This window comes from Telopea speciosissima, chromosome 9 (genome assembly GCF_018873765.1).
Source record: "Telopea speciosissima isolate NSW1024214 ecotype Mountain lineage chromosome 9, Tspe_v1, whole genome shotgun sequence".
Classification (NCBI taxonomy): Eukaryota; Viridiplantae; Streptophyta; class Magnoliopsida; order Proteales; family Proteaceae; genus Telopea; species Telopea speciosissima.
The window spans coordinates 25,441,627-25,581,354 of record NC_057924.1 but is presented as its reverse complement, the minus strand read 5'-3'; the positions used below and the strand labels follow the sequence as shown (position 1 = coordinate 25,581,354).

The 139,728-nt window shown below is 41.0% G+C and overlaps 3 protein-coding genes and 1 pseudogene across 3 annotated transcripts; all 4 read left to right on the top strand.

Annotated features, from left to right (window-relative positions):
* The first annotated feature begins 18,594 nt into the window (after positions 1–18,594).
* LOC122639622 lies at positions 18,595–41,735 on the top strand (annotated as a pseudogene).
* Positions 41,736–64,754: 23,019 nt separating this feature from the next.
* LOC122638787 lies at positions 64,755–65,318 on the top strand. Its single transcript, XM_043831637.1, has one exon. It carries the CDS (start codon positions 64,755–64,757, stop codon positions 65,316–65,318), a length of 564 nt encoding a protein of 187 aa, XP_043687572.1.
* A 14,408-nt stretch (positions 65,319–79,726) lies between these two features.
* LOC122640123 (protein transport protein Sec61 subunit alpha-like) lies at positions 79,727–86,688 on the top strand. The gene is made up of 7 exons (XM_043833258.1): positions 79,727–79,930; positions 82,279–82,651; positions 83,266–83,493; positions 83,588–83,942; positions 84,033–84,160; positions 84,339–84,474; positions 86,209–86,688. Exons 2-7 carry the CDS (start codon positions 82,308–82,310, stop codon positions 86,446–86,448), a joined length of 1,431 nt encoding a protein of 476 aa, XP_043689193.1. The 5' UTR covers positions 79,727–79,930; positions 82,279–82,307; the 3' UTR covers positions 86,449–86,688.
* Positions 86,689–105,827: 19,139 nt separating this feature from the next.
* On the top strand, positions 105,828–106,397 carry LOC122638786 (uncharacterized protein Mb2253c-like). The gene has a single exon (XM_043831636.1). It carries the CDS (start codon positions 105,828–105,830, stop codon positions 106,395–106,397), a length of 570 nt encoding a protein of 189 aa, XP_043687571.1.
* The last annotated feature ends 33,331 nt before the right edge of the window (positions 106,398–139,728 follow it).

Below are 139,728 nucleotides of genomic sequence, written 5' to 3'. Positions count from 1 at the left end.
TTGTCCGGATCAAGTAATCCGGAGATGTGGTCCTGATCATGAGCAACAATCTGTCTTATCTTTTTGCTATGATCTGGTTTGTGGAGGCCACTTTGGGCCTAATAAGACTGCGGCCAAGGTTTTACAGTGTGGATTTTATTGGCCTAGTCTTTTTAAAGACGCTTTTACTTATTGCAAGGCATGTTCTTCATGCCAATCCTTAGGGCGTCTCACTAAGAGAAATATGATGCCCCTCAACCCAATTCTGGTGGTTGAGGTATTTGATGTATGGGGTATTGATTTCATGGGGCCTTTCCCTAACTCTTTTGGTAACCTGTACATATTACTTGTTGTGGACTATGTGTCCAAATGGATTGAAGCTATTGCTTGTAAGACCAATGACCAGAAGGTGGTTGTGAAATTTCTGAAGGAGAACATCTTCTCCCATTTTGATACTCCCCGTGCTATCATTAGTGATCGGGGCAAGCATTTTTGTAACCGGCCCTTTGAGGCCCTCATGAGAAAGTATGGTGTCATCCATAAGTTGGCTACACCCTACCATCCCCAGACTAGTGGCTAGGTTGAGATTTCAAATCTGCAGATAAAGCAAATTCTTGAGAAAACCATCAACCCCAACCGCAAGGATTGGTCTAACCGATTGGCAGATGCATTGTGGGCCCATAGGACAGCCTTCAAGACCGATCTTGGTCAATCTCCGTACCGTCTGGTGTATGGAAAGGCATGTCACTTACCTGTTGAGCTTGAGCACAAGGCCTTTTGGGCTATCAAGAAGCTTAACTTTGACCTACCCACTGCAAGTGCCCATAGGAAACTCCAACTATCTGAGTTGGAAGAGCTTGGGAATGAGGCATATGAGAATGCCCGGATTTACAAAGCAAAAACCAAGGCTTTCCATGATAGGCACATTTTGAGAAAATCTTTTGAGGTAGGCCAGAAAGTTTTGTTGTATAATTCTCGTTTGCACCTTTTTTCAGGTAAGTTGCGCTCTAGATGGGATGGCCCCTATATAGTTCAGACTGTCTATCTTCATGGGGCTGTTGAAGTCCTCAATCCAATTACAACAGCTACTTTCAAGGTAAATGGCCAACGTTTGAAGTCATACATTGAGATGCCTACTCCAGTTGAGGAAGAGGTCATGGATCTCGATGAGCCTCTTTACCTTGACTACTGATATCCTGGTATGTATCCCCTCCCTTGTCCTTATTCTTTCTTTTCTGCATGCATTGAGGACATTGCATAAATTAAGTGTGGGGGGTGTGTTGGACTTTATTTGTGAATTTTGTGAATTTTGATTGTGGCGGTAGTTTGGTTATGTGCATAAGTCTCTTTGATTGCGAAGTGAGAGAGAGAGGTAATTAGGTGCCCTAGCATGCGAAATAATAAAAAAATCCCTTTTCAAGGACGGTAATGGGTATGTATCTGGTGAGAGGGATTGAGTTGGAAAATATGAGCATTATTTCATTTGATGACTAGATTCCTCTATGTGTTTTATGGACCCTTTTATCTTTTGGCTAGTAGTTGAGACCAATTTGTTTGTGGCAAGGCAAGACATGAAAGTGAAAGTGAATGAAAAAAAAAAAAGAAAGAAAGGAAAGTGAAATTCCTTGGAACTAGAAAGGGCACTGTGCCTCATGAAGCAGGGTGACTTGATCGAAATTCCTTGGAAGGAAACTCAACTCAAAAAAAAAAAAAAAAACTCTTGCATCAATGTCTCAATGTCTTATGGATATATGCAAAATGCGAAGGTACCAAGTATTTGGGTGTCTGGTGTATACTCCACCATGTCATTCAGAGAACAGTAGTGGAGTAAAAATAAAGTTTGTGATTGAAAAAAAGAAGAAGAAGAAGAAGCTTCTGCCTTAATGCTTGAAAGAATGTATAGTCAAAAATACTCAATGCCTAAGTCTTTGGTTCCATTAATGCTCTGAGTGGTTTACTTGAAGGTGAGTAGTGTTCAAAAGATAAGAGGAGATCCCTTAATCTTGATATATGCTAGTTGCTTGAATTGATGTGGGGTGATAAAATTCAAGTGTGGGGGAACCTTTGGCTCCTTGATCTTTAGTTAAGTATTTCTTTGAGATTGTGTGCACTATCTTACTTATGCCATGAGAAAAATTTACAACATTCTTTTTGCTTTATTGAATTTTGAGTATATATTCACTGCAAACACCCACGAGACACAACTCGTCCACTAGGGGTAACCTAGGGGTTTAAAGGCTTGTTGCACATGCTAAGTGCAATCGTGATTCCTACGAAAGTGAGTTAGTTTCTTTTTGTATTTTAGGTTAGTTTTATTTTGCTTTACTTGAGGACAAGTAACATTCAAGTGTGGGGGAATCTGATGAGCACATTTATGTGTGAAATCTTAGGGCATAAAGCATATATTTTACCACATTGGATAGAGTTACTTTGGTGCTTTCTTGTGTTTTTCAGTTTTGGGCTGTTTTAAGCTATTCTGGACTATCGGGAGCTGCATGTCCCCATTTACACGTAAAGCTGCCATTTTTCTTTCCATGGCTGTAAAGAGGACGGAATTTGGAGCATGTTGGATGTGACAGAACGCAAGTACGCATCCTTTTAGCCTACCGTATAGTTGATTATTCTTTTCAGCCCAAGAAAGGATAATGGGCCAGGAAGGAGCTGAAATACAAGCCTGAGCCCAGAACCAAGATGGATTGACTTCTCCAGTGATTAAAGTGAGCCAATTAAAGCTGAACTAGCATGATACAAGTTGCCAAGCATGACCAAGTGGGCCCCTCTCTCATTGAGCTTTATTTTTAAGAAGATCCTGCTTCCCAAATTATGATTGGATATTATTTTGGAGATTTGTTATTGGTAGAGAGTGTGGTGATGTGGCTTCCTAGTCCAATGATTCTTGGCTTCAAGAGATAGGAGATTCCTCTCCTATTTTATCTCTCCTCTCCTACTTTTTCTCCCCTTATTTTTTTTTTTTTTTCTTTTCTTTCTCCCCTTCCTAATTCTTCTCTCTCTCTTTATTTCATCTCTTCAAACCAAAACCATCCCCCACGTTTCATCCATTTTTTTTAAACAAAAAATATAATAAAAAATAAATAAATAATTACTTTCCTAAAATCTCTCCCCCCTCCCACATTATCTCTCTCTCTCCCATATTTAATTTCTTTTTATATTTTATCTGTTCCTCGTTTTCTTCCCTCATTCCTAAATTCTCTTTTCTTTTTTTTAATTTTAATTCCATCCACCAAATATCCTACCCCCCTTTTTCATTAGATTTTTCCATTTTCTCTCTCTCTCTCTTATCTTTTATCTTATTTTTTTATTTCTCTTATCTAATCACCCTCCACGTTTTTTAGAGCAACCAAGTCTCCACGGTTTTTGAAGGGCATCATGGGATTTAATTTATTCTTTTTAAGTGGAGTCATCACCCTTACACTCTCTCTCCTCCAACTTTTCAAGGCCACTTTTAGAATTCCACTTGGGATAGATTTCTTTTGAAAGATATTCTCTCATCTATGGAAGGTTGAAAAGTCAAAGATGCTTTGATCTTATTGCTTGGAGAAGATATCTACAAAGAAAAGGAAGCACAGGTTAGAATTAGGAACTTACTTTTCTAGAAATAGAAAGTCTATGTAACGAATATTCTCTTCTCTCCCTCTTTCTATTTTTTCTTTTTTTCTTGGGAGTCAAGCTTTGTAAAGGAGGAAGGAGAAGAGAATCTTTTCTCAATTTTTGATTCCCTTCTCACACTCTCTCTCTCCTCTCCACGATTTTTAGAGGAAGAGAAGCCTCCAAAATCGTGGAGGCCTCTCTCCCTCTTCTCTCTTCTCCCTTCTTCTCTCCTTCCCCCTATAAATACCCCCTTCCCCTCTTGCTTGTAACAAGTTAGTTTTGGATTAAATTCTTAGTGAAGTTTTCTCTTCTTCTCCTATATTTGGCTTTCGTTCTTAGTTTTGATTTCATAAATTAGTTCTTTCTAGTTCTTAATTTTGCTTTCATAAGATTAGTTTAATGATTGTAATAGGATTAGTTTATGCTTTAATGTCTTCAGTATGGTTGTAATATTTGCAGTTTTAAGCTTCCTAGTCTAAGCTGCTCCTATGTTGATGACAAGACAAGGAGATTTAGAAAAGGAAGACATGGTGAGTTCATGCAAGTATTCATTCAAGCTTCTTCAATTAATCCGGTTCAAGCACATCTAGGTTTGCATTCTCTAAATTCTCATTCTCATTCTCCCCTCTCCTCTATCTCATTCTCTCCTTCTCCTTCTTCTTCTTCTCCCTCTATTTCTTTTATTTTTCTTATGTGGTTACTTTGTTTATGTGGTTATTTTGTTTATCTAGATGTGGATGTGTGGCTGCATTTTTATTACTTCCAACTTATGTTAGTATAGGATTTTATTTTTAATTACTCCCAATTTACGTTAGTTTGATAGGTTAGATGTTCATGTGTTAGGACGCCAACTTAATCCCGTAGATGCGTAATTTGTTAGATGCTTGTGAGTTAGGATCCGGTAGTTTAATTATAATTAATTTAGTAATTTAATTAATTTGGTTCACTTTGCATTATTTTAAGATTAGGTAAATAGAGTGGCATATATCTCCTCATGTTCGACCCGTAGCTACAATTGACCCGTACGCTGGTGGTATTATTTTAACTCAAACAATTCGCCCCCTAACCTGGGGCCCCAGAAGATTGTAGCGATTTCCCTGAGGGGTGCATTCTCAGTGTGTCGCTTTCCCCTTGCTCGATCTTCTTTGTCCTTGGTAACTTCCAACCGAGCAAGTGACTTCACTCTTTCTTTGGGTTCTCAGGGATGGTACCCCAGTCTCCTTTTGCCGCCTTCCTTTTTGACAAATTTGCTCAGGCGGCCCCTCTGAATGAGGGATTTGATCTCATCCTTCAGCTGCCTGCAATCCTCTGTGTTGTGACCCTAATCTTGGTGAAATCTGCAGTACTTGTTCTTGTTACGCTCATACGCGAGCTTGATCATCTTGGTTGGTCAGTGCTGTCATACTCCAAACCACCCCTTGGGAGGATTAGATAGGTGACCCGAATTGCACGGTAGCAATCCACCAAACCCCAAGGATCCAGAAGCTATTAATACCATTCACAAACACACATCCACAATAATGAATAAAATAGAACTCAAAGTACTGCGGAAGCTAATATTTACTTTAAACATTAAACCAAATATATACAAACATCATTTGTTCCAGTTCTCTCTCTCTCTCACACACACTGGCAGTCCCAAATTTTCTAACCAAGCTTTACAAAAAAGAATATCAAAAGGGCAAGACAACCCGAGCCCAAAATAAAGGTATACAAAAGGGGATTCCTAACTACAACCAAAGAATCCCAAAGTCAGAAGTAGAGTCAGCTGCCCGCCCATCACGGGTCCTCATCAACTGTCATAGAAAAGACTTGTATCAGAGGTATGATGTTACACCCGCACACGAAATATATCCTAATACCCCGGGTCAATTTGGACTTTTACTAACAGGTAATGCCACGATGGCAGTGGGCAACACTTGTGACCTTGAATTCTAAGTTCCCTTATACGTACCCCCTCGAAGCCCTGAAAGTACGGGTCAAAGCCCTGTAACTTTCCTTGAGGTTTGGGCCCTGACAGCAGCAACGGAGTCACGGACGGACTCACTCGACTGGTTCCGTTCGTACTATTTCTTGCCCTTTTGAAGTATTTTCATGTGAGACCCATGTCCCCATGTCCCGGACACCATAACTAGACCTTCGGACAAGATGGACCCCCCCACCCTTACTTTCAATTGGTTAGTTGGGCCATGAAAGTGTGCCCACAAGACTTAACTCGAATAAATAAATGAGTTTTTCTCTTTTAGCTTAAACTAAACAAACCTTAAAGACTAATATGCCTTTATAGGACTTAGGGCAAACCCAAATATGTCCTAACTAAGTAGACCAATTAGGTGGTGACCTTGGCCAAACAGGCCCTAAGGTTCATTTAAACCTAGAAGACCATCTTGTGTCTTAGAGGCACTTAGGCAAATAGGCCCTAAGGCCTGACCTCTTTTAGTCTTTAAAAGATAAGACATAGCCTCTTATTCTCCTATCTCTCCCCCTCCAAGCCAAACCGTGGAGGAGAAGAAACAAGGAAGAAGAAGAAGAAGTAGGAAGAGAAATGGGACGGGAAGGGAAGAAGACGGAAGGCATGCCAAAGGGGTTTGGCTACCCTACCTTCCATCCCCCTGTTGTTCGGTCAAGGCTTGAAGAAAAGAAGAAAAAGGGAAGAAGGAGGAAGAAGATGGTGGATCTTCAAGGCATGCTAGGGCTGGGATTGGAGCTCCACACACCAAGGTAAGCTCTAACTCTTGGTACTTCTCTCTTCTCCTTATATATTCTTGATTTGAAGTAGATTCCTTAAGCTTGAGCTAACCTAGGGTTCCATTTGGGACTCAAGGTGAAGCTCAACCCTTAAATGAGGCTTTAATGGTAACCCTATTGGAGGCTTCTATTAGTTGCCTTGCAGCCATTGTTGCTGATCCCATGGTTTTAAACCACCAAACCCTACCCTTAGACCAAATGGAGCCAAACCCTTATGTGATCTTGAATCCATGAGGTAAGCCTAGGTTCTAGTGATCCTAGGGAGACCTAGGACACCCCCTCCCTGACCCTGAGTGTCATATGAACTCCAAATTCCAAGCTGGAGGGAAAAACCCTAAGAAATCTCGGAAAGAATTCCGACGGACGCACGAATAGAGTCACCATCGTGGTTCTGTCCGTAAGTCCGTTCAGTGTATCCTAGTAAAAATGGTTCGAACGGATGCCGGAATGGATTTACTTTGTTGCCTTCGTCCGTGGTCTCGTTCCCTCTCGAGAATGTTTCAGGGATCGAACGGATGCAGGGACGGATTCATAAGGTGCTTTCGTCTGTAGTTATATTGGCCTTCGGGTATGTCTCAGGACTCGAATGGATGCAGGAATGGATCCAGGTGGAAGTTTCGTCCGTGGAACCATCCCTCGTGTTTTGACCTTTTGGCTTGAACGGAGTCAGGGATGGTCTCACCCTGTTGCTTCCATCCGTGAGTCCGTCCGTGCTGACTTGGTTGAAACTTAATTATTACTTTGGGGGCATAACATAGGACCCCTCTTTACATCTTTTAACTTTTGCTCTTGCATTCGTAGGCTACCCAACTCAATGGATAGAAGGTGCATAGGTGAGATTCATATCAATCATGCCGGGTGACACCCGAGTTCAATGAGTGGGCTTTGGGTGATTTGTTTGGGCTTGAATATATATATTAAGCAATCATTATCATGCTATTATATGAATTATAAGCTTGTTGTGCATTGCATTACTTATCTCGAATGTGAACTGATATGAATTTGATGTGATAATGTTCGCACTATTGTATCGGGTTATGGTGTCAGGTGTACCGGTACCAAAGCCCCGAATTTAATTATAAAACTTATTAATTGTCATCCTGATCTGTATGCGTTGTGTCGTGCTGGTATCCGGGTAGATGGAATGGGACGTTGATGCACCCGAAATACCTCTTGGGATGATAGGACTTGCATGTAGTATATCTGTGGCTAGGATTCTTGCTCCCTTATGTTGCGACCTTTACCAACAGGGGTTTATGTGTTGGATAGTCCGAGCACCTGTTGCCTGTGGGGGAGAGAGGCCAGGTCAGGGGTAGTGATGGCTATCAAGGTCTGCCACTGGGTGGTCTGATGGCTTCTACCAGCGTAGGCTCCCTTGTGATAACTGAGGTTTCATTGGGGCGATAAGTTAAGTGACCCTCAATGTCTCCCAAGTTATCACAGTAGCATACACTTGACTTAGAATTTGTGTGTTAGGTGGAAACTGAATCTAACATTTACATGCATCATGAATTGTTTGAAATTACGTGTTTGTGTGTATGGGCATTCCCCTTTGCTCTCTCACTAGCTTGTGGAGCTAATCCCATTGCACAACCCCCCCTTTTAGTTGATATGTAGGTAATCTCTTGATGCGCACTTATGGATGCGAATCAAGTGGAGCCGATGGCTGGGACTTGGATGTCGATGTACACCTAAGAATGGTGCCCTAGTGGCGTGATTTATTTATTTATTTATGTAATTACCTTCATTCATGTATAAACTTTATTTGTAAATGTACGGAGGTAAATGGATGGTTAAGAGTTATTGCAACTGTATCATGTGTTATCATTAGAGAATCGATGCTCTATATTTACATGATTTAAATGAATTTTGCTTCCGGTAACTCTATAATTAAAACGATTTATTCCATTGGATACATTTCCCGCTGTTATCACGACTTGATAATAGGGTGGACTGTGGCTTGGGACACTGTATTTGTGATCCTGGTAGGTATTGGGATGACACCTATTGTCCCAATCACCCCCTTTATTGTAAAATATCTTCATCGGGATGGGGGTGTGACATATGACCTCCATCCGGGTCCACACCAACACAGTCATTGTAATCATGGCCCATCTTCGCGAGATGAGCCTCCCCGCTACTGAAACATCCACCTGCAGGATCATTTAACAAAAAGACATATACAAGAGTGAGCTCCACCGAGCCCGTGAATGAAAACATAACCATGCATGCACATGCAAGTATAACCAAATGAGTCATACATGAAATGCAGTTCATTTTCTTTAGGGAGAATATCACTTGCCTCCCCTGAGGTATGACTTATGTACACTTTCACCCATGAGGTTTGGGAAATTCCACGTACCTCCCTTGCTTTCCAAACTAAGTAACAAAAACACCCACTCTGTTAATTGTAAACGTTAAACGTTAGAATTTTTATTTAAGTAACCAAATTGCCCTCATCTTCTTCCCCAAATCATTTAGGGTTTCAGTTGGCTGTGCCTGGTTCTTCCATCCTTGGCCAAGCTAGAGCTCCCGACATAGCTCGAGCTGATGTCCATTCAAACTCCTCCAACTGCAGCGACAAACTCAGCAAATTAGCAACATTTCAGAAACCCTAATCTCAAAGAAGAAACTATGGAATGTGAAAGCCACCTACCATTTGGCAATGCTAAGGACTATGTGTAGGTCCCAGTGAAGCTCATCGAAATTGCAGATGCTCAACATGTCCTTGATTTCATGTATCCAAGTTCTATACACTGATTCCATCCTTCAATAAATTGGTAAAATCATTTAGGAATGGGAGAACGTTTGATTTAGAATATTAGAGAAAGACCCTTAAATGAAAAAGAGATATAATCAAAACCTTAGATAATTTAACAAAATCCCAATTGTGAAGTACTTGTCGGCAGATTCCTGAACTTTGAAGCCATCCGAGATCCTTGATTTTCCCAATCTATTAAATCTATTTTAGCTTTCCAGAAAGGTTTTCACAACAAGGGATTACATTTGAGAGCTTGCTTAACATCCCATGAAATCGAAGAAGGAAGAATAACACAAACTGCCCATGATTGAAGAAACTAACCTTCTGATGTCGGCATCGCAGTCGTCGGAGCACGACAATCCTTCGCCAGTAACATCCAGGCCATTGGTCCTCTGGTTTGGCCCTCGCTAAAGGTGGTAGTGGGGTTTTGAAACCCTAAAATGGGTTTAAGGTTTTATGTTTTGGGGAAACGATTTGGGGAAGAAGATGAGGGCAATTTGGCCATTTAAATCAAAATTCTAACGTTTAACGTCTACAATTAACGAAGTGGGTGTTTTTGTTACTTAGTTTGGAAAGCAGGGGAGGTACGTGGAATTTCCCAAACCTCACGGGTGAAAGTATACATAAGTCATACCTCAGGGGAGGTACGTGATATTTTTCCTTTTATTTATTAGCCACCTAACATCACAACTAAGGCAGGTACAAGTGCTACTACAATCCCCAATACATGTATTCTTGGTGCGGGCTTTTAACTCCTTCCCGCGATACACCCATTGAGTTGTCAGAGAGAACCAATCAGCTCCAGCATGCTCTCCATGGTCAGCCCGACCAGCCCTCTGGGATTAGTCTGTGAGGCACCCATCATCATTTCAATATAACATATTCCTTTTTCTGGCATTTAGCCACATAATCACCTTTTCGGTGTAAAACAATTATATTTCTTTTTCTCTTTCATATAGGTACTTTCACAGACATCCAACACCTTAACCCCTGTTGGCAAGGGTTCGTAGCACTGGCGATGATACTCTAGCCCAATGCATTCTATATGGCATAGTATGAGTCGGGTGGTGCCAACCGCATCCCATTCTACGGGCTACCATAGGCCTCATAACCAAGCCGGCTATGACATCTAATCTAGCAGTTCACATACAAACAGCATTGTCCATTCTCATTGTTCATCAGTCAAGAATTCATTCTTTAATAGAATATAAAATAATTGAAATAAAAGAATAGAGTAAATAGTATTGTTGTATTTATCATGACTCGTTAGTCATGTTACATTTACACACACGGTGTAATTTCACTCACCTTGTTTAAGTCCCACTTGCTCAGCAGCCAGCTTGGTCTTGGCCGGGATCTGGCACTGCACCTCGAGCCTGGGGTCAAAACCTAGTTAACCGGATCATTAAAGTATGTCAAACAATGTTTAAGACTATATTAGTGTCCTAGGGTTGGTCTAGGTTTAATTGGACTCGACTCTGCATACAGGGGTATTCATTTACAATTCTCTGGGTCTTGCACTGGGCTTTCGGGTCAATCCCCCAGTGCATCATCCAGAGATGCAAGGTTCATCATTCATAGCATTTTTACAGCATGGTCTGCCTATGCATGACCCTACCAATTTTAGAAACCAGTGCAGAGGTTCATAACTTAAGGGACACTAGGTCTGTGTGTGGTTTCCTGGCTGTGGGGCCCACTTGAGCACCCAAGGTGTGGATGATAGCAAGGACCAACGGGGAAGGGTTTTTAAGTCATTTCCATCCTCCCCATGCTGTTCTAGACCTGTTGGTGAAGGTCCAAAAGGAAAAAATTACATCTGAGCCCAAACAGCAACACTGGGCGTTTGGGTCAATCGCCCAATGCATTGCCCAGAGCCTGTTTAACACGAGATTTGGCCTCAAATCTTAATTTTGGCTGCAGGCTTGGCCATGACTTTGATGAAGGATGATCCTAGGAGGTTTGTGGTCCTAAAATAGAGCTAAATGGATTGGTTCTAATGGATTCAAAGTCTAGTTATCCATTTGGAAGCTGGGTTGAGCTTTGACAACATAGAGAATGGTTGCCATGGCTGAGCTCAAGCTTTGGATTCAGATTTGGCTGCATGCATGGCATGTATCACTTGTATTTACCCACAACAAGTCTGGTCTTATACTAAGGTATGAAAAAATCCCTTTGCATGCAAAGATCCATGCCCATACAGCATGATCTGGGTGCAAGTCTGCAGTGCAGCTCATCTCAGAGACTGACATCTATCTCTATTGCAATAACAGCTTTAGCTTCTAACTTTAAATGACCAGATCTTGCATACAATGCTCATGCATGCAAGATCCAAAGCCCTACTAGGCATCTAGGTGATGCTCTGAGTATTACTGGCTAGAGATACACCAAACTGGAGCAAGAACCAAATGCTAGCTTTGAATGGACAGCAGTGTTAGTGTCACGCCCCTATCCCAAGCTTAGGCCCTAAGCATAGTCAGAGGGTGATAAGGATGACACGCGTCACCCCAATTCCTACCAAGATCAATGACATAGTGTCCCAAGCCATAGTTAACAACCAAGGACCCACCCAAATGAATACATTTGCGTATCAAGAAAGGAATATTCCATTAAACATCAGAGATAATATGAGCGGAAGTAATATTTACATAAGCAGTTACAATATGTTTAGACGGCTAGGTGATACAGTAATAGTTTAACACTGACAACCACTGACCATGACATAACTACTCAGAATAATAGTAAGTTATTACAAAAAAGTGTTAATGATGGGCATAAAGCCCCAAAAGAATCAAAAGGTGGGGACAATCCCCAAACAACATCAGCGCTCGTAAGCACAATCATCACAGGGGCAACCGTCGCCATGTTCATCTGACATAAACTCAGGCTCCTCTGTGCCAATACTATCATAATCTGCCGGCTGAGCTTCTAAGCCAGCCAGATAGCCACCATCTGCATCAAAATCTAAAAAATTGTGTACTTAGGGGGTTAGCTCCACTGAGCTAGTGAGGGGAAAGGGGAGTGCACAAACATACAATCACATATAGTCCATAATGCATGTAATATTAAATAGATTTTCCACCTAACAAACAGTCTAAGTCGTGGTGTATGCTACTATGATAACTTGGGAAACATTGAGGGTCACTTAACTTATCACCCCAGTGAAACCTCAATTATCACAAGGGAGCCTACGCCGGTAGAAGCCATCAGACCACCTAGTGGCAGACCCCGATAGCCATCACTACCCCTGACCCGGCCTCTCCCACCTCCATAGGCAATAAGTGCTAAGACTATCCAACACATAAACCCCTGTTGGCAAGGGTCATAGCATAAGGGAGCATAAATCCTAATCACAGATATACTACATGCAAGTCCTATTATCCCTAGAGGTATTCCGGGTGCATCAACATCCCATTCCATCTAATACCCGGATACTAGCACGGCACGACGCATACAGACCAGGATGGAAAACAATGAATATAATAAAGAATTTCTGGGATTTCGGCACACGCATACCCGGCACCATAACCCGATATAATGAATTAAAACAAACATATCCATATTTCATCAATTCGTATCCAACATGGTTTTATATGCAAAGATGCAACATGGTAAGGATGAATGCAAGCATAAAAATCATCATGTAATCTATATAGTTCTATATTATGTATCAAGCCCAAACATCACCCAAAGCCCACTCAAAGTTTGCTTGCTTGTAGTTCGGTGTGTTTGGTAAGGTTTACCTTGGTGCACATACTCCCGCACAGATTCTGAAGTTTGAGGATGCGTGAGAACAGTGTTAGAAGTGTATAGGTAGGTCCCATGAAGGGCCCCAATAATTCATTTGAAGTTTAGGTCAAGACAACAGGGGTGGATGTAGGAACAGAGGCAGCCACCGGTCTTGGATCCGTCCATGCCAAACCCTGAAAATATATGGGATGAACTCACGGGCGGATGTGGAACATGAATCCGCTCGTGCATCCATCCGAACCCTAAGACATTCCCAAGAGTGAACTGAGCTACAGGTGGATTTACCAAGTGAGTCCGCTTGTAGCTCCGCCCAGGTTAAGCAACTAGGTTATACCAGACGGACTAACGGGCGAAAACACGACAATGGATCTGCTCGTGGATCCGTCGACATTCTTTTAAAATCTGTGAAGATCTCCACCTTCAGTCCTTCATCCATGGAACCATAGAGGTCCTGGGGTTGGGGAGGTGAGCCTAAACCTTCGTTGGAGGTCCAAAACACGTGGTCCTTTAAGGAATATGGAGGATTCAAGGGGTCTGGATCCATCTCCAAGGTTTTCCCAAGCTTAGCTAAGTCTCCAATGCTTTAAATAGCATTTAGGTTATCAATCCATGAAGGCATTAAAGGGAAGGGGATGAGAATCTCAAAGGGAGCATTCTGTAGGGATTATTGGGTTCTCAAGAGAAACCCCAAGCTTGGAATCGATCCCAAGGGAATCTCCAACCTGAAAATGGAAAAGAGAGGGAGGAAGATGAGGCCATTTACCTCAGGGATGGATCAATGGATGATTTCCACCTCCACAGCCCCTCCAAGCTCTTCTTCTCCAAGGCCTTTAATGCTCCTCAGCTCCCAACATTTTGGGTTGGTAGGAGAAGTAATGAGGCTTAATGGCCAAGTCTTGCCCTTAAGACTAATCCCCACTTAGGGCCTGTTTGGCTTGGGCTTTAAGATCCAAAACTCATTCAAAAGCTTACTTAGGCAAATGGGTCCACCTATATGGCGCACTCACAAGCCAAGGAGACCAAGGGTGGGGCCAACCTTGTCTATGTGCCTAGATGGGATGCCCGAGGCACAGGGTGTGGGTCCCACACGTGGTAAACACCCAAAAGCCTAAAATAGCACAGGTGGACTAACGGGCGATAGCAGTCCCTGTGAGTCCGCTCGTGCGTCCGTTGCTGTTGTAAAGGGTAGAACCTTAAGGAAATTGATTGGGCTTCGGTCCACACTTCAAGGCCAATAAGGGAAAGGTATACTAACATTCATAAGGGCAATATCTTACCCCCGACCATCATGACGTGTCCTTCGAGATCCCGAAGAGTTTCCTGATTACGATGCTAAGCTCATTGCCAAAAGAGGTGTCTAGGTGTGGGGACACGGGAAACGCCTTCCGGTACTCTTCACTTCGGGGACTCGTGCTAGGAGGGTGGTCGATGAAATCACTATCGATAAATCTTCCCCACTGTCGGTTAAGGAACCTCTCCTCCACAGGCTGGCCCGTAAATTGGTCAACTATCTTGTGGCTAGGTTTGACCACAGATGAAAACAGCTCACCAGCGTACACGGCAGTAGAATCCACATGTCATGAGAGAGAAATTACAATTAATAGCAAATGTAACAGTTAGGGATAATAGCATATACCTATGAACTTGTAGGGATGCTCAACCAATGTCTAAGTCAACCTTTATCCTCTTCTTCCTTCCTTCTCCTTGTCTTTCTCTCTCTTATTCTTCCTTCTCCTTCTCTTTCTTTCTTTCTAGGCAGCAAACAAAAATGGGAGGGTTGGCCCCTCCTATTTATAGTTTTGAATCTCTTAAGGTCTGTTTGGCCATGCGCCTCCTCTTTTAAGAATGCATTTTTTAGTGCATTCTGGGTCATTCCAGCTACATTGGTGGGGTCCACTTGGTTCCAGAGGTGGGTAATGGTTTATAAGATTCCCATTTACCTCAAGGGGGTGTCCACAGGCTATATGCATTGGTTCTAGGTGTCTGGAGTAAAAAATATAAGTTTCAGACACTCTAGGCGTTTGGGTCAATCGCCCAGTGCATCACCCAGAGAATGAATTTTTGCTGTATTTACCTTGGGCTTGCACAGGGGTTAAGTCAAACACTTGGGCACTTCACCAATACCCTTTCTAGGACAAAATACACATCTGAATAGGTATGGCCCCTATGTATTTGGGAGGGAGAGAGATTACCTGGAGTTGGAGCTGTACATCAGGTTGTGGGCTGAGCAGCTGCATGGGTCTGCAACCCATCTTCTCACAGGTATACTAGATGACATCCTTAGAGATTCTCCAATGAATTCAACCATAAGAGTGACACTCCACAGTGTGCTTGGGTGATTGGTCACAGCCTCCTGTCCTTCAGGCAAAATTCCAGTCAGTCTGGGGCAGGTCTAACAAGTGCAACGTCACTTGGTCCTTAATCTCATTTAGGATATACGCCTGGTTGTGAGTGAGGGCTTTATAGACTGGCTTCGAGTTTGAATCATTCTTTACAACCCAGGCCTTGTCATCTCTCTTTCTCTTCCCATCCTTCTATTCTTTGTCGTTCTTCTGGCCATTTCCTCCAGACTGGGAATCTTTCTTTTCTTGGTTCTTCTTCTCGGACTTGCCTTCTTTCTCCTACTCGGCCGCAAGAACCTCCTCCAGATTGATGTGCTTCTTACTGCGCGAGAAGAGTTCATATATGTCCGATGGCTCATCCATGCATGATCAGGGATTTCTTCAACTCGACATCCCTAATGTTGCTGCGCAGAGCTTAGAACTTCACAATGTGGTCCAGATTTTGCACTTTCAACGCCTCCTTATTGAATCTTGTAAGAAAGTCTCTAATGGATTCATTGGGGCGCTGCTTAATAGCTAAGAGATTGGTTACTACCATCTATGGACTCTATTGCTCAAGAAGTGGGCAAGAAAGGCCCGCCCAACCTCTACAAAGCTGGTTAGAGATCATGGCTTGAGGCGTGAGAACCACTGTCTTGCCACCCCCTTCAACGTAGAGGGGAATGCTCTACACATTATAGCATCAGATGCACCCTAAAAGAACATCAATGATTTGAAGGTTTCCAGATGGTCTTCTGGATCCGTCGTGCCTGCATACTGCTCGATCGCAAGCATCTTGAAGCCTTTTGGTAGGGGTTCTGCTCTAATCTTGTCTATGAAGGCGAGATTGGTGGTGAATTGGAAATCATGGCTTGGAGCTAGGTTCTTTCCCTTCAAGACCTATTGAATCTGATCCTGCAACTCCAGCACTTTGTCATTCAAGGCTTGCTCGACCTTGGTTATTTGGGATCCTTAACACTTGTTGTCCCCTAGGACCTCTTTACCCTTTGTTCGAACATTGTTTGCATCACTGTGTTTCTCGCTATGTTCTGGGGAATGGGTTCTTTCCCTCGCTCGTGACGAATGTGATGGTGTCGGGATTCCTTACAGGAAGTTGCGTTGCATCTCCAGCATTTGGTCCATCTTGTCTTACCATCGAGCCTGCATCGCATCAAATTGTTCCACTGTCACGTACCATAGTGGATCTTCAGGGAGTCTTGGCTGTGATTCCTCCTATTGGGATTCATTCACCTCTGGGATCGGATCATCCCGTCCGAGGTGAGGACTTGAAGGTCCACCCAGAGCTCCTCCTTGAGCAACATCATGAGCAGCGGCTACCATAGCAGTAGCGGCGGCAATTGAAACCATTGATTGATTGCGAGTGTTGGTCATGGTGGAATCCTCGTAGGTTTTTCTACCTCGTTTTCCACGAACGGACCAAATATCTTACAAAAAGAAACGTGTTGAGGGATTTCCTTAACACTGCAACACTAGAACTAGAACTAGACTAGAAACAATTACGGAAAATGAAGATCACTCTTGATGGTTTCTTGATTTCTCTATTGATTGAATACTTGAATCCCCTTTACATAGGTGCAAGGGTCTCTATTTATACAAGTTTTCCTCCCTAACCCTCTATTTCTTTGCTTCCACAAACTGATATTATTGTGATGATTATATTAGTTTTGATTGTGATTCGGGACATCGCATTTGTGATCCTGGCAGAGATGTGGGATGACGCATGTCGTCCCAGTTATACCCTTTTATTGTATTTTATCCCTTGTCGAGATGGGGGTGTGACAACATGGGTCCATTGTTTTCCATGCACTGGCTAGCATTTCCGTTGAAGATGTTTGTAACATCGTTACTTCGTTCCAGCTCTCTATCTTCTATCATACGCATGGTTTATAATCTCGAATCAGATCAGTAGATAACGATCGAATTGGCTCGGTATCGGTCGAGGATGATCTCGAGATTGAATCGGCCAACTCAGTTGGATTGGCCGATCTGACTGAATATTTTTTGATTTTTTCAAAGTTTTTAAATCTTTTTTTAAAATTTTTTATATTATCTTGACCGATCCGATTCGGATAATATCGGCCGATCCAATCCCGAGATCACAACACCCACCAACTCTAGGCGATACATGACTCGATCCATAAAAAAACAATTTGGGGGGGGTTTGATTGATCGTGACTGATTTGTACTAATCCGATCCAGATCCAGAAAGGTTTCGGCCATGACCGATACCGAGTCTGATACCTGGATTTTGAACCTTGGTCACACGCGTAAATCTACGTACACACATTGGAATGACGCGATGTCAAAATGGAACCGAAACTGAATATCGAAACCAGAATTGACCGTTTACGATCGAACCGAACCTCACCGTAGAAAAATGATCCAGTTTTGATTTTATAGGTTCGCTTCCCGGTTTGGTTTTGATTTTCACCGCAAAATCGTGGTTGTAAACCGAATAGAAACCGATACCTCTTACTTTAATAGTAATCCATGCATCAATTGGATTATTTAATAACATATAATTAATTTAATAAACATAATTGCATCAACATGAAACATAAAATAAGTAAAATGCCATGGGTTAACTATATATTATATTTGTTCAAGTATGAATTGAAAATTATGGATGATGTTAAAAGGGATTAACAAATCCTACTTTTTAATAGAAGAAATAGTTTGTTCATCATGAGAGAGTGGAGAAGAAAAAAAAAAGGAAAAACGAAGAATAGGAAAGAAAAAGGATGGGTGAAGGTGGGAAGTTTTTTATTTTTATCATATAGGCATAGGAAATATGATGAGTGAGGGAGACTCGGAGAGAATGGGGAAACACGGGAATGTAAAGGCCTTCAAAACCAAGGTTATCTTCATTAGACAATACACAAATCACATGTAAACCGATTATGAATCGGATAACGAAAACTGAATAGAAACTGGTAAAATTAGACCGTTTGCAAAATAATTCTGATTTTGGCTAATTCCTATCCGATTCGATTTTGCTTTCACCTTATCAAAATATAAACTGCATCGCAACTGAATCGAATAACCAAAACCGCAGCGTTTGACACCCTTATTTGAAGAGGCTTACTCGGATCGTACGTGCTGGCGATCGGGCTCGATAATTGAATGTCCCGTGAATGTCATGGAGGCAATAGTCGTTGTTGTCTCGCCTCCATGTCAGCTCTCTTCACCCTTGCTCTGTATGATTTTTTTTTTGTTGGTAAAATGCTATGTACGAATTACAATAACTAAAAACATTACACAATGCCTTCACATGTTCCCCCATCTCCCTCGAATTCGTTCAGTCGAACTCTCTCTCACTTTCTGGTTCCTCTCTCTTTTGCATTTTTTGCTCGTTCATTGAATCCAAGAATCTAGGGTACTATACGGTTCGATCCATTTCTTGCAGCCATGAATATATTTCGATTTGCAGGCGACATGACGCATTTGATCAGTATTTTGGTATTGCTTCTTAAAATCTATGCCACCAAATCATGTTTAGGTAACACAGATTGCATAGATTATTCATTTCTTCTTTGGTCTGTTGATTGGGGTCTGATACATCCAAGATTCACCGAACCAGTCAACGGCTGCCACGTGTCACAAAGTGACCCGCTCCAGAACCAAGGAGAACCAACCGGGGGTCCCACCCGGGCGCGGCCTACACCCAGGCGCGGCCTCACCCAGGCGCGGCCTGCACCCAGGTGCCAGCCTCACCCAAGCACGGGCCTCACCCAGGCGTGGCCTCACCCAGGCGCGGGCCTGCACCTAGGCGCGGCCTGCACCCAGGTGCTGGCCTCACCCAGGCGCCGGCCTCACCCAAGCGTGGCCTCACACCCAGGCGTGGCCTCACACCCAGGCGCTGGCCTCACCCAGGCGCAGCCTCACCCAGGCGTGGCCTCACACCCAGGCTCGGCCTCTCACCTAGGCGCGGCCTCACCCAGGCGTGGCCTCACACCCAGGCGCGGCCTCTCACCTAGGCGCGGCCTCACTCAGGCGTGGCATCATGGACGCAGACGTGATATACATGGATACCGAGGCCGCTCATCTATGACCCAATCGTGTCACTACAGACTTATGCCACCACCAGGACTCTGGGCCACCGCTTAGAAGTCACGTCACCCAGACGGATTCAAGCATTCATGACGTTATCACCACACGTGAGTATCTATCTGCCAAGGATTTGGATACCACCAGGACACTCCCTCCTGCGGGGAGATGGCCAATCAGGATAGAGCCTTGCTACCCATGGCCTCTATCCACTCAACGGCACACTCGCCATCAAACTGGGACTCTCCATATCATCATACTCCACTATAAAAGGAAAGGTACACCACCCTTAGAGGGGATATCTAAACTCATATTGAATAATCACTATTCATCTGTTTGGTGAGGAGATCTAACTTTGGCATCGGAGAGCCCTAGGCCGGAACCACACCGGTTCTCTCTGTTGACCCCTTGGTCAACTTGCAGGTGACGGCATTTGCAGGACCGCTCGACGATTTCTTGACGCAACAGGGTCTTTGTTGGAGTATTTAATTGTATTCAAGGTTGTTTTCGTTGTAACGGTGGAGCTGAGCTTTTCAAACATACTTCTGGAGATTAGGGATTTCGCTTAAGACGCAGGAGCTCTACGCGTTAGTATTTCTGGCGCGGTACTTAGATCTATTCACGGATTTCATTTCTGTTTATAATGCTGTGATGAAGCTGGTATTCATAGCGAGTTCGGTGGCGATCGTGTGGTGCATGCGGAGTCGTCGTGTAGTTAAGCGTTCGTACGACAAAGAGCTGGACACTTTCCGTCATTATTTTCTTGTTTTGGCGAGCTTTGTATTAGCTGTTTTCGTTCATGAGAAGTTTACATTTCAAGAGGTATTTTCCTTTGTTCCTGTTGCCAATTTCCTTATTTGAATTGGTTACAATTTGCTAAGTGTATTGAGAAGTAGATTTCTTCCTGCCTTTCTTAGTTCATCTCAAGTTTGAATTGTCTTATAGCTGTATAGGGGCATATTCGGCTTACGCTTTTTTTTTTTTTTCTTCTTTATGAATTTCAATTCCCTATTCTGATTTTGTATTTTGAGAAAAAGGGGGAAAAACCATAATCAGTTCACTACATTTCCAGTTTCCAGCCAGCAAGTGCTTGTGACGAGGCCAACCCCTTATGTAAATCTGATACGTACATGCAAATAAAGTTGCTCCTCCCTTTGAGGTGTTGAAAAAACTAGTTGTCTGACTTAAAAGTTGCGTCTATTGCACATGTTTTAGGAACTTCTTGTGATATTATCCTTGGAGTCAATGGATTGGAATTTTTGAAAGTTTCCTGTTCCGAACGTTCACAGCTCGTGATTGTGAATTCAGGTTAATGAGAAGAATCTTGATTGTCCATTAAATTAAAAAATTTTCTTTTCAGTACTAAAACCTATAATTTTTTTTCAGGGAATAGCTAAAACCTATATTTATGTAACTATGATTGCTCAAGTCAATGTGAGTGTTTTAAGCCATAAAGTGGAGCTAGCTGGTGATGTCTCTAGGCTCCAGAGTTTAGACTTGAGCTTTTTGAATATGCTACTTATAGTTTGTCTGATTTTATATGTGCTTAACTTTGTTCCATTAACTACTCAATTGCTTAATTTGCTCTGATGTCTCAGATGTTGTCCAACTGATGCTCTTCATCTGATCACTTGTGCTTTAAAGAGGAAAAATCAGTACCATTAATCTCTAAATACTTTACAAATCCATATATTATTAAGAACTGGGGATACAATGCTCTGTTTCCAGCTACTGATTCATATTTTTCACTATGAATATCCTGTAAACAATGAAATATTTTCAGCATATGGATCATGAAAGAGGTGGAGCATGGTGAAGCCAGTGTAGGAAAAGAAAACAGTCAATAAGAAAATGGAAGCACCAAACTGATTGAAATAGCCCCTGTAAAGACTATGAGAAGAGTAACTTGGCTTGAAGAGAACTGTTGAGAACACTTAAAATAAGAAGTTGGGAGGAAGGGGTGCTAACTGCAACGACTGGATTGTAAGACCTCTATCTGGGATTTGCTAGATAAATAGTGCAATAGCATATGGATTGTAATGACCTTTCACCGGCTAGCATTACTAAAAAAAGCTCCAATAAACAATGGGATGTGTAGCTAATGTTAGAGGGTGGTGCATAGGATGTCACCAAACTAGTGAGTTGCCTCTCTAGTAAACTGTTAGAATTAGCCTATGCCATTGCTACCCACTACCCAGGTGCCTAAAAGGGGGTCTTCCCATGGAAAAGCAGTGACACTGATGCAAAGATAAATACATGAACAAAGGAAAAAGGCATGTAAAGGAAATTTTATATTTCTCAGGACTTTTTACCTATCAAATCGATCCCCACCCACCCCCCCCCCCACCCCCAAAAAAGAAAAAAAATCCATAAGTCAAAATATTGGCGGAATTGAGGATTCATCCCAAGCTTGAGCCATAATTGAGGCCATTGGAATTCTATCTTTTGTAGTTAACTACATATTGAAGGATCACCGATTCCTTAAATATTATGAAATTATTTTTTAGTGTGTTGGTTTTCCATGCTTGTCCGTCCACTTAGCCGCTGCATCCTCTCTCACACAATAAGAACACAGGTGGACACCTGAATGCTGCAATCCACAGCCATTACCTTTGGCTCTGTCTCCCCCTAAGTGACAACCTCTATCCCTAAATCTACCATCTCTCCCATGAGTGCCACTGGCAGCAACTGATGCATAATTCTCCTGGGAAGAAGAATTATAGTCATTAGAATTAGGGGTAATAATATGCTGCAATCTAGAATATGCTTCATTCTTTGAGGGTACAGTTTCTCCAGCTGATATCTGACTCCATGGTTTGTAGATCAGAGTTAGGATTACAAGAACTTTGCAACTTGGAAGTGTGTTCTCTGACATTTTAGCAGATCCAAGATGCTAGTTAGGGGATGAAATATATGACAATCCTTTGAGAGTACTATAGGACTCTCTCAGATATATTACCTTACGTCAGGTTGAAAATACTTTCGTATAACTCAAACACACGGGATATGTTCTTTTGTTCAGATTATCTCTCCTTTAACTCTTCCCAAATTCTTTTAGCACTGGAGTGAAACATCCCATTGGAAGCAATCTGGGGTTTCGTAGTATTCCGTGACCATACCCAGTAATGCAACCTTTGGTTCCAAAACCCTAATTTTGGTTGCTTTGGGTCCACTCAAATGATAGAAGATAATTAAAGAGTATGGCAATTTTGTACATTCAGAAACAGTCCAGCACCTTATAAGTAAAGTAAACTAGTGAAAGGTCCAAACTGTGAATAGAATTTGGAAAGAAGTCTAATATCTAAAAATTAGGGCTTATAAGCAAATATGAAGAATATGCTTCGTCCTCACAACCCTATGGGCTGAACTGTTTGGATGGCTTCCCCACACAGAATAGACGGAAAACTGGTTAAATTAGGGTGTCCATCCACGACAGAATAGGTCCCCACAACTTTCCCACAGCTACTTCTTGCAATTCCTTCCTTCAAAACAGTTGTAAAGAGAGCTTTGTCAAAGAAAAAAGAGAGAGATGAAAAAAATGGAAAAGAAATCACTTTACTGTGTTGGGAATTTACACGACTAAACTTAACAACAGCTTTTAATGCTCACGTTGAGAATTCAAATGACATATTTGTCCCTATATTCAGCTACAATTCTAGTATGAATTTGTAACATAGTTGGTGGCATTCAGACGGACCCTTTGTGTAATAGTTAAAACTTATGGCTTATAAGCTAATATGACAGAATATGCTGCTTCTTCCTCACATCTCTATTGTTATGGCGAAACCAGTTCACATTTCGAGTGAGAGAACTCACTCATATGGCCTCTGATTGGCCTGGAACTTTTCGTGGAGATCGACAACTCAGAGATCTATTGGTCCCAACCAATATTCAATCGAACCAGTAATATATAAGTTAATACTCAGATGGCAAGAACAGATTCAGAAGTGAGTTCAGACTTGGTTCTTGCAATGGTAGTTTCAGTGGATAAAGGCCTACGGTTAGAGTTGCCTCAGACAGGGGTACTCACGCACAAAACCTTAAGACGAAAGGGGACCTGGCCGAGTATAGAGTTGAAGAGGAAAGGAGAGAATAGGAAGAAGAATAGATGAAATGAAGAAAAGGAGGAGGAAGAAGAGATTGACCTGAGGCAAGAAGAGGTCCGAGAAGGAGAGGGGAACCAAGGGCACCGGTTGGCTCTGGTAAACAGGCCATGCGTGCAACAACTCAAAATGAAAACTTCAATATTCAATCTTCATTCTGTCTATTTCATCGGATTGCTTACATATGTAAAAGAAAAGCTCCTAATTACATTCTAAACAAAAATACAACTCAACTTATACTAGAAAACTGGAAAACTATCTCCTACGTATCCAACTCCCAAAATACAAATAGAATAAAATTATAATTACAAGAATAACCCAAAAAAAAGGCCGTACCCAGTGCACAAGGCTCCCGCGTTTAGGGTTTGGGGAAGGTCAAATGTACCATCTCCTACGTATCCAACTCCCAAAATACAAATAGAATTGTTTACACCCAAATTTCGCTCAGAATCTTCGGTCACAAGCCAAAAGGATTGAGACCGAGGGAAACCATAGCGACGCTCGGTCAGATGGCGCATGTCTAATTTAATCGGCCAAAAAGGGGTTGCAGTTATGATCGGTCAGCATCAACAGTTACGATCGGTCAGCATCAACGGTTACGATCGGTCAAGCGGTTACCTTTGTGCATACAGTTAGAGCAAACTCAGAAAGCGTGGGGGTGGTGGCCATGATGGATCCAGCATAGTAACCATCCAATCAGTTATTAACTTATCATATAAATAACGAGGGAAAGATGTGAGCAGGGTATCAATCAAACACCCAAAACTTGCACTTTTACTTATCTTTACTTTTCTTAGCTTTACTTTTAGCAATGGTGTGAACTTAAGGAACTTCGTTTCCAGTATCCTTGTGCTTTACACTGTAGATTGTTCACCTCGATCCAACCACAATAATGCTACTGCATCACCTGGATTGAACCATTCTTGCACTTCCACTCAGGATACTCTTTTGTTGCCTTTTCAGGGGGATCAGATTTAAAATATTGTGTTTTACCTTTAGCGCTGATGTACACTTCAATGACCTGTGTGCATAATAAATAATTAACCATTCAACTTAGTGGCAGTGATTTGCACGTTAACAGTATTGGGCACAGTTACTTTCTGACCAGACATTAATGCAATATAAAGAATTTGAGTAATTTGTCAATTTACTGAAGCCAGAGACAAACTTGAACACAGAGGTTATATTGAAGAACTTCTCAGGCATAGAACATGCTAACAGAAGCACTTACCTCTTCAATCAGGCACAGAACATGCTAACAGAAGCACTTACCTCTTCAATAGAGCACACAGCAACACCAAAACACTTAAATTAATGTACAGCACATCCGTAAAGACCAACATCTGTGGAGAATTCTCAGAACTGTCATCGAAACACATAGAAAGGCTGATAGGACTTGCTATAAATCAATCAAACCCGGCAACTATGTCCTGCAATACATTTGAATCCAGATCTGGACATAATAGAAACACATTTGATGTAGTTCAAATGAACAAAAAGGCCAGCAACAAACCATGCCATAAAACTACACCAAGAATGGATTAATAGGCTTAATTTGAGTGCATAATGGGTTGTAAGGGCCATGAGATTTATATTTTTGGGCTTACTGTTGTAATGGGAAAATTCTGTAAACTCAAATTAGGTATTTAAGTCCTATACGGGATTAAGTAGTTAGTTTCTATTTTGTAATGTTCTAGAATTACTTCTATTTTGAAGAGAGACTTAAGTTGTAAGGGATTCTCCCTACCATACGTCGGAGTTTTCTATTTTGCTTGTTTCCATGCAGTTATAAATAAAGAGCAGGGGATCATTCCCACTGCCCATGATTTGAGAAAAAAGATTAGCCTTGAGCTTGTGAGTTTTGTGAGATACGGAGCATGATTTTGTGGGATTCAAAACAACTCTATTGTGGGATGCAGTAGGGAAACCTTGGTGGGATTATTTCAGTTAGGTGAGAGGTCTAACATATCTCCACTTCTTCTTCTCGTGATCTTGTCTCTTCCTTCAGTTTATTACACTCTAGTTAATATTCTTTCACTGATATTTCTTTTCAGACCTGTTTCAATTCTTGTTTCAGATTCACCTACAGCTCTGTTATCTTCTCTAGTATTTATGGTTCTTTCTAACAGTATTCACAGGTTTTCATACTGTTTTCATGTTAAATCTACAGTCACTATCGATATCCAGCCACTGCTTCTAAATCTCTGAGTTTCTGTGATGTAGATCAAAACCTGAAGAAGAAGAGGCCAAAACCATTGTTCAAAATCTCGCCGAGATCTTGGCGAGATCTCGGAAATCTCGGTAAACTCGAGCTAGTCGAGACGAGATATGATACGAAACTACAAAATGTCAAATCTCGAAAATCTTGATCGAGATTTCGAATATTTCGAGAATCTAAGAGAAATTTCGGTGAAATCTCGAATATTTCGAGAATCTCGACCTCCTCAGTACTCATAGAGTCATAGTAATGTATTGTTGGGACTTGGGAGTTAACACGTGGAAGACCAGGGTAGTAAGGTGTCTAAGACTTATGTATTATGCATTGAACTTAGGTTGGGTGTCTATGTAATATGCATTGTGATGACTTCATTGTATTCTTGTGGTTTTTAGTAGAAACTTTAAGTCTTTAACTATTTCTTACATAATTATTCAATATTATGTGCATAATTTACTTGTTTTACTTGCCAATTATGTCTTATATCATTCAAACAACGTGTAGAATAGGCAATATTACATTAAGGGTTCGGCCTTTACTGCCAAGTGCCAACCAAGGGTGCAAATCCAAAACACTAAATTGGTTGTTTTTTTCTTCATTTTGAACCTTTAAATATATTTATTAAGCTTAAAACAAGCTTACCTTAAAGTTTCGGAGCCAACTATGGCCATATGCCACCGAAACATAAAAAAAAATACACTGTCTTGCCGAGATCTCGGAAAACTCGACCTGGTCGAGACCGAGTTTTAGAACCTTGGCTAAAATAGTGTTGACATTACTGATCACATGAACACTGTCACAGCCCCTTGGTGTGATATTCCTAGAAGAATCGGAGGAGCAAAATAGTCTTTTGATTATTAGTGATTCACGTCTTTAAGTGAAGGGTATAATTGTCTATTTATATTACCAATATTTGATTATAAGTTGCTGGTCGATGGTTACTTATAAAGGTGGGGACCCCATGACTTAAGATATGACAAGAAGGATCTCCAGTGGGGTCCACAAGAAGAGGAGGCCGGCTGCACTTCACGAAGATTTGAAGACTTTATAGAAGATTCAATTTAGTTTCTATTTTTATGCAATATTTAGTTTCTAAATAATAGTTTCTATTTCATATCTTTCCAGTTATTGAATTTTGTTAGTTTCTATTTCCAAGTAGTTTCTATTTTTGTTAAAGCTTGAGATGCAAGTTATGCTTTTATTTATATGTTACAGCCCTTAGAGGCTCCCCACGATTTCTATAGTGAATGAAAATTGCTTTCAGCAAATTATGTTTCCTTTCTCAAGTGATGAATGTGACTTGAAGGGTTGAGAAACCTGGCTGAGAGAGCCGAAGCATCTTTATCCCTTTTTTCTCCTATCTTCTTCCTTTCCCTTCCTACCCTGCTCGATATTTGTTTGTGACTGCTGCTGAGTGTTCAACTGCTCTGCTGCTATACTTGGGTCAATATTATTCCACTGCTACTGCATCTGTGAAGGACCAGAGATCAACCCAAATCACTGCTGGAGTAGTTGTTGCTGTTCAGAGACAAGAAACCTTCTTCTCCATACCTGCCAGCTACCCCCTTTGCATTCCCCTGTTGCTGCAATCGAAGGACCTGAGTCCAACATCCTCTGCTCCATGGAAGGTGGTATTTGGAAGGTTGATTCAGACCTGCAAGAGGTCCACTCGACCCCAGTTGCAGAGCCCCCTGTTGGCTGGATTGTTCTACAACACAGATCAGCTAATTTGAGTCGTACCTTCTATTTTCATTCTTCCTCCATCACGACTTCTAGCCATCAAGATTGACCCAAACTTGCAGACACAGCTTCTACCATTTAGGTCTACACTCAGTTGCAATTGGAGCCCAAGATCAGCTCTGTTTGAAGGTTTCCCTTAACCTTCTAATTTGGTGTTTCCCTGATAATTCAACATCCAGCCATCAGAACTGAACCAAATTTTGAGCCAAGGATCCTTTTAGCAACCCCTACGCTCGACCCAAGTTTGATCACCATCACATGGCTGGTTTGGTTGGAAACCTTAAGTTTCTAATTCTGAGTTTGTTTTTATTTTTTAATTATGTGGGTTTTTTGGGACTAGTATTATGTCTTACATTATTCTGTCATAGTTCAAAAACTTGTATTTTGGTGACCGAAATTAACAAATTTTCAACCGAAATAGTACATTTTCCCCGAGTTTTGCTTGGCCATTTCAGGGGGCAAACAGTCAAAATTTTCTACCAAAATGATTAAAATTTCGACGAAACAGTGCATTTTTGTGACCGAAATTAGCAAAATTATAACCGAAATGACTGAAATTATGCTGCTTCGGGGTTTTGTCTCAGGCATGTCGAAACTAGCGAAAATTTGCCGAAACTATGGTTTCTGTTCTTGTGTCAACAGTGTGTCTAATTTCTTAGCTGCCTCTGCAAGTTGCCTATCTCAGTTTCCAAAGCCTGATTGTTACTATATTACTTGATCTTCTAAACTGGACTTGTTACTAAATACTTCCAGTTCTATCTTCTGATCAGTCTTGTTTCTAATTCCTTTCTTCAGTTTTGCAGGTTTCTAAAATCAGTTTCTACTCTTAGGGCTTTATACTGATGGGTTTCTAATTTCTGAAATTTGTTACTAAAACTATCAGAGCCTAATTCTGTATTTGACATACTTTCTAATTCTGTTACAGTCCCATAACTCCAAATCCAGCCGTTGGATCTTGACCAGGTTTTGAGGGTTTGTTCACCATCCTTACTGGGACACTTGACCCCCAGTTCTGTCCTCATCAGATTGACTTAATGTGAGATATAGAAAATCTCTTGATTCTGGTTTTATTTCTGCCCTGTGATTCTGGATTCAAATGAGGTTTTCTAACCCTATCTCTTAGGTGATTAGAATTCCCTATCTATTTGGCATCAGAGCCATGGAGGGATGGCAGACGGAGTCGATGGTTGCTGAATTCTACTACCCACTGAAGGATGATTGTGCAAGTCTTATTCAGCATCATTACCAAACTCGTGGATGAGTTTTTTTCAAGATGGGGAGAGTTGACGTAGTTCAAATGAACAAGAAGGTCAACAGCAAACCATGCCATAAAACTGGACCAAGAATGAATTAATAGGCTTAGTTTGAGTGCCCAATGGGTTGTATGAGCCATGGGATTTATATTTTTGGGTTTACTATTGTAATGGCCAATTTTATAAGCCCAAATATTAAGGATTTAAGTCCTATGCGGTATTAAATAGTTAGTTTCTATTTCGTAATGTTCTAGAATAGCTTCTATTTTTAGGAGAGACTTAAGTTGTAAGAGATTCTCCCTCCCATACATAGGGGTTTCCTGTTTTGCTTGTTTCCATGAAGTTATAAATAAAGAGTAGGGGATCGTACCCACTACCAACGATTTGAGAAAAAAGATTAGCCTTGAGCTTTGTTTTGTGGGATTCAAAATTGCTCTACTGTGGGATGCAGTAGGGAAACCTTGGTGGGATGCCAAGTTTGGAGTTGGTGGGATTCCTTCTCCACAGTTAGGTGAGAAGCCTAACATATCCTTTCTTCTTTTCTTCTATTCTTCTATCTTCTTCATCTTCTTTGTATTCTTCTATCTTCTTTCTCCAGTTATTAAGTTCAGTTTCTAAACTCTACATGATACAGTTGGTTCTGAGATCCTTTCTGAACATCAACCACTGGTTCTAGTCATGTTGTTTCTGAAGTTCTGCTGAGAAGAAGTTATAGTATTACACTTATTAAACAGGGTTCAATTAAAGTTTCTAAATTCCTGAAGTTTCTATTTCCAGATCTGCACTTTTTAATTCCATCTATTGTTACTGCAGGTCCTTACTTCAGTTTGTAAACCTGATAAGTTGTTACTTTCTATTTTGTTCCCGTTACTAATTCCAAGTATGTTTCTATCTGAGTTTGATTTCTATTCTGCTTTTTAAATTTCTGAGTCACTAAGCTGTTTTCTATTTTCTGAAACCTTCTATTGGGCTTAAGTTTCTACAGTCTCACTATAATATTTGAATTTGAGTTGCTATTTTGGGGCTACCTGCTATTTTTGAGGCCCCTTTGAAACTCCAGATCCAACCATTGGATCCTAATCTCATTTTGAGGGTCTGTTACTGTGGAATTCCGTGAATATTGGCTTGATCAATGTGGTCATAGCCCAGCCTTTATTTATAATATTGAAATCATATGACAAAACTATAACTAAGCAATGTGGGACTAAAACCCACATACAAGAATACCCCCATGGACAGATTTACCCTTGGACCCATATTACAACACTCCGCCTCAAGTTGGTGCATACATATCAAACATGCCCAACTTGCTAATAATAGGAAAAAACAATTTTGTACTGATTCCTTTGGTGAGGATATCAGCCAACTGTTCACTAGACTGAATGAATGGAATAGAAATAATTCCTTGTTCCAACTTCTCTTTGATAAAGTGCCGGTCAATCTCAACATGTTTGGTCCGATCATGTTGGACTGGGTTGTGAGCAATGCTGATTGCTGACTTGCTATCACAGTAGAGTCGCATAGGAAGATTAGCACTCATCCCCAAATCTTGAAGAAGCCCTTTGAGCCAAAGAAACTCACAAATACCCTGTGCCATAGCTCGGAATTCAGCTTCAGCACTAGATCGAGTTACAACAGCTTGTTTTTTGCTGATCCAAGTAGTTAGGTTACCTCCAACAAATGTGCAATATCCAGATGTGGACTTTCTATCATCAGGACTGCCAGCCCAATCTGCATCAGTGTACGCTTCTATCCGTAGGTGGCTGTGTAGAGAGAACAATACTCCTTTCCCCGGAGCTGACTTGAGGTAACGGAGAATTCTGTATGCTGCTTCCAAGTGAGAAGAGTGAGGGTCATGCATGTATTGGCTGACAAGGCTTACAGCAAATGTGATATCTGGCCGGGTATGTGAGAGCTAAATCAATCGACCTACTAATCTCTAATGGCTTGCCTTTGTTCACTGGCTCACCTTCCTTACTCTTCAAATGTGTTTTGGGCTCCAGAGGGGTATCTACTGGTTTACACCCAAGCATCCCTGTTTCTTTCAATAAATCCAAGGTATATTTCCTTTGAGAGAGAGATATGCCTTTAACTGAATAGGCAACCTCAATCCCTAGGAAGTACCTCAATTTGCCCAAATCTTTGACTTCAAACTCCGTGCCCAAATAAGCTTTCAGCTTCTGAATCTCATGTGCATCACTGCCTGTAATTACTATGTCATCAACATAGACAATCAAAATGGTAACTTGCTGTCCCACTCTTTTAACAAACAATGTGTGGTCTGCATTACTTTGCTTATACCCATATGCGATCATAGCCTTGTGGAATCGGCCAAACCAAGCCCTTGGGGATTGCTTCAGACCATACAGGGCTTTCTTTAACTTGCACACTTTCCCCCGAGTCTCTAAAGAGGTAAAACCCGGGGGTACTTCCATGTAGACATCTTCTTCCAAGTCTCCATGTAGGAAGGCATTCTTCACATCGAGTTGTTGGAGTTCCCATCCTTACTTTACAGCACAAGAAATGATGACCGGTACAGTATTCATCTTCGCTACAGGAGCAAAAATCTCTTGATAATCGATTCCTTGGGTTTGAGTGAACCCTTTGGCGACCAATCTCGCCTTGTATCTCTCCACAGAACCATCAGCCTTGTGCTTCGCCACAAAGACCCATTTATAACCAACAGGCCTCTTCCCATGTGGAGAACTTACCAAATCCCAGGTCTGATTTTTCGCAAGGGCAAGCATTTCTTCATTCATTGCCTCCTTCCGTTTTGGTTCGGCTATTACTTCCTGCCAAGTGTTCAGTATAGAGACAGAGAACAAAGAGGATATGAAAGCATGAAAGGCAGGAGTTAGAGAGTTGTAGGACACAAAATTTGAGATAGGATGTTGAGTGCAACTTCTTTTTTGTTTGCGAACAGCAATGGGTAGATCAAGACTAGGATCAAAAGGGGGCTTACCAAAAGTATGACTAGGAGCAAGATTTGGAGTAGGAACAGATGCCGATTGCGTAGGTGGTGCAACAGTGGTGGTTTCTTTCTCTTTGTACCGAGGACCATCTATAGGAAAATCAGTTCCCCGAGTGTATTTTTGCTTCACAAGTCTCTCCCCTTGCACTTGTTGCTCAATCTGTCCCACTTCTTGTTCTTGGCTTGTAACTCCATCCTCTAGTTCAATAGAAACATCTTCAATGGTTGGTATCTCAACATCTAAAGGAGTAATCAGCGGGACCTCTTCATTACTTTAAGTTGCCCCCTGCAGAGGTACCGGTGGTGGAAAGTAAGCTTCCGACTCTCGAAAGACAACATCCATGGTGACCAACACCTTACGGGTAGGAGGATGGTAGCATTTATAGCCCTTCTGAGTTGGTGAATAACCAAGAAAAATGCACCGTAATCCTCTGGGATCAAGCTTACCATGGACGTGGTGATTTCGTGCAAACACAACACAGCCAAACACTCTTGGGGGCACCACAAAGGTGGATTTACCAACCAACATATCCAAGGGACAGTGGCCACCCAAGACACGAGATGGAAGCCGATTGATGAGGTAAGTAGCTGTAAGCATGACATCATCCCAGAAACAAGGAGGGACAGACATGGTGAACATAAGGGAACGAGCTACCTCCAGTAGATGTCTGTTCTTGCGTTCAACCACTCCATTTTGAGCGGGAGTGTCAACACAAGAAGTCTGGTGTATGATCCCATGGCTGTCCAAATAGGAACGGAAAGCACCATCCATATATTCCTTGCCATTATCTGAGCGAAGAATCTTCACCTTGGCATCAAATTGCGTCTGGACCATCTTGTGGAATAACATAAAACAATTGAACACATCATTCTTGCTATGCATCAAACAGACCCAAGTCGTCCGGCTAAAACAATCGATAAATGTGACAAACCATCGAAACCCAGAGGTAGAAACACAACGGGCAGGGCCCCAAACATCAGAATGAATTAAACCAAGAGGACTCAAACTTCTATTATCTAAAATAGGAAAAATACTCCGAGTTTGTTTTGCCAAAGTGCAAGCATCACAAGAAAAATTATGTTTATTACATTGTTTCACCAGACTAGGAAATAAAGCAGATAAAACCCCATTCGGGGGATGGCCCAAACGTGCTGTCTGTTTCCAAATCCTGAAATAAACAATGAGTTGGATAAAAGATTACTTTGCAGTTTAAATCCTTAGTATAATTTGTCCATCTTCCAGAAATCAATTCAATCGGGTCCTTTTATGGGTGAAATTAGACTGATAGGGCCACGTTTCATCAGAAGGGGTCATCTTCAAATTTGGCCCATAAGTCACCCGAAAATTAGTCACAAGGACAGACAAGCGTGCTGGACAGAATTACATTAACCTCAATGTAATATCCAAAATACATTTACTTCCAGAATGAATTAGGGTCTTGAAATACATGTAGGAAGTTCTATCAGACTATTTTGTACCCATATAAATTTAAAATCCTAATCCTAAGCCATTTAAAAACTCTGATTTTTACAAAAACGATGCATAGAAAAATCTGTGCAAATGTGTGCAGGAAAATATCAAGAATCACAGTCTCCTAAAGACTATCATCCTTGCTAAAGACGCAATACAAGGTCTTAGAATACGATCCTATAAAATTAATCTCTCATCATGGTCTATAAGCTCTTACCCTAGGCATAAACTAAATTAGGTTTAGAAGAACTTACTCTTTGTTTTTGCAGCCCCAAATTTACTTTAACTCTCTAAGCTTTCACTTCTTCTATCCTTCTTTTCTTTCTCTTCTTCTTCTTTTCTTTTCTTTCTCTCCCTTTCTTTCCTTGCTTCCACGATATAGATTTTGGGGTTTCCCTTAGAGTCCCCCTTTATACTTCTTTCTCCTCTTAAACGGTTACTCTCTCTTGTCCATCTCTCACTCACTCTCTCTCCCTCTCTCTCTTCTTATTTCTTGAGATGACTCTCTTTCCTTCCCTCACGAAGGTTCTCACCTTCTCTGTCGGATTCCTAGTCTGTCTCTATCTTCTTAATTCGAGATTTAATCCCTTTTGTTTTATGTTATTATTTATTTTATTTTTTGGTTAATATCTCATCCTAAAATCCTAGTCTTTCTCTAACTTAGAATTCGTGAGATTTCCATTTTGTTTTTTTTTTTTTATATCTACTCTTAGAATCCTAGCATATCTCTACTTTCCTTTTTTTTTTTTTTTTTTTCCTTTCTTTGCACCATTCCACTTTGATAAGGTGGGGCCCATAACATCCCCTTCCATCAAGCTAGCCGAACTCTTTATCTCTCCTCAATTTTGGTAAAAAGTAAAAGAATGAAAAATTATACTAAATTTGATGTACACAAGATCTGAACCTTGTACCTACCACAACCAAGCAACTCCAAAGTCCAAACCAGTAAGCTATGATTACATGTATTTACATGTAATTTTATAAAACAATACTTTTTGCATTAAAACACATTTAATGACGAAAATAATAAACTCTAATTAATCATATAGCATAATTACCATAGTACCCCTAGGATGAAATTACTATTTTACCCATAAGGTTAAGACTTAGGGTTTCTGAAATCTGGGGTTTCGCATCTGTGGTGTTTGGAGTGATCTCTATGGTGTCTGGAATGATCTCTATGGTCCCTATGACTTCTGGAATGATCTCTGTGATATTCATTCCTTCCCAGAGTTCCTCAAGGGGATCATTACTAGCCCTAAGTGGGGTATTCCTCTGTTCTTCTAATCGAGTCACTTTTTCATTTAACTTCTGCAACATGTCCATGATTACTACCATGGGATCAGGTGGGGGTGGTAGTGTGGGGTCCACAACAAGGTTGCCATGTTCATCCATGGCTTTGATACCAATTTAATGTAGTCCAGGTAGGAATTATTCCCACTAGGAACCAGGGCAATAGGATCACAACCAAGGCTGGCTGATGGGGTTAGGGTTTAGTAATTTTAGGGAAAAACTAGGGTTAGGGTTGGATGTTGAAGAAAAGGTTTATAGGGTTTTAATGGGCAGGTCTAGGGGGTTATTATGGTATAAAAAGATTAGGGCTTAGATGAGTTTGAAAATTCTGTAAATTAAGGCAGAATTGACCTATCGGGTTTTGGGTTTTAATGGAGTAAGGTGATGGAGAGGTGAGGGTTGGAATAAAGGGCTGGGTTTTGGATCGAGTGTAGGAGGGGATGAATGAAGGACTCAATGGAAGTTTGGGGATGATCTGATTTTAATGGAGAAGTTGCAAGTTTAATGGAGGGGGATGGAAGGCTGGTTTAATGATCTGATTGGGATCGATGGAAAGAGGGCAGGTCTAGGTTAGAAGGTAAGAAGTAGAAGGTGTAAACAGAAACTTTGAATCAAACTTACTGGTTTGAAGAACTCAAATGCAACAGCTTGAAAATTGAAGAAACCTCCCGATCTTCTCGATGCAAGGAGTCGCAGGAGTCCACCCACCTTATCCACCTTGAGATCCACAAGGATGTAACCACTCAGAGAGCAATGGCAGCAATGGCAGCAAGCTTGAAAGCATAAATTGAATAATTGAACTGTGGGGGAGCCTCCCACGATTTGCTTATTTGTTAACCAAAATTGAAATCAAATCCTACTCAGACTAGGACCTATAATCCTAATCTGATTCTTAATTACAAATAGAACATTCAGACTTGTAGTCCAAATCTGATTGCAAAAAAAGGTTGCCTACTAATGGAAATCGTGGAGGGGAATTAAAATAATTAAAAGCTAAAAGACTAATTTGCCCTTAATTAAAATGCTGGAAAAAAAAAAAAAAGTATAAGAAGGCTCCAACGAAAAACAAAACTCAGCAGCCTTCTCAGGGCTTCTTCTTCTTCCTAGGGCTTGGACATGCATCAGTTACCCAACTTCATAGTTTAAAATCTCGTTTTGGTAGGCCATTTCAGCCTGACCAAAATATCCGAGATATCGAGATTCCTGTGAAATTTTCGCCGAAATCTTATCCTTTTTCGTGCGATATTTTAGTTGGCCGTTTCAGTGGGTTTTGGGCCAAATTAAGGCCTGATACTTCATGGAAACCCTATTTAGGGCTATATAAACATATGTTTAATGTTTATATTGCAAAAATAGTCACCCAAAGTGGTGTTTTGGCTTTGCACCCTTGATTGGTAGTATACGGTCGGATCCTAATGTATGCTTACACATTGTCTAAGTACTAGAAGATATAATAAGCAAGTTAAACGAGTAAATCATACAAACATAGAGTCAATGAGTCATAGAATTAAGTACATAATTTGGATGTCAATACACTTCTCTATTTCAAGTGTCTACTAATAATAATTACTACGCCGTCTAGGATTGATCCCACTCATGGTCAAATGGAGCCGACGTGCATTGTCCTCTGACTGTAGGACAAATGAATGTCATGTCATAGTCTTAGAGAAGAAACGAGTATAATCCTCCATAGTTGCCATGTAAATTATCATCGACATTCTGAAGGTAACCTATCCTAGGATATGAGTCACCAAACTGTGAAGAACTACCCACTGATCCACTGTGATATGATGCTGCTGGCAGCATGTACAGCTTGTGGGTTGGGTAAGAAAAGATGTCGTCCACATTTTTGGAGAAAGGGGTTTTACCTGAAACAGTGGAGCAATCTTCAATGATGTGCTAGGAAGCTTCAATGATATTTTTCCAAGTGATTCCGGCGTTGATGAGGTGAAATATCGAAGAAGAAAGCACAAAACAGCAAAAACCAGGTTAAAAAGTTGAAATGGGAGTCTCTGGAAAGCCACAAGCAGCCGAAATTTATACTTGGACTTTGTAACATCTCAGCAAAATTTTGGCGAGATGCTACAAACTGCCGAAATTTCGACCAAATTTGGTATTTTTTCATTTCGATTATACATTTCGTCTCAGTCACACTGAAATTCCCGAAATTTCACCTAAATTTTGCCGAGATTTAGTACTATGACCATCTTAACTTGACCATTCTACCAAAAAATTAGTCCCATCAGACTGGTCTTTTCTAGAATCTCATTAACATTTGATCTATTGTCTATAACTGTCAATGAACAAGATATCTGATATTCAAAACACCACAAACAGTTTCACGACAACCAACACAGCAGGAATAAAACCATATCAGAACCTCAAATCGATAGAAATAATCCATAAATATGGAAATCAATAGCAAAAAAGGAAAAGGAAAGAATTATCACGGTTTATAATAACAGGATTGTCTTCCATAGAAGCAGAAACTGACTTTGTAATTCCGTTATTTGATGTCGAACATTTTTTTGTACAGTTATAGACCAAATTTCTGTACATTAGTTCTGGAGATGCTTGGATATTTAGTGAATTTTAATTGTGTGTGTGGACCTGCTTCTTAATTGTTGTACAACTCTGGTTTTAATTTTGGACCCGTTGGTTTCCTATTACTCATCTCATTCATCTTCTAACAAAAAACTAAATTTCTATAGACTGTTCAACACATTGAGCATGCTACGATTCTGTTGCAGATATTCTGGGCTTTCTCTATATATTTGAAAGCAGTTGCAATTCTTCCACAGTTAGTTTTGTTGCAGAGAGGTGGAAATGTGGACAATTTGACGGGCCAATACGTCTTCTTTCTTGGGTAATGCATTTGACTTTATCATCTTTATACATTTGAATTGCTTTCAATGAATATTTTTTTCTGGAATTAATACTGTACTATTATGGTTGTTATCCAGTGGTTATAATGAAATGATAAATCATTCTCAAATTCAGTTATCACCCTGGAATTGTTTTTCTCGTTGATTGCTATTGGTGGGGTTTTAGTTCTTGGGTATATGGGTCTAGGTTTGCCAGACAATCATAGATTCTATTAAATAGATCTCCACCAAGCTTTAGCATGATCAGCCAATCGCAAATAAGCAAATCTGATCTTCCGTGCTTCTGTCAAACCATGCCGATAAACATATTCTTCCAAAGAATCTATCCAATCAAGGAATAGACATGGATTTCTTTGCCTGGCAAAGTAAAAAACATCTGGATTCATTCTCTTTGCCAGTCTGAGTTCTGATACCAAAAATGATGAAAACCCGAGAGGATAAGCAAGCCAAGATCGAATTTGGAAGAGAATAAAGATAAATAGATAAGTTGTAGATGAAGATAGATAGGTGGCAGTCTAGAGTCCCACTAGTTGCCCAACCGCCGGAGTTCCATCGAGGCCACAATCGAAGGAGTCCTCCTTGATCCCACTTGAGTCTCACAAGCAAAGGTTTTCAAAGATAACAATTTGTTTTCAATTCATGGTTGCCTTTTGGGAGCAGCTAAGACTTACATTATAGAGATAGAAACCTTGAGTACAACAAAATAATCATTAAAGAGACCCTTAGAATTCCAAAACCATTTTGGAATTCCCCATACATAGGTAACAATTCCTAGACATGGAAAACTACCCCCAAGACCTAGAAAGTTGTTCCCAAGATATAGGAACTACAAACAAGACTGTGAAAACTGCTAATGGAAGGCACTTAATGCTGCCTTGGATTTCAAAACGATAAATACTAAAAACTAGGAGATACTCTAGTGACTATTATACTTCTACCTAGAAATATGAAAGGACTCTTACATAATCCAAGGAAATTTGAAAATAAGCTACTACTAAGCCTGATCCCGTATGCCTTCTTGCACCCACATTTTAGGCCCATTACAAAGAAAACACATGGAATCAAAGGTCCAGTGTATACATAACCCCACCCAAAGCTTATTTCCAATAAAATAAGCCCGTTATGTGACTTATCTACATCACCTTCCCTAGTTTATTAGGTGAGTTTGTCTCAAGTGCAAAGAACTGCAGAATACAAAGCTAAATGGGGCTTGCCATTGTTTCTAGCTAGGGCTGTTGGTGGTGAGGAAGAGGGGGGGGGGGGATCACTCAAAATTTTACTGTTAGTTAAGATCTTCCTAAGCAGGACTTTAACCGATGGACAATTTGGTTCAGATTTCAAATTGCTTCTCCTTTTACCTGTATTGTCCTTGGTACTTTGAGTTGCTGATCCACTATGGCTTAAGAAGATATAAGGCTGAAATGAGGAGTTCCACTGCCATTCGGGACATATTCTGCAGTTCCTGCCGGTTCAGTGATTCCAGTGCTTTCTTATTCCTCCACTGTCGGTTCAGTGGTTCCAGTGCTTTCTTATTCCTCCATTATAAGCTTTCTAATTTTGTAGGGTGGAATGCTGAGAAGTTCGATGTGACATTATATTCTCATCTATAGTGGGAAACGAATGTAGCATATGGAGTGGTTAGTCATATTGTATTGTGTATTGATAAATATCTTACTCCATTTGCATTTCTGTTAGTCTTACATGTATATTTTTTTTCTATATGGTACATACTGTTCCTGTGTGGGTATCTGAGGCTGACTGCTTGGATGAAACCCAAAGAAAAAGGCCTCACTAACTTTGATGAGATGCATGTATGGCAATCACCTCAAGCCCTCACTTTTGAGTCTGGGTCGTCCACCAGAGATGTAAAGCATGTCCTTATTGTTAGGAAAACATAGGACACTAATGAACTAGGCGCTTATTAAACAGACACTTCCAACATCCAACTGTTAATCTGCATTTGTATATGTCTTTTACGTAGAAACGTCTAGATAGTTATTACGGTGCCACTTTATTATTTATGTTTACAAAGAACACTTTCATGTGTGAATACATTTAACTAGACCTTGAAACTTTGGTTCTGCTGTCCCATACTCGTCTAGTGTTTTGATGACAAATTCTTTAAGTTATTGGATCTTACTGAAACTATTGTAGTAAATTTGAAACTTGCAAGCCAGTATTTTTTTCCAACACTATTGCAAAGTTCCTGCATATTGTCAAGAAAGGCTCATGCAAAGGCTAAAAAACCTCATTCTTCTGGCTGCATAGATCAGATAATCTTTGTATGAGCGTGCTAACAGTGAGTTTTATGGCCTCAGTTGTTCAAAGGGTTTTTGGTTCTAACAATCTATTTCTTCTTCTCTCCTTTTTTTTTGCTTCTGTCATCTGCGTTTAGGCTTACTTGGGTGTTTATCTATGCATCTCTGTCCTTTATCAGTAAAAGACAACATATAATGATAAAAGAAAGTTCATGATAAAGATCTATCCTGTGCTAAAATCCCTGTAAGACCTAAACCTTTCAGATAAATTATCTCTCCTAGCTCTGCCTTGTGCTGTGATGAGTGATGACTTGGCTGATCTAGACAGTCCATCACATAAGGGGTCTTTTGGATTGTGATATGGTTGGTCCTCTGATCGATTTCTGCTTTATGGTCCACACATGTATCGGTCTTCTCTTTTTTGAGTACCAAAAGAATGTATCAGTTTTTTCACCATGCACAAGTTTCAAAGTTTTTAATTGAGAATCACAATCAGGGGGCTTCCTTTTGCACTTGGAGAAGGGCCACTGGGCTGAAATCCATCTTAAGAGGAGTAAAATGGACAATACATGGAGCCCCATGAGGCTGCAAATGGATCATTTCAAGTTCACCCAGTATCTTATGCCTAGCTGTCTCCAGGCAAATTATTTGAATAGAAGTTTCTCTTCTTAACATAGTTGTCAATGCATCGCCAAGACGTTGCCTAGGCGTCTAGGCGGATCTCTAGGGGCCTAGGCGACTGCCGCCTTAGTGCAGGGCGCCTTGCACTGGTTTAATTGGTATCGGACCAGGTTCTAGCACTTATTAGTAAATGTTTTTATATTTGTATTTCATTTACTTAAGATATTATTCATAAATAAGCAAATACCCCCTTATTTGAATCCAATAAAAATAGTTAAAATCAAATTCCAAAAGATAAAAAGTCAACCTTCCAGTTCAAGAACAAAAACTGGATTTTTGGCGGTAGGTGAACTTTTCAACTTTCTAATGTGAGTTTTTTCTCAAATCTAAAAATTCCATAATGATAAAACATTGCTAAAAACCTAAAATGCGATAAAATATTTATTTGTTTTGATATTTAAAAAAATATTTTCATTCAGAGTGATTTTGACAGCATTTACGCACACCAAATAAGGTTTGATCAGAACATAACTCCTTCAATATAAATCAGATTTAAGCAATTTTGGATTTGTTGGAAAGCTGTTTTTGCGCTCTACCTAATACAAAAAGTCTCATGTAAAAATAAAATCATTTGATCAGTCAAACTTCTTAGAGAACAATAACATTTCTCTAAATCGAGAGCAGTTTAATTGCTTATTGATAAGATCATATTTTCTAAGGACAATATAAACAAAATGTATGTTTTGATTATTTCAAACTTCCACTAGCTTGCTTCTTCAGTTCTGTGCTGATTTTTGATGACTTTATGTGGCTTAATATTGATTTTTCATTACATGATGTGACTTGATGTTGCTTAATATTGATTTGTTTATGACTTGATGTGGCTTAATGTTGATATAAGGTACATATTGTGGCATACTAAATAATGTTAGAAAATAGGGGAAATAAAAAATAACGCTTGGGCGCTTTGGTTGCCTAGGCATCGCCTAGACAAGCACCTTGCCGCCTAATCGCTTAGGCACCCCTCCACCGTCTTAGGTCGCCTTGCCAACTATGCTTCTTAAGTTCTTAATCCAAGTCTTTATCTGTGCAGTCTACATCCTTAATTAAATCTACCGTTACTTCACGGAGCCGCATTTCGTTCGATGGATATGTAAGCTATAATGATTACATATATAGATTAAAGATAATATGTTTGATGGAACAACTGACACACATTCTTACCTTTTCCTTCTTATGAATTGGATTGCAGCTGCCATATCTGGTCTTGTCCAGACAGCTCTTTATGCAGATTTTTTCTATTATTAATTTGTAAGGTAAATATCAACATGCAACATATTCTCATTGCACTTTGGGCTCCATTTGTCTTATCTCAAAATAACCACGAGTAAAATAGAGCGGAAATATTTTACTTCCCCTACCATATTTTACAGGCTTTGCCATCTTGGGCATAAAATAGTGGGCCCTACTGTAGAAGTTTATGTGTCTTCTTTTCACTCCTGATTAAACAAACTCTATAATTAAAAATTTTGTATACCATCTTTTACTTCTGCCCATTTTACATCAAGGCATACGGAGGCTTTATGAAGATGGGTTCAAAAGTGAATTAAATCTCATTCAATTTTTTTGCAGCTGGAAGAACAATGCGAAGCTTCAGCTGCCTGCTTGAGCCAGTTGAGGATGCAAACCATGTTGAGTCACAGGTGACGATACAAATGTGATGATTGGAAGCTGTTGAGCTGCCTTTGTCAAAAAAAAAAAAAAAAAAAAAAAGAAGCTGTTGGGCTAACGTTTGGATCTCTAAGGTGTAAGTATCATTTTTTCTGGAGACTCCGTATAGCGGGAAAGGATACAGGTCAACTTCAGATGGGGATGAAAGCATCATTTGTACCAAGATAGCAGCTGGGTTGACGCACCCCACACTAACTTGTAGATATACCAAACACCCCTCTGTTCATAGTATGGGGGATATGATATAGCTTTGAAAGTGAGTAATTTCATTATAGATCTGGAACAGGTCATGAAAATGGGTTTCAGTTGATCTTATTCATTTCAGTGTTGGCGAGGATTAGTCATAACATAATGGATATATAGATGGATTTTTCTTAAAAAAAATTGTTGTGGGGTGGGGTGGGGGGGAGGAGGTGGAAGAATTAGCAGAAAATAAAATGCTTAATGGATCACTTGTAATCTCCAATCCAATGTGGCAAGAGGTAGGCGGCATCTAAACAGCTGCCACATCAGAAAAAGTCGTGACAAGGAAAATAAAGAGTCCTAAGGGGCAAAGTAAAAAATAAAGGGAAATTTACATTTACCATCCCTGAGGTAAGGCTTAATTATAGATTCACCCATGTGTTTTGGATATTTATGTGTACTAACCTTGTTTTCCAAAATAATTAATAAGTAAACCTTTTTTTTTTTTGTGTTTTTTGATGAAAGAAAAGAAACCTGCGTAGATATTTTGAGAAAATACAACCTGATTGTCTTGTGCATAGGTCGCAAGGTTGCGAGTCACTTCTAAGCATAAGTTATGTTTGAACATATAAAAGGTCATATCTAAAGATCTATTATTTATGTACATAAGATCCTTAATATATAGCCATGGCCAAGGAGAGTTAGTAGGGGATGGAAAAGCATTGGTGATCAATTGGTTTGAGCACCAAACCTCCTTGATTTTCAGTCCTAAAAAAGCTGCATGGTCTAGACTAGCCCTGATGCTGTACAATTTTGGATCCCAAACCTTAGAAGACAAAATATTTCCTGCAGCAAAAAACAAAAACCTTCCATCCATCAAAAAAAATATATGTCTAGCCTGCCAGTCTTAGTTTTGGGGTCTGGATTCCTGCACACAATAAAATACGATATTTAAACTTAGGAATAGGTGTCCAAGAAACCAAATTGTAATTAGTTCGGGATTCCTTAAGTACATCATTGGGCAAAGAGGGAAGGGGTTGTAAATGTAAATTTGCTATCCAGTATGAAACTTGTTGTAAAACCCAGATTGCATTTGGTTTTTCAGAACCAAATATAACTTTGTTTCGAGCCGACCAAATGAAATAGCAAGTAATAACAAAAACCTCAAAGAACTAGGTAATTGAGGCTTTATCTAACTGTCTGGAATAAAAAACTTAAAACAAAAGTTACTCAGGGAATCATAAACCAGAGATTCAGTACGTAAACCCAGAGGGCCAGCCACCCAGATGCGTTTGACCCAATCGCATGACAAGAAGAGATGTCAGTAAGATTCGATACAATTTCCACAGAAAGCACAGGAGGGATCGACCTGTGTCCATTTGGAAACGGAAGCCTTGACCAGAAGTCCTCTTTTGGATCTATTAGCAGAATCGAAAAAGGAAGTCTTGGGAAAGTATTTGGCCTTGAGAATCCTTGCCCATAGAGAGTTTGGTTGAGTGATCACCCTCCATCTAAGTTTAGTAAACCTATGTTTCGCATATTAATTTTTGTTATGGGAAGAGATCTCAAACTGGAATGCAAAGGTAAAATATCTGATGCGCATTCGGTAGGTAACCAGATTGCTAGTTTTTATTTTTATTTTTATGAAAAGCAGATCTCATTAATTAAAGAAGTTAAACATACAAACTTCAGCAGAATTAGATATCTTGGCATAGTTGCCAAGGAATGTGCAGGCGAAATTAAAGATCTATATTGTTTTAAAATAGTTACAGAACCAAATGTTGATAATAAAGATTGTGTAACGCCCCCAAAACCACCTTAGTGGTTTAGGGACATTGACGGTCTACAAGATCTTTATGTCAAGGAGATATGAACCAGAGTAGAACCAAAACACAACACATGTCTAAAATATATAGATTAAGACTTCAACTAAAGTAGGGTAGTTAAACTAAGCTATTATAATTTTCAAATTAAACTTAAAATTCTGAAATAAAGGTTACAATCTCCAAAATTAAATTAAACTAAAACAAATTATAAGTTCTTCTAAAATTGAAAGAAAGTGTAAAGTTTCTAATAGTAGTTGTCATCTTCTAATCCAAATGCTTCGTCCTCTTAGAGCTCCTCCTCTAGTACATCCTCACACCCAGGTTCGCATTCATAAAGTTGTTCATCTGAAAAGTGGTGAGGGTAAGCTTCGGAAAAAGCTTAGTAAGTAAATCCACAACAACTATACAGGTGTGAAAAACATGCACAAGTAATACAAAATGTAAAAACATACAATAATACGTATATATAGATAAAAAAAAAAAAACAAAACAAAATGATCATAACCATATTTGCTTATCACTACTACCGTAATGAAAAGTATATATGACAATAATCAACAAAAGATATATCGAAAGAACGTAAAATAACAAACACACCACTCCCTAATGGACTAGTGTGAACTAGTTACCATATACTGGTCAAAGCCTTCATGATAGCGGCGTATGAACTCCAACTATGATCAATTACAACACCACGATCCCCTCTCAACATCAAGAAACTAATGGAGAAACTAGTGACCAAACTTGCCCCAAATTGAGTCAGAGCCCCCGAAGGTTTTACTAGCAATGCCCTCCTAGAGAGTTTTTTTATCATCTCCTTCTTTCTAGTAGTCCATATAGCTCTAATAAGGGTAAGCCCGTAACTCAAAAACTTGCCAACTTATCCTTACCCCAACATATTCATCAATGTCGATAAGGAAAACAACAAAATAACAATCAAGGGTTTGCTTATACTTTAAAGCTATACATCCAAGTTTGGAACTTAGGGTCATGACTCCCCAATTCCACCCTAATACATACAATTGAAAAGAATGAAAATAAGGTTTGAAAACAATAACTTTCTTCAACATATCAATGCATAAAGTGAAGAACAATAATAGGGAAGATTAGACAAAATCTTCGCAATCACTTATTCAACAATAACATCAATTGAAGATTAAAAGGTAAACCCTAAACAAAATCAGATTTTTATGCATCATCAAGAAACATCATGCATTAGGTTATATTCAGGAAGAATCATTCATAAACCTTCATCATACTATCAACAAATAAGCATTGGATTCATTAATCTCTAAACATGACATTATTAAAAATTTTGTACACACATATGTGAATTAAATCATAAAGAAATCACCATTCCTTATAAGCAATCATGTGTGAACAATTTATTTGAGTAAAAGCATGAATGAAATATGTTTTTGGCATGATAAATCTCAATCTAAAACTAAATTCTACATTTAAAACAATGTTTCAAAATAAATTTTATATGTAAGAAAAATATCAAGTATAATGGTTGAAGATCTACTTACCTTATGTGAAGCGACTAGGGTTTCTATAAGTGACCTCAAATCAATGCTTCAAGGATGTTGATATATCTCTTCCTAATTCAGAATCACTTTAATGGAGTCCTATGATTAAGGTAATGATGAAATCAACATCAAGGTATTGCTTAAACTCGGGTTTGGGAAACATAGATTTTTGATAGAATGACCTACCTTCAGTAAATCAGAGATATCTCTCTGCTTAGATCTTCCTTTGGACTGATTCAGGTTGGGTTGCGAAGATAAGATATGAGGCTACGTTTTATCGTGAAATAAGATTTTCCCAATTCGACTCCAAAAATGGTCAAAATTGGACGTCAAGTATCTGGTTCTGCACAATCTGAATCTCCTTCTTCTTCTTCTTCTCTTCCTCTCTATAGTCCAGAATTTTCCTCTCTTCCTCTCTTTCTTCTTCTCAAATTTATGATAAAGGGAAAGGGGTTTGGGATTTGGTTAATCCTAACAAAAAAGGAGATGTGAAGAATTCTATTTAGTCTCTAACTAGATCTTTTTACTTTTCCTCCAATGAAAATATTTTAAAAGGAATCCTGACTTAAGATTTTTAAATTAAAATTTTAGATTAGGTAATTTAATTTTAGCTAAATTCTTTTTTTTTGTTGGGATTTTATTTTATGAAGACTTTCTTTCTCCAAGTTTGAGTTTTCAGCCAATTGGAGATTGCCACCTCACCTTTCCTTATCAATCCATAATATTGCCCTAGCTAAAATCTAAGACCTCCCAAGTTAGAATCATGGAAACCCCTTCTAAGTCATATAAAATTATAAAAAAATAAAATATTTAATTATACCTCTAAAGAATAGAACCTTAGACCTCTAACAAATTGAATTAAATGTCTAAGCACTAGACTAAGGTACTAACTATGAATTATTTTCCAAATCAAATTATATATGTTATAACTAAAACTTTAATTCTATACTTAGGCAAGGAATAATTCAAATTAAGGGTGTTACACTAGGGGCATACTATTTACCATCATGTGTACACATCAGCAAGTTTAAGATCCTACACTTCAACTTGCACCAATCCTGTATTATGTAAAAGACCAAATTACCCCTACTCCAAAATCAGGGTATTACAGATTGTATGTCAAGGAGTAAATGATACAGACCCCAAGGCCATGGATGTTCTTCCGGATTCATCAGCCAGCTTTGCACCTTTATGGAATCGGTCCAAATGATCAGGTCCCTGCATTTCAAATTTGGTGCCTTTTCGATCCCTTCTTTGGCTCCTTTGAGTTATGTTTCCTGTGGTGATCCTGCAAGTCCAGAATTCATACACTAGTCCACAATTTCATTGTTATGGAAAACAAAGGCTCCCCAACCTCCCTTCTTAGTAGAGGTTTCAAAACTTCCATCTGGAATGATGAAATTGCAATGTGTTGTATTTTGATTAAGGTAAAACCCAATGGTAGGTTTAGTGTCTTCCTGAGTATTGACCTCAACACTAGTTACATTTAGGTCCGAGATTCCCTTATGAAGAATCCTATTGTCCCTTGGGATTCAACCAGATTGGTAGTTGAATCCCAACATGGTTGGTGACATTCCCTCATGGGGATACAATAAGGGGGAATACGAAAAACAATCTAAGCTAGATATTCAAGGGTCTTCCCAAAATTTGGTCGACGCCCAATCTCCAATATGTCCTATATCTCATCTAACGAAGGAAAGATTACACACTAAGTATGCTATTCCATGTGTTGGACAAGAGTGTGTCCATCAAACCCGGTTCGGTCCGGTTCAACCCGATTCACCTTTGTATTGAACATTTATACATTTTAGTTTAATATTGTCACATGCGATATAAACTTTATGAGCGTTATGTGTCCCTAAGTTTTCCTTAAAATGGTAGTCACGACTAGGGTTTGGGCTGGGCACCCTTATCATATGGTCATCGCATTGGGTATGCCTAGACATGTGATGTCAGGGTACGAATGCGAGTGCTCACATGTTTGATGTGTGCATTAGCGAAGAATCTACTTTGTCGATTCCCTCATGTATTACTGCCAGATGAAGGAAGGGATAGACATATGTCACCGACACCCTGCACCTGAGGGAACCCTGTCATTGTAAAGTGTGATCGCATTCTTTGATTCATCAATGACTGAGACTCAAGCGAGTCAAAGCCGGTGTTCTGGGAATACGTGAACACTTTGTGAGTGAAGGAGTTATCCAACACGGTCACCACTACCCGATTGGGGAACACCAAGATAGAGACTGTCTGTGCATGGTCGGATCAGAATCTGGATCCAGTGCCGTTTTGGAAATGATTTTGTAAAAATCTATTTTACATAAAATGATACATTATTTATAATTATTTGAACAAAGTATTTTATCGAGTTTTGCAGGACCCGATCAGATGCACAGACGCTCGTATATGGACATGTACTATGGATTGGGGTTTGGCAGTACAAGTATACGTGCCCTAGATTCCATAATGATGGTGTTGATTAGTGGGGGGGTTGTTTATGATAAATAGTTATCATATAGGGAGTTATTTAGAATTTGTTATTTTAATTAGTACTTTATTTAATTAATGGATATTTCTAATTATAATTATCCATTAAATATTAAATAAAGTAATTAATTAATACTTTCCCTATTAGATTCTGCTTCTTCACCTGTATAGCACTTTGAGTTTAAACAGAACTGCCAAACAAAGAGAGAGAGAGTCAGACTCTCAAAGGGATTGAATCTTATCCATTCAGGGTTTTTAATTAAACCCTGGCATTATATAAAGGGGACCAAAAATGCAGAGGGGGCAGTGCTCCACGTTTTTGCCTGGCCCCCTCTTCTGCGTTTTGGTCTCTTTCTCCCTCTTTGAGATCTCTTCTTCTTCTTCTAGTTTCTCTCATCTGTGTTTGAGAGTTAGGGTTTGTGAAACCCTGGATCTGTGCTGAAGAATTTGAGAGCATCTGGGATTGGCTTGAAGAACCTTGGTAGCACCATTGGAGGTTCAGATCTGTTTGCTTGGAGCGCTCATTGGAGGAAGAACCACTGTCTATTGGAGGAGCAACACTTGAGGCTCACCAGGTTAGCAGTTCTTCATTAATTCGTTTAGTTTATTGATTATTAATATTTATGGGATGCGAAAGAAACTCGAATCGACCTTTTTCGCTGCGCATTCGAGTTAGGGATGGATCCCCCCTGCCATGTGATGGACCAGGGATGAGTTTCTTCGTCCCTACTGTGATAATAAATTTTATGGGACTCATGAGGGAAGGAGAAACCCTACCAGGGATGCACCAGGGTTCCCATGGGAAGCCCTAAAAATTAAATGAGGCACCCATGGGACACAATGGGCTAACCCAGGGCATGCAAAACCCTGAGGATAAATATCTTGGTCTCCCTAGGGAACCATGGTTTGATCCCTGGACCGTTGTTTGACCAACACCATGACCATGAACCTTTCTTTGCGAGAATTCTAACATCCAACAAAAATTTATTATGAAAATATTTAATCTTCAAGACAACATCACAATCCATCCTTTTTTAACAAGAAGCCTCCAAGCTTAATGAGCTGAGTGTTCTTGTGATTGACATCATATCTCATATTTTGTACGTATTCATATTTTTACTTGCCATTTCAGTGTTGAATGTAGTTTTAATTTTTTTCCCAAAAGTCTTACTTCTTTACTTCGATTTTTTTTATTGAAGAAAATTATATATATAAAAGCAAAAAGTTACAGTGAGATGGGAGGACGATAATCCTTATAATTACACCATTTAAAGTCTATGCTAGTAAAATTATCCGTGACTTCTTTACTTGGATTATCAAACCTTTAAGCTGAAACTTGACACGTGAACAAAAACAATCGGGTCTACATAATATGAATACAAAAAGACAAATTGATGTTAATTGTTAAGAGGGAAAAAAATATATTCTGCCACGACAAAAAAAATACATTAATGTGGCAAAATATGTGATAAGACATTAAGGGGAGAAAATGGAGAAGATAAATAAGAGGATGATAAAATTTCCCAAACGTAGAATTGGTCAGCTCAGCCTTGGGACTTCTCAAAAAAGAGGGTGAGGGCAGGGGGATACAATTTTAATTCACACTACATAGTTCATAGTTCAGACTGCCTAAAAAAACTTATGATTAAAACTAAGAGCTTTAATCAAAACATATGATGCCAGCCCATAATGAACGCTCATAGAATTGTCTAGGTCTGTTCACCCATGAGGTGCCAAAAGGGCGAGTTGGAGAGTGAGATAAGAGCTATAACTATTGTTAACCGAACCTGGGCAAACCCAGTTCAGGTTTGGCGTCCACCCATGGAGTAGTCGATTGGACCAGCTGGGTTGGCCACTTAAGGAGATGGTCTTCCTTCTTTGGGTCTCTTCCTTCTGTGTACTGGTAGCTTTGACCTCTTGTTCCAGACCTTCAACAAAATTTCAAATTAGCCCGTATTTTTGGGCACGGGTTTAACAATATAAATACTATTCACCAATTTACATTAATCAATAATACAAGCTGAAAATTTCACTAGACCATAGTGTATATTGCATCAACCAAACTTCATAATAAACAAGACCTTTATATAAATTATTAAAACATTAATTTCTATCATATTATATTATAAAATACAAAAATACCTATTTAACACCTTAGAAAATCATCAATACAATATATAAAACATAAGGCATCAAAATTCACATATTATTATGTCTTAGGCCATTAACATGCAAATATAGCCAAATATTCACAAAGACATTAAAATATTAATAAACAATAAGTATAATATTAAAATATTCATAACAAGGAAGGGGGTGTTACAATGGATCCCGAAAACTCCCATGCATGTTTGATTTTCCTTTGAAACATATTGTTTGCCATAGTAGTAACCTGACCATGCTTCCTGCTCGTCCCTGTTAGCCATAGATCAGTAGAACCTAGTCCAAACAGTGAAGGCTTTTAAAATTCTTCGAGCTGAACAGTAACTGGTTGATTGCCACTGGTCAATTAGATGGACCAGTACCAATCGACCACTACCAGAAACCTTGACCAAATGCAAACTTGGTTAGCCCCAGGGCTTGCAACTCCATGTGGGATGCCATTTGTGTGAACCAGGTTGGAACCCAAACCATTTTTGCCCAGTTTCCACTCCTTGGTGACAGATGGACTCCCGGGAAGTGTTTTGGGCAACCAACCCAAGTTAGGGTGATACTTTGACCCCGTAGGAACTACTAACCTATCACCCTAGAGACCCTTTGGTGCGAAACCATGTCTTGATCCATGAATCTTTCATAGTTTTTGCTGCTGCAGCACCACTGGTCGATTCCCACAGGTCAATTGGATCGACCACTGTTGCTGTCTTTCCAGTTTTGGGTCTGGCCTTGGTTGGGAACCTAAACCAAGGGTACCCCTGGTCTCCTTAAGTAATTTAGTGCTTATTAATGTGTAATTTTGATTTAATTACCTTAGGCTATGATAACTTGTCCAGTGACGCATATCGAAGTACTTTTGAGGATCGACAGTCCTTCGAGCAACTGGATCATAGCCAAGGTGAGTAGATACGAATCATTCTTATAGGTGTAACACTGTTGAACATGATGAAGTTAATAAAATACATTTCTTCCTTTAAATTGCTATGGCATCATGAGATCTATGATACAAATGTAGAATTGAATTGATTATAATTGAAATATTGCATTGTGATGAAATGCATGATATTAAACTGCTAGATTAGATGTCGTAGTCGGCTTGGAAATGAATGGTATGGTGAGCCGTAATATGGGCTACGGGAGCATTGTACACTTCATACTTGGACATGAGGAGTATGGGCCCGTAGAATGGGATACCGTTGACACCATTAAACTCATAATATCATGTTGATTTTGCGACTAGGATGAACATACCCTCATGCTATAACCCTTACCAATAGGGGTGCAGGTGTTGGGTGACCATGGCCTCCTGTAAGCTGAGGAGTTATAGAATCTGGGATAGGTTGTCATTGTTATCTTAGGGTCTACCAAGGGAGGGAGTCGGTGCTCCTAGCCCAAGGCGGGTTCTACCCGCAGTAATTGAGGTTGCAATCAAAGTAAGAAAGAGAAGCGATGGAGGTTGTTGCCCGAGTTATTGCAAGTAGCATATACCTAGTGACTTAGTTGTGTTGCTAGGTAGATTAGAGTAATAAATTGAATTTAAGCATATAGAATCCTGATGATGTGTTGCATCTGCATGCATGATTTATTATTCATTTGCTGGGCTAGTGGAGCTCATCCCTCGGGAAATATTTCTTTTAGATGATTTTGCAGGTGGATCTCCCTGAATGGGAGAATCATTTAGGACAGGATGGTGTTAGTGATTGTAACTTTTCTGGTGTGGACCCTGACGGAGGTGATCCCTCTGATGCGGGTGCACAGAGTTAGCTTAGAGGAGTTAATCTGAGGAGCGGCTGTCCTTATTTTGATATTTCTTGGAGCATTTTTTTTGTGGATAGCCTGATGATATTTTTTTTTGTAAAGCTTGTACATGCATCTTTTGTTTTAACCTTATAACCTCGATGTAAAGCTTAGAAAATGTCATGAATGTAATATAAAGAACTGTGGGTTGGGAGCTACTGGTGAACAATGTACTTTAAGGCTCTTTATGTATATAACTTAGCTTCTGTTGCACTCTGTTTTAAAATGTTTTATTGTGAATGTTGTGTGTGTTTGTGAGTGGTGTTAGCTTCTAGATCCTGGGGATGTAGCGGATGTGGTTTGACATCTGGGTCACCCGCTCAATCCTTCCAGGGATTGGTTTGGGGAACACGAAGAATAACTCTAAATGAATATACGTAAAAAACATGTCTCTACTATAAGTACCAATCCTGATCTCCATCCCTAGAAACATACATCATATTATAAAATATTTTAGGCCTTGGATGGAGATCGACCACACTCCCAACAAATGGAGCGAGTCAACGGTCAATAATTATTAGGGAGGGTAATATGTTGATTCAATTTTTAAGCAATTAAGCACTAGGAAAATCATATTCCAAATTAAATGGGTTCACATGCAAAAAAAAAAAAAAAACCTCCCTATTAATATGGAAAGAATATGGATGAAGAGGAGGAATCCCATCCCCCATCTTCTTCCTTAAAAAACCAAAAAAATTCTTTCTCTTTGCATCACAAAGCTGTGAAACAAAAAATTGCAAGCGTGTGGCCCTAGGCACACACGATTGTAGCAGCTGCAGGGCGTGACTTTTTGTTGTTGTGCACGCGAGGGTGTGGCACTGATCACACACGACTGCAATAGCTAGGCTGTGGCCTATTGTTGCTGCTGTTGTGCGCACACATGCAACGCACATAGGTGAGGGCAACTATGGTAAGGTGTGGACAGGGGGAGGCTTGGCCAAGGAGGAAGGCACGGTCTTGGGAGGGGGCTGCACGCGCGCCAGAGGCAATGGAGGTTTCTTAGAAAAACACCCTCCTAAAAAATATTTCTTCTTCCTAAAATAATTTCAAGAAATCTCCTCACATTCATATATGATAATGACAAATAAAAAACACTTGGCTCTGATACCAATGTAGATAAAAGGCCATGCTAGGGTGTTCCCTAAAATATCGACAATACGCAGCAGAGATAGATCGTAGTGGAATTGATTACAAGCCACACCAACTCTTAATCTTCCTTGGAGATCTTCTATGTAGTTCTCGAAAGGCAATAGAAATAACTCGATTCTCCATGCTCCAAATCCAAAGGTAAAGATGGAGACCTCTAGAGAATACACTCACACTCACAAGTATGTTGGGAGTGAAAGGGAGTAATAAGAAAGAGAATGAGAAAGACAAGTAGTGAGAACCGCAACAAAAAATCACGTGCCCCCCCCATTGGGGGCGGCTTATGATATAAATAGGGGGGCCGCATGGGGATTCCAACCCTAATCAGTGGGCCCTACTTGTGGCTCCCTTGTGGGTGTAAACAATTAGGACTGCAACCCTATTTTTATAATACCTTGGATACGATCCAACAATGAATCCTTTTACCTTTTAATGATACAGTTGCAATAGATATGGGATGCACACCCAAACACAACTTTGTTAGACTTGCATACATTTGCCTTGTGGATGTAGTGAAAATATCTTTTTGGTACTAAAAAATTTAATTGAAAAAAAAAACTAAATATCATCATGTTTGTTGATGTATTGCTTTATGATTTGCCACATAATGGAATATAGATGGGTAGGGGTATCAAATCCTAGCCTGAACCAACCTCAACCAAAACAAAGATGAAGCCTATTGGATTGGCTTCAAATTGGGATTTTATTACACCAAATCCAAAGCAAACTGTACAGGAACTGATAAAAAATTGACTAGCCTTAAAAACCAAATTGAAAATGATACAAACCTATACAAGTCTGAAATTCATAAAAACACGATTTTTTTTTTCACTTATGGATATATATTTACATGGTAAACCAAACCTAAATCAATATTGGACCAATATGAAACTGAAACAAAGTTGAACCGTAATTGAACCGAAACCAAAACCAGTGCACCCTTTTTGGATTGGTTTTGGACTCACTCATTCGTATTCTGAGATTGCTAAAATCAGTCCAAATTGACTGATTGACACCCCTAAGAAGAGTCCATATGATATAGGCTGCAAACCCAAATTGTTGATAAACTTTAGCCCAAAAAATGATGATCATCACCCTAAAAAATGACAAAGATGCTATTTTATAATTAAAGCTCATTTTTTTTTCTCTTATGAAATTTTGCAAATTTATAAAGATTTTGGTTAATCTTTGAGCCACTATCATCACTCACTTTAGATTAAATTTTTACTAATGGTGAGATAAATGCACAATCCTCTATTATATTATGGGGAAAAAGAATGCTATTATTATATTGACCAAGCATGTTTCGTTCCATTGTATAATGATGATTTGAAATTCCCTAGTGATATAGTCAAATAGGTCCTAGAGCTTAAGGCACTTGTCAACTTGGGCGAAGCAAAATTGCAATATTTCATTAGAAAATATCAAATATTTATAATAAGGGAAAGAGAATGTTGTCTAGTCGCGTGCCGTACACGACTCCTGCGCTCAGACACAGGTGTACAAAATGACCGTTGTGCCCCCAGGGATTTCTAACTTTCCATGGGGGCACAATCGTCATTTCACATGGCCATATGTCTGGGTGCAAGGGCTGCGTGCCACACACGACCAGGTAGCGTTCTTTCTCCCTTATAATAATCATTAATTCTTGATTCGCTCACTGGTGGCAGGTATAACAAATTAACTACAAGCCACAAGCCAACACCGATGATGTTGATCTTCAAATTGTGGGTTCCGATTGGAGCGGTTCTCACTGTATTGTTCCCACAGGATGGCCACATGGAGACCTCATTTTGGTAAATTTATTGGAACACAAATAATAAAAGAGTAGTTAAGGTTTTTTTCCGTAATAATGTGTACAAAATTACAAGACTACTCAAAATTGGATTTGGATTTACTAAACTATCTACTCAATGTTTGACTTTACTATAATACCCAAAATAAAGTTGCCTATTTCAAAATTACACAAAACAATGTAACTTCCTCATTTGTATGTTATTTTTTACATTTTTGCCCCAATGTTTATTTTATTCCGTCCCTCATCTTATTTTTTCTTTTTCTTCTCCAACCCTCTACACCCCTGCCTCGCCCCTTGCTCTTCCTCCTGCCCCACCCCCATGCAACCTGCCCAACCCTTGCAATCCCTCCAACCCCACCCCCTATTCTAAAACATGTGAATGCGTCAAACCCAATCACATTGAATTAGAAGACCAATATAACATGCTAATACAGTATGGAATCAAAATTCTGGATATGACACCATAGATTCCGAACAGTTAGAAACACAATAGCAGACACTTACATCTATGTAGACTATTCACATTAAAGAGGGCCATCACTACTAATTTGAGACTACCAAAGTAGAATGAAAAGACATGGTGAAAGGTCGGACTATATTTGTTACACTCGTGCCCAAAAACCCGGGCTAAGTTGAATTTTTGGTTGTGGGTCTAGAACCTGAAGCCATATCCCCGGATACCTCCCTCGTGCAACTGCAAGATTCACCACCAGACGTATGGGTCATGGTAAGTACCACTGGCTGGCAAACCATAACCATAGATTTAATATTTTGAACTTGAAAATCATAATGAGTAAGTGTTTGTTCGCGAAGACACTGACACGGGTATTTCGACACAAGGACAGCAAGAAAAACTCACCCTGGATGATACCTCTGGTCAACCACTCTCATCATCCAGAGCTGCTATCATAGCAAATCTCTGTCCCAGGAGTGCAGGGCCTGGTGTCACGAGTCGGGGATCTCGTCGCCATGTCCCAATTACCTTTTAGGACTATTTTATGTAAAATCGGATTAATAACCTGTTATTGGGCTAATAAGCCTTAGCCAAACACACCTAAGGTTCATTCCTATATAAACCCATCTAAAGGCTGAACCCATTTACTATTCACAACGTTAGAAGAAAGGAGAGAGAAAATAAAAAGAGAAGAGGAAGAAGAAGAAGAAAGGAAAAGCAAGGGACACCTACACCAACCTAGACTAGCCCTAAATTTTCCTACCTCTAGTCTATCCATTAGACTAAAATCTAGTTATAAATTCTGTTTTATGTTGGGTTTTGGTCAGCCATCACCATACCAAGTTAGTTTTATTCAATAGGAACCCAAATTCCATGCATGCATAGCAAACCCCAACTCCTAATCCATCAACTTTCCCATTTTAAATCAAAATTGTAATGATGATGTTCAATTAAGTTCTAATTCTCCATTCTTGTACTCAATTAGGTGTTACTCCATAAGAACCCCATGGAATTTCCCTTCCTCTTAACTTAATTATGCAAATTCTAATTGCCTAAACCTAGAACTGAAATTTAATTTTGTTTTAGATTAGGAAACATCATCTAATCTCATGCATGTTCACTTGGATGCAAAATCCGACCCAAACCTTACATGCATAAATCAATCCCAAGACCATTAACCTAAATCTGTCTATGTTTTAACGTAACTCCTAACCATCGCTCATTCTTTATGCAAATTGATGTATTTGTAAAGCAATTCCAACCATGCATGGCTGTTTAGATTCAATTAGAACCCAAACCCCAAGCGAGAGGAAGTTGGAAGCTGGGCTTGCTTCGCTTTCAGGATCCTTTCCAGCTCTTGTTCTTTCTGAGAGATTGCAGGAAAGGAAGGAAGGTCTTCCATGTCGCAGACAGAGGCAGGAAGAGAGAGGCTAGAGAAGAAGATGAGCAGTAACGGAGGGAAATTCAGAGGGTTTTTGCGCATTTAAAGAGAAAACCCAGGACAGGGAGTTATGGCACCAGTTTGAAATTCAAATTTCATAGGAAGGTATAATTACCTCATCTGCTGGGAAGAAGGCCGACGATAGAGGTAACGGCCAAGGTGGCGCAAGGATGACGTGTTGATCAAAGAGAAGCAGGAATTAATTAGCGAAGACGCGTTGGTCTGATGTGGCAGGCTTTGCAATCAGTAGAGTTCTGGGGAACCTTAAAGATCCACATGGGAATCACACAACCTCCTAAGGCTGGTTGGGCCACGTGGCACCGCCTCAAGAGGTTGTGAGGGGCAATTGTTGGGGGTCGTTTCACAATGGTTGACTCGTCATCAGATAGGATGACGTGAATTGACTGCGTCAAAATTGGTTGAGGGAATATCTCCCACAGGGTAATGCCTCCTATTCCCAAAGAGAAAGAGATAAAGGCCACAACCCCTATATTAGCATGGGCCAAAGGAGAATCAAGGAATGCCGTAGTAATGGGCCACGTGGTGAGCAGGAAAATAGGGCATGAAGGCCACTGTGGAGGAGCCAGCCGCCACTACCAAGAGATTGGAAGCTGCTATAAAGGCCAAGGACTGTCGTGCAGAAGGACACACACTACAACTACAACTCTTGGCATTTATTCCTTTAATATTTGTTAGCTTTCTATTTTAGTTTTTGTCTTCATTTGGGAAGTGTACTTGCTGTCAGCAGATCAGCCATTGAGAGGCAGGATCAGGGATTCATTCATCTCCAACAGCTTGGTATGATCTGTAATTGGTTTGTGTACTTTTCCATTGTTCAATCAGTTATTTAATTCTGTGTTTGTCTTTGTGTACCACATAGATCCTTATTATTCATTTTTGTATGCTTTTAGTGAATCCCATTGAGGCCGTTACCTCCAACGTCTAACCCAAAGGTCCTTAGAGTTAACTTAGGCACAAGGGAACCCTACATTCCCTGGTTGAAAGTCAAATAGGCAACAACCCCAGCCCGTTTGAGCCTGCGTCAAAGGTTCTGGCACACCCTGCACCCATTCTAGCCCATGCCACTTTGTGAGAGTGTTGAACATCTTCACCAACAACACATTTTGGCACGCCTGGTGGGACCCTCATAGACTTAGGTATCATAATGGGACCAAAGAAGAAAGCAACAAAGATGCACAATAGGAAGGAAGTGGTTGTCGAGGACAATATGGTTAACCCCTTGGCCGCCAGAGATGGCCAGGAGATTGAAGGTTCTGATTCTTAGGACACAGGTAGTAGCGAGGAGTTATCGCATCAGTTTGCAACTGCTATGCATAACGCCCTCGAGCCTATGACCGCGGATATGAGACACCTGGTGACTGCCATCAGGCCGGTTGTAGGGGATAGCCACCACCTAATCCATATGTAGAACAAGGCCGCTGAAAACCAGCAGGCTCGCTTTGACCGCTTCTTTACTAGTCAAGACACCCATCTTGACCAACTCATAATGGTCCTGACAACTCAGAGGCAGAATGCCCCACCAGGGTCGGTCTAGCCCCTAGGGTTTGTTCTCCCCGGAGTTGCGGCCTCTCACACTGCTAGACCCGATTTGGACACGGGCCAGACAGGCCACAGACAACAATCCAGTTTGTCAGAAGTTCTAGCCAGACCCCAATGCCAGGTGACCAGCAAACGACATACGAGAATCCACTGTATCAAGCAGGAATTGGGACTACTATAGGTCCTGCCTTCTCACCCATCAATCCTGCGACTACGAATGGGACCTAGGCCAGATCGGCTTATATGGCCCTACCAGGGGCAAACCCAGCCAATCAGACAGCGGCTGTCATCGGCCTAGTGACTACCATGGCTCCACCAACAGCTGCTGACCCCTTTAGGACGTTGGGGGCACAACAGGGCCTTAGGACCGACACCGGCCTACCAGAGGCAAACATACGACCGAATCCCCTAGCAACAGGGGCAAATGTTGTCTCCTTGGGAGGATACCGAAGCCAGAATCCGATCGAGACTCCTAACCCAAGCCGAAGGGGAGCGGGGTAGAGCATCAGACCAGAAGACATCCCCGATCAGCCACGAGTGGCGTGTCCTACAACGGGCCCATGGGGGGCGAGACCCAGCCCGGCCATAAACCCAAAACCACCCTTGGGAAATAGGCTAGCACTTGACTATGAAGAGTTAAATCCTTTAATACAAAATAGCATAGACCCCACCTACAGACCGGTCGCACGGCCTGTCTACAGGAAGCCCTACACAGATTACCTCGACAACATCGATCTTGGGAGAAATTGGAAGATACCAGTATTTACTAAGTTTTTCGGCGACAACAATATGTCCACTATCGAACATATCTCCCAACTCACTGTCCAGTGTGGAAACTTAGGGGCAAACGATGCTATCAAACTCAGGCTCTTCTCCAATTCATTGACAGGTTCGGCCTTTACATGGTACTTCCACCTGCCAGCTAACTCAGTACAAAATTGGCAAGAAATGGACGAATTATTCCATACACAATTCTATAGGACTGAGCCAGAGACTACCATCGGGGATTTGGCCCAAATGCGCTAAGAGACAGGGGAAGCGGTGGATAAATTTGTCAACCGTTTCAAGTTAGCCAAGTATAAGGGTCCAACCATCCTACATGAGAGCGAGTACGCAAAGATGGCTCTTGGTGGGTTACACCTTAAGCTCAGAAAATGATTCGTCGGCCAGAACTTTACTAATCTTGACCAACTGGTGGTCCAGGTAGCGCCTTACAAGGCATTACTGAAAGAGGAGGAACAGCGGAACGCATCCTCCATAGGAACCTACTATAAGGATGCCACCACAGGCAGCTACCCGCTTCCAGGAGTGAGCAAGCATAAAGTAGTCAACTTCGTGGACTGTGAGGTCGACGCGACAGAAATAGCCGAAGGGAAACCCTACGTTTGTAAGGCCTTGACGAAACAGGCCGCAACTGATCGACAGTCCGAATAGGCGAAATCGACCCCTCATCAAACTTTTGACGCTGGGGTAAAGTACTCTTTTGATATTTCAAAGGCCAAACTAATCTTTGATCAGCTCTTGAAGGACAAACAGATCAAATTGCTGTCAGGACACCAGATACCTACCAGCGCTGACTTGAAAGATCAAAAATATTATAAGTGGCATAATACTCGCACGCATACAACTATTAACTGTGTTATTATGCGAAATGCTTTGCAAAAGGCTATTATAGAAGGGCGGATCAAGTTTCCCAAGAAAGAGAAGGGGGTGATGTTAGTCGACGAGAATCCTTTTCTTGTCAATATGATAAGTGCTGATTTGTCAAGAATGGCTAGACCTCTAGGCCGTGCCGCGGCTAGCTCCAGTGGGCCAAAGAAGTTAGAACTCGCATCGCAGATCAAGATTGCTCAGAGGAATGGCTTGAACCCATAGCCCATACCCTTTCAGACCAGCAAGGCCTCTGCCCATGCTGGATCGCCTCCCAAGAAGCAGCAAGGACACCCAGGCCAGACAGAGCAACAATAGGGGTAGTCAAAGTTGCCCAAGAGCAACCTAGACTGCCCAGGATAACTACTAGAGGTAGGAAAGCCATCCAAGAGATCAATAAAGGAAAGAGTGCAGTACAACCAGAGCCATTCAGTTCATTTAAAAAATGGAGCGCCGGACCCACTTACTCAGCACCCAAGGGGCTACATGCCTTCCAGTGGGGTGTTTGCACTCATCGCAAGCGATTGATCGAAGAGTAACCATAAAGGGAGGATAGACCATTCTCCGACATGGAAGCGTTACCAGTATACCAAGGAAGATCAAGGGGCAAGGCTGACAATTGGTCGCGGGAGTCAAAATTGAGCAGAGCCCACTATGACCCAGGAAAAGAAAGATCGGCGTCACGACCTCTAGCCAAGGACCGTCTAAGGAGAACATTGGTCAAGCGATGACTAACATACGACCAAACGAGCCAAACAGATATCAGTGGTCGATACTGCACAAGGACGAAACCGAGAGCAGTTACACCTAGACCAGTGAGGTTGAATGATTGGACTGTTGCTCGCCATCCTAAGTTTACGATTGAGCCTAGGTGGGCCGAAATGACTAGGACCCAAAAAGGAGGTGGCAGCGGAGACAGGTGGCCATTAACCGCATAAGGGCAATGGGTGCAACAGTATCCAGGGATCAACCAGCCCCAAAAATTCCCCAACCACGACAAGAGATTGAGAGCGCTGAGAAAGGGAAACAGACCCCTGAATCTAAAGTATTTGACTACAAGACTGAGGAAAGCGACATTGAGATTCTCGGGAAGCAGTCCCAAGCCAGGAGACCAACCACGCAGCCACACAAGTTGGACAGGCTAAGCAGGGAGAGGCCGATCATATGACTATAAAGGCTGAACAGCCAGAAGAAGAAGCTGAGTTAGAGGAGACCAACTTTGTGGATTTCATGAGTATGATGTTTGGATCCGTCGAGACACAGGTCCAGATCTCTATGGTTTATGTTCTACCCCAAATATTTGAGTATCAACCAGGTCAGGCAACCAACTTGAAGGTGATGTTTTGGAAGAGGTGAAGTTCAGAGTGATGGATATTGAGATCATCCCCTCGAGGAAAAGGAAGAGCAGGCGGAAGGCGTGTGGACAGTTATTACCAGGGAGATCTAATGTACGGTCCACACCCCAATAGTCACAGGAAGAGTACCTAACATCTTGGGTAGACCCTCCAAAGAGATGTGTCAACACCTGAAGCCTTTGTATGTTCAGTCGCACATGGAAGGAAAGCCTGTGTTGCGAGTCCTGGTAGACCCCCCGGCCAGAATGATGAGGCGGTTAGAAAAGGACGAAGCAGACCTCATTCCAACAGAAGTATCTGTAACAAACTTCATGGACAGTCCCACCAAGCCCAAGGGAGTACTTTCGATAGAATTAAGGGTTGGTGAGTATGTCTCTATGACAGCCTTCTTCATCATGGACACCTCAGCTCATTACAACACCTTACTCGACCGACATTGGATCCATGCTAATGCATGTGTTCCTTCATCCCTCCATTAGATTCTCATCTTCTGACAGGACGGAGGAGATATCAAGGTGGTTACGGCTGACAGTAGGCCCTTCGTTATAGAGGCAAGCCATGCCAATGCTATTTTGTATGGAGGGCATGTTGGCCCTATCAGATTTGTGGGATTTGATAAACATGAGCCGCCAACATCTTTGATTACATCAGCCACCGTAATGGAGCAGGCCTTGCTTGCCAGGGAGACACCAAGATTACCAGAGTTACCGTCCACCCGAGACGGGCAACTAGACGCCAATGGGAGTCATGATTAGGGTCGACAACAGAGTAGTGACGAACATCCTATAAAGGCTGGCAGTATCAAGTCTGGAGAGAAGGATGTCTAAGGAGGAAGGCTTGGTGGTCGAAGCGGTGGCTAGAAGACTAAAGGAACATAGAACAAAAATTAGAATGGAGGACTTACGGCCTGCACCATCCAAAATGGAGGAGACCCCGGCTGAAGTATAAGACCCATTGTTGGAGATTAACCTGGGTGAAGAGGATGACAAGTGTCCTATCTTTGTTAGTAGTTTACTTAGTCAGCCATTTCGAGACGAGCTTGTAAATTTGTTGAAGGAATATAAAGACTGTTTTGCTTGGGATTATTCTGACTAGACCAAAAATTGGTCGAACACCGATTACCCGTCAAGGATAACTTTAGATCAGTAAAGCAATTGCCCAGGAGCATGGCGCCGGATGTCATCCTAAAGGTTAAGGATGAAATAGAACGATTTCTCAAGGCGGGATTCTTTAGGCCTGCCCGTTACGTGGAATGGTTATCTAATATCAGCCCTGTTATTAAGAAAAGTGGCAAGTTAAGGGTGTGCATTGACTTTGGGGACCTCAACAAAGCCACCCCAAAAGACGAGTATCCGATGCCCATAGCTGACATGCTGGTGGACTCTGCGTCCAGAAGCCAAGTAGTGTCCTTCATGGACAGACATGCGGAGTACAACCAGATATTCATAGTAGAAGAGGACGTGCCAAAAATGGTGTTTCACTGTCCTGGAGCGTTGGGAACCTATGAATGGGTCGTCATGCCATTTGGCCTAAAGAAAGCTGGCGCAGCCTACCAGAGGGCCATGAACGCCATCTTTCACTACATGATCAAAAAATTTACAGAAGTTTATATTGATGACGTGGTGATTAAGTCCGAAGTTGAGGAGGAGCACCTAGACCACTTGAGAAGGGTATTTGAGAGGATGAGACTCCATGGCCTCAAAATGAATCCCCTCAAGTGCGCTTTTAAGGTAGTAGCCGAGAATTTCCTAGGTTTTTTGGTCCACCGAAAAGGGATAGAGGTGGATAGAAACAAAACCAAGGCCATCAGGGAGGCTAGGCCACCGATGAACAAAAAGGAGCTATAAAAGTTCCTCGGTTAGGTTAATTTCCTCCGACGGTTCATCTTCAACTCTGTCGGTCGGACTAGGGCATTCTCCTTGTTGCTAAAATTCAGGACAGGGGAGGATTTTCGGTAGACTGCTGAGCACCAGAAGGCATTCGAGGCAATCAAGGAGTACCTTGCCAAGCTGCCTATGCTAGCACCATCACGGAGAGGAGTACCCTTGAAATTGTACATCTTGGCCATAAACCATTCCGTGGGAAGCTTGTTGGCCTAGGATAATGAGGCAGGAATAGAACTGGCAGTCTTCTACCTCAATCGGGCCTTGACGGAGGTCGAGCAAAGATACACGGCTATGGAAAAGCTTTACTTGGCACTATTTTGGTCTTGTTCCAAGTTGTGGTATTATCTGCTGCCTATAACGGTCGAAGTCATATGCTAGACCGACATCATCAAATACATGTTCACGCGACCAATCACTAGAGGTCGGGTTGGGAAGTAGGCATTGGCATTGGTGAAGTTTGCCCTACAGTACATTCCCCAGAAGGCCGTCAAGGGCCAGGTATTGGCTAACTTCCTAGATGATCACCCACCCATCCAAGTCGCCAAGGATGGAGTACAGGAGGAGGTGGGGGAGGTCGCACATATCAGTTTTACGCCGTGGTCCTTATCATTTGATGGATCCAAAACTAGCCAGGCAGCTGGAGCAGGGATAGCAATTCGGTCACCACAGGGAGTGGAAACCCAGCTCGCAGTACACCTGGGTTTCGCGTACTCAAATAACCAGGCAAAGTATGAAGCCCTTATTATAGGAATGAAGGCCCTTCTTATAATGGGAGCAAGGATAGTCGAGATAAGTGGGGACTCCCAGCTGGTAATCAAATAAGTGGCAGGAGAATATCGCTGTGAGAGTGAGCACTTAGTTTGCCACCACTTGCTGGTAGGTAGCCTAATCATTCAGTTCGACGAGGTGTCCATACGATACATCCCTCACCTTGAGCGGGACCATTGTGATACAAAAACAATTGTTGTCATCGGTCCTTGACCTAGACCCAGTAGAGGTGAACTAGGTGGAGCATACCCAGCCTGACTGGAGGACACTAGTAATCCAGTACCTAAGGGATCCTAGCCTTAACATGGACAGAAAAACTAAGTATAGGGCTTTGAGCTATGTCCTTGTGGGGGGCGACCTCTTCAAGAAAGGAAAGGATGGCCTGTTACTCAAGTGTGTTAGCTTCAATGAGTCAATGGTGATTATGCCTGAAGTTCATGAAGGAATTTGTGGCTCACACCAAGCTGGTCCCAAGATGAGATGGCTAATCAGGAGGCATGGGTACTACTGGCCCACTATCTTGTCAAATTGCATAAGATACCCAAGGGGTGTCAGGCTTGTCAATGGTCCAATACAACGGGCTCCTACCATGGAGCTCATCCCGATGGTGAAGTCATAGCCGTTTAGAGGATGGGCCATGGATTTGATTGGGAAGGTGACACCTCCAACTACAAAGGGGCATTGCTTCATAGTTGTGGCAACGGATTATTTCACCAAGTGGGCAGAGGCCATACCTATGTGATCGGTCAGCCAGACCGATATCATCCAGTTCTTAAAGTCCCAAATTTTCTATAGGTTTGGGCTGCCCGAGACCATCACCTGTGATAATGGTTCGGTATTTACTGGAGACCAAGTCCTTGCGTTTGCTGCAAGCCATGGGATAGCCATAACCCATTCCACGCCTTATTATGCCCAAGGAAATGGCCAGGCCGAGGTAAGCAATAAAATGCTACAGAATTGCCTAGCCAAAGTGGTGGAGGAAAATCCAAGGAGGTGGCCAGAACAACTGTTTGAGGTTTTATGGGCATTCACGACGTCGCAACAGACAATCACAGGGATGACACCGTTCATCCTGATATATGGACATGATATAGTCTTACCCATGGAGATAAGTGTTAAGTCTGCCAGAGTGGTATTCCAACAGGGGTTCACGTCGGCCACATACAGTGAGGCCATGTTGGCTGAACTTGAGGACTTGGATGAGGAGTGCCTCACAGCCTTTGACCAAATTCTGGTACAAAAGGAGAAGGTGGCAGCTATCTACAATAGAAAGATGGTTGCCAAGAGCTTCCAGGAGGGGGAGTCGGTGTTGAAGGCCGTCCTACCAGTTGGGACTAAAGATCCAGTCTATGGTAAGTGGTCCCCCACTTGGGAAGGGCCATTCATAGTTCACCAGTTACTCAGGGGAGGGGCTTACAGGATAAAAGAAATTGAAGGGGCTGTCCATTTAAAGCCCATTAATGGGAAGTTTCTCAAAAGGTTCCACCCCATGATGTGGGACCTGGGGTGAGGAAAAACGTTCCATCGGATCCAAAGGAGACCGACCCAATGGTCAGGCCACAAAAAGAAAATTTTAAAGTACCACAGGACAAAAGAGAACATTTATACTAGGGGACATATACCCTAGATTTTGGTCAGGCACGCAGGCCTAAGTGAACTATCTTTTGGAAAAGACCCCCAAAGATCCTCCCATCGGGCTCTACCACGTCTTGTTGGGTAGAAGCCAATTGCGCAGACCGCTCAGCCTTCAGGTTGGACACTTCCATGGCAGCGGCTTTGAGGGGTTCCACTATCTTGTGCAGGGCTTTGAATTCTGCGAAGGAGGCCTTTGCTAGTTATTCCTTTTCTTCTTTCGCACGATTGGCCGCGGCCAGTTCGGCCTCCAAACGAGCAATCTCAGAACTCAAGGAGTTGATCTCATCTCGAAATTGCTTGCTGATGGTGCCAGACTGCTGAAGCTTGGCTTTAGTCTCCTCCCACTGGGCACAGAGGGCGTCCTCATCGCTGATGGCTTTCTTCAGATCTCGAATAGACTTAAGGATGGGAGGAACATTAGCAATCAAATCAGGGATGGCAGAAGCAGCCTTGGCAACCCATGACTTGGATGGGTCTGGGAGAGCAGTGCAAGCCGATAGGACTTGGAGTAGTTCGGTCAGGGCAAGGAAACGGTTTGAGTTGAACTCCTTAGCGAGGAGCTCAACAAACTCAACAAATGCACGCTTGGACTTCTCAATCGCTGAAGAAGATGGGCCTAGGGTCCCCGTTGCAGGAGCCTCACCAAGAGGGGTTAGGCAGTCCGCTAGGATAGAGTCAAATCAAAATCCTGGGGGAGAGAAAAAACATAGTCAGGAGAAGGTAGGAGGCCAGTAAACCAATAGGAGACCAGCATCAAAACATACCGGGAGATCTGGAGAGGGGCTTTGGTCTGGAGTAGGAGCTTTTGCTGGGGAAGGGCTGGAGGTACCGACATGCTCATCAGAGCTAACAACCTTTGAGAATGGGGATGAAACAGTAAGGGCGGGAGACTTCGAGGCCGCTTCCTCGTGAGAGCTCGTGACAGGAACGCCTTCCTCTGAATTGGAGGCGAGGTCTAGGAGTGTTGGGGAGGACGATGAGCGAGCTTTTTCCAGGTTGCGCTTGGAGCACCTCCGACCTGATGGTGCCTTTGAGGGAGATCTTCCGAGGGGGTTTCCTTGCAACTTGTTTCTTCTTCCTTTGGGTTTGACCTATAGCGATTGGACTAGTGGGGGCCGACGAGGGAGCTTTATACTTCAGAGGAACGTCAGTACTTATTTGTTGAGAAGGAACGGATCGGGCAGGGTGAGCTTCTGGAAAACACAGAACAGATAGTCAGTAAGGGCCAAAGGCATGCAAGGATATGCAGGATAACATGGATACCATGCTTAGCAGGGTTAATGGCCTGAACGGCATGCCTCGTACGAGTCATCTTGTGGTCATCGGCGTATAAGCCAGCAAATTCAACACCACCTGGCCACATCCAAAGGTGGGGATTGACGAGCTTGGCCACGCCTAGACCGACATCAGGCAAGGGTGGTTGCTTGTCCATGAAGGCCTTGAAAGAACGGTCAAAACTACTCATGTTCATATAGGCCCTTTTACAACCTTGCGAGCGTTCGCAGGCCGGGCTAGGAATTCTTCATATTTTTTACGTCAGATTCTAGTCATAGCGCCTCTGTATAATACCTCGATCTGGGTAGTACTTGATACCAAAAGCCTCCTCATACCTCAGAATTGAGTTCAAGAGCGACTTACTTGGGATATTCTTGGCTGGGCCTTTACCTTTGATGTCCTCTATCTGCAAACCGGAGTCAGAATCAGCGTCATCAGTGGCTAGCGGAAGGGCTTCAGTAACTAGAATAGTAAAAAAGATGGACCACCAGGCTGAAAACTCAGGAGAGGCTGAGGGTTCAGGGTCAAAGGGTTGAGGGAAGAAGTTGGACATAACAAAATCACTCTTAAAGTTTGAGATCTTCCTAAGAAGCTGCGGAAAGGAAGCCCAGCAACCAAGCAACTATGAGCTAGCTGATCGTAGGCCACTCTCTCCCGGTGGTCGAGCTGATCTATGACCACCCTATATAAAAAGGTGGTCGTAGATTAGCTTTTCTTCGCTGGCCTCTTCGCTTCCTCATATATAACAACATCTATTATGTATCTCTTTCTCATCAAATTTTGATTTCTATATTCCTAAACTAAAGCAGCATCACCAGAGAACCCAGAATAGGTTACTGGGCAAAGGAGAGCACAGATCTGAATCCTGGTAAGTTTGACGCCATTCCAAATGGCGTGTGGAGAAAAATGCCAATTGAAATGGAGTCATATGGAGGAGCTTTCAGAAAATGCCCTGGATCACAGGGACAACTCGGGAAGGTAGAAGCTAGCAAAGAAAGGTCACTCCATCGATCTGATCAGGCTTCCTCAGGACAGGCCGATCTGGTCCACCCTTATTTTTAGAAAAGTAGCAGAGGAGAGGGACGGCTTGCCAAAGGCTGAATTTGCGGGCATAACATTGAGGGTTGTATACTTCCACTCCACACATATTATTTACTGAGGGTTCTAAGGTCACACCAAAGTGGAGATTCCTGCAAACTAAGAACTTATGCCACAACTCAGGGGTGGACTAAGGATTGTGCAGGGCATTTGACAACAAGAAGGGGAGGTCTTTATGCATGTGGAAAGGCATGAAAAAGGCATGGGAGCATGATTTCTCTAGCTTAAGAAAGAAGGAATGGTAGTCCTTCAGGGAGGGCTATTCCTCTTCCTTCAGTTCTGGCATGAAATTGAGGCCGATTGTCTTGCACTCAAAGATGGGGGAAGGAGTGTAAAAAGAGGGAAAGTAGGCACGTAGCCAAATCTATAGCAGCTAAGAGGAGCCACCGCTAGACTCAAGTTGGAACAGACTATGGCACTACAGCCTCGGTAGAGCGATGCCAGAGCAAATGAGGTAAGATCTATGGAACGACCTCGAGATAAAGCGTTTGCTAGACGAAGATCAATCTTGGCAATCTTGTTAGACTTGATACAGGCAAGATAAAGGCAAATCCAAAAGAGAAGGAAGGCCACAAATTTGGCCTCAGAGACTGGACCCTTGGTTTGGCGGACCGTGGACAGATACATGCCGTAGCTGGCCTTCTTGGTAAAGTCCATGTCATGGTGCTCTTCATAGCCTTTGGGGTCTAAGGTCCCGACAGATGCTCCGTGGAACTCAGGGCCAATAGCCTTAAGACCGGTCAAGGCACCTACATCTAGAAGGGTAGGGCTCATGGGACCACAAGGGAAAAGAAAAGTGTTGGTAGAGTTGGACCAAAAGCGGAGGGCAACTTGCAATAAAGGAAGATCAAGAGGGATAGCGACGCTTGACATCTCTATAACATTGAGGATCCCTAAAGCAGAAAAGTGGTCTCGCTGACTGTCCACAACGGTCCACCCATGCCTCCCAGTTAGGAAGATAGGATGGCTAGAGGTGACTGAATGGCTTTGGCTTGGCATTAAAAGGGGTAGGAGAGCAGAGAAGAATGGTTTCCTCTTTGTGCTGAGGAAAGTTGGGGATAGGGACTGGCATAAAAGGATGAGCAGGCCCAAGTGAAAACAGAGGGGGTTCAGGGTTAGGAATAAGTACCTTGAAGCGAGAGAAAGTTGGAAGCTGAGCTTGCTTCGCTTTCAGGATCCTTTCCAGCTCTTGTTCTTTTTAAGAGATTGCAGGAAAGGGAGGAAGGTCTTCCATGGCACAGGCAGAGGCAGGAAGAGAGAGGCTGGAGAAGAAGATGAGCAGTAACAGAGGGAAATTCAGAGGGTTTTCGCACATTTAAAGGGAAAACCTAGGACAAGGAGTTGTGGTGCCAGTTTGAAATTCAAATTTCAAAGGAAGGTATAATTACCTCGTCTGCTGGGAAGAAGGCCGACGATTGAGGTAACGACCAAGGTGATGCAAGGATGATGTGTTGATCAAAGAGAAGCAGGAATTAATTAGCAAAGACGCGTTGGTCTGATTGGCGGGCTTTGCAATCAGTAGAGTTCTAGGAAACCTCAAAGACCGACGTGGGAATTACACAACCTCCTAAAGCTAGTTGGGCCACGTGGCACCGCCTCAAGAGGTTGTGACGGGCAATTGTTGGGGGTCATTTCACGATGGTTGACACATCATCAGATAGGATGACGTGAATTGACTGTGTCAAAGTTAGTCGAGGGAATATCTCCCACAGGGTAACGCCTCCTATTCCCAAGGAGAAAGAGATAAAGGCCACTACCCCCATATTAGCATGGGCCAAGGGAGAATCAAGGAATGCCGTAGTAATGGGCCACGTGGTGAGCAGGAAAATAGGGCATGTAGGCCACTATGGAGGAGGCAGCCGCCACTACCAAGAGATTGGAAGCTACTATAAAGGCCAAGGACTATCGCGCAGAAGGACACACACTATAACTACAACTCTTGGCATTTATTCCTTTAATATTTGTTAGCTTTCTATTTTAGTTTTTGTCTTAATTTGGGAAGTGTACTTACTGTCAGCAGATCAGCCATTGAGAGGAAGGATCAGGGATTCATTCATCTCCAACAGTGTGGTGTGATCTGTAATTGGTTTGTGTACTTTTTCATTGTTTAATCATTTATTTAATTATGTGTTTGTCTTTGTGTACCACATAGATCCTTGTTATTCATTTTTGTATGCTTTTAGTGAATCCCATTGAGGCCGTTACCTCCAACGTCTAACCCAAAGGTCCTTAGAGTTCACTCAGGCACGAGGGAACCCTACATTCCCTGGTTGAAAGTTAGATAGGCAACAACCCCAGCCTGTTTGAGCCTGCGTCAAAGGTTTTGGCATGCCCTGCACCCATTCTAGCCCGCGCCACTTTGTGAGAGTGTTGGACATCTTCACCACCAACACTTCCCGAAGCCTAAATTGAGATATAAGAGCTCAATTTCATATGTAAACATCATTCTTGAGGTCAATTGCATCAATCCAAACCAAAACCTCCCTAAAGCCCTGTTTTCCCTCTGATTCTACTGTTGTAGACTCTCTGGATGATATCCCTGGTCAACCACCCCTATCATCTAGAGTTACTTTCATGTCTATTTGAATTGGAAACTCATTCCAACCCACTCCCAATCCGTGTGTTTGACTTGTCAACCATAGGATAACACTGCTCGATCGGCAAAACCTATCGGCAACCATCTTGAGGACTAATTCAATCTCGCGAATGAAAACTCAAACTCAATAAGGTGAGTGGAGATAGACAAATGATTTCTTTTTAGGAATGTTTATTTCATTTAGTTGTTTTGTTAGGTGTCATGCATGTGTATGAGAATTGTTCTTATATATCGTTTGAAACTATTCTATTGATTTATTTTTGTTTATGAAATATGGTTTATGGAATTGTGGATAGCTATTGATGTGATGGTGAAATATGTGGAAATATGAATCTTTGCCATGTTAGAGTAGATGCCGTAATTGGCTTGGAAACAAGAGGTATGATGTGCTGTAGTATGGAATGCGGGAGCACCATACACCTCGTACTATGTCATTTAGTCTACATAAGGCTAGGAATGTCACTCCCTGGTGCTATGACCCTTACCAACAGGGGTCTATGTGTTGGATAGTCCTCATTGGGGAAACCAGCATAACCGATTGAGATACTGAGAACGGTGATTTCTAATTGAGGATCGGAACGGTGGTAGATGACTAAATCTTGGGGGTTTGCTGGGTAAACCAGCATTACCAATGGAGGTATTGTGATCGATGAGTCCAACTGAGGACCGGGACCGACAGGCTCCTAGCGTAACTTGGGTTTAACATTGTCAACAGAGGGGATGATACCTAGTGTGTTGCTGTAGCACAAGCTTAGAGACTTAGGCCTTGTTGTTAGGTAGAATTAAGATTAAAATTGAATCTCATGCATATAGGATCTTGTTTGCGAATGCTTGCATGGTTTATCTTCACTCGCTGGGCTCGGTGGAGCTCATCCCTGTGGAATTCCCTTTTTTTTTGTAGATGATCTTGTAGGTGGAAGACATGATGGCGGGGAGGACTATCTTGAGGAGGAGATTGATGGTGATTATGAGTATTTTAGTGTGGACCCTGAGGGGTGGAACCCCTCTCTTACGGGTGATAAATATTTCTTTGGATGATATGACTTAGCAGTGTTGGACTTTCTTTTGATGTTGTTATAACATTCTTTGGGTGGCCCGGGTTCCACTGTAAATATTTGTTAAGTTTACAAGTTGTTTTGAGGGCATGTTGTGATATAATCCAGGTTGCGAGATAATCAAACAAGATAATGATGTAAACATAACTACTATATATATAATCCTTCTGTGCACTCTAATCTATGAAAATATTATTTAAATGTTTATCTGTGCTTGTGATGTATGTATAAAACATCTGGATCCTGGAGGTGTTTAAATACTTTGGGTATTCGGGTCATGAATCGAATCTTCCTAGGGGGTGGTTTTGGGGCGTGACAATATTCTCAGGGGTGCATTCGCGCACTAGAAAAATATGGGCTCATATCAGCAGAAGCCATTATTGGGTGTGATGGGCAAGGAAATTGCCATGGTTTCAGCAGGATTCGATATCCCAAGCGTGTTCATGAAGAGATTGCCTGTATCCTCCATCAAGCCTATGAAAGAATTGAGATACTCAAACCTATCATTCAGTTCCACCATATACGAGAGCCCTCAAAACCAGGTTCTCGGACTTTGTTAAGTATTCAAACAGAGAAAATAGGGAAAGTGAAGAAATTTTGAATTCGAGTTTCAGAGGACTCCAAAAAGAAAAAGAATTTCATTGATTATCATCGTTGCCTTCTCTACAAATGTAAACCTTTTTATAACTCTCCAATCAACCTCTAACTAACTCTAAACAGCTTCCCTTCCACTTGTCACTTATTCCTAACAACCACAACTAACAACTAACACATATGGTAATCTTTAGTCCACGTGGGTATCTTCTTGATTCTAGCTGTCCTCCTCTCCTGTGGCTTCTCCTCCCTTGTTGACTCATCATTATCTCTTGTTGACTCATCAGCATCAATCTCAATAGCAGATATGGCTTTCTTGGTGTTGTGTAAAATTGTCTCTTGATCCAGCAGTATAGGGGCTGCATAATTCGTATCATTACCATCCGCTTCGAAATGAACCTTGTCCTCAAGGTTCAAGGTAGGAAATTGAGAGTGAAACTCCTTCAAATTTTCCCAAGAGGCTTCCTCAGGTGGAACCTGGTCCCATTGTACCAAAATCTGATTTTGCAAGGTGCCTTTACACAAGATTGATCGAGTAGCTAACACTGCCAAAGGAGAATGAACAGGGTGATTCAAATGGCTTAATGGAGGAAGAGGATGTTGTGCACTCTCCGAAGTATCTCCCTTGAAAGGCTTGAGCAATGATACATGAAAGACAGGATGAACCCGACTTGCTGGAGGTAGCTGAAGTTTATAAGCAATATGGCCAACTTTTTGTAAAATTTTATAAGGGCCATAGAATCTGCTACTTAGCTTGTGATGTAATCGCTTGGAGACTGATAGTTGGCGATAAGGTTAAAGCTTGAGCCATACCCAATCCCCTTCAGCAAAATGGACTTCCTTGCGATGAGTATCAGCTTGTTCTTTCATCCGACGCTGAGCTTGTAGAAGATTAACCTTTAATTGATGTAGCAGCTGATGTCTATTTTGCAATTCATGATCCAAGGCTTCCAGATTGGAAAAACCAGAAATATAAGCTGGAATTGCAGGAGGTGCTCTGCCATATAAAGCCTGAAATGAAGTCATATTAATAGCACTGTGATGGGAAGTATTATACCAAAATTCTGCCCATGGAAGGAAAGGAGTCCATTGTGTAGGCTTGGTGTGGACAAAACTCCGAAGATACTGTTCTAAACACCTGTTAAGTACCTCTGTCTGGCCATCAGACTGGGGATGATAAGCTGAAGACATATTTAGAGTGGTTCCACTTAACTTGAAGAGCTGTTGCCAAAACTGGCTAATGAATATAGGATCTCTATCTGAGACGATGGACTTAGGAAAACCATGTAACTTAACCACTATGGACACAAACAGGTCAGCGGTGTCGAGAGCAGTAAAATGCGTAGATAACACACCAAAATGTGCAAATTTAGTAAGGCGATCCATCACTACCAAAATTACAGAGTAGCCTCGTGATGTAGGTAACCTTGTAATGAAATCCATCGCTATATCATCCCAGACCTGATGTGGAATAGGTAACAGTTGTAATAAACCTGCTGGTTTTGAAGTACTATATTTAGTTTGTTGGCAAACAAGACAATTTGTAATATGGGCAGTGATATCTCTCTTCAAAGTGGGCCAATAGAAAGAAGTTGAGATACGTTTATGAGTTTTGAGTATCCCAGCATGTCCGCCAATAGGACTATCATGAAACTCTTTCAGTATAGCTTGTCGAAGATCTGATGTAGAGCTGAGACAAATTCGGTTTTTGAAATACAATAAACCTTGTTTAACTTCATAACCAGTACCAAGCAACTTACCTTCTTGCAATTGTTTGTGAAGAGAAACTATTGTTGGATCAACCAAATTTTCCCTCATAAGAAGGTCCAGGAAATCAGATTGTATAGTGGAGACAGACATAAGAACACTCTCTTCCAAACCAGGAGCTCTGGATAAGGCATAACCCCCTAATTTTGTTTTCCCGGTCTGTATACAATTTTATAAGTGAAGCCTAAAAGCTTGCTTAAGTAATGATGTTGCTCCGGTGTTTGAATCACCTGATTCATGAGCTCCTTCAAACTTCTATGAGCTATAATGATAAGAAACTATTGTCCAAGAAGGTAATGTCGCCATTTGAGGATTGATTGTGAAATCACATACAGTTCTCTTACATATGCAGAAGCACTTCTCATTCGATTAGACAACTTTTTGCTGAAAAAGGCCAAAGGGTGGCCCTCTTGACTGAGGACAGCACCAACACCCACACTAGATGCATCAGTCTCTACTTCAAAATGTTTCAAAAAATCTGGCAAAGCAAGTACAGGAACTTCAAAGTATCAAATGCAAGTTGTGAGTCCTCAGTCCAATCAAAGGCGTCTTTCTTAAGAAGATTTGTGAGAGGAGCGGCAATCGAAGCATAATGGCGAATAAATCTTCTATAATAACCAGTCAGCCCCAAAAAACCCCTTAGCTGTTTAAGAGTTTGAGGTACTACCCAGTCCACCATGGCCTGTATCTTGCTTGAATCGGGTTGAACACCGAATTGAGAAACCACATGTCCCAAATATTCAATACTAGTTTGGCAAAAAGAACATTTGGACAGCTTGGCAAACAATTGATTAGTAGCAAAACAATGTAAGATAGTATGTAAGTGGTTGAGATGATCGAAACGAGGTGCTATATATCGAATATCATCAAAAAGCACTATGACAAATTTTACGAGATATGGTTTAAAAACATGATTCATGGTAGACTGAAAGGTAGACGGGGCATTTGTTAACCCAAAAGGCATAACCACAAATTCATAGTGGCCTTCATGAGTGCAAAAAGCAGTCTTACAAATATCCTCCTCCCGCATCCAAATCTGATGGTAACCAGATCTGAGGTCCAGTTTGGAAAATACACAAGCTCCATGTAGTTCATCTAGAAGTTCTTCAATAGTAGGGATTGGAAACTTGTCACGGATTGTGATGGTATTAAGTGCTCGTAATCAATACGAAATGCCACCCATCTTTTTTTTAACTAACAACACAGGGGAGGAAAAAGGACTTGTACTTGTTTCGAATGATTCCTTCTTTGGAGCATTTCGAGACCAATTTCTCAATCTCACCCTTTTGAAAGTGAAGATATTTATAGGGTCTAACAAGATGAGTTTGGAACCCTAAGTAGATGTATTTGATGATCAAATTCTCTGTGGAGGAGGTAATTCAGTTGGAGAACTAAAGACCGAATCAAATTTCTGTAACAAGGATTGTACCTCAATGGGAATATGAGCACTGGATGGTGGTGAATCTACAGAAATTTTCAAATGATAGAGAGATGCGATGCCTTCAGTACAATATAATTGGTGTAGCTGCTTTCTTGGCAAAGGATCTCCATTAATACATGGTTCTCCCTTCAATTGAACCTTAACACCCTCCCACTCAAATTCCATTGTAAGCATTTTATAATCGGTAAGAATGGGACCAAGAAGTTCAAGCCATTGGATACCCAATACAATGTCAGCACCTTCTAAAGGTAAAATAAAGAGATCAAGAGTGAAAAAATGACCCTATAGCAATAGAGGAACTGATTTACAACGTTGAGTACACAGTAAGAACTCGCCATTGCCTACATAGACCCTGAATTGCTTACAAGGATAAATGAGCAGTCCCAATCGTAGAGCTACTTTCTCTTGAATAAAATTGTGAGTGCTTCCACTATCTATCAGAATCTGAACCTGATGTTCGTGAAAATTCCCTTTTAATCGAATAGTCTTAGGACTTAATTGCCCAGCAAAAGCATGCAGACTAATTTCATATAAAGCAGCATCAGCGATGATTTCATCCTCTTGTCTGAATAATTCATTTGTTTCGCAAGATTCATCATCTTCCCCAACTAAAAGCATGAATTTATTTTTACATTTATGTCCTGGCATGAACTTATCATCACAATAATAGCGAGAGACCTTTGTCTGTTCTAGCTTTGATCTCACGGAGACAATTTCCGGACGGTAAGGTCTTAGAAGCGATAGAAGATGGAAGTGGTTTTGTGATCTGTAGGGGAAATTTCAGAACTACCATTGCAATGGAAGGAGATAAAGATCTCCAAGAACTCTTGTAATCATGGAATTTTTGCTCATGTAATCGTGCCAAGGCCATAGCATGTAATAATGACACAAGTTGAGCAATTAACACTCACGTTTCAACTCGGCTTCAATCCGATATAAAAAAACTGATGAGAAAAGTCTCGAAAAGGTCGGTTACCTTATAAGAGAGCCTTTCGAATCGTTCTTGATAAACGAAGCAACGTAGACGTTTGTTGCAATTTTGCAAGTGCTCCTCTATGATCTTCAAATAGGGAAGGACCAAATCGTAGTGTCAAAGCCTAAAAACCCCTTCCATCCATTGATTAAGCCACTTGATTGCATCCATTGGAACCAACTCGAGCAGGGCCATCTAAATGGAACGGCCGAAGCAACCGTTGATCGTGCGGGTGGAATGGAAATCAAAGAATTTTTCAATCTTGAATACCCATCCGGTAGGATCTGTACCATCAAACCTAGGTACATCCAATCGCATAAATCGTGGAGAATGAAATTGAGAAGATCGCTGCAGATTATCGTCTAGGTGATTTGCAGTAGCAATTGGAGAGGGATTTGCAGCAGTGGTTGGAGAGTGATTTATTAACGCCTCAATCTTGGCATCCGTAGCAAGCATGAACGAATGCAGAGCTTGAGTGAGTTTATCTAACTTGTCATCTGTCTTTTCTCCATTTATCATCAAGCCTGTTGGATCTTGTACCGTCAGCCATGAGTGGAAGATGAAGAAATGAAAGCACCAATGTTAAGTATTCACACAGAGAAAACAGGGAAAGTGAAGAAATTCTGAATTCGAGTTTCAGAGGACTCCAAAAAGAAAAAGAATTTCATTGATTATCTTCGTTGCCTTCTCTACAAATGTAAACCTTTTTATAACTCTCTAATCAACCTCTAACTAACTCTAAACAGCTTCCCTTCCACTTGTCACTTATTCCTAACAACCACAACTAACAACTAACACATATGGTAATCTTTAGTCCACGTGGGTATCTTCTTGATTCTAGCTGTCCTCCTATCCTGTGGCTTCTCCTCCCTTGTTGACTCATAGTATCTCTTGTTGACTCATCAGCATCAATCTCAATAGCAGATATGGCTTTCTTGGTGTTGTGTAAAATTGTCTCTTGATCCAGCAGTATAGGGGCTGCATAATTCGTATCAGACTTGACCTAGTTATAGCATTGCACGCTGGCCTCAACTCTCTGTGCTATATCACCGTTCTGTTTCTTAAGTTCAAATATTTGGCCTCTTAGATCATCCAAATGTCGCAGCTTCCTTATCCACGACTACCTCACAAATTCGCCGTTCTAAAATATCGTTTACCTTTTCCTCTCATCGACCACTGCCTAATGGGGATCGCCTCTAGATTTGGAACTTGTGAGTGGTAACGCAGATGACATTCCTCTCTTTCTTATGTTAATCTTCATGGAAGACAGTCAAATTTGGAGCCATGGCAGAGAGATGGGTGTTCTCAAAGAATCAAACTGCTTCAAAGGGTTCGATAATGATGCAAACTTGATATTTAACAAGAGATTGGAAAAATCCGATCAATCAAAGAAGAATGAGATCATGGGAAAATATACAACCACTAGAGGAAGACAATAGAGAAAGATTGAAAAGACGAAAAGCCCACGCAGGCGAGTCGCATAGCTCATAAAGGACTAGAGAAATGGGTTTACCGTAGAAGAAAACCTAAATCGATTGATGTCACGACAAGGAATTGATCCAAAGTAGATAAGTAAAAGAGAAAATCATAGTGTTCGAATCAGAAATTGAAGAAAGAAGAAGAGGGAGGGAGGCAAGGAATGAAGTAAAATAATTGGGGGCAAAAATGAAAAAAAAAAGCATATAGAAAACCGATGTACTGTTTTGGGTAATTTTGAAATAAACAATTTTTTTTGGGAATTATAATAAAACCAAACATTAAGTTGGTAATTTGGTAAAACCAAACCCAATTATGAGCATAGTTAGTAAATATGCATATAATATGCGTATTATACTCCAAGCCAAACGTATGAATGAAAAATACATCATATTACGTATAATACTTCAGAGTCGGATAAATACGCGACTGTTAAGGGTCGACGTTTTATACACGAATAACACGCGTATCATACACGAATAATACGTTTCTAATACTAACCATTAGATATATAACTAAAATCTATCTTAATTGTTAAACCTATCTAATACTAACTGTTAGATTAAAATTAAACCAAAATTTACCACTAACCAAACATCAAAACCCTCGTTTCTTCTCCAGCGAAAAACCAAAGAAACTCGAGCGGCTGGTTCCCCTCCTCCATTCCTCTCTGTCTCTTCTTCCTCTTCTTGCATTCTTCAGGCCGGCGATTGCAGCGGTGCTTCTTGCGTTCTTCAGGCCGACGATTGCTTTGGTACTTCTAGCGTTCTTCATGCCGGCAATTGCAGCAATGCACTTGCAGTAGCAATTCGTTAAGGTATTTCCCCCTCCATTCTTCTCCATCTCTGAGTTTCAAGTTGAGGAGTGCTTTTGGATTTTAAAACACTGGATCGCATGTAATTTATTTCCTCTTTTCCTTCCAGTGGGTTCATCTTGTTTTCGTCAAATCCAAAAAACACCAGGGGAAAGAATAAGAAACCAAAGATACAGGGAATGGGGTTTAGGTTTCCTAGTTCCTTTCTATTCCATTATGATTTGTTTAAATTTTTATTTTCTGATTAGACAATTAGCAGAGCCCTATAAGATTTAGCTAAGCAGCTACTTGCTGTAAGTCAAACATTCCCCCTTAAAAAATTTGCTACCTTGATCAAGGGCAGATTTGGTCCGTAAATTGGTTTTGGTAAAATAGTGAGTATTTAAATTCGACTATATAGGATCAGTTAAAATTTCCTTGACATGAATTTATACACATGGTCCAGTAAATTCATGTCGCAGGTTCAACAAATGATGTTACATCATGGATGATCTATTGTTGTGATTATTAGGTGTATATGTTTGTTGTTGCATGGTGAATATAGCTCGTATTTTTGCTGTCGGATTCTTACAAAGCAATTGTATTAAACACGTATTATACATGTATCATATTATTGCTATACCATTTTATTGCGCCAGATTTTTGGAAAAGTAGTATTGCTGTACAGTCTCTTTGACTACCATACGTATCCGTTTCCATATAATTGCCATTCCCGAACTTAGTAACTATGATTATAAGTAATCCTATGATTTTCGAATCTTAATAACATGTGCTACTCTTAATATGAATCAGCCATGATACAACAATAAAATTACTCCTTTGTCACCAAGTGGTCACGGGTTAAAGTCTAAAAATGGCTGCCCAGTAAGACTACGATCAGTAAAGATTCTTTTATGATAGAAACGCAGTAAAGATCCGGCAGTGAGGGAACCTCGAGTAACCCTCCGTCTATCTATTTTTATTATTACCAAAAAAAAAAAAATTCTATTTTATATTATATATATATAAAAAAAAAAATCGCTATGTATCACTTTCTTATTTGGACAAACTTTTCCATTCACGCTCTAAGTCGAACGTGGCAATGAAGCATTGGCGGAGAAGGCGTGGCAGCAGAGGACGTGTACGTCACTATAAATAGGAAGGCAAGGCATGGATCGAGATTCGAAAGTCTTTCTGCCCGACTCGCCCTGTGCTTGCTAGGTCCCTGAAACCCAGCGAAGTAATTTATTTGTCTTCCCTTTACCAGTAACCTGACATACCTCAGGATCGATCTTCCGTCTCAACTTATTAAAACATTTTAGCGAGCGGAGATTGCAAATCCCTAGGGTTGTGATTGGTCAACATATTTTGCGGATTGTTTTCAGGTTTCTAGGGTTTCCTGATTTTCGATTTCGCAAGGTAAGGTTCTGAATCCGTTGGTTGCAAGCTTCTGCAGATCTGTCTGCGAAACTTCTGATCATCTTCTTCAATACATTGTTGGTATCCTAATGCATGCAATTGGATTGATTGATTGATTGATTTATGTTTTAATTTGTCGATCTGGATTTGCTCTGTGCTTCCGCCTTTAAGAACTAAATATGAAGTTTTCTCTATTCCATTGTTTTTTATTGGTGAGATCGGATGCAACTTTTTGTGGCGTTGCGAATATTCTGAATTATATATATATTTTTTAAAGGATGGAAGGTTGTAGATCTATTGAAAACAGATCCTCTGTTTATAGATCTTCTTGTCTGTATAATTGTTCCAATTATTGGCTGCTAAATTTCCTTCGAATTCTGAAACCAAATCGCTTCTGAGACATATAACGGTAGAGACTGCATGCATAGATTACTTTTTAACAGTTTTAATAATAACCTGGAAGCAAATAGACCTGTGATTGTTCTGAATCTTCTGATATGTAAATCATACGTATTTTTCGTCCATGTCCTGTCTTGATTATCAACATCTTTTTCATATGCCACAATTCTGAGTATTTTGGTGCATGCATGTTTTGTTATTTTTATTTGAGTGACGCTGTCTACTTAGATTATCAAAAGTTCTTGTCTTGTATCACGTCTCGGAGGTTCATGAGTAATGTGTGTTTTCATTTCCTTTCTTGTCTAAGCGAAGCTCTGTGATCCAGCCGGAGGGGAGAAGAAGAGAATTACCTGCGATAGAATGAGAACCTGAATTTTTTTTTTGGCTTACGGTTCATGTTCTGAACCAACTTCTGATTCAGGAACCACTGGTTCACTTATTCCGTGGGAGATTTTAGTCCTTATTTCTTGTACTTCTTGGTTAAGATAGGAAACTTCCAACTTAGCCTACGCAGATAGGAAGTTCCTTTTCCTGTTTGGTTTTCCTATATTAGAGTCATAGTAATGTCGGGTCACTCCTTATTGAAGCTCAAGCATAGGAGATTCCTTGCTAGTTTTAATAGTTTGTTTAGTCCAAAACACGTAGTTATATATACATTGTAAGTGGTATTGCCAGATTGCCTCCTCCACGATTTAAGATAATGAAAGTTTAGCTTGTTGCCTCAGTACTGGGGTAATTCAGAGCATTGGATCTGCAATGCTCTGAAGTGATTCAGTTTCAGTCCCTGCTTGGTGATTAAGTAGGTTGATTGGGGTGATTCCAAGGTCAGGTCCCTTTTTGTCCTCTCTTTTTCCCCCCTCAATAAGGTCAATTTAAAAAATCTTCTGTGCTGTGCATGCTTTTTTTTTATCTAATTTACTTCGCTAAATAGTTCTGGTTCTGATTTTACATTCTAAATTCTTATCTCTTCTATAGAACAGTATCTAATCAATATTTCAGTCCAGTTTCAATTTTCTGATAGATTTTTGGTTTTAGTTTTCCTTGTCTCAGACGGAATCTTATCTATATATATATTTGGCTGATATTTGTTTTCTCTTAAAATCCTTGCTTCTTGATATCTGTTCTGATTTTCTTTTCAAGTTCTGGTTCAGATTTCTGTCCTGCTTCATAACTAAGATTCATTGATGCTGTTTATTTGATCTAAGCCTTATTCTTTCTACTCTAAAATATTCTAACATTCCCTGTCGGTTTAGTGACTTAGAGATTTCCTCAGATCTTTTTGATATCTTATTCTCATTCCCAAATAGGACTCGATCAACCTTTTTAACCAGATCAGAGCTCTTAATATTCCGATATTTAAATCTCCTGAAATTTGGTTTCTTACTTTGGTGCGATTCTGGAAATTATTTGGTATTTTAAACCCTATCCGTTAGGTAATTTCGATTCTCCAACAGTCTGCTTTGACAATGATAGTCTGAGCTAATACAAAATGTGTTTATTTATTTTTATTTATTTGATCATCTTTTCTAGTTTCCATCCCATACTTTTATACTGGCTGTTTTAAAATTTTTATGTCAGCAATTCCCTTTATAGTTTTAACTAGGATAATGATTTTTTTTTACTTGTTGCAATTAGATTTATTTTTTTACTCACACAGATTTGCATTTATTGCTATTTTAATTTTCTTTTGGCTCTTAAATATTCTTGTTATTCTCCTTTTGAAATTAGGGAAGTTCCTACTTCCTAGTTTCGCTTCCATTATATTTCTCATTTCCTTTTTCTTTATTGGAATAATAATGATAATCATCACAATGAGCTCATCAACATTGAATCATCATCAGCGTCAACATCATATCGTTTGTTTTATTTAACCTTTTGCCTCACTAACATTGGTGTTTTAGCTGAATTGATGCTGCTGCTGCTGACCACTTATTGATTTCAGGTCACAGGTGGGACTGTCCTAGTTTGATAATTTCAAATGGGGGGAGGATTCAGGGTTCTTCATCTTGTCAGACCATTCCTGTCATTTCTACCAGAAGTGCAGAGTGCAGACAGGAAGGTTCCATTCAGAGAGAAAGTTATATACACTGTGATCTCCCTTTTCATTTTCCTGGTCTGTAGTCAACTTCCTCTATATGGGATACACTCCACGACAGGAGCAGATCCTTTTTACTGGATGCGTGTTATTCTCGCTTCAAATCGTGGGACTGTAATGGAGCTTGGTATTACTCCCATTGTGACATCTGGACTGGTGATGCAACTTTTAGCTGGGTCAAAGATCATCGAAGTGGACAACAGTGTCCGTGAAGATCGGGCACTCTTGTAAGTATTTTTAGCAATCTTTTCTGAATAGTTTTGTGAGTCTACTGGTCCTTTTGTCCCTATTAAGCCTTGAATCCCCTGATCACATACTGTTTTTTCTTCAAATTGTGGGTCCAACTATCATCCCTATTGATGCTTTATCTTATGAACTGGGTGGGGGTCCTAATAGTCATTATGAACTTTCCCATGTCTAGTTAAATTTGGCTATTTCATAGATGACTTTGCTTCTAATTAACATGGGATAATGGCCTGGACATATTTCAAGTTTAGTTAGGAAAACAATATGGGATCTCTCTTGTTAAGCTTAATTAGGAAAACAATAAGGGATCTCTCTTCCTCGAGATTTCTATATGCTGAAGATACCTTGGGAGTCTCTCAAGTTGTTTGAACTTACTTATTAATTGCTTGTTTGACTTGTTTGTTAGCACCGTATTTTACTTTAGACCCACATGCTTTAGTGCATTGCCCTTGCTTACAATTACTTGACACTTATATTTGCTATTGTAAGTACTATGACATGTAGATGGAGAGGAGTTAGGCACCTTTGCCATTTACCACTAAATTGGGTTTGCTATTATATACTTCATCTAATGAAGCCATTGATTTCTTCTCAGAAATGGTGCTCAGAAGCTGTTGGGCATACTCATTGCTGTTGGTGAGGCGGTTGCATATGTTTTGTCTGGGATGTACGGTAGTGTCAGCCAACTTGGAGTAGGCAATGCAATTCTCATCATCATCCAGCTCTGCTTTGCGGGTATCATAGTGATATGCTTGGATGAACTTCTCCAGAAAGGTTATGGACTGGGATCTGGAATTTCCCTGTTCATAGCGACAAATATCTGGTAAGCTGCTGATTATTATTGTTGACGGTCTCCATTGCAATATAGCTTTGTTGGTTGAGTACCTTAAATAGAGACTTCTTGTTTCTTACTGCAGTGAAAACATAATTTGGAAAGCATTTAGTCCAACAACCATCAATAGTGGGCGTGGAGCTGAATTTGAAGGTGCTGTAATTGCATTATTCCATCTCCTGATAACTCGTACAGATAAGGTTCGTGCTCTTCGTGAGGCATTCTACCGGCAGAACCTACCAAATGTGACAAATTTGCTTGCTACAGTCTTGATCTTCCTCATTGTTATCTATTTCCAAGGGTTCCGTATTGTTTTGCCTGTGAGGTCGAAGAATGCCCGTGGACAACAAGGCTCATATCCAATCAAGCTTTTCTACACCTCCAACATGCCAATTATACTACAATCTGCCCTTGTTTCCAACCTTTACTTTATTTCTCAGGTGCCAAAGTTTTATTTTTGAATGTTAAGCTTTAGCTTTTCTCACTGTATCTTAAAAGCCTTGGCCTTAATACTGTTTATATTGGTGCAGTTACTGTACAGGAGGTACAGTGGAAATTTTCTTGTTAATCTACTTGGTAAGTGGAAGGAGTCGGAGTACTCTGGTGGTCAGTTTATCCCTGTTGGCGGTATTGCATACTATATCACTGCACCATCAAGGTGATGGAAAGCATCTCATTAATTTTCTGTTACTTTGCTATTTGGATGTCCTTTAACATGGCATTGTGTTATATCTCTGCCTGTGTAGAAGTCATTGATCAGATTTCTTTTTTCCCGTTTCTTTACTTGTTTACTGATGCTTGTTATTGTAACTTGGCTTATTGGGATCTCTTTTCAGCTTGGCGGATATGGCAGCCAATCCCTTCCATGCTTTGTTCTATATTGTGTTTATGCTTTCAGCTTGTGCTCTTTTCTCAAAAACTTGGATTGAAGTCTCTGGATCCTCTGCTCGAGATGTAGCCAAGCAGTTGAAGGTATCTATGTGGCCCCTGATCCTATCTGCTACGGTTTTCTTATCTATTTTTCCTAGGTAAAAGCTTTAGATGAATGCAATTGGATTTTTGAAGCTGACTTGCCCCATAGATTTTGTTTATCCCAAACTAGGGCTGCAACCGGGTCGGGTTGGGCCGGGCTTTATAGAACCCTAGCCCAACCCTAAGTCTCCTTAGCTGGGACCAAGCCTGACCCGACCTTGACTCAGGGCTAGAAAAATCCAACCTTGACCCACCCTCAAGGTCGGGCTGGGCTGACACTGATTGGCCCTGATCATGGGGAGGGGGAAAGAAATGCATGGGCTGGAATGGACTGGGGAGAACATTATCAATTTTACACAAAATAACACTCTAATAAAATGTTTTGTATCACTTATTGTCTTCGTATATAATATATTATAAAAAAAATATGGGTGACGTTTAAAGTTTATAATGTATATATTATATCAATATATAGTTTATAGTATAACTTAAATCAGGGTCAGGCTGGGTTGGGCCAAGCTTAGCCGGAAGCCTCAACCCTAGCCCGACCCGACCCTGACTCAAGGCCAGAAATTTCCAGCCCTGACCTGCTCTCAGGACCAAATAACCCAGCCTAGGTCCTGTTCGGGCTCAAGGTGGGCCAGGGCGGGTTTGGGCCGACAGGGCCAAACTTGCACCCCTATCCCAAACTGTACTGAATCATTGTTCAAATAGGTTTGCTTTAGCCAAAATTATACTGAAGCTGACCTGCCCCAATTGGGGCAATAGCTTTCTTGCTATACCAAGTAATTTGATCAATTTCCTGACGAGTCTCAATAGTTTAATTTGATTGTCTTACTGCTGCAGCTTACAAGCATCATCTAGAAGCGTCAATAGAGTATCCTTTTTTTATTCATGAAGTTAAAAGAATTTTACTTTTACAACCATGTGAAATAATTTCTATTTTATTTTGTCTTCCATAGCATTGCAATGGTCTAGTTCTTAACTTAAAATTGGCCTAGTAACCAGCATAAAAATGGTGATAAAAATAGAGTTGACTTTTTCTTTTTTCCAGAATCTAATTTGCTTTTTCTGATTTTTCCTACTTTATATTGATGTTAGAATCCCAAGCTTGTGCCTATTCATTTTGCATAAGAATCCATAAAAGACATAATTTCTACTGCTGCAAAAAGGAAGGAAATGGTTTCATTATTTCTTTCGGTGTTCATTTTTTTTTCTTCCCTGAAAAGATTTCTGTGGAATCCGACATTATGGCAGCTCCATGCAAGTAGTAGTGCATCCTGGGAATTCTCTCAGGCCATGGGAGTGGTGTCTTCATTTATTGTCCCATGGTTAGTTAATAACAGTTGGACATCTGTCATTCTTGTCTCCTTGGATGTTGGGGGAAAATAACATGAGCCAACTCCTTGGGACATAGAGCCACATTTTTTAGTGCAAACCTGAATCTGGCATTTGCTGGGGTTCCCCTATCCAGATGGAGGGGATCCACTAGCCATTGCACTGCGGTTTTTTAAATTAGAGATACACTTGCATATGGACATCTATGATGATGCCTTTTGTTAGACATTTAGTTTCGAACGTGAAATTGTTTGCTCCAAACCACATTCGAGTTTTTTCTGCTTATTGAATGAAATTGCATCTTTAGGATTAGTTTATGTGATCAGATGGCAAGTAGGATGCTTGTGAAGTATGAATGGACTACTCCATTTGATGTTCTCCTTTCTGGTTTTGCAGGAGCAACAAATGGTGATGCCCGGTCATCGGGAGTCGAATTTGCAGAAGGAATTGAACCGCTACATACCAACAGCTGCTGCCTTTGGGGGCATGTGCATTGGTGCATTGACAGTGTTGGCTGACTTCATGGGAGCGATTGGGTCGGGAACTGGAATTCTGCTTGCTGTCACGATCATATATCAATACTTTGAGACATTTGAGAAGGAGAGAGCCAGTGAACTGGGCTTCTTTGGACTTTAAGCCAGCTGGTGGTAGTTTCATTTTGAAGAATGGATGGATGGTGGTGCCAATGAGCTCCCTAACAGTTTTGGTGAGCTGAGAGATGTATGTAGATCCTTGTTTTGTTAACGTGACATGGTTAGAGATGGAGATCAAGATCGTAGAGTAGTTGAGCTGTAGTTCTTTTTTGTTTTTTTCCCCTTATTTTGTGACTTTGAATATGGTGGATTAACACATGAAGAGAGATATGCGCACTTTGTGTCCATACAAGATGCTTATGCTTACTTCTCCTTTTCTCATTTAAATCACTACCGGTACCATTGGATCCTCGGTGCAAAATGTGGTTCTTTCACAACCTTGAGGATTTTACTTGATTCTGCAAAGCTCCTAGCAGAACTTTAGAAGGAACAGTACCTCGGTGCTTGTCTGTCTGGTGCTCTCCTCATTTTTCTCCTCACCTGCCAAGTTCTGACTTCATTTTGCTGCGCTTTTATCTGTTTTTTGGCTTCTACTCGCAAGTGCTGGACCTTCGCTTTTGTGGTAGTTTGGCTTCCATATATTACCCATATACTTTATACCCCGATTTTGTGGGTACCTGGTTGTCTCTAGTTCTGCGAGGACTTGATTTTCGTTCTTTTTTACTTTTTTTCTTTTGTTTGATAAAAAGAACGACCCTCGCTTCATTTTATGATCTTTCAAAAGCAGGTCTCCTTTTGCTTTTCACTCCCCTTTTGCTTCATGGCAATGGAACGCTGTTGTGACTGGCGTATATCAAACAAGTGGATTCAACTGTTGGTTACGAACTGGAGGAACTGATGATGTTTGAGAGGAATGCTTGCCTACAGTGAGTACCTCTTGAAAGCAATCGGATATGACACACGATGTTCTGCTAAGGCAATCGTTGGTGTAGAGCTTGTAGATTTGATACTCAATATTACGTGCAATATTTCAATACAAATGTGTATGGACTCTGGACACAGATCCAATCATCCACCGACTCATTAATATTGGTCGAATGAAATCTTCATAGGTAACTCTACATACCTACAAGCGTATCAATATTATCAATTTTTACTTTCTTAGCTAATTTATGTGCCAAATTATCCTTATTCCTCCCTTTCAGGTCATCCAAACTATTCAAAAGACATTGTGTACGTATTAAAGAGGAGCAAATAAATACAGAAAATTTTGCAGAATTCAAAGTGATCAGTACTAGGCAATAGGAAAGTATTATGGATCCTGTTAAGCCCTTAAGTTAAACCTGTTCCATAGCTAGATGAATGCCCTTCGGTCTGGCTTTTAAGGTTGTTATGACATTGACCTGCCCCAAGTCAAACCTCAACTTGAGATAATCCTGGAATGAGCAAAATGGAACACTAACCAGCAGAGCCAGAAATTAAGTTAATTCTCTCATCCGTGATACGTAATAGCAGCTGCAGAACTGCAACTTCTGGCAACATTTCCACCTACAGAGGGGTCGAAGTGGGTGGGGGTGCTACCAGGAGTGCCAATTGCGTTGGGGACTGTGATTTTGAAAATAATGGCTCGAGGGGTCATTGGATTCTGTACTCTATTGGTTGACTACAGAGAGGTTATAATAATGGTTGGAGGGCTCATTGGATGCTATACTCCATTGGTTGAATACAGAGAGGATATGGCCGAGATTCCATTTAGTGCTGGATATTAGCAATTGGTTTTTAGCATTCCAGAAGGAATAGTATATGCTATAAGGGTCCCCTGCACTAGATTTTTAACATCCTTAGTGAAGGTTGGGGACGAGAGTAAAGGATGAAGTCTTTGATAGGAGGCTGAATTACCAAAGTTGAATCTTGTGCCAGTTTCTTAAACTGAAGCTTTTATATATGCATATCGGATAGGTTTTAAGATTCAATATGGTGACCTAAGTATGATTGGTCCATGAAACTTGAGCACCATCAAATTGCCATGTCGTGCACAATTTGGGCCGTCAAAAGAAACAGATTTTGCTTTTTTGTAAAGATTTTTTTTTTGGTTAAATATTTTGTGAGATGACGAACCTTTTATCCAATAGGGATGACCATTGGGTCATGTGGTGACAGTCTTAGGTTCTGCCTAGACGGCTAGACATGGTATATTGGATAATGTACACGGCCTCATAATTAAACGTCTTAACTTTTTTTATTCTGATGAGAAAAAATAGATAAACTAGAAGGAGGAATACATATAGGAGAGAGATGATGGCCAAATTAGAAACTACTCCCGAACACAAAGTCCCTATCATACTAAATTTTAAGTTCAAGTCCTGGGCAAACAGAGCTGATATACAAAAGGTATTGAAGGAGATGCTACAGCCAATGATTAGTAGTTGGAGATGGAAGAAGATTGGAGATCTGCTGATTCGAACACCACACTTCTTTAATCTTCAACCCTAAACTGGAGGTATAATCAAGCCTTGTACGAATACAAAATAGCTCTGGTTCCAACTTCTGGGAAGATTTGATCAAGCCTGTAGCAAACAACTTAAACTTGCCATCTATCAAAAAAAGATAAGACCATCTTGCTGTACTTAGTCCTGGGATATGAAATCCTACACAGATTAAAACAGGAAAATTAAAAATAGGTAAGTGAAAAAAAGTAGCTAATTGAGAAACCTCCTCAAATTGGTAATAAACATCAAAGGGATGAACAATAGGGGGGGGGGGGGATAATTCCAAATCAGCTAACCATTGATCAATATTTTTCATAACCCAAATTGGACCCGATTTCTCATGGGCATAGACCACCTTGTTTCGAATGGATCAAATAAAATAACAAGAAATAATAAAAACCCCAAAGAACCAAGATATTGATTTTTTGTCCAACTTCAACTTAACCAACATAGAGAGACATAAATTTTCCAGAGAAAGGTGAGACAAAAATTTGGTTCTCAACCCCAGCGGACCAATAGCCCAAATATGTTTAACCTAGTCACAAGAAAGGAATAAGTGGTAGTATGATTCGACACAGTTTCCACAAAGAGCACAATAGGGTTCGATCGGAAGCCATTTGTGTAAAGTTGCCTTGATTGGGAGTTTGCATTTAACACATGCTAGAAAAACAATTTAAATTTGGGATGTAATTTAAGTTTCCAAAAGAATTTTCACCAAGTGGAAAGCAATAAATTAAAGGATGGATTTAATGAAGACAGGGATCTAGTAGTAAGTTTAGTGGTGAATTTACCAGTTTTAGTCAGGGAACACCACCAACTATCATTAGAATCAGATAAATTAATTCTAAGAATATGGAAAGAGACGTCCACAGGGATAGTAGAATTAAGCATACAAGAGTTCCACGCAGAGTTAGAAATAAATTTATCAACCTTATCAGACAAACCAACAGTATTTGGAGATGGAATAGAACACCCTGGGAGAGATGGAGTCCATGGATCAGTCCAAAAAAAAGTCAATTTCCCATTACCTATTTTCCTGACACAATCTTTTTCAAAGATGGAATAGTATCAGACACACTATTCCAGTTCCAGGATCTATTTTTAGAAATTGTTTTGGAGTCAAACAAGGAGAATTTTGGGGAATAACAGGTTTTTAAGACTCGAGCCTACAAAGCAGACTGATCGGTAAGTAATTTCCATCCAATTTTCATCAATAAAGCCTTATTATGATGCTTAGTTTTACGAAACCCAAGACCCCAAGAGATTTAGAACTTCACATTTTATCCCAAACAATAAAAGCAGATTTTTTCTGAGATCCATAGTTACCAAGCCAAAAATTAAGACAAATAGAATCAATGGATCTACAAATCTTAAGGAAAAACTCAAAACAGTTCATATGATTAGCAGGAGTAGAGGCTAAAATCGATTTAATTAAAACAGAGCGTCCTGCATAAGAAAGGAACTTAATTTCTTGACCTGGTAAGTCATAAAAAGGTCCAAAATGGCCATAATTGTTAAATGGTCCTCAGAGGTGGCTCAACAAAAAATTAAAGTATCATCAACAAACAGAAGATGAGAAATTTCCGAAGCTATTCTAACCACCTTCACCCCTTTGAAAAGATTAAGTCAGGATAAGCAGAAAACAATTTGGACAGGACCTCTATGGCCACAATGAATAAGTATGGATTCAAAGGGCAGCCTTGACGGATACCTCTAGAGGCATGGAATAGATTACAAGAGCTACGGTCAATTTTCATTGAGAAAGAAGTGGAAGATAGAGGAGAAAAAAAATTAAATTGCACCATTTTTCCCCAAAGCCCAAAAAGCGGAATAAAGAAATAATCAAATTCCATTTAAGTCTATCGTAACCCTTGGACATGTCAATTTTAATTGCAATATCACCCGTCTTACCTTTGGTATGTTTGAAGAAGTGAAAGATTTCCTGAACAATAATAATGTTATCATTAATTTGCCTACCAGGGCTGAAAGCCGCTTGAAAAGGAGAAATAAAAGAGTGCAGATGCAGTTTAAGTTTATTGGCAATCAACTTGGACAAAATCTTATACAAAACAATTCAAAAGCTGATTGGTTTAAAATCAACTAAGTGAGAGGCCGTATTTGTCTTAGGGATAAGACAAATGAGGGTGTGGTTCAAACCATTGGGGAGAGAATTAGAACCCGTGGGTATCTTTGATTCAGAACAAAACAATTAGAATTAGGCTCAGTTAACTGGAATGTGTATTCTCCATATAGGAGAAGGGCTGATCTTTGAATAGAAAAAAAATGGATCTGCAGGGTCCCAAATGAATTGGCTTATTCGAAAAAGGCCTTGTTCTTTGGAAGATCTATCTCGTGTCTGGTACTACATGGTTCCACTCTGCAAGAACTTCAAAGTTTTTGCTTAACATGTTCTATTTGATATGGATAGGAGAAGAGCCCATAACCATATCTAAAAAAAAGATAGGAGAAGAGCCCAACTCGGTATTGTTAAAAAAAGAGAGGAAGAAGGACCAAGTCAAGAAGATACGGATCAACCCATTCTTCTTGCGCTAAAGTTCTTACCATTTCTGAAGGAATGGGAGTTACATCTCTTTTCCATTTCCATAAAATGGGAAACAAACGAAAATAAATCATTCTGGACAAGAGGCCAAAACTTCTGAAAGAAACAAGCCTGGAAACCATCAATTCCAGGTGCTTTAAAAGGACCAATAGAAGAGGGGGGAGTGCAAAGAAAAGATGAATCCTCCGTAGATAGCACTTGGCGAAACAAGCACTCCAGAAAACCTGCATCCAAGGGGTTAGAAGTCGAGAAAATCTTTTTGAGATGAGAAGCAAAAGCACTAGCCAAGTCCTTAGGGTTTTCTTGTTTTCGACCATCCTCAGACCAAATAAAATCAAATTTTCTTTTCCTCAAATTGGACTTAGAAACAGAATGATAGAATTTAGTATTCCTATCCCCATCTCGAATGTAGAGATGTCTAGACTTCTGAAGCCAGAAAAACTCCTCAGCATAAAAAATCCATTTAAGGTGTTGTTGGGTCTTAGCCATAAAATCCAGATTGGGGTTACAATCCTCTGACTTATAAAGATAGCTGTTAAACAACCTGTGTTTGAGAATATCAGTATGCCCAAAAACATCCCTGTTCCACAATCTCAACAAGTTAGAAAAAGAGGCCAATTTAGTAGGGAAGGAATCCTTAGGACATGTAGAACAGGATGAGGTGCAAATGGAAAGAAAATCTGGGTAATAAAGCCAAGCTTGTTGAAAATGAAATAATATTTTATAAGAGGGTCTAGAACCAGAAGTAGAAAGAAGAATGGGGTTATGATCAGATCCTATAGGGGAAAGTTTTGAAAGGGAGGCTAGAGGGAAAATATCAAGCCATTGAGGGGAGGCCATAGCTCTGTCAAGACACTCTTTAATTAGGTGAGGAGGTTTTTATTTATTTGACCAAGTAAAGCAAGAACCACCCATTTTGATATCATCAAGAGAAAAGCAATGGATTATATTCTTGAGCTTAAGGGTAGAATAAGAGGGTTGAAAGGGTAGACCACCCAATTTATCACAAGGATTGAGCACTTCATTAAAATCCTCGATGACGTAGAACAAATAGTCAAGCTTCATGAGGAAATCAAAAAGCAACTCCCAACATTCACCACAATCAGGAACATGAGGGGGTGTATATAAAAAGACTAATCGGTAAAAAACATCTTCCCATCAGCAAATTTGATTCCAATAAAATAATTTAAGCTTCATAAAGTCAAGATTTGCACTACTGGGTTAGAAAGTACTCGCATGCCTCCTTTACCACCTCTAGTTTCAACACTATTGATAAAAGCAACACAATTATAAAGAGAAAGGGGAGCTTTGAGCTTCACTAGTGAGTGATCCACACACTTAGTCTCACACAAAAATATAAAGTTAGGGTGAAACTTATTGACATGGTAAGATAAACTTTTCTTGGTAAGCACATTATTAAAGCCATATGTATTCCAAGAAAGGAACATGATGGTCAAGAAATAGAAAAGCCAATAAAGGAAAAGGTACCTATAGAAAGGATCACCACATTGAGGGTAGAAAGAACCCATTGAATAGCAATGATTCAGTTCAAAAGTGCAAACAGATAAACTAAATAGGATAATAAAGGAAACAATAAAGTAATCAAAGAAAGAACTATATGTAGATAGGACAGATACCGTGTTAAGTAGGTGTGTTTCCTCAGTCACTCCAGGAAATGAGACACGTGGGGTGCCATCCTCAGAGTAATCATCAAAACTACCCAATTAAGAACCACAAGAGAGATCTCCAAACCATTCAAAAACCAAAGAAATGAAAGTGGAAGGATCATTACAAGAAGCAATAAAATGTTCTAGAATTGATTTAAAAGTAGAAAATTCAAATGCAAAGAAAGAGATATGGATGGAGAAGCAAGGTCCTTCTTTTTTTTTTTTTTTTAATTTTTTTTTATAGGAAAAGAACACTAGAAAAGGTTCCCCACATAGACCTCAATGATGAAAGCTAGTGGCACCGGTGGATGAGAAGGCACATCATAAACGGATAGGGTGGACACTATCAGGTTAGGAGCAGCAGCCTAAACGAGTCTTAACTTGAACATCAAATAACCCGATTGATGAATAGGTTAGTAGTTTTTTTTTTTTTTGGGTAACAAGGTCAGGAGTTTAATTGTCCTTGGGGTGTAACTATTAGGGGAAAAAATAATAATAACTATACATGTAGCGTCAGCTGCTCGAATCCATATACCGATTGTCTATACCCTTGTTGGAGCCCGAACCAGAGCCTCTAAGACCTCCAAGAACCCCTGGAAAGGGTAGCCCTGATCCAAACCCCTTGGAACCAGCCTAGCCCAGCCCAAAACTTGGCCCAAACCATCCCTGTTGACACTAAAACTTGGATCGACACTCAAAGGCCCCGAGTCGACACCAAACTCACCTACCATCGACATCGAGCCATGCTCACTCACTATCGAATAATGCATCTCTATTGTCTAACCCACTTTGACATTCAACTAATGGCAAACGACACTCAAATACCAGTCTTCGATGTCGAGTCTTGTTCATCGATAGCCACTCGATGTTTATTGTACACCACTTTGATGTTGACTCAGGCAATTTCAATGTCGAATATCTGTAAATCTGAGAAGCCCAAATTTGCCATGTTTAGCTCTGATTGTGATTCCTTTAGCGTCCGAGCCTATTTTTGGTACCTTGGATCCCAATTTTGACTCCCTTAGGCCCCAAGGAATACTACCTAAGATAATAAAACATTTTTCCACAACCCATTGGTCCTTACCTTGACTTTACACCCACTGTCAATGCAAAAATAGCCATCTTGGATGATCCAGATTAACCCAGCCTTATCTATATGAATTTGGGTGCACACACCCCTCTACATCTATAAATACACCTCCTCTCACATTGAGAAGGGTTACTTGGTGACACCATCTAGACACAGCCCTTACATGCACCTCCTATGAGCCTTCGCATGAATCAATCCCCTTACACCTACACTTAGTCTACATTCCTACCATTCCCCTCACCTCTTGAGCACTACAATCCCATTTGAGACTTCAAGATCAAGACTTAGAGACACCAATCCGGCAATCTCGGCTTGACCACAAAGTATCCGAGTACAAGAAGACAAGAGAAGCCCTTCAAGTAGCGATACTTGCATAATGTAAGAATCCCTTGAGTTACAAAAGGTAAACCTCCACATCTCCGATTTTGTTTGTCTTCTCACTAGGTAGGAGACTCTTTTTCCTTATTTTTCAATTAATTTCTTGTACTTAATCTCTTAATTGTCATTTTACATCTCCTGAAGGGGTATGATCCGATCTCTCTAGATGGTGATCACATTTCTTTTACCCCTACTCTTTACGTTCATTTTTCTCTCTTTTTCACATGACAAAGATTTCACTTCCATGCACGCATCTTCACATGATCCACTTCCCCCGTAGTCTAAGTCTCCTTCATATATTTGTTCTTATTAATCTTTTTTTCATGCCATGCATATGCATTTTCATGATTTCTTATGGACTTCCATCATTCTACCATGCCTAGATTAGAGTCGATCATGCTTAGGTTAGTGTCGTTCATGTTAGGCCTTCGTGTCCTTCATTTTAGATTCCTATATACTAACCCTTGCCTTGCAGCCGAACCTTCGGGTATGTGTCTCTATACTTCTCCTGTATTCTACTTTCTTACAATTTTGCTTGCATTTTACATTTCTCTTCAAAAGCACGTTACACCACCATTTGTGCCTAGCAATAGAAAGATCGGCAAGCCCTGGCAGATCGGGGTACCTAATACCTTTTCGAGATCGTACCTTGACCCATACCTAGACCAATGGACCATTTGATCCCCAAAAGGGCACAACATGAGAATCATTACAATTTTCAGGTCCTAGACCCTCCTCTAGGTGGTGACTCCCAACATTCAATTCACCTCTCTCTTTCTCCCCCCAAAGAGGGATGAGGTGGAGGATGCGTGGCGATCCCGCACCATGCAATTTTTGGGTCCTAGACCCTCTTGTATTCTACTTTCTTATAATTTTGATTGCATTTTACATTTCTCCTCGAAAGCATGTTACACCACCATTTGTGCCTAGCATTAGAAAGACCGGCAAGCCCGGGAGGACCGGGGTACCTAATACCTTCCCCAGACCGTAACTTGACCCGTACCCAGACCAACGGACCATTTGATCCCCAGAAGGGCACAACATGAGAGTCATTACAATTTTCAGGTCCTAGACCCTCCTCTAGGTGGTGACTCCCAACATTCAATTCACCTCTCTCTTTCTCCTTCCAAAGAGGGATGAGGTGGAGGATGCATGGCGATCCCCCCACCATGTCATTATCCTCACAGTTGAGACTCCACTGGGGACTACTTTTACTTGTGTAAAATAGGTCAGACTTTTGATGGCTTGGCATCTATGTTGTACTGTTATAATATGCTTTTTCTTTAATTGTATGCTTTTGGATGCTAACTTCTATGCAATAACTTGCATCATATTTGCATACACTATCACACACCGTTGATCATCCGATAATGCAAAGTTTAACCCCACTAGACACACCTCGTAGCTTAATCCTGGGCCCGGTATGTAGACACACGGCTTACCCTTGGTGAAACAACAACTCTTAGTACTGTAACTTTTGGTATATTAAACAAACTTGCACTGCCGTACCGCTTGATCATCTTACTTGTAGGAGTGGTGAGAACCTTTCTAAGAGAACCATTTTTTGGTCCTATTATCCTCTAACCAGCATGTATCATATAGGAATTTAGAGCCCAATGCTTATGCCATGCCACACTAACTGTAATATTGCTTGAGAACCAAACCGCCACTTTGTTGGCCATGTTCTTAACCGGTCTGATCAACCTTGATCTCATCTTGGGCCCACTTCACCAATTTTCTACTCTTGACGCATGGGCCAACATAGAACTTGATCAACTTAGTACCCACACTTACTAACCCTTGCTTGGGATTGGCGTGCTTGTTGTGAACTTGTTTGTGCATCATGTCTCATATCATACTTTTCTTAGGGTGATGTACTAGGGGTACAAGATTTGCCATAGGCCTAGTTTCTTCCCAATCTTCCCTTTGGTCTAATCATGACCCTATTCTCACTAAGAACCATTACTTCGGGACCGCAGGATACCGATTCTACAACTAGTTGGACTAGGATTAGGAGAAGACTAGTTCGCATTTCAAGCCCCCTTGAACAAATATGGGTAATGAAACTGTTTGTACAGATATTGAGGAATTGAAGACCCAAATGCAACTTTTAGTGGGCCTAGTGACCAAGTTGACGACAAGTACACCTACTCCCGCACTGCCATCGGCCAACTCGGACCAAAATTCTACCCGACTTCATGGAGGGTCTTTGTAAAACCCCAATTTGGCCTTAGAAGATGAGGTCATCACCTCTGGATTGCAACCTACTTTTGAATTGGTTAAAACCTGACTCTTGAAGCAGAAGGTCGAGAAATTAGAACATGCTATAAAGAATGTGAAAGGGGTGGAAGATTAGATGATTGACTCTGAGGGACTTTGTTTCTTTCTAGAAGCATGTCTACCGGAGGGTTTCAAGTGGAAATCCAAAAAATTTGATGGAACCAGTGACCCACGAACCCACCTTAGGGTATACATAGGCCAGATGAGAATCCAGAACTTTTTTGAACAGTAAATGGCCCAAGCATTCCAAATGTCCTTGACTGGGCCTGCCTTGAGATGGCTCATGTCCTTGGACTCTTCTCAAACTCGCATTTGGGATGACATAGTGAAAGCCTTTAAGAACCAGTACTCATACAATATTGAGATAGGGTCGACCCGTTGAGATTTGGAAACTACTAAGCAAGAGGCTAATGAGGGATTCACTCAGTACTTGATGAGGTTCAGGTCCAAGGTTGCATTGATGTGGGACCGGTCCATGGAGAAAGAACAAGTCAAAATGATAATCAAGAACCTTCAAATGTCTTATAAGACCCATCTGTTTGCTCAGCCTTTGAGTACCTTTGAGGCCTTGTTTGAAGTGGGTCAATAAGTTGAAGATGCCTTGAACCCTTCTGACTTGATCCAAGGGAACCCTAAGCAAGGTGTAACTCTGAACAACCAGTGAATTGAGGCTGGTAAAATGACCTTTCCAAATAAGAATACTGAGGTGAATGTGGTGGCACCAACCATAGAAGCCCCACTTGTGATTGAGTACAATGCTCCAAGGGCAAGGGCAAACCGGCTAAGAAGACAATTTATAGATGTAGGCATGCCACTAAGCCGTCCTTAAGAAGCTAATCCAAAAAGGACTTTTGACCAAGATTCAGCCAACTAACTTGCCAAATCCATTGCCAAAATGGTACAAGCCCAACCTCTTTTATGAGTACCATCAACAAAATGGACATTCGACTGATGAGTGCTACCAACTGAAACATGCAGTCCAAGGCTTACTTGATGAGGGAAAATTCGTAGTTCAGTCAAATCAACCCAGTTCAAAATAATCCCTTCATAACACGATGGGAATTCTAAGTCCATTAATAATCTTGAAGAGGAGGATCGGCCCATTAATCTACAAGCCTTGATCACACCAGTCAAAAACCAGCAGGATCCTCCTATTATAGAATAGACTGAAGAATTGGTCCAAGCCTTGATTGCCCTTATTCTAGCGGAAGCCCTGCCTGATGACGTCCTCATGATAAACATAGGGGTTGATAGTGATGAAGATTCCTAAGATTCTAGCGAAGAATATTCCCATCAAGAGAAAGAGATTCCTGTTGAGTCGATACCTGAAAGATACTTAGATGAAGAGGGCCAGGAAGGCTATTATGTTGATGTGACCACTGACGAGCAATTTTAGGAGCCACCTCTTGGTCTACCTGACAGCCCGGCTGAAGATAATCAGCCACTTGATCATACCCAAGAAAGGGATGGGTTTGCCACAACCATCCTACAATTAAGACACGCAATCATAGCACTTAGGCATGACCATCAAGAACAAGGTGAAAGTCTGTACAACATCCTAGAGGAAATTGACCATATCATAAAGGAAGTTGACTCTTCTTTTAGGGATCATGTTGCAAGGGGCCCTCACCCATTTGGACATCATAGTAGAAGAGCATATTGGCAATATGAATGGGTCGAAGACATAAGGTCCTTACCTGGGATAGCCTGAGAACTCAAAAATCTGGCCCAATTCATCCAAGGGCGTCTGGGAGACATGGCCAACCATCATCAAAACATGCAAACATTTCTCCAAGAGCATCAAGATCAAGACAAAGATCTCAACCTCATGAGCCAGAACATAATAGCAGCCCAAAAAGAGAAGTTGAGACTCTGCGAAACAAGCTTCAAAGATCAGATGAACGATATTGGCGGATGTGGGATAGGCACATAGACCTTTGGAACAATGTCTGAGATCAAGTCAATGCCATCAATGAACTAATCCAAGGGTCCAATGCATACATTCGTAGAAATGTGCCTGGAGGACTCAATCTAAGCTCGAGGTAACAATCTAGGTTGCCCTTTCTTTGTCATGAAGATGAGATCTTTGACCACCTCAAGCAATTGGATGAAGAGACCCGAACAATTGAAGCCATGGTATGGACACTATGAAACAAGCTTCAAGAACTCACCATGATCATCGATGAACCCAAAATCAACATGATCATCATAAGTGATGGGGAATCAGATGAGTCAGATCAAGATGTTGATCACCTATTAGCCCAATTTGATTCGTAGCTCTGCTTCCCATCTGACGAAGAGTGTAACAATGGAAACGCAAGGAGTGGAAAAAATTTTAAACCAGGCCGACTCAATATGGATAACCCAACCGACTTGGTAAGAAACCAGAACCAGAACCATACTACCATTGAGCCACAAAATGATGTTCTGAAGCAGCTCAAGAAAATCCAAGCCAACATCTCAATTTGGGGCCTGCTAACTGGTTCTCGAACTCATAGAGAGGTAATCCTAAAAGCTCTGGCTAGTGTACATGTGCCAATTGCAATAGAACTAGCTTAGCTACCCAGCATAGTAGGATCCCTCTATGCGGTCAAGGCCATCATGTTTTCTGACAAGGATCTTCCACCTGAAGGACCAAATCATACGAAGGTGCTCTATGTCACCATCGATTGCAATGGAAATTGAATTCCTCAAGTCTTAGTGGACAATGGCTCAACCTTGAATGTCTGCCCGCTACAAACCATCCGGCACATAAGGATCGACCCATCAAAGCTACAACCCTCCACACAAGGAGTGAGAGCCTATGACAATACTAGAAGGAATGCCATCGGAATCCTAAGCACTGAAATCACCATGGGCCCAACAAAATTCCAAATCGAGTTCCAAGTTATCGACATTCCTTCATCTCCCAATTTGCTCCTTAGAAGGCCATGGCTCCATACGGCCAGGGCAGTACCATCCTCTCTCCATCAGAAGCTCAAGTTCATAGTTAGCGACAAAGTTATCACCATCTTGGCCGATCCTGAGGTAATAAGCATGCTTGCCAGTGTAGAGGCTAGCGAGGAATTAGATTCTCAGCTAGTTGGTTTTCAGTTCGATACCGTGTGTGCCACATACCTAGCACAACCTCTAAGGGAGTAGGTCTCCCTTACCCACCTTGAATAGTCATAATGTAGCAGTCCTAAACATGCTCAAGAAAATGGGGGTATTTTCCAGGTATGGGCCTTGGAAAGTCTCACCAAGGAATGTCAAAGCTTATACTACCCTCTCATAACAAAGAGTACTATGGTCTGGGCTACACCCCCGACCAAAGAGGATCTCTTCAAAAGGGTCCAGAAAGAGAAACAAAAGAGAAATGAAGTGCTCGCTTGATAACCTTACGGGTGTTTCTGTTTGGTTATGTGCTGAGAAACCACAGAACAGTTTTTTCATTTTCTGTGCTGAGAAACCCTTTTTGCCCCGCTTGGTAAACCTATTCTAGAAACGTTTGCAGAAGACAATTGGAACACCATTAGTGCTTGATAAAATCTGTTTTTGGGAACATGTAATGTGATTTTAATAAGGGTACGTTGTTATTCATGTAACAAGGGTGGGTTACATTTGGAAAAATAACAAAATGGTGAAAAGACTATTAAGTAATAAAAAATAAAACTTTGAAGTATCAATTAGGTAGGACAATTTGGACATTTCATTTTTTTATTAGAATCTCATACTTATATCGTTAAATGACATTAAATGGTATTTCTGTCATTTCATAACATACACAGTGATGCCATTTGGTATCTATTCAATGCAACCAACATTAAGTGTAAAACATAGAAGGATATTCATACAGCTGAAGTAAACTACAGGAGCTTGACTAATCTTAAGGAAATATTCACTAGATAGCAAGAGAAAAACAATAAAATAGTGAAAGAACAAGGAATAGGTCATAGAAGAAAATAAAAGCAGAGTGAATATCTAAGGCATGAATCTTGATGGACTCGAACCATCATCTCCTAGGAACAAACCCAGGTGCTCTTCCTTTTTGAGCTAAAGACTCATCTATCTACATAAACCGTGTTAGTTAAGGTCTACAATAAAAATTTAATAAATCACATAACATGGAATGATGTAAAGAACAATTCAAATTTCAAATATTGTGTGACTGAAGGACTTTTGACAACCACTTTGAGGCAGAACTGGGAGTTAGGGGACCAACATCTCACCAGATGCAACAAATTCATGGAATTTAATGAATTGAAAGTGATCAAAGTCCTAAGGAGAAATTAGCCAAAGTTAAGAGATACAGTAATTCTGTGATCTTCTACAGAGGGAGGAAACCTCACTGCTAGGCTGGTGAATTGATTGCTATTACAGTTCGGCCATCTCTCAAAAGGCCACGTAGTGTCTGGGTCAAGAAGAAGGCTAAGGCACTATCCACAAAATCCAAATGACAACCCCATAATTAATATCAGTAGTTAGTTCTAAATGATCCAAACTAGAATATCCCTGATATACTAGCACAAAAGCAGCAGTAGATCACAGAATTACTGTTTCTCAGATTTGAGTAAAGAACAAAAGAAATATCAGATGTGAGATGAAACAAAACGGGGAAACTGGCTGGAGTGGAAAAATGGAATGCATGGAAGAAAACATATAGATTATGATTTAAGGAGTAATTAAATACAACCAGTGAAAGAAAACAAAGAAGAAAAGTAATGACAGTTGAAGCAACTTTAAGATTTAGTGGAAGAGCAATAAGATTAAAACAATTAGCCTCTTTTTATACAGAGATTTATCTGAGCCAAAGAAAAATTTTTCGTACTTGCTACCCTACACTTGAGCATACACCCCCCCTTTCTGCCCAATATCTGAGCACACACCCCCCTTGCTGCCCAATACCTGACCACACCCCCCTTGCTGCCCTACAACTGAGCACACCCCCCCTTGCTGCCCAATACCTGAGCACACACACCCCTCTTGCTTCCCTACAACTGAGCACACACCCCCCTTGCTGCCCAATACTTGAGCACACCCCCCCTCCCCTTGCTGTCCTACAGCTGAGCACACACACTCTCTTGCTGCCCAATACCTGAGCATACACCCCCCCTTGATACCTATGCCTGAGCACACATCCCCACCCCCTTGCTGCCCTACACATGAGCACACACATCCCTTTTATGCAACTAGGAAAAAAGGCAAGAAAACAAGATGAAAGGTTTACCTAAAAAAAAAAGACAAAACAATATGAAAGACCTGCATTAAAAATTGACAAAAGAAGAAGAAATCATGGAGGGTAAAATGAAGAAAAACACCTGTCACACCTGGGAACTGAAAAAGGCTATTTATACGGGTAAGAATTGCATGGTGCAAGTGGAAGAGATCATATGACGCTACACAGTTTGTAAACTTCACAAAGAACTACAGTCAATTCACTTATAGCTTCTCACCTTCAGTTCACATTAGCAATTGAACTTTTCTGTTAATTCCAAGTAAGAGTATGTCCCAAAATACATAGAGAAGACATGAGAAAAGTCCAATCAAAGAACAAAAACTTGTGTTTCTGTACCCAGGAAATCAAATTTAAGAAAAAACAGAGACAAATAGGAAATACAATTTTTTCAGAGACATGCCTCCAAGCTAAGATAGTTTGAAAACTTCCCACCCACACTTAGGAAAATAGGTGGAGAAAATTCTGCGCATCTTCATGAAAAGAATCACCAAAGATCTCTAAGAACATAAGAGAATCCTTTCACCAAATCGAAAAAGCAACAGGTTTAAGAAGAAATTCAAAAGAAACAAAAATTTCAGTACTTCCCCACAAATTCCATCAGCTGTAACCTTGCAATCCCTGGAATTTAAATGAATCTAATCCTGTTGAGCAGACTCTTTTGAAAACATATGATTTGAAATCTAATATCTATCAAATTGTAGGTTTAACAAGAAACCCATAATGAATTTAAAACGAGAATCACCCAGCAATGAAATTTTAATTTACATAACAAATACGAGAGGGAGAGGAACTTACTGAAAGCTCTCTCTGTCTTATCAAAGAACCAGAGGTGTTAGACTTAGACCAGCGAAGAGATGAAGAGAAACTGAATAATGGAAGATTTGAGATATTTTCCCCAACACAAAATAAAGATATTTATAGATAGAGGCACAAGTATAATAAGTTCCAAGAAGTTACTACCTATGAATACAAATTATGGGTCAGCAGAGATTTAGAATTTTAGGTAACAGTAACTAAAAATCCCTAAAATCCATACCTAAGAAGCGATTTTGCTCAAGAAATCCCTAAAATCCTTAAAATCAATACCTAAAAATTGATTTTGCTCAAGAAATCCCTAAAATCCTTAAAATCCATACCTAAAAATTGATTTAGGGTATGAGTTGCAGAGATTGCGAGAGAGAGAGAGAGAGAGAGAGAGAGAGAGAGAGAGAGAGAGAGAGAGAGAGTTGCAGAGCTTGCGAGAGAGAGAGGGAGACAGAGTGAGAGAGGGATTGCTGTTCTTACCTTGATATCTCAGGAGTTGCAGGTAGGGGTCTCCTCTGCTCCTGCTCTTCCCCTTCTCTTCCCTTTCGGTCACAAGGTGCTTTCTCAAAACAAACAAATGACAACATTTTATCGGGAACAACTTGTCAAGTTTGTGCTGAGAAACGACAAAACATGTTGGAAAATGTTCTGTTAAAAGCCTTCCAGGGAGCATAAATTTTGATTTATCCACCCAAGAACATATTCTACGGAATACTGTTTATCAAGCACTTTTTAGGTGTTTTTCCGTTTCTCAGAATGGAAAAACACCAGAAACTGTTTCTGGTAAGGTTATCAAGTGGGCACGAAGCTTACATGAAGAAGCATTAAAAGAGGACCCTGGGAAGCACAAGGGGGTAAAGAAGTCAAAGAGTCCAAAAGCTGAGGTAAGTGTCACTACACCTTACCTTACAATTCTCAACGGATATTTCATCAAAGAAGGGGATACCCTCCCTTATTGTGGATTTAATGAACAATGGTACGATGAAATTTCTCGACAACTAATGCCAGGTCTTGAAATCTTCTTTATAGATCAAATGGGCTGGTTGGAGATCCTTCAAGAAGATCGTGTGGACTCTAGCAAAGACTGGCAAGATGAAGCGGCTTCTATCTACATTGAAGACCTATTCGAAGGAGTGATCACAACACTAAACGGACTTGAAGATTGGAATCCAAACCGACAAGCAATGATATATCCAGTTGAAGGAGCTATACCCAATTGGCCCCAGTTTTCAGAGTACCGCTTCTACGAAGGTGTCGACAATTTTAGTCTTAGTCCTAGTTTACATTTAAGCACTTTTAGTTCCAATTTTGAGCCTGAGTTTGAGTCCACTTCTTCTTCTAGTTCTTCTAAGTCCATGTCTGAGTCTAGTGTAGACCTTGGGTTTGATTTCAATGAATTACTTTCTTCTAGTTACGTTGTGCCTCTTCTTGCTTACATAAATGAGGACAAAATGTTCAATGATCCTCCACCCGATCTCTAAAAAATAATTCAACAAAATGAAGAAAAGAGAGCTCAACCAATCCCTGAGAGCTTTAAAATCATCAATTTAGGATCATCAAAATTTCCAAGAGAAATAAAAATCGGCTTAACTTTGATTGAACAAGAGGTCCAGCCTCTGATTGAACTTTTAAGGGAATACATGGAAGTATTCGCATGGTCCTATGATGACATGCCCAAAATTGACACCAACATTGTCACGCACTGCCTGCCTTTATACCCTGGGATAAAATTAGTAAAGCAAAAACTCAGACGGATGAGACTGGAATGGATCTTAAAGATCAAAGAGGAAGTCACTAAACAACTTGAGCGCGATTCCTAGAAGTGACTGAATACCCTGAATGGTTGGCCAACATTATGCCGGTACCCAACAAAGATGGACGAGTACAAATTTGTGTAGACTTTAGGGACCTGAACAAAGAAAGCCCCAAAGATGACTTTTCCCTACCTAACATTGGCATACTCGTAGACAATATGGCTAAGCACGCCCTTCCAGCTTTCATTGATGGGTTCTCAGGATACAACCAAATCAAGATGGCACCTGAAGACATGCGAAAGACATCTTTTATAACTCAATGGGGAACATATTGTTACAAGGTAATGCTGTTTGGGCTCAAGAATGCTGGGGTAACCTATCAAAGGGCGACAACTACCATTTTATATGACCCAATGCACAAAGAGGTTGAGGACTATGTCGATGACATGATCGTCAAGTCAAAGGAATGTGAGGGACACGTTGAAGCCTTAAGAATATTCTTTGAAAGAATTAAGACATATAAGTTGAGGATAAACCCCAGAAATGTGTATTTGGGACCACAGCTGGAAAACCCTTAGGGTTCATAGTCAGCTGTAGGGGCATAGAGGTCGACCCCACCAAGATCAGGGCAATAATGGACATGCTAATTTCTCGAAAGAATTAAATACATTAGTCGGTTCATTTCTTGGTTAACCATATTGTGCGAATCAATCTTCAAGCTACTCAAGAAGAATGAGCTAAAGGAATGGAATGAGCAATGTCAGGCCACGTTCGAAATAATAAAGGAATATCTGGCCAACCCACTAGTATTGGCACCCCCGATATCCGACAGACCTTTGATACTATACTTGTCTGTAACAGATACGACCATGGGAGCAATGCTAGCACAACACCAAGAAGGTGGCAAGACAGAACATGCTATATACTATCTGAGTAAGAAATTTGTGGACTATGAGACTAGATATACACCAGTGGAGAAAGTCTACATGGGTCTGATTTGGGCCACAAGACGGTTGAGGCATTACATGATAGCTCACCAAGTGTTTCATACCTCTTCGAGAAACCCACCTTAACAGAAAGATTAGCACGATCTCTTATTATCAGAGTTTGATGTCAAACATGTGACACAAAAATCAATTAAAGGATGAGCAATTGCAGATCACTTATAAGCACATCCAACCCTTGAAACCAGACCGTTAGAAGATGTATTTCCTGACGCGGACATTACACATTTAGAAGCAGAAGATGCCGATATGGCAGTTACTATTTGATGGAGCAGCCAATCATAAGGGTTGTGGAGCTGGCATACTACTAATCACACCTGATGGAACCCATATGCCCTGGGCAATTAAGCAAAACTTTGAGTGCACCAATGACATGGCTGAATACGAAGCTTGCACCATAGGACTTAAGGCCACCCTATCAATAGGACTCAAGGGACTAGAAGTCTATAGGGACTCTTCTTTGGTTATATACCAAATGCAAGGAAAATGGAAAACAAAGGATGATAAGTTGATTCCCTATCAAGAATACATGGAGATACTATCTAGAGAATTTGAGGAAATCACTTTCTCCTACCTACAAAGAGATAACAATCGGTTTGTCGATGCACTAGCAACTTTGGCATCCATGGTTGAGATGGACTCCAAAACAAAAGCACATCCATTCTCGATCAATCTAAGACATCAATCGGCTTACATTAATCACATTCATGCTTTGACGGTTGATGGAAGACCATGGTATGCAAACATAGTGAATTTCATCAGGAAGGACGATACCCTAAAGATGCTACAACCAAGGAGAAGTGTTTCTTGAGAAGATTCGCTACACAATTCGTTCTACTAGAAGACATCTTGTACAAGAGGTCATACGAGGGGGTGCAAATATTATGTGTTGACGAAGAACAATCAAAGCTGGTTATGGATCGAATTCACCAAGACATATGTGGGCCTCACATGAATGCAAGGATGATGACCAAAAAGATCCTTAGACTAGGGTATTATTGGAACACTATGGAAGCCGACTGTGTGTAATATGTGAGGAAGTGTCACAAATGTTAGACATTCGGCAATCTCATAGACACGCCACCTTTAGAGTTACACACTCTAAGTTCTCCCTGGCCATTTCCCACTTGGGGTATTGATATCATTGGCCAAGTGGTCCCTAAGTCTTCTAATGGTCATGAATACATTTTAGTAGCCATGGAGTACTTTACCAAATAGGTAGAAGCGCAATCTTATGCCAAACTAATAGCAGCCAAGGTGGGTTCATAAGCAACAACATCATGTGTTGATATGGAATCCCTCATGGGCTCATATCAAATCAAGGGTCCTACTTCAGAGGAGAAGTGAAGAAATTGTGCGACAAGATGAACATTCAAAGGCATACATCATCACCTTACTAACCTCAAACCAATGATGCAGTGGAAGCCGCCAACAAGAACATCAAGAGGATAATATAGAAAATGGCCGACAAACACAATGATTAGGCCGATAAGCTACACTACGCAATTTGGGCATATAGAATATCCATCAGAACTTTGGCTGGGGCAACACCCTACTCTCTAGTCTATGGAATGGAAGCAGTCTTTCTAGTCAAATTAGAAATACCCTCTCTTTGGGTTATGATGGATAGTGAAATTCTAGAAGAGGAATGGATCAAGATAAGATTCCAAGAGCTGAACCTCATTGACGAGAAAAGAATGCGTGCCATTGACAACATGAAGAAATACCAACAAAGGATGACACAAACATTCACAAGAAAGTGGTGCCATGCCTGCTATCCGTTGGTGATTTGGTACTTAAAGAGTAATGAGCACCCATACAGGATCCACGAGGCAAATTTAGGCCTAATTGGAGTGGCCCTTACATGATCAAGGAATTACTACCTGGCCAAGCGGTTTAAGTAGTGGATCTAGATGGGATCGAGCTCCCTTACTTGACAAACATGGATCAACTAAAAAATTACTATGTCTAAAGTTACCTAAACAATGGAACTACATTCGACCTGATTCCTTAGAAACCTAAGGGTATGTAGGCATCTTGGTGAAATAACATCAGGACCGATTACTTATAAAAAAAAAATCAAAATCAATCAATCAAGTTCAAAGTTCAATCACAAATTCAAAGTTCATCCCATAAAGAAAAATAACAAGCAATTATTCCAAAAAAAAAAAAAAAAAAAAAAAAAAAACCACTCTTGGTAATCAAAACATCCTAATAACTCAAATCTTCCACCTTCTTCTACAACTTTGTAATCCTAGCTTTCAGAACAATGGGATCATCTGTGTCTTCATCATCATCATCATCTTCTACTTCCTTGGAATGCTTAGAACTTGAAGAGCTTGAAGTCTCCTTTTGCTCCCATGTCAACTTCCTCCTTACAGTCTTCTCTTTCTTCTTTCCTTGAGTCTTCACCCAATCCTCAAACTCAGTAGTCATCCCACCATCATCAATAGCTCCAACAGTCTTCAGTATTATCTTGTATTAAGCTTCTTATCCTTGCCACCAACTCTTTGTCCAACTCTTCCGGTAGATAAAAATTGACTAAGTTCTTGGGCACATCCTAACTCAGTCCGTACTGTCGATGCAGTTGATTGGGTACATAGAACAAAGTATGACCCAACCCCATCAGGCGCACATAGTTACACCCCAAAGAGTTCAGCATTGGGGCATCAACATGTCACCAAGAGCACCACCAGCAAATGTTATCAAAAGTGATACAGGAAAGAGTATGCTCCCAAGTGTCCGATGGATGATACTCCATCATTTCCGAATGGAGACGATAGTGCTTAATCTTGAAATCTCCTATCATCGGCTTCACAAATTGCAGTCTCTCACAAAGCCAAATCTGCCAAACAAATAGAGCAAGGGTAGTCCTAAATGCATGGCAATGAACAAAGAGAGGAAAATAAAGAGGAGAAGAAAAGAAGAATACTGTAAGGATCCATCTGTACCGGGCGGCACTTGGTGGCGTACGGAGGGTTTTAATTGCTCCTCTCTTTGGAGGGAGAGAAGGAATGCATCTTCTCAGAAGTATGTTTCAATTTAACAGGGGATGGGGGTCATACAATATAATGAAATGGAGTCACCACCTAGGGTTAGAGCCTAGGACGTAGCCCTAGAAGGGCTACGAGACTTTGATTGGTATGGTAAGAGATTTGGGGTAAGTGGTCAGGTTACGAGAGTGGAAAGGTGTTAGGCATCCACCTCGCCTGGATAAATCGGTCTTTCTACTGGATGCTTGTTTTTGAATATTCTCCCTTCATAAATGTCATATTCCCACATGTATGGCTAAATAATGATGCACAAACTATTTTATTAAATTAAACTATATTACACTAACTGTTATACACTACACGAGAATACTTGAAAGGACTACATTGTATTGAAATTAAAAGTTAACGAAAGAAATGTATACCTGTATGCTTTAAATAAATGCAATTATATAAAATGGGCAATGTCCCCCAGCTCAGGTGGAGGCAAAAGATTGACTTTATCCCTTCATCGGACAGAGTAACGGTTTGTGGGTATCGAATCTTATGATCTCGGACAGAATAACTGCGTTCCAAGGCTTTGGAAACTAGGGGCTTAAAGGCCAGACAAAGTGGCTACACCATGGGAGGTTTCCTAGTTTTGAGAAAGAAATAGTCGAAGAAGCCAGACTCAGATAGTTCAGACTTCGGACAGAGGGACGAGGCTTGAAGGCTCAAAATTGGATTGGGGAAGAGCCACGAAACAAGGAAAACAAAGAAAAATTGGAAAATTAGATCTTTGGGGGTGCCCCCTCTCCCAAAAACTTCGATTGTTCAAATGAGGGGGGGTGACCCCCTTTTATAGGTAAATTTTGGGTTTGGCAGCACTGTGGAATACGTACGGGGCCTATGGGGGGGTCGCGACAGAGAAGAAACGTAAAAAAAATTAGATTTTGGATGCCCGTGGGGCCACATAGCAAGGTCGCAGGCATGTAGCACCGTTTGGTAGGGCCGCAGCATGCGCATACGACACTGCACAGTAAGGCGGTGTAGGCGGTGGTGCCACGCAGTAGTACCGCAATGGGTGTGCGTGGTAGGGTCGTGTTCACATGGCACCGCGTGGTAGGGCCGCGCAGGCTACTGCACCACGCGGCAAGGCCACACAGTGCATGGCCGTGTAGTGCAGGGTGCTGCCTTGCAGGGTTGCGACCTTGATGCTGCATCATGGGGGTTGCGCGGGCAATCTGGGGCTATCTAGGAGGTCGTGCGTATGATTATATGCTTTGTAGGATGAGTGGAGATGTTTTTCGATACAGTGTCAATTTTGGGGACATTGCCAGTCATCTGCGTCCAATCGTCGTCATCGTTGGGGGGGGTGACAAAATTTGGTGTCTACAGTTTGCCCCTCTTTGGCTGAGGCTTCTGCCAACAGCCGAAGGGCAAAAATAAAAGATTGCCTGATTTTGTCACCAGGAGCATGCATCATCGCCACTTTGCTCAAAGGTGACGGAATTGAATAATAAAACCACGTTTTGGCAAAACCATTTGGTGACCGAAAACTACCGCCACTTTGCTCATGGGTGATGGATTTTTAAACCACACTTTGGCAAACCATTTGGTAAATCCCTTCTTGAGGTTTTAGATGGCATTACTTGAGTGTGCACTTACGTGATGGGGCAACATTGTTCGGCTAGGTCTCTCCTTAGCGTTCGAACATTTGCTTGTAGGGATTCTGATCTTTGGACATTGCTTGGCCGGATTTCCTCCTGGCGTTTGACTTGGTGGGAACCTGATCTTTGGGCATTACTTGGCTGGATTTCCCCCTGGTGTTCGAACGTTTTCCTGTAATGATTCTGATCTTTGAACATTGCTGAGCCGGATTTCCTCCTGGCATTCGAACATTGCTTTACCTGTACTCTTGGTGATGTGATAGTATTGTAACGATGAGATGGCATCGCGATCGAAAATGTTGAAATTGTAACAATGAGACGGCATTGTGACCAAAAATTTTAAAATTATAACAATGAGACGGCATCGCGATCGAAATTGTATTGATGAGACGACAGTGTGACTAAATTTTTGAAATTATAATGATAAGACGGCATCACGATGGAATTTTTTAAAGTGTAACGATGAGACGGCATCGCAACTGAATTTTTGAAGGTGTAATGATGAGACGGCATCACGACCGAATTTTAAAATTATAACAATGAGATGGCATCGTGACCGAAACTTTTGTAGGTGTAACAATGAGATGGCATCGTGACCGAATTAAAAAATTGTAACGATGAGATGGCATCGTGACCAAAAAAATTTTGGAATTGTAACGATGTGACGATATCATGACCAAATTTTGAAATTGTAACGCTGAGACGATAACGCGACCAAAAATTTTAAAGTTGTAACGATGAGACAACATCACGACCAAATTTTAAAATTATAACGATGAGACGACATCGCGATAAGAAATTTTGAAGGTGTAATGGTGAGACGGCATTGTGACCAAAAATTTTGATATTATACCGATGAGACGGCATTGTGATCGAAAATTTTAAAATTGTAACGATGAGACAACATCACTACTGAAATTTTGAAATAATAACGATGAGATGGCATCGCAACCAAATTTTTGAAAGTGTAATAATGAGATGGGATCAGGACTGAAATTTTGAAAGTAACAATGAGCCGGCATCGCGACTGAAAATTTGTAAAAGTGTAATGATGAGACGACATTGCGATCAGTTTTTTGAAGGAGTAATGATGAGACGGCATTGCAACCGAATTTTTTGAAATTGAGGGTGTTCTCAAAAGAAAAGTCTAGGGTATGGCGACAAGGCCCAAGGGATCTTTGTATAGAAGTCCCAAATCTTTTTTTTTCGTGCGAACCTGCACGCCACCCACGTGCAGGTCCGCGGGTGCATGGGGCCACAACACTGCCACGTGGCGCTGCCTGGCGCATCCCTTGGCCTTTGGCTATAAAGGGAGGGGGGTCTCTCCTTCCTCACTTCCTCTCCTCTCTCTTTTCTTTTTTTAGATTTTTTTGGGTTGCTCTTCTTGGAGCTCTGCCCTCTCTCCACTTTTCTTTTTTTTTTTTTTGGGTTTTTGGGTTTCTCTCCTTGGAGCTCTGCCCTCTCTCCCCTTTTTTTCCTTTATTTCTCTTGCATTTACTTCTCTTTATGTTTTTCTCACCTTCTTCCTTCATTATGTCTATAAAGAAAGCTCAGTCTGGGAGTCCTTCCTTAGGGACAGTGGGAGACATGCACGCAGAGTGGTACACTAGTTTGACGGTGAGGGACACTGCCCGTCACAAGTACTGCATTATCTAGGGTCAAGGTCTCATAGATGTAAATGACTCTTGCCTTCTTTCTCTTTTATAGCATATGCTTTATTCAGTTTTTCATTTCGGCTATTCATTTCGTAGGATCTCTATGCCCCTTGTTATAAGAAGTACTGCCGTATGAACAATGTTCAGTCATGGTATTGGCATCTTCATCCCGCTATGAGGGAGAGGGTAGATTGCACTGGGATTGGTCAAGTGGCCCAAGTAGTTGCCCCAAAGCTTGATACCCTGGTTGTTCAAGCCTTAGCTGATCGCTGGTGGCTATCGACTCATACTTTCCATGTGCCTACAGGAGAGGTAACCATTACTCCTCTTGATTTCTTTATGATTACTGACCTTCCCTTCACTCAGAGGCCCGTTGTGTTGGCTCCATCCGACCAGATGAGGACTTTGAGAGAGATTAGTGATCTTCTCGACTTTGAGTTGACTAAGCGCATCATGCTTGTACCCTCTTTGAAAAAGAAATGGGACGAGCAGGAGATAGATGATAATTCTTCTGACGAACTACTAGATTAGGCTACTAGGAGTTTTCTCGTGTACTTGATCTCCAATGTTCTTTTCTGTGATGGACGCGGTTGTGTGGACACTTCCTTTGCTCATTTCTTCACAGACTTTGATGAGGCCAAGACCTTTGACTAGGGCGGATTTGCTTATGTCCACTTTTTGGGGATGATGAATAGGCTTCCATTGGGGTTACCCAGTCTCACTGGTTCCACCAACGTCCTTTGGGTGCATTTCAGTTCCCTGTCTTCTCCATTTTTTTTTTCTTCTTTTTTTTGTCTGCCATTTCCTTATGTCATCCTTTATTAACAGGTGTGGTGCTATGAAGTTTTGGGGATTCATGTTCCCCTTTCTCCTGATGAGACCATCCCCTACATCCCTAGAACAACATGTTGGGGGCATCAAGGTGCACCATTATTGACGAGCTGCAAGTGCGCCTCTAGCTCAATGACCTGACAGTTAACCGGGTAACATAAAAAAAACTTTCCTCATATTGTTGCTTTGATTATGATGACTGACTTTCTGATCATATTTGTCAGGTCTATTGGCATCCCTATGACGAGGAGGAGATCGATGATGAGGGTGATAAGGAAGATTACAACTACACCCTTGCGCTCACCCAAAGACGGAATATTTTTGAAGGACCGGCCGGGGCCGAACTTTATCTGGGAGAGAGAGTCACTCTTCAGTGGCATTCAACCCAGCTGGTGCCTCATCCTCCTCCTTCCCATATGCATTCTGTTCTTCTATCTCCTGACATTAGAGATTTGTGGATCGAAATCCCTGCCCTAGGATTGACTTTTGCTAACCGAAATTATCAAGAATTTCTCTTTCGAGAGACAGTATGCGTTTGCTTGACTCGAGATGGTCCTGTGGTATTCTTCTGAATTTTGCCCTTACTTTATGTCCTTCTCTCTTTTTGTTTTGACAAACTTAGTTTCTTCTTTTCGCAGCATCCAGGTCACCCTGGTTCCTGGTACATACGGGATGCTTCCCTCATATAGCTACAACGTGGATTCCCGCCCTTCTTAGGGCTCTAACGTCGATCTTCGCATTGTTGAGATGAGCGACCATATCCCAGGGTACCAAGGATGGACCACCGTCTCTCTTTCTGATACCAGTCTATAGACTATTCTTCCTGCTTGTAAAGTTTCTTATCATGATCTGGGACTTCCTCTTCCCTTTGATGGGGTAAGTCACATTCTTCTTCTTCATTTTTTTTATTAGATTCTTCACCCTTGATGCTGGCTCTACTCTTTTGTCATAACAGATTAACACCAAGCGGTATGCTGATATGCGCTGGATGCAGGCGAGCATGGATGCGGTGCTTTCCAAGTGGACATGTTATGTCAAAAAAAAGGTGAGTGCTTTCTCTCTTTTCTCTTTTCTGTTCACTATTTTTTTTCTTTCTTTTGAGACCTTATCTTTTCAAAATGAAATCAATCTAGAGCGGCCAGCTTGGTGATATAAGGGAATCTCGGGATTACCATGAGAACTGCTGTTACACCGCACTTGAGATTCTAATGGTTTATCTCTAACCTCGTGACGTGTAGATGGTGCTGCCATGTATGCTAGTGAGCTATTCTCGATGATGGTCAAATCCAGCTACAAGATCATTGACTTTGACACAGGTTTGCCTATCGAGGAGAGGTTTCTCAACCTAGAGTGGGGGAAATTCGTCGATGATGACTTCACAGAATATCCTCCCAGTACAAGCCCTAAGAACGAAGAGTATCGGAAGGAACACCCTGTGTCGCATATCGACACTTCGTCTCTCAATGAAGTTAGCATCACTGTGAGAAAACTCTTTGGGGTCACAGAGGACACACCATGATGGGTGAGGGGTAAGCTACTGACCCTAATTACTACTTGTTACTACCCTCTCATAGCTCTGAAGGTCCGGGCCAGCCTGTGGAGCTTTGATAGAAGGGTCGAGATAAGGACGTAAGCCCGCTGGTTAAATTCTGCTATTCTGGCAGATTGAGCCTTGTTTAATTAAAATGACATAAACTTCTTCTTCTTAATATCATTTGCTCTGAATCTAATTTTTTTAGAAACTAGATTCATAGAGCTTAATTTTATTAGAAGAAACCATTGTCCAATTCTGATTCTAGGTGATCTGGAATTCCACTTCAAACCCAAATTTTACTGCTGTTGCACTACTGATCGATCCGGATCAACCATTTCGATAGACCAGTGCTGCTCTGTTGTGTAAATTTCATACCCGGTGTGTGGAGCCCAGTGTCTCACACCCTGAATCATCTCTCCATACCTAATTTGACCCGTGGGAATATTGCCCCGACAATATGACTATGTGGGGCCCACTTATAAGCTTAAGTGCTTAGGAATAGGATATAGAATGTATTTCTCTTTAAAACTAACCTAGCCAAATAGACCCTAGGTCTATTACCTATATAAACTATCTTAACTCCAGAAATCTTTCCCTATTCATTTCGTTGGAGGGAGAGGAGAGCAAAGAGCAGAGAAAGAAGGAGAAGAAGATGAGGATAGGAAGGACGAGAGATTGGATTCCTCCATTGTACTTGAGATCATCAAGGTAAACCCCTTCCCCATCAACTGTTCTTCAGTCTTTAAGCTGTTCCTAGGATTTGTGCATGATCAGCTTCTAGTTCTTGTCATATAGCTATGAACCACCATGTAACATGAAGTTATTTCATGATTTTCCTTGTGAGCTAAGATCTTCACATGTATGTCAAAATCTACCTTTCTAGACCTTTCATATGTTTCTTCCTGTTCTCAGACTTCTACAATTACCTATTCCAGCCTAGTAATGGCCATCTACCATGCCATATAGTAAGCTTAGGTTGTAGCTCCATGAAATTAGACTTATTTCCCCTCATTACTGTTGGCCAAACAACGGTCCAGGGATCAAACCATGGTTCCCTAGGGAGACCAAGATATTTATCTTTAGGGTTTTGCACGCCCTGGGTTAGCCCATGGTGTCCCATGGGTGCCCCATTTTAATTTTAGGGTTTCCCATGGTCGCCCATGGGAACCCTGGTGCATCCCTATTAGGGTTTCTCCTTCCCTATTGCATTCCATAAAATTAATTATCATAATAGGGACGGAGAAACTCGTCTCTAGTCCATCACATGGCAAGAGGGATCCATCCCATACTCGAATGCGCAGCGGAAAATAATCGATTCGAGTTTCTTTCGCATCCCATAAATATTAATAATCAATGAACAGAAGGAATTGATAAAGAACTGCTAACCTGGTGAGCCTCAAGTGTTGCTCCTCCAATAGACAGTGGTTCTTCCTCCAATGAGCGCTCCAAGCAAACAGATCTGAACCTCCAATGGTGCTACCAAGGTTCTACACGCCAATCCCAGATGCCCTCAAACTCCTCAGCACAGATCTAGGGTTTCACAAACCCTAACTCTCAAACATAGGTGAGAGAAGCAAGAAGAAGAAGAGAGATCACAAGAGGGAGAGAGAGAAACCAAAAATGCAAGAGAGAGAGTGTCTGCTCCAAAAATGTGGAGAGCTTCTCTTCTGCGTATTTTTGGTCCCCTATTTATAATAATAGGGTTTAATTAAATCCTAGATAGATTTAATAGAGCCCTAGTGAGAGTCTGACTCTCTCTCTCTCAGTCTGGCAGTTCTGTTTAAACTCAAAGTGCTACACAGGTGAAGAAGCAGAATCTAATAGGGAAAGTATTAATTAGATTCTTTATTTAATTATTAATGGATAATTACAATTAGCACCAAATCCATTAATTAAATAAAGAGCAATTAAATTAGCAAATTCCAAATAACTCCCTATATGATAACAATTTATCATATACAACCCCCCCACTAATCAACACCATCATTATGGAATCTAGGGCATGTACACATGTACTGCCAAACCCCAATCCATAGTACATGTCCATATAAGAGCGTCTGTGCATCCGATCGGGTCCCGCAAAACTCGATAAAACACTTTATTTGAAATAACTATAAATAATGTATCATTTTATGTAAAATAAATTTTGCAAAACCATTTCCAAAACGGTACTGGATCTAGATTCTGATTCGACCATGCACAGACAGTCTCTATCTTGGTGTTCCCCAATCGGGCAGTGGTGACCGTGTTGGATAACTCCTTCACTCACAAAGTGTTCACGCATTCCCAGAACACCGGCTTTGACTCACTTGAGTCTCAGTCATTGATGAACCAAAGAATGCGATCACACTTTGCAGTGACAGGGTTCCCTCAGGTATAGGGTGTCGGTGACACATGTCTATCCCTTCCTACATTTGGCAGTAATACATGAGGGAATCGACAAAGTAGATTCTTCACCAATGCACACATCAAACATGTGAGTACTCGCATTCGTACCCTGACATCACATGTCTAGGCATACCCAATGCGACGACCATATGATAAGGGTGCCCAGCCCAAACCCTAGTCGTGACTACCATTTTAAGAATAACTTACGGACACATAATGCTCAAAAAGTTTATATCGCATGTGACAATATTAAACTAAAATGTATAAATGTTCAATACAAAGGTGAACCGGGTTGAACCGGACCAAACCGGGTCTGATGGACACACACTTGTCCAACAATTACATGTTGATTCCATGACCAAACATAAATAGCAGTGCTGATACATGTGTATGGAACCCATGCTTGTTGGCTAAGTGAGCCATAAACCCCAAAACCCCTATGCATGTTCGATTTTCCCTTTGGATTATGAAATTTGTCATAGAAGTAACCTACCTGTACTTCTTGATCATTAATTCTAGCTTTGGATTTGTAAAACTAAGCCAAAACACTGAGACCATATAAATTTTTGGGCTGTACAGGTACTGGTCGATTGCCACTGGTCCATTGGATGGACAAGTAGCAATCGACCACGACCAAAAACCTTGCCCAAATGCAAGCTTGGTCAGCCCATGGCCTGTTAAACCTTGTGCTAGGACTCTTATGTTGAACCCATGACCTTTCCCCTAAAACCCTTTTCAATTTCTGCAGCTGTGATCCTACTGGTCCATTGCCATTGGTCCATTGGATGGACCAGTACCAATCGGCCACTACAAGGATCTTGGACCTGTGTTCCCTCTGACCTACCCCAAGGTCTAGAACAGCTTACTAATAGTCATTTGTGTGATCCAAGTTGTGAACCATGCCATTCTAGTCCTATTCTTGTATTTTGAGCTTTGGGTTGATTGCCACTGGTCCATTGGATAAACCAGTCCAATCAACCAGTAACAACCTTGATTGAAAAACCTGACCTTAACATAGGGAATTGCTTAGAACAGTACCTAGGGACCCCTTTGGTGTGAGACCATGAACCCTTCCTTGATCTTTGTTGCTGCAGCCCTACTGGTCCATTGCCACTGGTTTATTAGATGGACTAGTACCAATCGACCACTGCTGTTGTCTTTCCAGATTTGAGTCTGGCCTTGGTTTAAAACTTAAACCAAGGGTACTCCTGGACTCCATATCCATTTACCTATATATTAATGTTTGCATTTGATTTAATAAACCCTAGGCTTTAACAACTTGTTTGCCGATGCGTATCAGAGTGCTTTTGAGGACCAACAGTCCTTCGAGCAGATAGATCTTAGCCAAGGTGAGTGGGTTTTGGGTGACTAGTTGGGTTTGAATATACTATTATTTATTATCATATTACTGGTATCATTATTAAGCATATTGCATACTTGCATTATATAAATCTTGATTGATTGATGTGAATGTGATTGTGAAATGTGATCTTTCTTGTATCGGGTGATGGTGCCTGGAAGCACCAGTGCCGAAACCTCAATTACGTTTATATTACCTTCTATTACCTATCATATTGGTCTATATGTGTTGTGCCGTGCTGGTACCTGGGTGATAGATGGAATGGGACGTTGATGCACCCTGAATACCTCTTGGGTCGATAGGATTTGCATGTAGTATATTTGTGGCTAGGATCTTTATCCCCTTATGCTACGACCCTTACCAACAGGGGTTTAGGTGTTGAGTAACCAGAACTCAGGATTTTGTGGAGCGTGAGAGAGGCCAGTCATGGTAGTAATGGTTATCGGCGTAGGCCCCCTAGTGATAATTGAGGTTTCATTGTGGTGATAAGATAAGCGACCCATAGTGACTCCCAAGTTGTCACAAGTAGCATACACCATTGACTTAGTTTATGTGCTAGGTGGAAAAAATGAATCTAACATGTGCATGGATCATGAATCGATGGTAACTATGTGTTTGCTGTTTGTGCATTCCCCTTTTCTCTCTCACTAGCTCAGTGGAGCTAACCCCCTTGTGTGTACCTTTTTAGATGTTGATGCAGGTGATGGTCACCTCGTTGGTCTCGAGGTATAGTCCTTAGATTACGATGACATTGGTACTGAGGATCCAGAGGTGGTGACTGAGGAGCACTGCGATGGATGTCCTTGTGATGACTGTGCCTTCGAGGCATACTGATGGATGGGACTTGGTCCCTTATATTTTATCTTTTGGGGCCTTGAGCCTTGTAATAATATTATCTGTCTTACTTAAAGTTTTGTGTAGTTACCTCATGGTCAGCTTAAGATGGAAACTATTAACTATATCTATCACTTAGTAGTTTGAATATAATGTAACTTTTATGGTAAACGCTTTCACTTGTATTTCCTAATCTTTGGAATATAATATTCCCTATCTTCTGCACTCTGATATTAATGTGTATCAATGTTAGTTAATGACTGTGTATCGGGACACTGCATTTGTGATCCTGGTAGCTTATTGGGATGACACGTGTCGTCCTAGTCACCCCTTTATTGTATTTTATTCAATGTCGGGATAGGGGTGTGACAGTATGGTATCAGAGCGTGATGCTTTGCATCGGTCATAGTCTAGCGGAAGACACTTGATTTACTCTCCACAACTAGGTTCTAATTTAAAAACTTCAAGAGAATAATTGAAGTGTGTGCAAACCTAGGAAGAAGACTAACTAGGTGTGAAAGCCAAGAACAATAATATATAATAGGAGAACGGAACATGGTAATGAGAAAATAAACTTCTGTTAGTAACCCCAGCTGTTACTACAACGACCTCCTATAGAAGCATTTACAATGTTTCAGCTATTTAAAATTTCCTTGACCATAAGTGCACAAACTATGAGATGGATCACTTTCCCTTGAGTCATCCAATGCTTAGATGCACTGACGGTCTTCAACCTAAACAGGTAAAAGCCATGGTCAACACCCATTCAAGCATGAATCATTCCCCTCCTCGGGAAGGTATCGAAGATGCTTTGGACACGGCCTTACCGGCACCTCCACCTCTCAGCAATAATGCAGATGTTGCCGCATTGTTGGGGAACATGTTGTATGCCATGCAACAAGAGCACCGTGAGGCGCAACAAGAGTACCATAATGCGCAACAGGAACAACGCACGTTTATACAAACCATGACCACTCAACTACAAGACATTGTCAGGGAGAGGCAACAAGTGCCCCCTCCAGTGCATGAGGCCCCTCCTCCACCAGTCCCTGCAGCTGGTATTGTACATGGTACTCCCCCCCCCTATTCTAGAAATTCCATAAGCCTCAGCAGTGGCCCTAGCTTATACAGATCCCTCTAAGCTTTTAGAAAAGTTTTAGAAGCATCGCCCTCCTACCTTTGATCGAATGGCTAATGATACTTTACTCCCAGCCCACTGGATTCAGGATCTAGAGAGGATTTTCAATGTGCTTCAATACACTGACACTAAAAAGATAAGATGTGCAGTGGTCTAGTTCCAAGGTGACACCGATGCTTGGTGGCGCTCCTCTAAGGAAAACTTTTGGGCAACATACCCAAATGCAACATGGGCTCAGTTCACCGAAGTATTCCTTAAGAACTACTTCCCCCGAAACTTTTGAGATAAGAAGGAAGTAGAGTTCATGAACTTGTATCTGGGGTCTAGGTTAGTCCTCGACTATCAGCAGCTATTCAAGGAACTATTTTACTTTGCACCTACACACCAGAAGTCTGATGATGTCAAGGCCAAAAAGTTTGAGAAAGGTCTGAGGCCTAGTATCAGTACCTCTGTGATGTTGTATGAGTACCCTACTTATGCACAGGTGGTCCAGGCTGCCAAAATTATAGAGGACCAACAAAGAGAGAACTATCGGGCTATACAAGCTAGCAAGAGGCCCATGGGTTCTTCTAATTTCAAGGGATCCAGCAAATTCCAGCGGGGGTCTTACTCTACTGCATCCCCAACCAGGTACCGTAGGCTTGAGGCAGCCTAAACACCCAAGCCTGCACCGAACCCTCACTATGGAACTCAGACCCTCATATTCTATAATTGTAAGGAGTCCAGGCATCTGATCAAAGATTGCCTGCATCCTAGGATGATAGCCCTCCATCTTCTACAGTTCCTAAAGCACCCCAAGCTAAGGTAGTCGTTCACTCTCTCCTCCCTTCCCCGGCCAATAGAACTCAAGGGCGTGTGTACTCTGTCACCAATGAGGAAGCCCAGGCTGATCCTAGCATTATTACAAGTATGATTTTTATTTGTTCTCAACCTGCCTATGCATTGTTTGATTTGGGGGCATCACATTCTTTTGTATCCCCTTCTTTTGCTAAGAAAATGCCGATCAAACCCAAGCAAATGGCCCAGAACCTAGTATTCAGTACACCAACGGGTAGTAAGGTAGAACTTAGCATGATTTATGATCCTTGCCCTGTACGTGTGTGTGACCATGGGCTAGAAGCAAGTTTGATAGTTTTGGACATGAAGGACTTCGACGTTATTTTGGGTATGGATTGGCTATCCACCCATGGGGCCAATCTAACCTGTTCAGAAAGGAAGATCCTATTCAAACCAAAAGAAGGTGAAGGATTCGTGTTCAAGGGCATTAGACGGGAGAAGCCCAAGAAGGCTATTATCTCTGCTTGCCAAGTCTAGAAGTTATTGGATGAGGGATGTCAGTGTTACCTAGCATCTGTGGTAGACACTAAAGCAAAAGTTAGACCACTAGAGGAGATAAATGTGGTGAAAGATTTTTTGGACGTCTTTCCAGAAGACTTGACATGGTTGCCACCGGATCGTGAGATGGAGTTCATGATAGATTTGGTGCCTGGTGTAGCCCCAGTGTCTAAGGTCCCCTACTGAATGACCCTAACAGAGTTGAAGGAGCTACATGAACAACTTAAGGACCTATTGAAGAAAGGCTTCATTAAAGCCAGTGTATCACCTTGGAGAGCACTTGTGCTGTTTGTGAAGAAGAAGGATGGTAGTATGAGGATGTGCATAGACTACCGTGAGCTCAATAAGTTGACAATCAAGAACCGGTACCCCTTGCCCAGGATCGATGACTTATTCGATCAACTACAAGGTGCCAAGGTGTTTCCAAAGATTGACCTTCGATCGGGGTACCATCAATTGAAAATCAGAGATAGCAACATTAGCAAGACAGCATTCAGATCTCGCTATGGTCATTATGAATTCTTTGTCATGTCCTTTGGACTGACCAATGCCCCGGCCGCCTTCATGGAGTTAATGAACTGAGTGTTTCATGATGTCCTAGATAAGTATGTTATCATCTTCATCGATGACATCCTGATCTACTCTAAGAGTGAAGAAGAGCATGCAAACTATCTCCATCTAGTATTACAGTGCTTGGGAGAAAAGCAACTGCATGTCAAATTCAGTAAGTGTGAATTTTGGTTGCAACAAGTGGCATTTCTGGGACACCTTGTTTCTGCCAAGGGATTTGAAGTAGACCCTGACAAGGTGAAGTCTATAGTTGACCAGGAGACTCCCAAGAATGTAGCAGACATTCATAGTTTCTTGGGCTTAGCCGATTACTACAGGAGATTCATTGAGAATTTCTTGAGAATTTTGACTCCGATCACTCAATTGACTCGAAAGGGAGTGAAGTTTGAGTGGTCAGACACTTGTGAGAAGAGCTTCTAGGAGTTGAAGAAGAGATTGGTTTTGGCTCCAGTGCTTACAATTCCTAATGGTGCTGGAGGGATGGTGGTATATAGTGATGCGTCCAAGATGGGCTTGGGTTGTGTTCTAATGCAAGATGGGAAAGTAGTAGCCTATGCTTCTCGGCAATTAAAAGACTATGAGAAGAATTACCCAACCCACGATTTAGAACTTATAGCTGTTGTTTTCGCTCTAAAGATCTAGAGACATTACCTGTATGGTGAAAAGAGTGAGATCTACAGTGATCATAAGAGCCTCAAGTACTTCTTCACACAAAAGGGACTTAACATGAGACAATGGCGGTGGTTGGAGTTGATGAAGGATTATGACTATGATAGTACCATCCATTACCACCCCGGTAAGGCAAATGTAGTAGCGGATGCGCTGAGCCAAAAATCTCAGACCTTGTTACTGGCATTGCTGGCTGTTAGCGAAAGGCTTGTTGAGGAAGCAAGGAGGTTAGAACTGGAATTACTAGTAGAGGGTGTTACCTTATCTTTGGTAACCTTATCAGTATAGTCAACACTTGTGGAAAGGATCCGATCAGCCCAAGCTTCTGATGAGGAATTTAAAAAGGTCATTGAAGCTATTCGGGAGGATGCACAACGTGATCTAGACTTTACATTGACTGAGGATGGTATCCTCATGTTTAGAGAGTGGCTATGTGTTCTTAGTGATGAGCAGTTGAGGAAGAAAGTGTTGTCAGAAGCCCACGACTCTATTCAATCCATCCAGGCAGCACAAAAATGTATAGGGATTTGAAAGGGCACTACTGGTGGAGTGGAATGAAAAGGGATGTGGCTAAGTTTATGGCAAGATGTCTCACTTATCAGCAGGTGAAGGCCGACAAGCAGCGACCTCATGATCTTTTACAGTCCTTGCCCATCTCAGAATGGAAATGGGAGCATGTTACTATGGACTTCATCATCGGGTTACTCCGTACACCTAGAGGTGTTGATACCATATGGGTTGTTGTGGATCGATTGACGAAGACAGCTCACTTCATCCCTATGAAAATTTCCTACAAGATGGATAAGCTGGCCCGCTTATACATTGCTTACATGGAGTCCCAATTAGTATCATCTCTGACTGAGATCCCAAATTTACATCCAAGTTCTGGGGTGGATTCCAGAAGGTTATGGGTACATTATTGAGTTTTAGTATGGCTTTCCATCCTCAGACAAATGGACAATCAAAAAGGACCATACAGACGTTGGAAGACATGCTCCAAGCTTGTGCCATTGACATGCACGGCAGCTGGGATGAGCACATGTCACTCATTGAGTTTGCTTATAATAACAGTTACCAAGCTATAATTGGTATGGCACCAGTTGAAGCTCAGTTTGGGAAGAAGTGCCAAACACCTTTGTATTGGGATGTGGTGATAGAACGACATATTCTTGGACCTAAATTGATCCAGGCAACTTGTGAGAAGGTGTACTTGATTCATGAGCGAATCAAGGCAGCCAAGTCTAGACAGAAGGGTTATGCGGATCAGAGGCGAAAGGACTTAGAATTCTCTATCAGTGATAAAGTGTTTCTCAAGCTATCACCCACCAAAGGGGTGATGCGATTCAGCAAGAAGGGCAAGTTGTGTCCGAGGTTCATCGGACCTTATGAGATCCTGACAAGAATCAGGCTGGTGGCTTATCGATTGGCATACCCTCCGTCCTTAGAGGTTGTGCATGACGTCTTCCACGTGCCCATGTTGCGAAAGTACGTTCATAATCCAAGTCATATTCTGTCAGAAGAACCACTAGAGCTCGCAGCTGATATGTCTTATAAAGAGAAACCCGAGAAGATTCAGGATAGTACGATTGTTCACCTTCGCAACCAACCAGTTCACTATGTGAAGGTGAAATGGTGTAACCATCCTGAGGAGGAGGCATCTTGGGAAGTAGAAGTAGAGTTGTGAGTGAAGTACCTCTCCCTGGGTTTTTTAGATGGTACGTCAAATTTTGAGGATGAAATTTCTTGTAAGGTTGGGGGAATGTTACATCCGCACCCAAGATTCTAATAGTTTATCTCTAATCTCGTGACGTGTAGATGGTGCTGTCATGTATGCTGGTGAGCTGTTCTCGATGATGGTCAAACCTAGCTACAAGATCATTGACTTTGACACGGATTTACCCGTAGAGGAGAGGTTTCTCAATCGGGATTGGGGCAAATTTTTCAATGGTGACTTCACCGACTATCCTCCCAGTACAAGCCCTAAGAGTGAAGAGTACCGGAAGGAACACCCCGTGTCGTGCCATATCGATACTTCGTCCCTCGATGAAGTTAGCATCGCTGTGAGGAAACTCTTTGGGGTCACGGAGGACACACCGTGATGGGTGAGGGGTACGCTACTGACCCTAATTACTACTTGTTACTACCCTCTCATAGCTCTGAAGGTCCGGGACAGCCTATGGAGCTTTGGCAGAAGGGTCGAGATAAGGACGTAAGCCCGCTGGTCAAATTCTACTATTCTGGCAGATTGACCCTTGTTTAATTAAAATGGCATAACTTATTATTTCGAACATCATTTTTGGTAGAAACTAGATTCACAGAGCTTAATTTTATTAGAAGAAACCATTGTCCAATTCTGCTTCTAGGTGATCTGGAATTCCACTTCAAACCCAAATTTTACTGCTGTTGCACTACTGGTTGACCCGGATCAACCACTTCGATAGACCACCACTACTCTCTTGTGTAAATTTCACACCCAGTGTGTGGGGCCTAGTGTCTTACACCCTGAATCATCTCCTCATACCTAATTTGACCCGTGGGAAAATTACCCTGACAATGTGACCATATGGGCCCCACTTATAGGCTTAAGTGCTTAGGAATAGGCTATAGAATGTATTTCTCTTTAAAACTAACCTAGCCAAATAGACCCTAGGTCTACTACCTATATAAACTATCTTAACTCCAGAAATCTTTCCCTATTCATTTCGTTGGAGGGAAAGGAGAGAAAAGAGAAGAGAAAGAAGGAGAAGAAGAGGAGGACAGGAAGGAAGAGAGCTTGGATTCCTCCATTATACTTGAGATCATCAAGGTAAACCTCTTCCCCATCAAATGTTCTTCAGTCTCTAAGCTGTTCCTAGGATTTGTACATGATCAGCTTCTAGTTCTTGTCATATAGCTATGAACCACCACGTAACATGAAGTTATTTCATGATTTTCCTTCTGTAGGAGCTAAGATCTTCATATGTATGTCAAAATCTACCTTTCTAGACCTTTCATATGTTTCTTCCTATTCTCAGACTTTTGCAATGACCTATTCCAGCCTAGTAATGGCCATCTACCATGCCATATAGTAAGCTTGGGTTGTAGTTCCATGAAATTAGCTTATTTTCCCTCATTACATGTTGATTCCATGACCAAACATATATAGCAGTACTGATTTTGAGTTAATCAAACTCTTCTTTAACTGGTTTCTACAGATTCATGTGTATGGAACCCATGCTTGTTGGCTATGTGAGCCATAAACCCTAAAACACCCATACATGTTAGATTTTCCCTTCGGATTATGAAACTTGTCATAGAAGTAACCTACCTGTACTTCTTGATCATTAATTCTAGTTTTGGATTTGTAAAACTAAGCCAAAACACTGAGACCATATAAATTTTTGGCCTGTGTAGGTACTGGTTGATTGCCACTGGTCCATTGGATGGACCAGTACCAATCGACCACTACCAGAAACCTTGCCCAAATGCAAGCTTAATTAGCCCATGGCCTGTAAAACCTTGTGCTAGGCCTCTTATGTTGAACCCATGACCTTTCCCCTAAAACCCTTTTCAATTTTTACAGCTGTGATCCTACTGGATGGACCAGTACAAATCGGCCACTACAAGGATCTTGGACCTGTGTTGCCTCTGACCTACCCTAAGGTCTGGAATAGCTTACTAATAGTCATTTGTGTGATACATGTTGTGAACCATGCCATTTCAGTCCTGTTCTTGTATTTTAAGCTTTGGGTTGATTGCCACTGGTCCATTGGATAGACTAGTCCAATCAACCAGTACCAACCTTGATTGAAAAACTTGACCTTAACATATGGAATTACTTAGAACAGTACCTAGGGACCCCTTTGGTGTGAGACCATGAACCCTTCCTTGATCTTTGTTGCTGCAGCCCTACTGGTCCATTGCCACTGGTCTATTGGATGGACCAGTACCAATCGACCACTGCTGTTGTCTTTCCAGATTTGAGTCTGGCCTTGGTTTAAAACTTAAACCAAGGGTACCCTTGGACTCCATACCCATTTACATATATATTAATGTTTGCGTTTGATTTAATTAACCCTAGGCTTTTACAACTTATCCGTCGACGCGTATCGAAGTGCTTTTGAGGACCGACAGTCCTTCGAGTAGATTTATCTTAGCCAAGTTGAGTGGGTTTTGGGTGACTTCTTGGGTTTGAATATACTATTATTTATTATCATATTACTGGTATCATTATTAAGCATATTGCATACTTGCATTATATAAATCTTGATTGATTGATGTGAATGTGATTGTGAAATGTATTCTTTCTTGTATCGGGTGACAGTGCCGGGAAGCAGCGGTGCTGAAACCTGAGTTACATTTATATTACCTTCTATTACCTGTCATATTGGTTTGTATGTGTTGTGCCATGCTGGTACCCGGGTGATGGATAGAATGGGACGTTGATGCACCCGGAATACCTCTCGGGACGATAGGATTTGTATGTAGTATATTTGTGGCTAGGATCTTTGTCCCCTTATGCTACGACCCTTACCAACAGGGGTTTAGGTGTTGGGTAATCAGAGCTCTAGATTCTGTGGAGCGTGAGAGAGGCTAGTTATGGTAGTAATGGTTATCGGGGTCTGCCACTGGGTGATTTTGGTGCCTTCAACCGGCGTAGGCCCCCTAGTGACAATTGAGGTTTCATTGTGGTGATAAGATAAGTGACCCACAATGACTCCCGAGTTGTCACAAGTAGCATACATCATTGACTTAGTTTATGTGCTAGGTGAAAAAAATGAATCTAACATGTGCATGCATCATGAACCGATGGTAACTATGTGTTAGTTGTTTGTGCATTCCCCTTTTCTCTCTCATAGCTCAGTGGAGCTAACTCCCTTGTGCGCACATTTATAGATGTTGATGCAGGTGATGGTTACCTCGCTAGTCTCAAGGTATAGTTCTTAGATTACGATGACATTGGTACTGATGATCCAGAGGCGGTGACTGAGGAGCACTACGATGGATGTCCTTGGGATGACTGTTCCTTCGGGCATACTGATGGTTGGGACTTGGTTGAGCCTTATAATAATATTGTCAGTCTTAAAGTTTTGTGTAGTTACCTCATGGTCAGGTCAAGATGGAAACTATTAACTATATCTATCACTCAGTAGTTTGAACATGATGTAACGTTTATGGTAAACGCTTTTGCTTGTATTTCCTGATCTTTGGAATATAATATTCCCTATCTTTCGCACTCTGATATTAATGTGTATCAATGTTAGTTAATGATTGTGTATCGGGACACTGCATTTGTGATCCTGGTAGCTTATTGGGATGACACATGTTGTTCTAGTCACCCCTTTATTATATTTTATTCATTATCGGGATGGAGGCGTGACAATTACAGCCATAATCAAGCCGAGGAGAATAGACATCTCAGGAGGCAATTGGGATTTACGATCTCCCTTGGCCCATTCGTGTTGCATGATGATGAGAGTGGTGATGATGAGGGTTATACTGATGATGATGAGGATGAGGTGGTGCTGGATGCTGAGACCTTATCCTCTAGTGATGAGAACTAGTCTTGCCTCCTTCCCCTCATACATATTACATACATTTTCCTTGAATTTTATGTTTTTTTTTTAAAATATGGGAATGTTGGTGGAATGATTGGACGATGTCCTTTTTTTATTATGCTTTATGGAATGGGAACAGTTTAATCTAATTAGGACACTTACTTTTTCCTTTGCAATGCACAATTCCAGATATTTTTATTTAATCCCTGATCATTACATGCATGGAAACGATAGAGGGGTAAGAAAAACCAAAAAAAAGGTGGGGAACTAACACATAAACCACAATGTCACCTTACAATTACATATTTCTACCACAGTGTATCCAAAAGATTCACAATCTTTGGCGTCAATTCTTCCAGTGGCTAAATCTTCTTTTCCATTATCTTAAGCGATGACTGATACTGTGTTGGATCTAGATGAGGCAAGTAGAAAGTAATATGAGTCAAGCCCATTAACCTCACAACATTGTAGCCTAGAGTCTTGATAATTGGGGTTTTCATGTCCCACCAATGGCAATTCCATTAAACCTGCTCACTTGTTCTTTCTTTCAAATACTTCTTTCAGTCCTTGATTGCATGAAATTCCTTCATCTCTCTTCAAATTTGAAAATGCTTTGGCAGAAATCTGGCATCAGTTATGGGTTTGACCAATCGCAGTCTCTCCATTAACCATATCTACAAGATCTTGGGTGATCCTGTGCTGTCAAACCCGCCCCTGACTGGCTGGGGATTTGAAGGTAGGACAAGAAACCCCTGACATGGCATCCAAGCACACTATGGAGTGGCATTCCACGGATTGAATTTAATAAAGAAGCCCCGAGGATGTCCTCCTACATACCTGCCAAAAGATGGATTGTAGACCTTTGTAGATGTACAACCCACTGCATAATGTACAGCCTGAGGAAGCTACTATCCCTTGACTCTAGAATCCTTGGACTAAATCCTAGATCTAGGTTAAACTAATGATGATCCTCATCACTTTAAATATTTTAGTTAAGGAATTTTTAAACCCAAATATCAATTTTTATGATTGGTGTGATGATGAGAACCCAATTCCATACATACATCTTAAATCCCAACATAAATGACAAATTCTGCTAATTTACAGATTGACCTTCTCTCAGTTAAAGTGATATAAATCTACCACCCGAACTTCATTTGAGTTGGTTCTAATTTTTTTAGAAACTAGACTCATAGGGATGCATTTTGTTAGAAGACACCATTACTTAGATCTGTCTCTAAGTTAGTTAAAAGCTTAGCTCAAGTTGCTGTCAAAATGGGATCCTGCTGTTTTGACAGTTTGACCTTTGTGTAATAAAAATAGCATAACTTTATAACCCAATCTTCATTTCATTTGATTCTAGTTTTTCTAGAAACTAAATTCAAAGAGCTTCATTTTCTTAGAAGGAACCATGATCCAATTATGTCTCTAAATGGACTGAAATTTCATTTCAATCCAAAAACATTCTGCAGATGAATTCTCTGGGCGATGGCACTGGGCGATGCAGCAAGGCCCAGTGACATCACCCAGAGTGGGAAATTGCTGTATTTTGACCTGCAGATGTGTGGAAACCACCCACGTTGGCCATAAACACCCTCCATAGGATGAAGGGAGTCTGGGGGACCACCTCATACTCTTGGATCCATGTGGACCCCACCTAGGTGGCTAAAATGAGGGAGAATTAGCCTAAAAATGCATTCTTGGAATGGGCCTGAGCTGCCAAACAGGCCTTAGTAGGGGTTGAGCTATAAATAGGAGACCTCAGCCTTGTTTTAGAACCTTATTTCTCTGCTGAAATCGTGGGAGAGAAGAGAAGAAAGGAGAGGAAGAAGAAGAGGAAAAGAGAAGGAAAAGGAGGAGGTGCAGCCCCGCACCTTAGGCCCTGGATTCGAACAGCCTTACACCTATTCAGGTATAAACACCTCTGTCCACACCTGCTGCCTTGATGATTCACTTCTGCCCTCTTGATTTTTCTATGTTTTTGATGGATAATTGGCCATGGGCAGCCCAGAACAGCTGGGGGCTGCCAAGCACCATCTCAGATCTACCATGCAAGCATGATGCATGGAAGATCTGACCATTTTATGTTGATTCTCACATCTGTTCTTCAGATCTGGAACCGAAACCAGACTGAGCTTGGTTGTACCTGCTGTGTTGCACAGAGAACAGGTTGTTTGAAGCCCATGCCAGAACACCTGGGGGCTGCCTTGTTCTGCCTCAGATCTAACATGCAAACCTGTTGCATGTAAGATCTAAGCATCTTACATGTAATAACCCTGTTCATACCTGCTGCCACCAATGATTCATATATTTTGATGGTTTTTCTGCTCTCTGGCAGCCCAGAATAGCTAGGAAATGCTATGGATGGCTCCAGATCTACCATGTAAGCTTAGATCATGGAAGATCTGAGATTTTTAGTTAATTTTATAAGTCTGATATGCTGTTCTTGGAGCCGAATTCTGGCTGTGCACAGCTGCACTGCCAGATGCTCAGTTGCTTGACTGTTTGGAACCCTAGATGCAAACCTTGGGTGCATGGGACCAAGCCCTTGGTGGTAGCAGCTTTGAATCATTAATTTACAGCTGTTACGGCCTTGGATGAGGCCAAAATTCAGATCTGCAACTGGAGAAAACCCTGTGATACTATTCACTGGGTAGTCTGGGCAGCCTCTGGCAGCCAAGTGGTGGGCCCAGTGAAGAATCCACTTGGACCAAAAGGTAGATCACCTCAGGGGCCACCTTAGGCCCTAACATGCATGGGGTGAAGATTTGAGCACTGCCCATGAGAGCCAACCTTGGAATCTCAGTCCATTGTCGATTTGAAGACTCTGGGCAATGCACCCAACGCCCAGAGACATCGCCCATTGAGTGAAAGTTGGCAGAATTGCTGACTTGGCTTAGAGAACCTCACCCAATGACCATGGTACTGTGTGGGAAGGTAGAAAATGACCTAAATGCCCTTCCCCACATCTGTCTCTATAAAGGAATGACTTGGGAACCCAAGTGGGCCCCGCAGGTGATGGAAACCCTACCTGTGATGGTCTTGCAGCACTGTCAAGTTGGAGACAACACTGTGAAACTAATGTGACCTAGGAACATGTACTAATGTAGTAAATGACCATTCCGCCTCTAAGCTACATTCTTCGGATGAAGCACCGGGACATGAGCCTAAAGCCCAGTGCAAGGCCCGGAGAATTCAAAGTGATCTCGGACTGAGCACCGAGTTAGACCTAGGAGCCTAGACTAACACTGGGTTATCCAAAACAGTTTTGAATAATTAAAATAACATATTTTTGATTTATTACTTTAGGATTTGTTTCCGTGCTCGAGGTGCACAGCCAGATACCGATCGGAATTGAACAAACATCTAAACCAGTAGGATCAAACCAAGGTGAGTGGAATTACACCATGAGTGTAGGTGTAACATGATTGACGGGTCATGATAACAACAAAAATATTTACGATCTTTAATTACTTTAAATTGTTTTATATTCTCATTTGAATTCTGAATCTTATTTGATGAACATTGGAAATGTATGATAATGCTTGTATGTGAAATTGCTAGATTAGATGCCTTAGCCGGCTTGAAAATGAGGCCTGTGGTAGCCCGTATTATGGGATATGGTTGACACCGCCTGACTCATACGACGCCATATAGACATGGGGCTCGAGTTTCATCATCCGTGTTACGCACCCTTGCTAATAGGGGTTAAGGTGTTGGATGCCTGTGAGAGTAGCCACAATTAATGTCAGGAGCTATATGCCGGGCTTTAAGCCATAACTAATGTTAGGAGCTACCGGGCTTTAAGCCACAATTAATGTTAGGAGCTATATGCCAGGTTTTAAGCCATAACTAATGTCAGGAGCTATATGCTGGGCTTTAAGCCGCAATTAATGTCAGGAGCTATATGCCGGGCTTTATGCCACAATATAATCCAAACGAAAAGAAAAAGAAGAGAATTAAGCTAAATGCCAACGGTTACCTCACAGGTTAATCACAGAGGGCTGGTCGGGCTGACCTAGGAAGGGATGCTGGAGCCGACTGGTTTTCTCCGACAACTCAATGGATGTATTACGGGAAGGGGTAACCAAGCCCGCACCAGGGATACATGTATTGGGGATTATAGTAGCACTGACCTGACTTAGTTGTGATGTTAGGTGGCTAATAAATAAAATGATCTACATTGCATATAGGACTCATTTGGTTGTGCTTGTATGTGCATGCATGGTTTATATTTCATTCACGGGCTCGGTGGAGCTCATACTCTTGTATATTCTCTTTTAGTTGATTTTGCAGGAACGGGTTTACCAATGGGGGAGGAAGCTGTTGATGGAATTGTAGATCTTCCTCGTCTCGTTGTTGAGGGACTATTTTGTTATTATTTAAGTTTCTTTCTTTCAAGAAGTGTATTATCAAGATAATGTACTTATTGGACATAAATGGATATGTATATGGTAAAATATAGGTATTTAGGATTATATTATCGATGATATAAATCATCTGTGGGTAGTCTGATCTTCCGTTGCACTCTGATATTCTTTTATTATCTTTTAACCTCAATGTGTGGTTTATGACGTGTAAATACTGCTTCTAGATCCTCGGGGATTGGTGGATGTCGTAGGATATCCGATCACTTGCCTAAATCCTCCCAGGGGATGGTTTGGGGAGTGACATGTGCAATAATCCATTCCATATCTTTGGGAAGCACTCATCTAATCCAGACCCTTGAAAGTCTCTGCCAGTATGGTGGGGATGATGTCGTACCCACCTAGGACCTGCGAAATGAGGTCTGCTATCACAGAGGGAATACCCCTTTTTAGAGTTCGTAACAAGTATCTTCCAATCATACACAAAATATATGCTCTCCTTCTGCTATTTTGTTGAGTTCCTAAGGCTCCTTTTTTCTTGGAGAAAGTCTTTGCTAAGTTCAAAATATCCACCTTTCTGTAATTCATGATTTCTTTGACTTCCCTCTTAGTCCATCCAAAGAAATCTTGTAAAACTTCTTTGTAGTCGCTGCGCAAGGGGGGGCAAAAGAGTCTCCCTGGTGGTGGTGAAAGCATTCAAGCTCAAAATTCTTCGATTGTGGGTGTTGTCCGTACTTCTCCAAATCTAAAAACATGTAATTTTATATCCCAACATTGGTGCGCTTGTCGGAGCATGTCATGATGAATCTTTATGCACATAATCCCTCCTAGGATTGGTAATTGGATGTCTTCCAAAAGAGTTGGATCTTCAGAAATCATGTTAAGGGTCCACTTTCGTAAGATCTCATTGAGGTAGGTTCCCTTATGTGGATGACTCATGTTACCTGCACTCAGTCAAAGAACTTCCTTAATAAATTGGAACAAGTCTATTTTTTCTTATTTTTTTCTTTTTTGTTTAGACTCAGGGATTAGTTAGCTCCTATTTGAAACACATGGGAGAATACCAAATGGCAAATATTTTTTTTATAACAGGCAGAAGTGCCAAGTGGCAAAACTTGCGAAAGGGGTTCTTGAATGACAAAAATGCCAGGTGACAGAATTAGAGGAATGTCCCTGGTGGGGACTAGCTGTTGTGATCGTACTTGAGTATGCCAAGTTGCCTATGTATCCTTTGGAAAGGAATCAGGTCAAATGCATTTCATGTAGACCAAATAGTTACATGAAATATTTTTTAAGTTGGTCCATATTGACAAGGCCCTTTAGGTCCTCTCCATCCAAGTCAGTTAGACGAACTGCTTGCCCAGCCATGATTTCTGATGAGCACATTTATGTGTGAAATCTTAGGGCATATAACATACATTTTACCACATTGGACAGAGTTACTCGGTGCTTTCTTGTGCTTTTCAGGTTTTAGGTGAATTCTTGTGAAAATGGAGGAGATGATACTAAGGAAATGTTTTTTGTTTTTAAGCTGTTTAGAGGTGTTAATGGCTTGGATACATAGCCCATCGAGTCAGCTTCGTAACGGTTCAAACGACACATGATTTCGAGTTGAAACGAAGAAGTTACGGCCGTTTCCGTAACGAAGCACGAAAATGGTCTGCAGGAGTTTATTTGTAATTATTGACAGTTGGCCGGCGATAAAGTGAAGCAAAAGTTCGGATTCTAGGGGCCTTAACGCAATAACTAGAAGTTATATTTCCTGTACCTGAAAGATTCCATTTGGAGGGCTCTAGACAGTCCAACTTCAACTTGAGATATCTTGGGCTCCCGAACTCCAAATTGGACGAAATTTGGGTCTATTTTGGGTGATTTTTCGCAAGGAACACAATGGTGAGGCCTATATAAGCACCCCATGCTCCACGTTTTCTAAAGGATAGAATGGGTATTTTATTTATTCTTGAAGGAATCCTAATCATCACCCTTACTCTCTCTCTCCTCCAACTTCTCAAGGGCATTTCTGAAATTCTACTTGGGATAGATTTATATTTTCTCATCTATGGAAGGTTGAAAAATCAAAGATGCTTTGATTTTATTGCTTGGAGAAGATATCTACAAAGAAAAGGAAGCACTTGTTAGAATTGGAAGTTTACTTGTCTATAAATAGAAGGTCTATGTAAGCAATCTTCTCTTCTTCTTCTTTCTATTTTTTTCTTTTTTCTTAGGATTCAAGGCATTGTAAAAGAGGAAGGAGAAGAGAATATTCTCTTTTCTTAGGGAATATTTCTCCTACACTTCCCTCTTCTCTCTTCCCCTCTCTCCCCCCTATAAATACCCCTTGCCCTCTGGGTTGTAAGAAGTTAGTTTTTTTAGTTCAGTTTTTAGTTAGTTTCTAGTTCAATTTTAATTCAGTTTTTTAGTGTAATTTTTATTTCATTCACTTAGTGAAATTTTCTCTTCTTTTTCTATTTTTGGCTTAAGTTCTTAGTTTTGATTTCATAAGTCTAGTTTAATGGTTGTAATAGTTTTAGTTTAAAGCTTCCTAGTCTAAGTTTCTATGTTGATGACAAGACATGGAGATTTAGAAGAGGAAGCCATGGTGAGTTTATTCAAGTATTCAAGCACATCAAGGTATCTCATTCTCTAAACCCTTAATCTCATTCTCCCTTTCCTCTATCTCTCTCTATCTTCTTCTTCTTCTCCCTCTATTTCTTTTATTTTTTTTATATGGTTGTGGTATGTGGATGCACTTTTATTCCCTTATTTCTTTTTATGTGATTATGAAGTGTGGTTGCGTTTTTGTTATTCCTTCCAATTTACGTTAGTTTGATAGGTTAGATGTTCATGTGTTAGGATGTCAATTTAATCCCTTAATTTTGTTAGATGCTTATGAGTTAGGATGCATTAATTTTCATTAGTTTAATTAGTTTAATTTAACCCTTTAATTTGGTTCACTTTGTATTACTTTTAAGTTAATTAAATAGAGTGGCGTATATCTCCTCGTGTTCGACCCGTAGCTACGATTAACCCGTACGCTTGCGGTATTATTTAACTCAAACAATTTCCTTCACATAATAAGGTCCGCTCCAATTAGGCTTGAACTTGCCCCTTGGGTCATGAACTGGTGCTCTTTGTTCTCGAAGTACCAAATCTCCTTCTTTGATGTTGCGTGGGGAAACTCCTTTATTGAATGCCCTTGTCATCCTGAGTTAGTATTTCTTGAGGTGATCCATAGCTTTCATCCTCTTTTCATCAAGAAGGTTAAGCTCATCATGTCTTGCTTGCATCCATTCTACTTCAAGCAACTTGCTTTCCATCAATACTCTGAGAGATGGCACTTCGATTTCTACGGGTAAAACTACCTCCATTCTATAGACTAAGGAAAAAGGGGTTGCCCTAGTAGAGGCTCGAATTGAGGTTCAATAGGCCCATAACGCATACAGGAGATTTTCTGCCCAATCCTTATGGGTATCAGCCATTTTTAACAATATGACTTTGATATTCTTGTTGCTTGTTTCTACTGCCCCATTAATCTATGGTCTATAAGTCGTAGACCGATGCCTTTGGATACCAAACTTGGTGCAGAACTTATCCGCCTTTCCCTAAAAATATGTCCCTTGATCGGATATGAGGGCATGTGGCACTCCATATCTAATCTACATATGAGGTTCTTTTTTATGAACTTTGCTACCTTTGTAGCTATTAAGACAACATAGGACTGTGCCTCCACCCATTTGGTGAAATAGTCTATGGCTACAAGGATGAACTCATGTCCGTTGGATGCATGTTGAAAATGGCCAGGGAGCATTTAACGAATGGAGCTCCATTAGAGGAATGTGAATGATATTGGTAAATATCTGGCATTTGTGATATCTCCGCATGAATGACTCGTAGTCAACTTCCATGGTTGTTCAATAATGTCCCATTCTGAGGATTTTCTTGGCGAGTATCCTGGCATTCATGTGCGGCCCACAGATTCCCTAATGGATTTCTTTCATGATGACTTGAGCCTGTTCCTCATCTACAGACAATAGTTGTATACCATTGTAGGACCTCTTGTATAGCAGGTTGCTTTGAAATAGAAACTGCAAGGCGTGCTTTCGCAACCTCTTCTGTTCACTGGTTGTGGAATTTGGAGGATATTTCCTTTCTCTAATGAAGTCAACGATGGATGTAGACCATGACCTCCCATCAATTGTCAGAACATTTACTGACTCTTCATATGTTGGTCTATGCCTTCTATGTACCAAAAATGGGAGAACTTGAGCATCTGGAGTGCATTCAACCATTGAAGCCAAAGTAGCTAGGGCGTCGGTGAATCTGTTATTGTCCCTGGTAAATATTCAAAGGGGATTTGATTGAAGCTCTTGATCAAGTTCTCTAAATATTTTTAGTAAGGTTTCAACTTGTCATCCTTTGTCTTCCACTTCCCTTGAGTTTGACAAATCACGATCGATGAGTCCCCATAGACCCTCAACTTTTTGATCTATACTGCCCTGGTGGCTTTAAAATCGATTGCACATGCTTCATACTCTGCAATGTTGTTGGTGCAAGGGAAATCTAGCCAGAATGCAGATGACAGTTAGAGATCATTTGGGGTTATTAATAATTTCCTGCCCCATATCCTCTCTGTTGGCTGAACCATCAAATTACAATTGCCACCAGTCTGTACAGTCTTCTTCCTCCACATATGCCAAATCTTCATTTGGGAATGAGTCTTCTAGCGGCTGTGAATCTACCCAAGTCAGGCATGCAGCTAGATAGTCCGAGATTGCTTGTCCTTTTATAGATTTCTGGTTGACATATGTTATGTCAAATTTAGACAACAACAACAACCATCTGGCTATCCTTCTTGTCAATGCTGGCTTCTCGAAGAGATACTTAATTAGATCCATCCTTGAGATGAGCCGGATTTGATGTGCGATCATGTAATGTCTCAGCCTCTTGGTTGCCCAAACCAAAGCAGTGCATGTCTTTTCTAATGGGGTATAGCGAGTTTCATATTCCAATAGTGTCTTGCTTAAGTAGTAAACTGCATGTTCTTACCCACTCTTCTGATCTTGTTGCGCCATCATGGACCCCATTGATGTTTCATCGATAGATAAGTACAATAGCAGTGGTTCGCCCAATACTGGAGGAACAAGGATGGGTGGATTCATCATGTATTATTTTATCCTTATGAACGCCTCTTGGAACTTATCATTCCATTGCTTTGGTTCTTCTTTCTTTAGGAGCTTGAAGATGGGTTCACACACGGTGGTTAACTGGGCTATGAACCGTCTTATGTACTGAATCCGTGCTAAGAAACCCTGAATTTCTTTTTCTATTTTTGGTGCTGGCATTTCTGTTATGGCCTTTATCTTGTCAGGATCCGCTTCTATCCCTCTCTCGCTGACGAGAAATCCTAAGAGTTTTTCTGCTGTTGCTCCGAACACGTACTTCTAAGGGTTCAACCTTAGCTTGTATTGTTTAATTCGTTTGAAGAACTTCCTTAATGCCAAAAAATGCCCCTATCGAGTGACGGACTTGACAATCATGTCATCCACATACACTTCCACTTCTTTGTGTATCATGTCATAGAGAATGGCTAGTACCGCCCTTTGATATGTTGCCCCAGCATTCTTCAAACCAAAGGGAATTACCTTGTAATAGTAAGTTACCCATGGTGTGGTAAATGGTGTCTTTTCTCTATCCTTTGGACTCAAGCTGATTTGATTGTATCTGAAGAATCCATCCATGAAAGATAACAAGACATGTTTTGCCATTTTGTTGACCAATATGTCAATATGCGGCAAAGGAAAGTCATCTTTGGGACTGACTTTGTTGAGGTCTTAGAAATCCACACACACCTTCCCGTATTTCTTGGGTATAGGGAAAATATTTGATAACCATTGAGGATATTGCGTCACTTGTAGGAATCTTGCATTCCACTGCTTTATGACTTCTTTCCTGATCTTCTCACTCCATTCAGGTCGCATCCTTCTGGTCTTTTGCTTGACCAGCCATGCATCTGGATAAGTAGGCAGTTGGTATTGCACTATTTCTGGATTGATGCTGGGCATATCTTCGTAGGACCAAGTAAACACTTCTTGAAATTCCTTCAATAGGGCTATCATCTGACCAACTTCCTCTTTGCTGAGTGAGGCACCAATTTTAACCATTCGTGGGCATTGTTCAGTTCCCAAATTTATGAGGCATACGTCCTCTCGGACAAGTTGGGCTTTTCTTTATTTTAGTTGTTTTATTAGATGATGATGTTCGAGGATATCCTCACCATCGGAAGAAGATCAAAAGAGGAATTAGATAGAGAGGAGACATACTCGGAATGGTTGATTTCATTCATGATAAAAGCAAGAATATAAGTAGACTCGATAGATTGGAAGGTATGACCCTCCTTAATTACAATAGACTCATCAATAGATAGGACTAACTCGGAGCTGACCACTCCCTAAGACTCTATCTTACTAAATATTTTAGAGACACTAATCTAGTTCACAATTGGCTCTTGGACAGGGTGAATTAACAGATAAGGTTTTAGCCTTTCTTCCTCCCCTGCAAAGATTATAGCTACTTCAAACAGTCCTTCGATGTTCAGTTGTTCTTCAATAGCTTTCAATTTCATCTGTTCTACTTTGAGGTTGATCTAATCCATGTCCTCCTGAAAAAAGATTTCAAAACTTGGTTGGAGACTTCCATTATCGTGATCGAACCAAGGCTCAATATTTCCGCAGTAAGGGAAGCCGTCGCCTTCTTTGACAAAATATCCATTCAAAGTCTTAACGTACAGAGATGGTTTCCTGGCCTTCTGTCATTCTTGGCTCATGTGCTTAGGATAACTTCCTTTCTTTAGTGCTTTGTTTCCTAGCCCCTGATGGTTGCTGTAGGTAAAAAAGTTAGGGAATTGTGGAATCCCTTGTTGGTTCCTTCCTAATCCAAGTCTCAAAAAATATCCCATGTTGTTCATCATCTTTAGAATTGTTCCGCTCCATGCGGATGGGTAACTAGATGGAATTATCTCCTTCATTTCTGAGGCAATCACACTAATTGCCCCAATCTTAAGTCCTCCCATCTGAAAATCCGTAGGAGCTTCCCCACCTACTTTGATGCTTGTCAAGGTGTAGATAATCTCTGGATCGCCAAAGATAGTGATCATTTTTCCTTCATAGATGAATTTCATTTTCTGATGCAAGCTTGCGGCTATTACTCCTACTGAATGGAGCCAAGGCCTTCCTAATAGTATGTTGAATGATGCTTGGATGTTAATCACTTGATATTTCACAGAGCA

What these genes read in the sequence shown, in the direction of transcription:
- LOC122640123 (XM_043833258.1), top strand. Translation starts at nt 82,308, where the DNA reads ATGGGGGGAGGATTCAGGGTTCTTCATCTTGTCAGACCATTCCTGTCA. An exon ending in ACCTTTACTTTATTTCTCAG is followed by an intron (nt 83,943 to 84,032) that starts GTGCCAAAGTTT and finishes ATATTGGTGCAG; the next exon opens with TTACTGTACAGGAGGTACAG. An exon ending in ATGTAGCCAAGCAGTTGAAG is followed by an intron (nt 84,475 to 86,208) that starts GTATCTATGTGG and finishes CTGGTTTTGCAG; the next exon opens with GAGCAACAAATGGTGATGCC.
- LOC122638787 (XM_043831637.1), top strand. Translation starts at nt 64,755, where the DNA reads ATGCTACAGAATTGCCTAGCCAAAGTGGTGGAGGAAAATCCAAGGAGG.
- LOC122638786 (XM_043831636.1), top strand. Translation starts at nt 105,828, where the DNA reads ATGCCGATATGGCAGTTACTATTTGATGGAGCAGCCAATCATAAGGGT.